Source organism: Excalfactoria chinensis, chromosome 2, assembly GCF_039878825.1.
Source record: "Excalfactoria chinensis isolate bCotChi1 chromosome 2, bCotChi1.hap2, whole genome shotgun sequence".
NCBI classification, from domain to species: Eukaryota; Metazoa; Chordata; class Aves; order Galliformes; family Phasianidae; genus Excalfactoria; species Excalfactoria chinensis.
In genome coordinates this window covers 114,060,175-114,204,353 of record NC_092826.1, presented here as the reverse complement: position 1 = coordinate 114,204,353, position 144,179 = coordinate 114,060,175, and the positions used below count along the sequence as shown (strand labels likewise).

General features: G+C 39.5%; 1 protein-coding gene across 2 annotated transcripts; it reads left to right on the top strand.

Moving 5' to 3' along the window:
- Nucleotides 1–59,078: 59,078 nt before the first annotated feature.
- GADL1 (glutamate decarboxylase like 1) lies at nucleotides 59,079–143,918 on the top strand. Of its 2 annotated transcripts, XM_072328534.1 has the most exons (16): nucleotides 59,079–59,251; nucleotides 71,882–72,054; nucleotides 72,920–73,046; nucleotides 74,471–74,561; nucleotides 75,284–75,390; nucleotides 76,779–76,894; nucleotides 82,090–82,169; nucleotides 82,283–82,337; nucleotides 86,143–86,259; nucleotides 96,859–96,923; nucleotides 97,125–97,206; nucleotides 103,444–103,643; nucleotides 109,467–109,518; nucleotides 112,515–112,604; nucleotides 115,898–115,957; nucleotides 143,599–143,658. In XM_072328534.1, exons 1-15 carry the CDS (start codon nucleotides 59,245–59,247, stop codon nucleotides 115,940–115,942), a joined length of 1,407 nt encoding a protein of 468 aa, XP_072184635.1. In that variant the 5' UTR covers nucleotides 59,079–59,244; the 3' UTR covers nucleotides 115,943–115,957; nucleotides 143,599–143,658. The 2 variants fall into 2 exon arrangements, with proteins under 2 accessions (XP_072184635.1, XP_072184634.1); XM_072328533.1 differs by lacking the exon at nucleotides 115,898–115,957 and having other exon boundaries at nucleotides 143,599–143,918.
- Nucleotides 143,919–144,179: the final 261 nt, after the last annotated feature.

Genomic DNA, 144,179 nt, shown 5'->3' with positions numbered 1-144,179 from the left:
CATCATTAGCCTTTCAAAGTTTTGCCATTTTTTCTTTTATGATCATAACACAGCTACCTAGATTATAGCAAGTTATTTTAAAAAGCATCGATCTTCTTGAGGATATTTTCTTTGGAAAGTGAAATTTGTATCCAGAAGCAGCTTTTCAACTCAGGAAAAAAAAGACAGAGACGATAACACATTTCTGGAATGCAAGAACAGAAATAACAGCTGCACCATGCTGGATCTTTATCCTACATCAGCACTGCCACTGGCCAATACCATTCTGCCCAGAGCAGAGTGTAAGAACAGACAAAATGATTCATTCACAGTTCTGCTTCAGTAACCCACAGGAAGCTGGTAACCCGCAAGAGCTTTCTGTTGAGCAGCCCTGAGGTTTTCTTCCATAAATCTGTCAACTACTTCATGAACTCAAAAATTTTCAGTGTTTTGTGGTGATCAGTTTTGTGGCTGAACTACACATTAGACACAGGAGTGCCTCTTTTTGCTATGAAACTTTTTGCTTTGAGTTTCATTTGAGGTCTCCCATGTTTTACACTAAAAAGAACAACAACCAGCTTCTCTACCCACCTTCCTTATCAGGCTTTGTGGACTTAAGCATGTTGTCTCACAATCAACTTTTCTTCAGGCTAAACAGTGGTAGCATACTCCTCTTCATATTATAGAAGTTGTTCTATAATTGTGCTTATCTTTGTTAAGTTATATTTTATTTAAGAAAGAGAAACTAGAAACTTTTAAAATATGCAAGAACCAAATCTGATGTGGATTTGTACAGTGGTATAATAATGCTTCTTCAGAATTATGAAGGCAGCTTGCTTTCATTATGTAAAAATAGAGGGACAGCCCATCAGAACTTGTATTTGAGTGTCTGTTAATATATTCAGATAAAATATCCTTGGTATCCTACGGGAAATCTTCACATAACCCAGAGGGCCTAAGTATCACTGCAACCTGATACCTAGCAAAGATTACCATACATTAGAATGACTGGGATTGAAGGGGGCCTAAAAGATCACCCAGTTCCATCCCCACCACGGGCACTGTTGTCACCACCAGATCAGGCTGCCCAGGGTCCCATCCAACCTGGCCTTGGGTGCCTCCAGGGGTGAAGCATCCACAACCTCCCTGGGCAGCCTGTGCTGTCCTTACTGTCTAAGTAAAGAGTTTACGCCTAACACCTAACCAAATTTTCCCTCTTTTAGTTAAAAGCCATTCTCCCTTGTCCTATCACTATCAGACTATGTAAAATTTGGTTTGCCTCTTGCTTGTAAGCTCCCTTCAAGAACTGGAAGGCTGTAATGAGGTCTCCATGGACAGTCCTCCAGACCGAACAAGCTCAACTTCCTCAACCTTTCAACACAAGAGAGGTGCTCCAGCCCTCTGATCATCTTTGTGGACCTCCTCTAGACCCACTCCAGCAGCTCTGTGTCTGACACAGAGGGACACTCTGGGTCTGACATGAACAACTGTACCTCTTTTTGAATGAAAAAGGAGCTGCTCAAACTGATCCTGCTTACACCATTAAATTACTCTTGGATTGAAGCCCAGCATCACACACATGGCAAAACACACATAAAGTTGTCTGTTCAGTTCTTTCAGATATTTGCATAACAAAAATAAATGTTATGTGACTGTGACAGTTTGTGCTCTACAGCAGGCTAACAGCAGGGAGGGTTATGCTCCATGCTAAGGTGGAAATTCCTCATGACAACCTGATAAAGGTTCTTATGTCTCCTCTGCCAAGTCTGGTGGCATGAAACTACATCTTGCTCTTTGAATATTGTAGAAGTGTTATTAGGTTGAGGGATATTCCATTTAAGAAGCAAAAGATGTGTAAGTGAGGTTATGCACTGAGGCAGACTGTGACTTCTCTTTCTGGATCCCTTCCTCACAGCCAAGTGTCTGTTGTGTGTTGACAGGTCTCTTCACACTGAAGCATGGACAGGACAAAATTGTTCTCTCCTCTTTAACATCTTCCTTTCATTATCAAGCCCTCAGCAAATAATCAAGGATCCTTAGGCTTTAAACTGGAGGAAAAAGATGAGAGAACTGCACTATCATACAGATACAGAGGGTACACGTTTATAACACATCCAAACTAGGGCTGTCAATAGGTCTGCAAGAAATTGCACCAGACCGTGGTGTTATAGGTTGCAAGGTCAGCTAAGAAATATCTTGAGAATTGCTCCTCAATGCAGAAAATCAAAGAGAAAATTAACTAGCATTTTCTCAGCTCTTGTGAGTTGTTCAAAATTGTTTTATGTAGGAACGTACGACATTCCTTCTTGTAAGGAAAATGTATGGTACCAATTTCCTTCCAACACTATACAAACTGAGACAAGAAACAGGTACCTGGAACTGGATATATTACTTGGCTGAGAAGACTAAATGCAATAAAACTGAACTGACTCCCAAGAGTATTTTGTATATATTGTATATACCACCTTTAAGTACTTCTCAGTCCTTCTTCCAAGAATTTAATACAAGTCCAAAGCTTTATGGGACCTAAAAAAAAAGTTAAGGTGGAGATTAGCACTAGGAGAATGTCTTCGAGGGAAAGAAATGTCAAGCTATATTGTAGGATGATCTCACTCAGATGTCTAACAACTAAGGGCTTATTTGTGGATAAAGCATTGCAGTGAAACTGAGGATGCTTATGTTCAATCAGCAGCGTTGCCATCAACTTCCTTCAGGACCTAAAGCTCGTCAATCTTTCATTCGATTCTTGTCTATGAGGACAATAACAATTAATTTTTCTCTGCTTATGCTTATTTAGAAAGGAAGCTATTTAAGGCACAGACTCTACACTCATGCATATAAAAAACCTGTTGGAAAAGAGCTGTGGTCTTGAATTGGTTTAACAAGAGTAATCCTACATATTTCCTCCAACAACTCCTGGTTGTTTGATGGCAAACTTCCAGGACTACAGGGTAGCTACACAATTGCCATTAGAGGCAGGGCAAAAATGCACATAAATGATGCCCTGAGGTAATACCGGTAACAAGATGTAGTCTTTGTCTCCTAGTATTTGCTATTTTCTGAAGAATAGTCAGACAGTGCTTTTTTTTTTTTTTTTTTTTTTTTTTTTAATATGAAACAAAATTAAAGAAAATTGTATTTTGGACAGTAGTCTACAAAAACTCTTGTCAGTCAACAGAACAATGAGTAGAATTCAAGATACCGACATATCAGTCTGCCATATGTAGAAAATGAAATAAATCAGATAAAGTGTCTTAGATAAGACTGAAAAAAGTAAGACTGAATTCTTAAAACATGCCTGTTATTTTAGGTATGACTCAGAACCCTTCACATTTTTTTCCTCTATGGATGACTGCATCTCTTTCAAACTTCTGAATAGAGAGAGGGTCAGGTAGTATACGATTCTGTCACCCATATGTGGAGTTCTTAGGAAGTTGCCCATAAAGACATTCTCATGTCATCAGCACAAACATGCAGGGCTTTGGAACACTCTGAAACAGCAATCAAAAGTGAAAGAGAAAATAGGGATGTGCATTAGGAAGAAAAATGGCAATTATTTTAGAACAATTTAATGTATTGTGTGGAATAATACTGCCAATGATTTGCAAGAGTTTCATGAGCATTTTTACTTTGGTTTCTACAGAAGACTCCAAGTATTTTGGACAATGTAGAGTGCTGGAATTAAAATATGTTTAAACAGACATCAGAGAATTGATGTTCATTAAGTATAGGTTAAATATTAGTTATTCTAAAAGTAATGCTTCCTATTTATTTCCATTGAAACTACAACAGATACAAAGACAACAATAATGCTATTTGGTAGACCAAATTCTCAGCTACAAAACTCTCTTTTTCAACAGTCACCACCATTAGCTGTGTATTTTTGCTAGCCATGAACAACAGTCTGCATGCCATGCTTGTAGCATGCACCATCTGACCCACTGTTACTGTCACCACTGCTGAAACACACCACCCACTGCCTCACTGTGCTCACATCCACTGTTAGATCTCCATAAACATTTAGCAAGCATCAACGAATGTCAGTGGGTGCCATTTTTCTGCATGGAAGAATTCAATTCCGCACCTCTGCTCTATACGCACTTCCACGTCAGATGCCATTCTGTTGGACTGTCCCTCTGCTCCCATCTGTCACACAGCAACAACATGTAATGACATACTGGTGGGAAGGTTCAGCCTTTACTGTTGTACCACCAGCATCTGCAACTGATGTCATGGGCCAACATAATTAAACAGGAGACATTACTTTCAGAGCAGCCTTCATATAGCTGAAACATCTCAATTTAGGGTTGTCTGTGTCCCCAGACTGGATCTTCCAAGGCACTTAGATGAGTTAGGAATCCAGTTATTCCTGAAGTTCAGGAGAAATTGGCATCTCTTTGACCTTCTGTAAATCCTTGCCTGAATGCCTGCCTCTGTATGGTGCTCTCTTAGCAATTTAGAGTCATATCACTTGGGACACATGTAAAGGAACTTTGCCAGATACCTTAACAAGATAAAGATTTAAGATTCATCTGATGCATGCATCCTGGATTAATGAATATCTCTTCCTCGCAGTGATACAGATCTGAATTGCAAACATTTTCTTCTTTTGTTTGGGTTTGGCATTCACCTTCACTTTGATTTTATGTTCTGAAAAGATATTCCAGAAACACCTTTCTCTGTGATGATGAGCTAAATATAGAGGACAGACTAAATCTTAAATCACTTCCCACAAAACCCAAGCTCTCCCACTGAATATGTTTTTGGATTAAATAGCTCTTTCCTACAATCCATTTCCTTTCAGTCATACTAAATCTCTTGTAATAGAGGTACCTTCTCAGAGGTACAGCAGCATGATATGCCTACCCATCCCTAATTTTCTGCATGTCCAAAATTGTCAAGGATTTAATTCTGGCAATATCTTTGGAGATCATTTCAGATATAAAATAAAAAGAATCCTGGTTTACAATCGATTTGACTGAAGTAACCATTTTCAAGGCATCATTATTGTATATAGTAGGAAATAGGTATAGCTATTTCCTTAGAATAAAACATCTTGATACCTGTCATAAAAGACTAAGAGAATACCTTCCTTGCTTCACATCACTTTTAACTGCCTCCATAAATGTTAAGGAATTGCAATAAAACTTGGGAAAATGCTTTCACTGTCTGAGCTTTATTTGACAGTACTAAGGAAATTATCTTGTGCTTAGTGCCAATTGGAATGTTTACACATAAGATATTCTTAAAAACTATATTCTTTTCTTGCCTTCTTTCTCTCTCTCTCTCTCCCTTTTTTTTCCCCCCCAAACTTAACAGATCTCTCTTTCTGTCTCTCTCTCTCTCTTTTTTTTTTTTTTTTTTTTTTTTTTTTTTTCCCTTCTGATTTTATTACAGAAAGATCTTTAAACAGTTCGCTGCCTCCTTGGCATTTCTTCATTCTGCTTTCCATTTCATGTGAAGTCTCCTGGGCTCTGACCAGTTCAAAAAGCAACTTGTAGATTTCTATGGTAAATGACTGACAGTATTGGAGACCATGCTCTTTGTCTGACAGACAACTGCATTCACACTGCTAAGCATTTGGACTGAACTTTTACCCTACTGACTTCCTTTTCTCCTCCTTTCAGTGTTGCCTTTTGTGTTTCCTCCCATGGCAATGTATCTTTTGTTTCTGAAGTGGGTGCATTTTGTCTGTGATCCTATATGCAGCTTTGGTGCACAGCTTGGAATCTGATGAAGATTTACTTTGTGTGTGTGCTATCGCATATTATAACCCAAGACATTGATATTGGGTGACCAGTGCCTGCAGAAACTGAGCTTATTACTTGCCAATAGTTGATCTGGTGAATGGTTTGGTGTCAGTATTTGCTAGTGAAGAAAACATGCTAGTAACAGTACCAGCTTGTATAAATTACAAGCAAAACAGCTGAAGGATAACTACAGTTGGAGCTGGAATAGTTCTTTTGTTAGTCCGCGTCAAAATCACGTAATGTAGATGAGATGGTTTGGAAATTTTTGGTATGCTCTAAATACCTTTGTAGCATCTCACAAAGAGTGCTCTGGCTAGGTCTCGTTATGTTCACATGCTTAAAATTGCCCATGTGCTCTGGTGCAGCGTCGTTCAGCTGCTGGATTTGATGGCCCACTTCTTCCTTGGAAGAGGTGGGGAACAGCTGTTTGGGCAGCATGTTTCGCTCTGCTTGTCAGCCATCTGTACCAGCCCAGGGCTAGAATCTGAACTGCTGCATCTATCTCCCTAGGAAAAGAGGGGATACAGTACGTGTGTCTTTCATGTATACTTGTCTGGAACTCAGTACCAGGGGACACCACGGAGATGTCCTGTCATGTGAATAGATTTCCTAACTCTAGTCTAGTCCCAGTGATTGTCATCTTTGGGCCTCCCAGGTCCAAGTAATCAATGTTTATGCTTAATGAAGTAAAGAGGACTCTTCTTGGTCCTATGTGAAAAGTACTGGCAACCTTTTGTAAGTTATCGACTCAACTTGAATAACTGGGAAGTGTGAAAGAGCAGGAATCTTCTAAATTAAGAGACATTATTTAATACTTTTGTATACATAAAATAGTATGAATGTCCATGCAATATTTTCATACCAGTGTGTGAATTTATAGTATTTGAAAGAGATTATCTTCTCCATATGCCTCTTTTCTACAGCACCCACTTCTGTGATATGTAGGCATTAGAATCTTAAGCATTGTATTCTAGCTATCTAAGTCTTATCTGTGCATCTTGCAAGTGGGTGTATAAGTGTCTTCTGAAAGTTATAATTTGCAGGTCGTGTCTTACTTTGAAACAAGAAGTACTCTAATACTGTATTAGATGTTTCAAGTTCAAATATGTAAATCACAGAACAAGATTCCAAGATGCCACAAAGCTATTAAAAAAAACAGCTTTACTTTGCTTCTATATGTGTTTGCCTAAAAACAATCTGTGGACCAGAAATTTCATATGTGTTCACATTTGATCAGACATATTTCTAGTGTAGAGTACAGAATGCCTCAGAGAGCCCACAATGCCTTCAGAGTGCCCTCAATCTGTGTACCGCATGTGAGTTAAAAGATGCCATGCTTTGTTTCTGCCCAACCACAGTGAACTAGATTTGGCTATCCTCCACTATACCACTGCTTTGCAGTCAAAGCCACTGTGCTTATCCTTGTTTGTACTTGGATAGTATGCAAAATGATTCTGTGCTAAGCTATAATTAAACAGAAAGACCAATTTATTCCAACGTTGCTTTTAAATACGAGTGATAACTCCTCTTAGATTGTAGAAAATTGTGGTCTGGTTGAAGCACAAGGACTGGGGAGAGGAGTTAAAATGAAAGGCTTGAGAACTCGAGACTGTAATTTAGAGTAGTCTTAAGAACACCCCCTTCAAGAAAACAGGAGCAACTCTAAGGAAACCTTGAAATCCATCATATGCAAGATGGTACCTATTGCATGGATAATTATATAATAAATATAAATTAACTATATTATCTACTAGTAGTCATCAATATTCTGCTGTATTAACATGATGTATTTGTCTCTTTATACTTAAGCCTAATAGGAGGGACTCACACAAGCAGTGTGTTATTTGGTTAAATATCTTACTGTAGTCATGCATGTAGTCAAATATCAAAGTTAGGTTAGAGTTAGGGTTTGGATTATACATATTGATTACAGTTAAGGTAGGCTTAGTGTAAGATAGTGTTAGGATTAGGGATAGCAACATTACATTTAGGGTTTGTGATAGGGCTAGAATCAATTAGAATTAGGGCTAGATTTATGGTTAAATTTAGGGTTAGGGTGAGGGACAGTGTTTTGTTTTTGGTAAACGTAAGGTTTAGAGTTAGGGTTAGCTGTTGGGTAAGAGTTATGGTTAGATTCAGGGTTAGCTTTAGGGTTAAATATAATCCAAACCCTGACCCTAGCCTAACTTTGATTTTTGACTACATGCCTGATTACAATAACTCAGAAATTTATTTATTAAACGCACAGAACAGGTGGAGGTTAGTTCATTTTTATATGCAACTTCTCTTGTGAGCCTTCCAAATATAGAACAGTATTAATATCATTAAAGGCTCAGACTGCTTAAAATGATATCATCTTGTTACCTACTGTAGAGTTCACACACCCCAGAAAGCATTATTACTAAATTACTTATTGATTCCGAATAAGGCATGTCAAGATGTCTGAGTCTGATTTTATTTATGGGATGATTCTGGCAGAACAGTGCCATTTATGTATCTACTTACCAAGTCAGTGGAGAAAATGTATAGTTCCATACTCCTTTCTTTAATGGTTTAAAATTCAAAAATCAGTGTTTTAGGATTTTATTATTATTATATTTCTGCATGTACTGTTTTTTAGCCTCTGCCAACCAAATATTAATGCAGAGAACATCCCTATTTACCCAGTCTTTCTGATCTCCCAATATGATGTACTATGTTTGTTTTCTAAGTGGTGTATTACAAAGACTGTAGAAGCTACTGTACATTTGAGCAGATTCATAGACGTGATAATAGCAACACGTTGTAGAGCTAACCTATAATTTATTGGCTGGAAGGAGCAGACATTAGAAGCAGTCTGAACTAAAGAGGATGCTGGAAGTATGTGGATTTTCAGAAGGATATGCTCACCTGCTTTCCATTAGTCAAACTGTTCTTTGCCATTGGCTTCCCACTTGCCCTTTGTTCTCCAAAGTGCTTGTGCTTAATTTTTTGTTTAGATTGGACTTTGAAGACGTCAAAAGATTGAAGGGATTGTTAGGAGAAGGAATGGTGAAGGAGAAAGGCTGTGAGGGTATCTCAAATAGGCAAAATTATGTAGGAGAGAGAGAGGAAGGAACTTCTGATTAATGCAGTTTCTTCAACTGCTGCCCATTCCCACGCCTTCTCATTCTGAAATGTTTTCACTTCTCTTCAGCGTAGTCTTCCTGACATGCAGTCTACCTCTTCTATTGCTTCAGATCTCTTCAGTAGCAATTGATGGCATTGATATTTACACAACAGCAGAAGAAGCATCATTCCTGTCTTCAATTCTCTCCATTCAGCGCATGCCTACAGTTGGACTTCATATGGTTGTGTATCTGCAGCTTGCCTGACTGTTACAGTAGTTGCACAGAGCCCTTCTTCACCTTTCATAATAAGCTGCTTTCCCTAAATCCTACAGCTGCCTACAGTTTCTAGATATTACTTTGGATGTCAAGTTGCAGCATCTCTTTCTGCATACAAAATAGTAGAATGAAACTTTTACCGTGTCCTTTTATAAATGGCGTGAACCTTTCTCAGTCCCATGGAGCTTGCTCCTTGCTCTGTTTTTTGGGAGAATCTATGAAAGAAAATACAATTTAGAGCCACATTTTGTTTCTCTCTGTTGTCTTAAATCAGTGTTGGCTGAGAAGCTGTATCTTCTCATTTTTTCTTGAAAAATAGTCAGGCTTTTGATTGACATTATTACACCAGGAAGGCCTCCTCAGTGGTGTCTAACTCTACTGTAAATATGCAGAGCAAGAAAAAAAAGACAATTTTTTCATTATCTTCATATTCTTCTTTTCTAGGGAAAAAAAGAAAAAAAAAAAAAAAAAGGCAAATGAAAACCAATGAACTTCCTTTGGAAGTTGTAGGGTGTTCATGTTCTACAATGATAAGGACTTAAAATATCCAGCTAACGTGGAATAATATACCTGCAAACGCTTCAAGAGTATTTTCTGAAGTTACATTTGTGACATATTAGTTTGAATCTTAATGAACTGTTGAAGATAATCTATTTTGTCATATCAACTTATATATTGCTACCATTATGCTGATCATAATTGATTCTCTTGTAGGAATTACAGTTGCTAGTTCTGTATTCATAGCATGTGAACTTCATTAGCAATTATTTTATGGCTCATTTTAACTATGAATGGACACTTTCACTGCATTTTCTTCTCTCTCTCTCTTTTTTTTTTTTTTTTTTTTTTTTTTTTTAAATTTTCTTCTCCCCCTCCCTCTTCCCCCTGGTAATAGCAGTATGGAAATTCATTACATCAGACTTCCATAGAGTTCTGATTCTTGTCTCTTTCTTACTTCTTACTCTGTTAGCCAAGCAATTGTGATTTGGGGGTCATACTGTTAATCTCCTTTTGCAAAGCTATTCTGCATGGTGCTGCTAAGCTACAGATGTCCAAGCATGAAGGTCTGGAACGTACAACAATGATCTTGCTGTCAGAATTACTAGCACTCATTTCTGCAGGAAAAGTTAATGTCAGCAGGACAGAAAGACCAATTGACATGCAGCCCATGGAATGTGGCATGTCTATTATACCTGTGCATCTCTTTCTGGACTCTGTAGGTAGAAATTGTGTTCTCCCAGTGTAGACCATGAGATGAACAGCATTATAAGCAGATAAAAGTGAGCACAACAGACTGCTCACCAAGAGCTTTGTGCATGGGAGGATGTCTGCTATTTCCATCTCCCTGAATCATGCAAAATTCAGCAGTCAAAGCTGAGCCATGGGTTGTAGCTTGGAACCATCTATTGTAGGTTATTTTTTCACTGATGTTGGTGGTGGGGAAAGCTGTCATGTTTTGCAGCTCACGTAAACAAGTTTGTTGTAATGATATTTGCTAGACATAACCCAGAGAGTCATCATTCATCCGTTTTTCCAGGGTGGGTGGAAGAATGCTTTCCCTGCTTTCCTTTCCCTGGGCTTAGTGCACTTGTTGCCTTTAGCCATATGTACAATACTGAATGGAGAGCTTGCTGATAAATGATGATACTTCATGCTGACGAATTTGATGCTTTTCCTTCTGACTATCTGTATATTTTCATTTATATTCCCTTACAGCTAGAAGAATACCTGCAGCATTTAGCTGATTGTGATCCATATTCTGTAATGCTGTTTAAAAACCAGGTTCACTAGCACATATGTGTGGGATATACCTCTGGCAAATATAAATGCATCATCCCTATGTCAGTTAATTTTCTCCAGCAAGGGGATTTTTGAAGACTTTGAGTTGAAAAGATCAGAAGAGACAAAGCAACGGATTGTTTTATCAATCCCTTTCATACTAGGGATGTGACATTTTCCTGAGCAGTAAGAAATTTGTTTTCAAAAGACACTGTCAAGTTCACAGATTCATTGACTCCTGGTAGCAATGTAAGCTCCAGACAGCAGTGACAGGCTTTCTTCCAGGACACTGCATATTGTACAAAATAAGCTTCCTTCAGCTGGAATGATGTTTGAGTTACAGTAGCACCATGAAAATCAGCAGCAATTTAGATCTGCCGAGCAAGAAGTGTGTAGGTTTTCTGATCAATCATGTACAACTCCTTTCAGCTTTGCTGGTGATGCTTTCTGTGGGCAGAATCTTGGGGGGAGGGATACCCAGCAGCTGAGCTCCCCTGCCTCCCTTCTGTACCTGTCCTTCTGGAAACTGCAGAGAGCAGGAGACTGCAACAATACTCAAGTGCTGATTATTTTTTCCAGGAGGGGCTCAGATGGCCTTGAATTTTTGAACTAACAGTTAATAGATGGGGCAGTTTCAGAAGTGGGTGTGTTTTACAGCACTTGGCAAGTTGACTGCCTGACTCACAGGTACAGCTGGCAATTGAAGTGGTATAAAACTGACTAATCTTTTTATTCTGGACGTATATTCATAGGCACACACACGCACAAAAATTAATACGAGTGGTGTGTTGGCATTGACAAGGTGACCTTCGTAGGAAGTAACTGTGTAAATGTTATTATCACTGCGTTACAGGCAGAAGCCGAATTTGCAATTGGTTGCACAAAAAGTATGTCTGCGGGGAGGGGCAGCCAGAGGCAGCCCTGTACATCCTGTAGTGGCAGTGAACCTGAAGTACAGACTGGGGCAGCTGGAGTATGTAGGGCTTTGTTAGTGTGCCTGCACTGCAGAAGAGAGCAGGCTGAGGGAATGAGCTTGCAGAGCTGCTGATTGTCCCTCATGGTAAGTACTTGTTCCACAGCCAGGCACTAATTTAGGTTGTCAGGATTAAGTTTGTTTTACTCACTCTCCAACCATATCCTGGGATGCTTTGCATCTTGAAGACTTCCGCTGCACTAAAGAACACACCACCTATAGCCTCAATTTCATGCTGATAAAATGTTATTTTGATGAGTTGTGACTTATGTATGTTGAATAATGTGATGGCTTTTATGCTTAGTTCAGATCAAAGAAATAATATTTAGTCATTCATGGCACAGAGAGAGTACGTGGGAATAAAGGGAAAGCCTTGGCCAAATATGTAGGAAGGCTGGACAGCAACCCAGATGGCCTTGAATGGTAACGTAAATCAGGTCTAAATCATCATATTCATACATAGTTCTCTCTAAACATAATGCTTCCTATTTATTTCCATGGAAACTACAACAGGTGCCAAGGTAGGTTTGACCTCTACTGCCATACCACCAATATCTGCCTCTGATGTTGTGTGTCATTGTAATAAAATAAAAGGCATTACTTACAGAGCAGCCCTTTAATTACTAATTGAGGTAGTATGTAGTACACTGTGTAGTGTTTTGGGGTGTGTCATCTGTGTTCACCTTCCAGCAGTTAAACTAAGGTGGACATGTCAATGGGGGCATGCCGTGCACACTGCAGCTTCTGAAACTGTTCTTCAAGAGTCAAACTGAAATCTCTGAACTGATGTGAGAGCGAGAGCTGAAACCTCTTGGGTCCTAGTACTTGTGGTCCTCATCTCCAGAGAATGCTAAGCTGTAATACAGTAAAAGTGAGGAAAAATATCCAAAAGAAGGTAAAACTGAGATTCCTGATGAAATACTATTTCTGTCTTCTCATCAGTTCAGTGGATAATAGCAGAAGAGCAGTACTGGCTCTGCTGTCTGGAGCCCCTGGGAGCTCTGACTTTATTTGCAGTAGAAGTTGGACTGAATTATAAAGTAACGGGAAATTTAAGTCAAATGCATTACTAAAATTATGCGTTACAAATGCATGAGGGATTAAAGAGTTCAAAAATAACAATTTACTCAAGTCAGCCTTAAGGATCAAAGCTTTGCCTTCACTGCTGTCTCAAGGTGGACTTAGTACCTCATGGGATAGTTTCATGGCTCAGTGCAATGTTGATAATTTGACATTCCAAACTGTCAACAGAGTGGATTAACAAAGCATTTACAGTATCTTTAAAGTTATTAATGCAAGTCAACTCTCGTACCCTTCCTGAGTGCAGCTGTAACTGCTTTGTTTTTAAATGCAGAATTTCTGCCTTTTTTTTTTTTTTTTCCTTTTTCTTTTTTTTTCAAAAGGAAAATTTCCTTGAAAAGATGGGAATTGGCAATTAAAGCCAGTGGGAAATGTATAAGGGAATTGTTGGTGGTCTAATTGGGGATTTAGTTTCTATCAGGGGAGAAGTATTTTATAAATTAAATACGAGAGTAAATAGCATTATCATCATTTGCAAATCCAGGAACTGATTCAGGTTCATTATTCATAGCCATGGAGTTGCTGTCTTTCTGTTCTTAGCTAACTGCATCGTGCCCCTGTCTCCAACAAAAGGGCAGGAAGATGCACATGAACTGAATTTAGCTGGGATTATCTCATAAGGCAACCTCAAAATCTGGCAGCAAGTCAAAGGTTTACAGCCCATCAGCAAATGAAACATGAAGACAGTTCATGGTACTGCTATCAACTGTCTCTCTGTCAGCTTCAACAAGCAGAGGTCATGGTAATGATCTCCTTGTCACTTTTGGGGTCTTACTTAGAAGCAAATGAGGCAATCAAACAGTGCTATAGAAGCATAATATAATGCTTGGGTAATTTTGGCACAATGAAGTTCCCTTTCAAAGCTCTGTGACCCTCCGACAGCAAACTCCTGGCCTGCCCTCTGTCCTACAGACAGAAGAGCTGATAGTCAGCATGCCTGGTTCTACTCATTGAGCCTTTTCCAAAGTAGGAAATACTGTATAGGCTTCTTGCTGAGTTCCAGTCATTCCAAATGCTCTAAGAAAACCAGTAACTTCTGTATTCAGCAGCTATGCTTTACACAGGTTTGGTGCCTTTAGCCAAAGATGCCATAACAGACCAGAGGCATAACAGAGTTGTGGTATGGATAAAACATAACTGCTAAGCCGTAACATACGAACATTTAGACAATTTGAAAGAAAAGGTAACATGACTTCCTAATTGTTCTGAAAAGTGATATTCATGTGTCATGTATAGTCATTTATGACTATATTAAACCTATTTCATGCAAATAATATGCAGATCTGATTCAAGAGAGATTAATTGGTGATATGATTACTTATGTATAGCTATAGAATTTACTCTGATTGAAGAGGCAATACCAAGATGTGGCATTAGCACATGCTTTGAATCCGTTCACTGAATATGGTAGGTAAATCCCCCCTTATTCTAAACACTTACATACTGTAATCCCTGGGATATAACTTGCATTTGTGGGTTTTTTGTTGTTGTTGTTTCTTTGAATTATTCTTCAAGTGCTGTTGCTGTAGCGATACTCTGTTCTCTGAGGAAATGAAGCACATCCTGGATTCAGCTGTTAGTCTGGAAGGGGGTCCTCTGGCAGAGTCAGACTGGGTGCTTATAAAACAACACCTGGTCTTTCTGTTTAATACTCAGCACCACATTTTCTGTCTCCATGAATTCACTGGTCATCACAGGGCGTGTCCCTGGGCGCTCCATTTGGTGCTGTGATTTATTCAGTGCTATAAAGGAAGTACTCATGCGTTGTGCTGCCCTAGCATTTCTCTGAAGACACATTTTCTGAGCCATTTCCTCTCTTCCACTGGCAATGAACTAGTTAAAGAAATAGTTATTCACTCAAGCTCGTGGATTCTTATCCAGATTTTGATTGCAATGTGGGTGGCCCTGAAAATTGAAGTGTGAAATAAGGGAAGAGATAGACAAATAATTAAACTGCAGTATCTTAAATATGCACAGTAAAAACTGGCTGTGGTCAGAGTTCAGTTGAGGGACAACCTTTTCTGTGAAGTATTGTTCTGTCTCATCTGCTATAAGCACAGAAATTATGCATGGATGCCAGTTTACATGCTGTGCAAATCTGCCTTAAAACTGTGAAGTCCTGAAGTATCAGCAGCAGAAGATCTTACGAAAGCTGTGTCCAAAATGCCTAAATAGGTGCAGTTAACATAGGTACTAAATTGAGCAATACTCCCACTATTATAAATGTCTGCTTTACTGTCTTTGTCAGCAGAGTTGTGGCACTCATCCTGTCACAAGGAATAAGATGACCATCTGCATTTCTGCAGTGCTGGCTACCAAGTGTGGGTTCAATAAAAGAAAATTATGGCTTTGTGCTTTGCTACAGTGAATAACTCATGAACAAGCCTTGCATCAAGGCAAAAAAAAGAAAAAAATACACAATAAACCAAACAACTCTTTGTGTATAGACACATTCTAAGTCATTACAGTGTAGCAGTTGAGCAGCCCCTTGAGTGGCAACGCCCCTCAAACATCATGCAAGAGTGAACTATCCTTCACCATAATTTTCCCTAATGCCCAGTCTGAGTCTCCCCTGATACAGCTTTTTGCATTCCCACCCAGCCATCAGTACCAGGAGCAGAGCTAGCACCTCCCTCTGCTTCCCCTCCACAGGGAGCTGCAAAACTGCAAGGTCATCCATCTCTCAGCCTCCTCTTCTCCAAAATGGGCATCCCGAGTGTCCTCAGCCTCACCTCGTAGGATGTGCCTTCCAGTGCTTTTACCACCTTGTTGCCTTCCTCTGAACACTCTCAAAGACCTTTATATCCTTTTTGTATTTTGGAGCCCAAAACTGCTTGCAGTGTTGAAGGTGAGGCCACACCAGTGTTAAATATAGCAGGGTGTTCTGCAGTAGCACATTTCTTTAGGCTAAAGAACTGTTCCCTATCTCCTAAGAATCAAAAGAAGGCAAAAGTTGGCCCCAGAGTCCTCTTGGCAGTGGTACAGACCTTTCCTTCTGGGTTTGAATATGCTGTACTGGAGACTTGGATTCACTGACCAGCAGACATATCACTGTAGGACCTCCAGTTGCATTATTTTTTAAAGTAATAAAAGCTTTTTCAGTAATGAGGAATCTAAAATCAGCTGAAACTTAAGCAAGAGACAAGCATTTTTGGTCTTCTGAGTAAGTTTTTTTTCCTAAAGGTAGTTGATTTTCTGGTTTTTGTTTCCTCTTTCTGACTGAATCTTTCTGGATCAGTGATTAAAGCTCTGGTGTTTTCTTCCTAGGTTAGTTATTCTTAGTAGAGATGTATTGCATGCGTGGCTTTGCAATGGAACAGAAATATGTGCCAAATAGAAATGGAGGAAATGCTGTGGAAAGTGGGTTTCTAATAAAAGTTTTGACTGTCATCTCATAAATGTTCATAAGGGTCTAAAATACAGCTGGGTATCTTAAATCTAATACTAAACCAAATAAGTCAAAGAGTTATTTTAATACTTTTAAGTCTACCGTTGCAATTTTCTTGTATTAATAGGTAAGTAATGGTTTAAGGCCAGATTTTGATCTGAGTTTAGTGGGAATACCTTTAGGGTCTCTGATGAAATCTGATGTAATATAATATGGATCATGCTGTGGCTTCATGCATTCTGAACTGAACTCCTATCCATCTCTTTTTTAATCTTATAGTCTCTGCTTAAATATTATGATAATTGCCAGTCAAGAAGTGCCTTCAGGTGGATTTTCTCAATGGACTCAGCATGATGTCAGCGGGAAGAGTGCTTTACAACAGCGTGAACAATATAGAAAAGGACAATAATCATTGAAATTTGGTTATCTAAAACCAGTATTAGGTGCACTGTGGGGAAAATTGAGGAGAAGGAGGGCATACCTGTTTTTTTTTTTTTTTTTTTTTTTTTTTTTTTTTTTTTTTTAAATCTGAGGTTATTCTTGTTAATTAATAAATATTTGGACAGTATTTATTCTTTAAAGGGCCACTAGATGTCAGCATATATCCAGGCTCGTGTAACTGGACCAACAGCCATCTGGTAGTTAAAAAAACCCAGCCCTCTACCCTGTACCAGCATACAGTCATTGGCCAGAAGTATTTTGTTTGACTTTATAAAACTTTTCAGAACCCAAAATGCAGTGACTATTCTTGACATTAAAGTAAAAGAACTTATGTATGTTGCTTCTTGCAGTTCTTCTTGTCTTGCAAACTATGGTCATTGTTATCTGCATTCTGTACATGGTTCTTCAGGAAGCACTCCTCACATAGAAATCTGCACCAGGTACAGCTTTCTCGTGATGGTGACTGGTGGTCTTGTATCTTGGAAGTGGGAGAAAACCCCCAGAAGTCTAAGTAAAACTTTGAACATAATAGTAGCATGGTATGATGTGAAAATGTTCTGTAGTAGAAGAAGTATATTCTGAATGTGCTCAGTTTACCTGTAATGTAGTATAAGAAATAATGAGAAAAACTTATGCTCCAATGCATTCAGCCTACTTAAAGTGCATAGATGCAGTTCACTTCTTGCATTATTTTTAAGTCAGGTCAAAAGCCTTCTTGATCAATTTTACCACACAGTAGTAAGGATTTTATTTTGGCCACATGTGTTTTCATGTCGTGCCTTTGTTATTTAATATATATCTAGATCCAGTGTCAAAGCAAGATGAGATTTGGTAGTTTTGATAGGTAATCAATTTTTAGGACAATAGTATTTTGTAAAATTAGGCATGAGAATTTAGAACTCTCCTTTAAACTGCTTTTTTTTTCCTAATACGGTGGAATACAGGGTTCTTAGTAATCCTAGCAATTCAAACAGACACTTGAACAACTGCTGCTAACAGGAGTTAGAGGACATCACGTCACCACTGAATCAGGCTGAAGGGAACTGCAGCACAATGCCTGCAGTGCTGTCAGCCCATTAGTTATGAATAAAGGGCCCCACATTCACCTGTGTCAGAGAAACTCCACTGAAGCATGTTTGCTAGTGGCAGTCTCCCTTCAGAGACTCTGAACTGCCCACCAAAGGGCATTAGGTGCCCACCAAAGGGCATTAGATACCTCAGTTGAGCGCCTGAAGTTAGCTGGGGTGAACCAGGCCTGTAACATGAAGTTACAATGAAATGACTTGTCCCTTGGCCCGTGAGCACTTTGCTAGTAGTAAATTTGCACTTAGTGCATTTCACAGAATCATAGAATAATTAAGGTTGGAAAAGACTACTAAAATCATTAAGTCCACTTGGCCTTCCATATCCTATCCTGCCAAGAGTTTGCAGAGTATGCTTTTGGTGGAGATGGGCAGACCATTCAGCAGGTTGTCAGGCTTATGTGCATGCAGTAATCAACTTCTCCTATGAGATCTATGCTGGTCAGGGCATCAGCCTGTGTCAGGTAGTGCTTTATCCTTGCAGTGTTTCAAAGTTGATAAAAAGCTGAGCAAGTACAGAGAGGAAGATATGCAGAGTAAGGAGAAGCTTGGAGTCAAGTGAGATCAAGTCTGTTAGCACATTTTGCTCACAGAAAATATATCCCATTGAACTACAAACTTGAGCGGCTCACCTTATTCATACTGTGCTTAAGGCAGGTTGCCTAGCAGCAGAGATCTTAGCGGAATTTAGCCACAAACAATTTCTTCTGTCCAAGACTCATCTGTTATTAAAATTTAGGATGCATAGGAATTTCCATGCAAAAGGTGGCAGAAAGCACAGTCCCTCTGGGCCTCCAAAAGGTAATGCGAGTCTAGGTAGATTGGTTTTATTGCTCTCAGAAAATGAAAACAATTTGGTTTGCACATACCACCTCATTTTTTTCTAAGGTGAGGGAAAGGAATTGATCTGTTTGTTTAAACAGATTGCTGTAAATTCTGCCTGTTTGAGCAGGGTAAATAATGGTGAAAGGTGGAAAGGAGTCGAGGGGAAGAAACTGTTTTGTTTAAAATTAAATTTCATTGTGACTTCTTGCAGTCTTCTTATCATGTGAATACTCGAGAAATCTATGAGGAGCCTGCAAGAGTAAATATGATTGTTGGAGTCTGTTAGAAATAGTTTGCCTGACTGAGATAAAATCAATGACTTTTATAATTAACCTGACTTGGCACCCTGATCTAAATTAGCACAACCATCCATGTACAACTCTGTTCCCTGGCCCAAAGCTGAGCCTTTTTGTCAGCAGTGCTAATGAAGAAATGATGGAATCCATTTAGCCAGTCATCGAGCAAGAAGGCATTCAGCAAAAGGAAAGTTTCTAAGGCATTCACATGTTCCTGTCACTGCAACATCAGCCCAGAATGAACAGGCTAGTTTTTGTCTCTCCTTTGATCCTTCTTCTCAAATGTGGTCTTTCTCTGTGGAAAGAGAGTTCTTAGGCTTTTCAGAGATCAAATCTAGACACATAATGCTCATAAATTTTAAGACTGGTAAAAGGTAGGGTGATCATTTTTAGTGTTGATGGGTCACCTCAAAACATTTTCGGTTATACTTGGTTCTAGAAGATAAGCTGGCTTTTAGTGGTGGAAACTTCGTCATAGTCTGTGCTATAAATTAAAAGAAACAGATAATATGACCAAGTAATTCTGTAAACTACTGTGACATGATACAAAACACATAAGTACTTTATTTCTTAGTTCATGTTTTAGCTCATAAGATACCAGCAGCCTCAAAATCTATTCAAATCTGCCCCTGATGCTGATTCAGTCCTTTCCCATCGAGGGTCTCTGACTTTTTACTTGTTGTCACTTCCTTAGTAGTCAAATGCTATGTTCAGCTTTGTCCCATTTTAGTGGATAATTGTTGGTTAAAAATAAAACCAAAAATGAGTTTTTCCAGCAATTCTCCATTGTTGCTTATGGCAGAAAAATATCTTTCTTCCTTCCTGAGTGAAAAAGTTTATAGCAAATGATTTCACATTCACATCTTTAATGAGATGTAAACCTTTACCAGACAGTCTGTCTTCTAGTCATAAATAAATGGTACAGGCTGTGCCAGTATCTTTTTTGTCCCATTCCTTAGTAGCTTTTCCTGCTGTAGATCTCTGTTTACACTCAGAAGGATACAAAAAGAAAATAAAAGGATTTTTTTTTTAAATCAGTTTTCCTTATTGGTGGATGCTGGGATTCAGAAAATACAGGAAATCATACCAGATGTAAAGAACACATTTCTAACAAAGAAGATAATTCATCACTGGAAACCAATTAGGTACAACGGTGGCAGGGTCTTGACAAATGCTAATTTTTTTGAAACAACGATTTGATATTTACTTCTGAAATATTTGTTCTGGTTCAGTTGCACAAAAATCATTGGACTTGAAGCAGGAGCTGATAAAGAGAAATGTTATGGCTTGTAATATTTTGAAGTTCATTAACCATTGGTCTGACTTCATTAGTCCATTGCTAAGAGGAAATAGTCTAATAACAGTGTCAGCACACAGTCCTCACCTCTCCATGCCAAAACCTTGCTGGGAAACATCAAAGGAATTATTATATCAGAGCTGTGTTATGTAACATTTTTCTGAACTGAGAAAGATTCTCTGTGTAGATCATATTCTCTTTCTAATTATGGCTTCTTGCTGTTGTTTTATGCGCCTTTCTTAAGATTCATAATTGCTCTAAGCAGGACCAGTTGTATCAAGTACCCACCATGACCAAAGTTCTTTGGATAAACCAGTCTGGGGAAGCAGTGTGCTGCCTGGTGTATCTATAAACCCTAAATCCTTCTTTGTCAGGACAGCCACAGGCTGAGAGTGCTTTCATGTACTAAAACAACATTAGAAGACTGCAAGTTGAATCATGGTACTAGTGATTCCCTAGTTATTATTCCAGAGCAGTAGATGTAGCTTTAAATGATGAATCAGAAAGAATGAAGCTGGCCCTTAGAGTGCACTTGATGTTAATTGAAGCCATGACTCATGTATTTGCATTTTTCCTTTCCACAAAGAATGTTTAAGTAAGACCCTTTGTTCCTTTTAAGATCTTCAAATCGGTGTCTAGCTACATATCACCGAAGCTGCTGATCACAATGGCCAATTTGAAGGTGCTTTAGTCTGATAATGTTTATTGTAATTCGAACTCCTTCAACTCAAACACTAACCAGAATTTCTGGCCAGCCTGCCTTTTTGTGTCACGGTTGGTAACCAGCCTATGGACTTGATTATTTAAAAGATTTCTTGTGATCGGAAGCGAACATATTTGAGATCACAAGAGCAATGCAGTTTGTTGTTGTTTAGGTGCTGCAGGCCCAGGTCACTGGACCATTTTGTTTGGTGGTGGCTGCTAGGGAAGGCCAAGGTTGGGATGCTGAAGTCGTTCTGGTTCAGGTGAAAAGTGCCTACGGTCAGTTTTTCATCATGCATACACACTACTGAAGTAAAGGCAACCAAAACCAACATCATTTTCTGTACTTCTCCTGTTTTATTTTAGTTCCTGACAGTTTAATAAGAATGAAGTCACAATGGGCACACCACACCAGTATAGTGTTTGCTGTAAATACATGCAATATGTGACAATCCTGGCTCAGGAAACTCACTTTAAATAATAGATATCTTCACTGCAAGAGTGACAGCACTGGAACAGGCTGCCCAGATAGGCTGGGGAATGTCCTTCTCTAGATACATTCAAGATGCACCTGGACACTTTCCTGTGAGACCTGGTGTAGGGAACCTGCTTCAGCAAGGGCGTTGGACTGGATGATCTCCAGAGGCCTCTTTCAACCCCTATGATTCTGCGATAAATAGGAAGGGAAACAATTGCAAAAGAGTAATAGAATTGGTTGTATGCTACCTATTGGTCAGATCCTGTCTTCACCAATTAGGAGCAGATTGGCTTGAATTTCTAAACTGTGAAAACCTTGCAGCAACTGATTACCTTTGTAAAATGCATCCTTTTTTATTCCATAGAAAAAAATAAAATCCTGTAGCATTCTGGGTTAAAGATAATATTTTCAGCCAAGTTTTGCAGCTTGCTCAAATGGCCTTTATAAAACTTTTCCCCTGCTTTTCTATTAGCTCCTAAAAGACTAAATAAACTAGGAATTAATTTGGCCCATTAACTATTAGAAGATTAATGCTTTTCTCATTTTTCTCACAACTTAGAAGGTCATTACATTGTTGCATTACAGTCATTCCACTTAATTTTGCTTTTCATGTCAATTCTCTCTCAGCATTAATTTTGCCCATGTTGTAGCCTTCGGCTCGGGACATATCTCACCGCAGTCCATTATCTGACCAGTGAAGCCTGCAGCAACAGGGAATCTGACTTAATTGGAACGATGCACTGATGCAGAAAAAGTACATGTAACGTCTTGCACTAGCTATACCTTTTAAAAATGCATAATTACAAAGATGACAAACTGTTATGTATTTTTTGATTGGAAAGATTTCCAGAAGCTGCCAGAGTCAGAAAATAGAAAGGTTGAAGCCCATAATTCCTTCCATGTTGTGTTATGGAATAGATGTGTGAAGAATAACTGTAAGGGAAGCATCAGGTGAGAATTTTTAGAAGCTTTTCAAAGCAATCAGCGAAATCTGATTTAAGAGTGCCACTTCATTCTGTACTTAATAGTGTATTCCAATATGCTTCACAAAGTTAAATAATGCAGCTACTGAGATAAATAACATCAGAAGGAGACAGTCATGGCATGTTACCGGCTTGAGGAACAGCTGTTTTCAGCTGAGATTTAAGATGATATGGCAAAATTACAATGCATTATTCTATACTGCAGTGACTGGAGGCTTTCAGTGGACTCCACCATGCCTGAAAGCTGTTAAATAAACAAAGTTAATCAGATAAGAAGAGAATTTGGAAAAGTTAAATGACCTGAACCCTACTGATACAGCTTCATTTGAAACTGAACCTGAATGATGCAGTGAATCACGCTTAGCAAAAAAGACCAACTGCAATATGTCATTGGTTTTTTGTCTTTCTGACCTGGCTTGACTGAATGTGCTGGAGAACTTAATTCTTTTCGCTCTGATCTGAAGGACCTGATGTGAGAATCCAGCAGTACCTGTTCCCATCTATAGCTTGTCCAGTCACATAGTGTGAGCTCAGGCAGTCTGTTCTTGGAGTATGGTCCAAAAGTTGACTGTCCTTGGAAGCTGACAAGGGTGAGCTTTGCCTAGTCTTATTGATCCTAATACCACAGCAGATCTCCATGTCATCACTGAGCAACATTCTAGAAACAGTTAAGTAAACCTCAGACTGAAAAATAAAATAGAGTTGTATCAGTTCATGCTTACTGAGCTGTGGCTGATCAGCATCTATGCTTTTAGCTCAGATTCAGATCTTAATCAAACTGAGACAATTTTAAAATTTTGGGTAGTATGTGAATGGGAGAATAGAGATTTACCTCATAATATTTCATCTGATCTTTTGTAGATCAATTTCACCATTCTTATACCTTTCTTAATGATCATATTCTTTTAAAACAAAAAGACTTCCTGTACCCAGCGTAAATCCAGAGTGCATGCAGTTTGGATCTGACTCACTTCAGGCAGAGAGGTGATATCATTACAATACCATTTCCCAAGCCTGAGAAAACACAAAGAACTCCATAAAAGCAGCGTACATTTTACCACAGTCTCCTTTTTCTTTTACTGCAGGGATGTTGATTTAGTTAGATCCTTAGCTGTCTTTTCCCTTTATTACCATCGGCAGCCCAGCAACAAAATGCCAGCTGTTTTTCCCAGCCTCAGTTTAACACTCAAGCAGGAGTTGTGCTGTGCCCAGCACCCTCAGGGCTCACAAGGAAGGAATGGGAGCCTGTTCAGCCTACATTTTAGGGCCTGATATCCAGATTCACCTGGTGCTAGAAGCCTGTGCAGACAGGCATTGTTCATCTGGATGGGGCTTTGAGCAACCTGGTCTAGAGGGGGGTGTGTCCATGCCTGTAGCAGGGGAGTTGGAATGAGATGGTCTTAAAGGTCCCTTCCAATCCAAACCATTCTGTGATTTAAAAGGTACTTGTCAGCGTGATATCCATAATTTTCTCCTTTAGCCATGACAAAAAATACAAGATAGACTCTGCAGAAACTGGTGGGAGAAGAGCCCTCTCCAGTTACGATCAGATCTCAGTTTAGAACCTGTCAAATAGTGTGCAAAGTAACCTAATCTGCCATTATTTTTTGAGACTGATATTGAATTAATGCCAAAGACTGATGGGTGAAGGATATAAACATTACATTTGATGAGGATCAGAGAAGAATGTCTGCTTTTGTTAAACTCAGCTGCTGCTATTAATGTTGATCTGGAAATCAGATTTTGTGAAAAGGGGAATGGCTCTCTGTATTTATTGATCTTTTGTGAATATTCACTCCTAAGCAACACAGTATTTTATATGCTCTGCTTTGTCATCCCTGCAATAGAGACTTAGTTATTTAGACCTAATTAATTAATGGCTTAATCTCTCTGTGGTTGAAAAGATCCATGAATGAATTTGGTTCATCATCCATCTTGTGCCTCTTCTTTCAGGTCTGAATATAAATAAGAAATGGGTGTTGGTCAAAAGGGGTACGGTGTAATGACAAAAAATACAGCATTGCAGAGAATTTTCTTTTAATATTGGGATTAAAAGAATGACCGTGTTCCAGAAACCTGTTTAAAAATGTTTGTAAAATAAATACTCTACTTAGGAAAATGATAGAACACGATTGGAATCAAAAAGATAATTGGAATGGGATAAAAATCTCTGCAGTGCTAAATGGAAATGTCTGGTATACTAACAAAGAAACACATTAGCAGTATGCTTTCTGACATTGCTCCTCATTGCCTTGTATCTCAAAGTCTAACTTAGAAAAGGCATGGAGAAATCAAATAGAGCTGTAATCCATAGTTTTGAGAATCAAACAGATTTATCAGAGGAGAGAAAAACAAAAGTGATGTGTTGCAAGTAAGTGTTCTACAGAGCACGTGGGTGAAAGTAAGCTTTTAATAAGCATTTGCCAGCAAGCACAATGCTGAAGTAAATGTGATGGTAAGCATTTTGGAATCCGTAAGTCTTTCTGGCCTTCATTCCTGTAAATTAACAGAAACAATTTTGATGTATGTCTGTCTGGTGAGCATTTGGCCACCCACAAAGTCATCTGCTTTGGTACTATTGGGTACCTGTATTTCTAAATTAGCTCTTATTAGAAATCATTCCAGCAAGGAAGTTTTTAGGGGAAGGGAAGTGAAGATGTGGGGAGGAATGTGAAGTACATTTTTAAGACTAGCATGCAGCCCACAGGTTGTCTGACACTCCTGAAGAGGCAAATTCTTTGAGGTGCGTAATTAAGTGTAGGTGAGAATGGCTTTTTCAAACCATACAGGAGAATGACTGTGAGGACAATAAGACCTCTTTTCTATGTCTGTGTTGGTGGCAACAGTGGGAGGATATATCTTTGGAGGGCTGTGACGCTGTGGGTAATGGAGCTGAACACAGTGCTCACTGAAGCCTAGCCAAAAATACCGTTTGTCAAAGACACCCTGTTTGCAAAACAATTAAATGGATATTGAAAGCATAGTTGTGAACAATCTGTATTTTTAGTAACAGGAAAAAAGGATGGAAAACTCTGTTGCCTAGGCATAATATATGTAATATACACTTCTTCTGGAAATAATTATTATTTTCTGAAACCACTGCAGAGTTGTGAGCTGCTGTGACTGAAAAGAGAGAGCTTTGTGTAATGTTAATATCAAGAGATACAGATTCTAGTTCCAGCCTCTGCAAGGAGTTAAAATCATTCTAATTCCAGCAAGGCTTAGCCTCCCTGTCAACAGTTGAATGGTTTTTAGGCTGGTTTGCCCTCTTTTCAATTGCTGATCTGAAAAGATCACTGTTTTTTGGGGGGACTTCAGAAAGTAGGCACCTATATTTATTTCTTCTGCTGTGAAATCTGAGGTAAAAGAGCATGATAGTATGACTTTTCCAAGGACTCCACTCACTTTAATGTGTCTAGTAAGAGGAATGTCAGCATGTGAAGGAAACACAAAGTAAATGTATTTTATGACACCAGTAAGCTATATTTCTGGATTCACGGCAGAATATCAAAGCTTGCTTTCACAGCGTATTTTATTTTTCCCTGTATATTTTCCTCAGCAAGAAGATTGCAACCCCACAGTGCATATATAAACAACTAAAACAAAGGTCTACAGTTGGATCTTTAACAAGTGCCTAGATCTGATTTCACAGTCAAGGTATGGATAATTTTGTGGCCTTTCAAAGGCTGAATATAGAAAGTATAATGTGAAATAAATGAGTGCCGTTATGCTGCAACATTAATTGGTGAATGTGTCACCAATGCAACCTTGAGTTTTCATTATGCTGTTAAAAATCAGACTCGGGGAAGCACTCTGGAAATCAAAGTGACAGTGTGTGAGGTATCCTACATCAGTGAGGAAAACTGACGGACAAGTGGGCCAGTACGATCCCAGCTTTCTGGTGTCCATTGACATGTGCCTGGTTACCACAATGGTCAGGCACCGGAAAGGGCTGCCCAAGGAGGTAGTTGAGTCACTGTCCCTGGAGGCGTTCAAGAAATGTTTAGATGTTGTACTGAGGGACATGGTGTAGTGGAGAAATTTTGGTGTACGATTGCACTGGATGATCTCAGAGGTCTTGTCCAACCTTGGTGATTCTAGGATTCTATATGAATAGACTCCAGTGGGATGGATGGTCTTTTACTTGCATATATTTCATTGTCTCTTAAATTGCCCCTCAGCAATAATATTTGGATTTTTACAGAACACTGTTTGGTTCTTTGGCAACCTTTAGATATTTTATTAACATTTCTTCAGAGACTTAGGGAAGTATATGACTCACGGACACTGTGAGTTTTTGAAAGCTGGTGTGGAAGTGAGGGGTATGTTGCCTGGTTCAAGCCCTGCTATATCTGGACTTCATTAGGTATTGTAAGATATTGTTTTATATACAGTTTATATTCCATTTATGAGTGACACTTCTTTTTCCACACTTGTTAAGGGTGCTGTTTTACACTGCTTTCAGTGTATATTTCAAACCCACTTGCTGGATTGAGTCATTTCACGGTGAAGTAAGCTGAATACAGGAGAAATATGCCTTTGTTGGGACACTGTGGTTTAGTGTATCAAAACAATAAAGAGCAAGGAACAGGTTGGGAGAACTTTGAGAATCCATTGTGTTTATTACTTAAAAGTAATGAAGCAAAATGTGATTGTTTGTGCCCTCTGAATACTAATCTACCCAGCTGTTGAAAACACAGTAAAAGGTGAGAAATGGCCATAAAGGTCTCATGTGCCATTCATCTAACCATATAGCTAGTTGGCGGGCTACTGAATCACATACTAATGAGCAGGATGGGCTAGGGTTTAGTGCAAGATGGAACTGAGTTCACTATACAAGGGTTCCAGAAATAGAAGTACAGACCTGAACAACCAAGTCTCTGTTAAGGCACAAACTGGCTACAAAGCTCCTGAGCATGCAGCAGGCTTCACTAACCATTCTGTGCTCGTGTCTAAATGTAGCTCTAACTCTAGCTTCTCTTTCTGAAAATTCTGGCCCAAATGGTCAAGGGACAGAATGTGTAGAAGAAGAATAGAGGTAATTGTATTCACTTTCCTTTGTTGGATGGTTTATAATACCAGCATGTCAGGCTAAGCATCCTTCAACTCCTGTTTCTGTACATCTATATCTACCAAAGGAAGATGTAATTGAAACAGGTCCTACTTTCTCTCTCCCTTCATACTTGTCTTCTCTCTCCAGGTATCTCCACAGCTATTGCTGCATGATTGCCATTCCACACTCTCTTATTTCCCATTGTAAAGACATTGCAAGAAGACATTTGATGAGTTCAAGTTTGCCTCTTTTCCACTGAGCCTTGGCTAGCAGACCATGCAGCCATGGCAGAACGCTTCCATATCACATAGGACATAGTTCAATGATGGCATTGAGTAAGCGGTGAGGAGATTGGGGTCAGCTCTTACTGGATTTGGTGGTGGAGGCAGGAGCTGTTGTTGTAAGTAAGCACATGATTAGCAAGATGTTGAAACAGCTCCGTGTAGAAACAGAGGGATTTCCAAAACTGATGGGGCACTTTTGCATTCAAGCCAGCACTAGTGTAATACGGATGGAAAGCAGCTGGCCTTTCTGGGTACTGGCATGAGCTGCAGATCACGAGGTTCCCCTCTTACATAAGCAGACCTACTGTAACACACACGGCTTGTTTCAGAGGAGCTCTAAATAGCTGGGCTGGAATAGCTCCCATGTCACTCTGGGTTTCTGCTGACACACGATAAAGTTACACTGGGATAAAAATGCCATGGCAAATCAGATTGGAGCACCCTAATGACTTACTGCATGTTTGCTTAAAGCCAGATTGTGGCTGGTTCTACAGAAAAGCAGGGTGTAATAAAATCTTCCTTCATCTTCCTCTGTGTTATGGCAAACTTCTGTAGCCGGTGAGGACTTCATGCACTGAATAACTAGGCAGTGAGATGGGAACAACTAAATTTCTCAAAAGATAATCTGTTGAAAACAAAGTTGTGGTCTCTTCCACCTCTTCAGCAGCAGCAGGAACTGAGACCTGTAAAAGGAGGTGGATTTTACAGGGCCTCCAAAGTGCCTCAGTACTTGTCAGAAGATTTCTACCACAGGCACCATGTCCTCCTTTCCTATCAAATCTAATGTCTTAGAATTGATTCTGATGTTTTATTCCTGAAAGAATAAAGCACTGAAGCAAATAAATAAATAAGTAAATAAATCAACAGAGTACTCATTTTAACAGCAAATGGATAATTGTGACATTTGACATTTGTGCAAGACTGCTTCTTGAACTTCCGCTTAACAAGTCACGTTCAGTCTAGTTTAACAGTTCACTACGTAATCATTTTCTTCTTTTTGGAAACATTTTATTGTTATTGATGTTACTATTTGATGGTGCATTTTCCTGGTGCATATCAAGTATGTTATCAAATAAGGTACTGGTTTCCTATGAAACAGCCCTGAACTTTATTGAGAAATTATGTACTGTGAGTAGATCATTTCAGTAACCAGCTCCTACCTAAAGGGCAATAGGTTCACCCAGAACAGAGGCTGGAGAGTCTCTGTATAGTCTGAGACTCATCTTGCAGTCCCTTGTAGCCTTTTTTTTCTAGAATTCCCGAATCAATCATTTATGGCAATGGTACTTTGTGTCCCAGGGCATGTCTTTGGCAGTGAATCTGTGTCACCTTACTATAGCTGTCAGAAACCAGGCATTTGTCAGGCTCTTTCTAAAGTTAGTGAGGAACAATCAGGCTTCTCTACAATGCAACTTATCCTACACATCTGTGGAGCTCAACTGGGTCAGTTGAATTTCCTTCAGAAAATACTACTTTCAGTTGGTGAAGTAAACGAAGAGAAATGACTTAGCCTAGGCATTAAAGATCTAGACAGCAAAAGTTAGGTAAAATTAAGCCTGGCATTAGGAAGTGTAGTTCTGCACCTGACAACTTTATCCAGGTCCCAGAAGTGGTAGAATAAATTAATGGACTTGGAAATAAATGTACGTTGTCACAGGAAACTGCAAATTGCTGATGTCTGTCATGGTACTTTAAGACAAAACCTCTGCATGTTAATTCTGTGCTTATTTAAACTTCCAATCCTAGTCCTTGTCAGAGAGAGGATTCTGGAAGGAAGGACCTCTGGTCACATCTGCTGTGACTGTTGTCACATTCCTGAATTCCACCTGCATTGATTGTACCTTAGTATTTACTCAGGTGTAGTCACAAGGAATAGATGTGTGTGTTTGGAGGATTAGTACAAGGACTGTATATCAACTGAGTTTCCTTTCTGCTTCAGATAATCCATAGACAGTGTGCCAGCCCTCTACATGAATCTGGCATTGGTTCGACAGAATGTGAGCTGGCTTTCTGAATGGGAGAGAAGGCAGAAGGCAAGCAGGGAAAAAAAAAAAAAAAAAAAAAAGGAAAAATAAAAGGGAGAAGAAGAAAAAGTCTTCAAGTTTTCAAAGCCTTTGACTGGAAAATGAAAGACATAGATATATGAAGAAATATCCAAATGATAGATCTAGAGAGGCATTAATAAGCATGTGCCCTAACTATCATATCAAGGTTATAAGTCCCTGCTTATGCATAAGACAAATCTAGTTCATGTAGCTCAAACACTAGCAGTTCAAACTCTCCTAATTACAAGATTTATGCCGTTGCCTTTATCCAAAGGGCTGATCTGAAGGAATGAAAGAGTAGTTCAGTCTCTAAGTCCCCTTGCTTCTTGTTCTCATTATCATAAGGTACAGGTGCCAGCTAAAGTTGGTCAGATATTTTTATAATTAAAGTTTTGAAATTTAATAGTGAAGTGAATCTCTTACATTTTGGAACCTTTGGTCACTCCATCAAATACTGTTTGTGATCTTCATAATGAAATGAATACAGTGGGGTGCTGAAACACTTCTAATAATTTGTCCTTGAGGTTTCCTCCTCTTGATCTCTATTTCTGTTCTATGAAATTGCTCTCCTATGGTGCAATGTTTTGTGAAGTTCTGGAAGTTTGACCTGGTAATTCAGGTATTAGTACTGAGTTATCTACAGGATGAGTCCAAGATGTACATTATGTGTGTCTAGAGCCCCTTAGAATCTGCCGACACCTCTGCCACTTGTCCCAAAGCCAGTAAGGAATAAGGAGCATATTTTGTTTAGCACATAGAACTTTTTGTTCATTCAGAGCCTGATATTCTTCCTTTTAGTTTAGTGTTCTAGTAGAGTGATTTCAGGTTGAGGCTGGCCTCCTGGCTTCCACTTTGTTCCATATTATCTTCAAAATGCCCAGGAAATATTTTAGTCCTGCTGTATTTGATAGGAAGAATCTCAAAAATACTCCAAGGGAAGCTACAAACATCTCTTCCACCCATGACCCCACAGACTGTCTTATCCTTTCCTTTCTTCCTTTTCCTGCCCACTTTCTTAAAAAACCTTCATGTTTTCTTGCAAGTTTTTTTGTGTGTTTTGTTTTGTTTTGTTTTATCAGTCACACAAATACTTTCTGCTCTCTGCACTCACACAACCCAGTGGGTTCTTTGTGCTGGAGCAGCTTGCTCACTGCACAGCCTATCCTGGCAGGTGGGGTGTCCTCCTTCAGAGAGAACTGAAGCACCGCTGCTTGCCTTGCAAGTGCAGATCAGTCATTTCCTTGCCAGTAGGGCAGTGGCTTGAGTGCTCCTTCATTGCCTGCCTACTGAGACTGACAGTTTGGATTATTGTGTACATTCACAGAGATCTCGGAAGAACATAACAAGTTCCCTGTGCATCAGAAGTTACTCCTTTATGATACTGCCTCCACTAGATAGGCACACACTTTTTATATGAAGAAAATAAAACAGTATGTGTTTGTTTTGAGAATACAATATTGTAGAATAGATTTAATTTCATTGCAGCATTTCAGACATTGATAATGAATATCTTTAAAGCAGAACAGAAGGGAAACACGCTTCTTCTTTTTCTCATATGTTCACACTGTTTTGTTTTCTATTTGATCCTTCTGCAGTAGGCTGAGAGCCTCTGCAAAGCATAGAGGGAACTTCAGCTCTCATCAGATTAGTCAGCGCCTAGCTAAAGACTGGATTTTAATGAGTGTATTAACAGATTGTTGGGTAAACATTACTTTGTGCTGCTCCATAACAACATTATTTTCACATTCAAATTCTTGAAAATTATGCTTGCAGGCTGACTGGACAAAAAAATAGATCATGCTTCTAGACGTTGAATCTTTTAAAGTTGCCCTACTGAAGGCCAAGATAATTGTAGAACATCTTGCTTACCTTTTCAAATTAAAACAAACTAGGAGTCTCTGTTGATTCACAGTTATTTTTGTAGCAGAGGTAACTGTGTGCATAGGATTCTTGTTGGATATTGAGTTTCTTCTCTGTTCCACCTAAACAGACAAATAGAATTGAGAAGAAATTCCTCTGCAGCAAATATGAAAAGAAAACCACGTTGCTTTTATGGCTATGGCTGTACCTGAATACATTTACCATAAAGAATCCTGTGTGTTAAGGGCTTTTCTGTACATGGTTGATCTTACAAAAAGCCGCAACACCCCTCTGGTTCAATATCTTTATTAAAACAAATGTTATTCTGTTTACCTGTAGCATCTCTGCAGTTTTTTCAGAAGAGTACTCATATTTATCCTAACCTCCTGGGAGGAAATTCAACTCCATTCAAGAGTCAAGAAAGAGGTATAGACAATCATTTATGTCTCTCTTAGAGAGCCTTGTTTTGAAGGTTTAAGTGCAATTTTCTACATGGAGATGAATTTCATTCTCTGGTAGCTCTAAGTATGCTGTTAAAATTGGCGATATGTCACATGGAAGGGACAGCTCATCTCATGATCCCTGTGATGTTCCTTAACCTGTTCCACATGAACAATGTCTTTAACTGGAACAGAATTGCATCTTTCTTGCTTCCTTCCTCCCTTTAATAATGAACTGGCCATATTTGGTTGATCAGAACAGTTCTTGAATGTGAACGAATTCATCAAATGATGTTGGCTGAAGCAGGCAAACAAATCAAAATGGAAAAAAAAGTGAAACGCTGACAAGAATAGTTCTGATATTTTCCAAACATGAGGATTTCTGCATTAGAGCTTTGAAAGGAACTTACATACCACTTGGAACAACAAAGAAAGGGGCCATGTGGTTTTTTCACCATTAATAGCCCACATTGCAGTGGTTTTTGCTTGGGAATTAGATATTGAAGTTTCAAATCCAATCCAAACGTAAATCACAGTGGTTGTTCTCACACCTTGGAGAAACCTTTGTTGATCATGTCTAGGATGCTGCTCTAGGTGCTGACTTCCTCCTGTCAAAACATTTTTACTGCACAGCAATACAGAAGCATACATTGCAGCAGTGAGGAGAGACAAGATAGAAGCCTTTAAGAGAGACCTGAATCCATCCACCGTGATTCTTACTGTCCTTCTCTTGTCAAACAATTATTGGAATATGTTCCATATTAAAAATAATTTTCAAAGTGAAATTAAAAATAGCCATATGTTGAGTCATGGTACCTTTATTTCCATTTCTTGCTTTGGTGGCTGAACCAGGAAAAAAAGAATATATTTTTTTTCATTATATTCATGACTCAAGACCAAGAAGAACTTCAGAAGAATATGCTTTTAGCAATATACATATTAATTATAGCAGTCACTATTAAGTTCTAGAGCGGGAAGCTTTGAGCAGGTTAAATAGTAGTTTAAATAGAGTATATTATGCAGATATATCTATTTCAGTTGCGAAGTTAACCAAAGTTAAAGCTAATGTAATATCTAACAGACTTTTAATTAAGAAGATGTAGCTGAATTGCCTTTAAGATACTGCAGGGATAATAGAACTGGACAGTAAAATTCTTCTGTGAATCACTTCCACTTTTCCAGGAACCTCAGCATAGAAGTCGACCTGTTAAAATAAGGATAAGCCAAGTAGTGACAAGACCTCAGGTTCAGTGAAAGTTCCATCATTAAAACAACAGACCGGGGGGGAGAAGTGCTAATATCTAAATGAATGGTCATCCTCTGTGGCAGCTGTTGCTCCTTTAGTGGCTGGGGCAACAAAAGGACAGAATTTAGTGCCTGCAAAATGGACCTGGGGATGAAGATTATTGAAATCCAGCTGCGCAATTTCCTTTGTTCCACTGCTATTATGTGGTGCTTAGTTGCAGATTCCCAAGAAATATTCCCTTTCAGATATACTTTGCTGTAGAATCAGTACTTCTCATATTGTGTCTATGCAAATTTGCTGAAATAGGAAAAATCGCATTGTTTTTAGGTTTCTTTTTGTATTGAGAGAGTATCCTGGAAGATCCCCAGAGATGTGTTCCTTACCACATGATAGTTGCTCCTTACCCAGCCTCTACCCCAGGAATTTACAGCTCTCCTCTGTCTGACAAGTCCATTATGATTAAAATTACACTTCTGTTATCATGCTGGGTAGCGACTGTCCTGTAAGACTCTCCAATACGATGTATTCTCTTTTTAAGAGTTGTACCTGCCATCTTAGATGGGCTACTATACATCAGTTTCCCCTTCCTTGCCTGTCACCTTCAGGAAACAACCTTAAGAGCTTCTGCTTGAATTGTTACCATTTAATTGCTTGGGTTGCCAAGCACATTTTAAATGTAGGCTGTCATTTGTTTCTTTACTTCTTTTTCTCCTTCCCCCATCAAGTCCATTTGTGATGTGTTTGTGGAGAGTTGTTTTTCTGCTTCATTAGTGCATTGTTTGTGGGTTTTTTTAGGTTAATTTATCTAATTTCCAGTCAAATGAGGACATGCTACTTGTAAATCATTTAGTTTCTCATTAATCTCTTCCAGTGTTGGCTCCAGTTTTCAACTCTCTCCCTGTTTACTATCTTTAGTGAAAAATATCCAATGTTCCCATCACTTGTCACAAGTAATGTCACGGTTGCTGTGGATCCATTGACCTGCATAATCAACATGATTTTTATATTAGAAATCGAAACATTTGCTGCTGCTGTAGAAAGCTGCATCTTAAGTCCCATGCAAGGAAATTCAGTAAATGAAATGCAATAAACAGGAGATCTAAAGCCTGCACTGCTACCCCATGTCAAAACTTATTCATTAGTTTTTCTTTAACAATGGCTATAGAATTTCAAGATGCTGTTCAGAAGAGAAGAAATCCTGAGAACTGCACCTTATCCCTCTGGCAGAGATCTCACTGAGATGAGGAGGGCAAGGACTTCAGCATTCATTTGTGAGATGCAAATATCCGTCTGCAGTCAAACCCACAGATAAAGAATTCCTTGCTGCTATCTTCTACAATAAAGCACTGCTATCACATTGTTCTTATGAGCTGCTCACTGGTACATTGCCAGGACAGTAAAGGTACCTGCTCACATGGCAAACTGGCTTGAACATGTTATCCTTAAACGGAGAAATGCTTTTCAGGGCAATAGGTAGTATTCTTCATTCTGGGTCAGCACCAAATAGTTCCCCAGTGGGATAGGAAAGAGAATTAGGATAATTCCCTACTAAAGGCAATGGCTGTTATTGCCCAGAGCTGTTACATGCCCTATGTTTATTAGTTTCTTTGTTGAGGTGGAACAGGCCTTACCCTCATGTCCTCAGGCCAAATCTGTCATTCAGATGGATGAGAAAAAATGACTTCTTTGTCCCCTAACATTGCTCTGTACCATATGACAGCTTTTCAAAGCAGTTCCCATTGCATTTCAGAAATGCTTGCAGCTTGTTTCTGTTTAAGTGTATATATGCTTTGTGATCTTTAGATCATTAATCTCAGCTGCTGTTACTATCCTATTTTGAAAGAGACAGATTTTGCCAATAGACAATTGGTAGGTGTCATTCATCCTGTCTTTATCCATAGGCTTTGTGCAGTAGTGATTGAAAACAAGTTCAATGCCATGCTTATTTTAGTTGGCATTCAGTGACTCATCTTCCTCTGACTGTAATGAGATTTAAGGAGCATTTATTATTCTCTGCCATGTAAGAGGCAGTCACTTAGCTGAGAGAATGATAATCATCTTAGACCTACTCTAGGTAGAGACATTAGGCTGATGGGAGGGATTAAAATGTGTACATGTTTTGTATTTGAAATAGCAAATAATAAATACTGTCTCTTTAAGAACTGAAGTCCTGCTTGGGGAAGATCACACCACGGTGTTTCTTCAGAGGCAAAAAATATCAGAGGAAATGGAAGGAAATTGGTGAACCTTTGTTTATAAAGCCTGCGCCAGTTAAATTGCTGCCCCTCGCTGATCAGTCTAATCCTTTTAATGAGGCTAGGTAAGCAAAAAGGAGGCAGTAATGATGCTGATGACTCAGAGATTTCTCTCTGTAAAAGAAAACACACAGAAGCTGCTTGTCTAAACAGCACGGCACAGTGACTCTCCAGGAGTCCTTTTCACCTGTAAAATGGTTGCTGGGTGTCAAGCTGGACAAACTTTGAGGCTCCTCGTGTTTCTGGGTACAAGAGCTAGAATACAAATCAGTAAATTATAAGGCTGAATTTTATTGTGTATCAGTCATCCTTCAGCTTGCAGTGTGCATTTTTCTTAAGCTTAAATTTCTGTTGGTCCTTTTGTCAAAAGAATGATGCAGCAACATGGCAGCTCAGAGTCTAGGGCCAGTATGCAGAGACACTGAGGCAGAGTGTTCTGCTCTTCCTTGTGGGATTTAACCCATCTCTCCTGATGAAACTGCCCTGATATGAGGTTAAGGGATGGTACTTCTACACCCTTTCACTCTCGTTCTGGGGTTCTTAAAATTGTTAAAAACTGGGAGGTGAGAATATCCCTTGTAATCAACAATTCCACCCTGACGTTACTGCCACTGTTTACTGTAACTTCTTACTGCAGAATACGTAGCCATTTCAGTATACCTGGCAATGAGAACTCCCTTGGGAAAGTCCTGACCACAAGATGACAGAGTCAGGTTTCCTTCCTTCTCCCAATGTGCTTTTAATTTTTTATACAAAGTGAAGCAGGCTCATCCAGAGAGATGGTGAAGACATCTGCCTCATAAAATAGCCAGACACTTATGGTAAGAGCACTTTTCAGAGGAGGTGAATTTGCATGTCACAGGGCAGAACGTGGCTTTGAAAATGTGTTTTGTATTGCTTCATTTGCTGAGTTTACCACTAGATTGCTGTATGTAGAGGGGAACAGTAGTTCATCTGTTAGTTGCGCTTGAAAAGGCAGAAGTGCCACTCTTCCTTTAGACATGCTGATAGACCAGCACCTGGATCACCCACCAGCTGGAACACCAACTGGTGGGGCCCAGCAGGGATCGATGCCGTGCTGCCAAGTGATGTTAAGATTTAAGCATCTAAGTGCAGGGCCACAAGTACTTTAGGTACTTGAGGAACACTCATGTTTACACTTGAGTCCCTTGAGGGAGTTTGGGATTTATGTGCCAACTGGGGAAGGAAGGAAGAAACCAGCAGAAGTATTATGTATCTGAGCTTCAGGGTTGGGTAGTAAATACAAAGACAAGTGAAATGCAGATGCCCGTGCCTTTTTGTGCATCTGGCACTTAGTAGTTTTATCACTTGAACAACATGGACTTCAGCCATAGCAACCTCATGCCAAGAAAACCACAGCAATGCACGTTTGGTGCCAGCTGCACAAGTTACACAAAGAAAACTATTTGGGAAAAGTTAGAAAATCTGAATGATTCCTGCAGGTGATTTTTTTTTCCCACCTGCAAGGCTTAATTAGTAGGACTCCAGATTGTAACGGCACAGTGCTTAAAAGCATGCTGGATTGCATTGAGGCATTGAGGCATGCTTTTTCTGGGATGCTTTCAGATGCGAGTTGTTGAAAAATCCAGTGGTATTTGTTCAGACAGCTCCAGGTGACACACACTGCTTTTGATATCAGAAATCAGTTTGTTGTTGGACACAAAGTTCCGTTTTGACTTCTTTTCTGCATGTAGTCCTTGCAACAGTTTTATTTTTGGATTCGTCACTATAGAAATCTACATGACCTTTACAGTTACCTTAGATAGTTGCAGCAGGCTCTGTACAATGTATGTTCAAATGTACAAGGTAGGTGAGAATGTCACATGAAGTGCAGAACATCTCTGTGCTTTGCCTGGGGAGCTGTTAGCATACGATGCAAAAGAAAGCAGAACAAAGCCCAGAGCGTTTCACAGCACAGGGGGCTAACTGAGCACTTAGGTAGTATTTTTCACTTTCTATCAATTCACTATAAAGGAAAAATGTTATTGTTCCCGTTTGTAGGTAACTGCATTTTTGCACATTGGTAAATACCATAATTCTCTTCTGCTTGTCAAGATGTACTTACCTATGAGTGTGGGGCTTCAGAGGAGGCTATTTAAAATCACACTTTTCCAATCTGGATTGGCATGTACATGCCCCCCTAAATAGGAGTCACTGAGACAGCAGTTTTGAAATCCTTGTAAAAAAACACCTCTCTCTCCTGTTGTGTCTGAGCATTTACTGCTGGAAACCAGTTAAGCTAAGGGAATATTTATAACACCAGTGAGAGAATAAAGTTGGTCTCTTAACTGTGACAGAGCCCATTTCAGTCCTGTCAGCTGTCCGCCTTTCTTAGGAGAATATCAGAAAGGAGGTTCTGCTCAATGGTGGCTTCATGCTGCTCTCTGCTGCTAGCTGAAGCTCCTGTCAGTGTCAGTGTGAGCTGGTTATGAGGCCCTTCTGTCAGGACCAGCTCCAGCTCCCGCTTTTGATCCCTGGTTCAGTGCATCTTGCATCCGCTTGCCTTCTTGATTGTGTAAAGCTTGTGGAAGTTTTCTAGTCAGTGTGTGTGGGAGATTTTAAGTGTATGCTAATTTTATTGTAAATTATTAAAGGGTGAATACGGAAAGATCTGTTTGTGTGATGCTTTTGATACTGGAGAAATCTGATCAGACGTTTTCCATCCTTGTCCTGTTTTCCCCTCTGTGTGAGTATCTCCTGCTTGGCAAGTGGTCAGTGAAATTGAGAGCTAGCCCCCTCAGTATTCATGGCTGCAAATGCATGAAGGGTGCAATGAGGTTTAGGCAGCTCAGGCTGACTGTTTATTTTGGTGTCTGCATATCTGGCCCTGTGGTCACTGTCACCAGTTCCCTCCCTTCAGGCTGGTACAGGGAGCCTTGGGAACACTTCCTTAGACTTGCTGAAGAGGGCCAGAAGAGCAGTGCTTACAGTGGCAGTATATCATTAAGAAAAGTCATAAACATTATTAGGCTTATTTTCAGGATGTTATTAGGATGATTGTCATTAGGATTAAGGGCCCCAAGCTCTTTTAATCCTGAATGAATAACACGTTCTTTTTAGTTTATATGAAGGAATTCACAGACCTGTTGAATCTTATGATTTCTCAAGAAGTTCCTGCCATGGAGCCTCATCCTATTTTCCTTACCTGTAGGGTATTGTGTAACACCCTACCCCACCCTTCCTGGAACCTGGTCATGGAGGAAGTGTGTGACCTGTGTGGTCTATAAATCTGTCCTATCTGTCTATAAACCTGGTGTGTGAGTGGTGGAGAGTCAAGGCTACGGTGCTGCCATGACTCACAGATGGGCCATCTTGTGAGATACAGTACTTGAAAGAGATTTCCAGAACTTCCTCAGCAGGAGCCAGATCCACTTCTCTAGCACATACTGAAGGCTTTAGGATTTGAATATTGGGGAAGAGGCACCTTGTGAAGAAAAGACTGATATCAGAAAGAAAAACAGAACGAAACAAAACAAAATGATCTCATTCAGTGAAAGCAATGCAAATACCTTAAGGGACATAAGTGACTCTAAAACAAGATGTTTGCTACTCTGAGGAATCCAAAGGTACAGTAACAGACAATAGGTGCTTCAGCTGCATAAATCACAGAATTTGAGAAAATTACCAGTGTCCCCTGTGCGGATTCTTGCTATTATCTGTGGTGTAGAGAATATAGTTATTTCCCTCCCTGCAAATTAATCTTGCATATGCTGGTCTGACATATGAACTTTAGAAAAAAAAATTGATGGATTTTTTTTTTCAGGTCCAGAAGCTCTACATTTGCTGACACACCAAGTTCCTCCAATTAGCTGTCAGAACTTAAATCCAGGCTCTTTGATTCATGACCATGTCTTCTTTCCATTATGCCTCAGCACTGATACCCTACACATGGAATTCTGGAATTTGATTCTGAACTTCACAGTCTTGGCCTCTCCTTCTGTGTGCACATACCCAGTGAGTACTATGTCCTTATATGCTCTCAATTGCTATCTCTGTTTAGGGATTCTTGAATGATATTTCTGGGACTTGGAATTTGCTCTTTTGGATTCTCTTGGCAGAGAGTCCTGATCTTGGTCCTCTGCCTGCTTCCTTTGGCCTTTAGCCTTTGCGGTGGTATTTTCTTCTTTCCTGAGACCTCTCTTCATCTCAGCTGCCTTGGAGAACTCTGACTTTTCCCATCCTTCCCCCTCTGGTTTTGCAGAGACTGATGTAATTTGAATCTGAATTGATATTACAGGGAATTGGATTTCTGAAAAATCTTGCTCCCGAAGTTCTCTTTTTTGCCATTTCCTTTCCAAGTATGTGCCTTAGCACCTCTGCTTTTCACTACAGCTTTTAGCATCTTCATATTTAGTCTGCTTCACAGCATTTCATCTACCTGATGATGTTAAAGCAATTAAAAATGTTTTGTGGATTCCTGGCTTAGTTTTAATGTTACAATATATTATCAATACAGGGAATATTTCTGAAAAGTAATGAGAAAAAAGATATATTCTATCCTACTATTGTTTAACATGAAAGCCCTAAAAACATCAGTTGTATTTGAGCATAGACTGCTGGAGCTGAAAATGCCCCTGTTAAAAAATAAACATTGTGGAAAAAATTGTCCTGAGGTCATTAATGACTTCAAAATATAACAGTTAATTTTCATTTCCCTTCCTCTTGAAAAAGATATAAGGTGTTGTAGGGGCAGTGACTATGTCTTCAATACTAGATAAAATAGGCCAGAGAACATTCTTTGCTCTTAAGCCAAATACTGTAGCTTAGATCATATTCACATGATATTTCAGAACTTAAAGGGAGCTTATAAAAAAGATGGAGAGCAACTTTTTAGATCGATAGTGTTAGGACAAGAGGAAATTGATTAAACTTACTGAGATTTGAATCAGATACTAGGAGAAAATTATTTAGTTAGAGGGTGGTGAAGCATGGGCACCAGCTGCCCAGAGAAGCTGTGGATGCCCCATCCCTGGAAGCATTCAAGGCCACGTTAGATAGGGTGCTGGACAGCCTAGTCCAGTGGATAGCAGGGGTTGGAATTGGGTGGGCTTTAAGGTCCCTTCCAACCCAAATCATTCAGTGGTTCTATGAAATACTCTTTCCCTCTGAAAATAAGATAGCAGAGCCCAAATTACTTGGTAAGAACAAGCAGTCACTGTTAACCTGTTAACATTTACAGATCATCAATAATTATGGTCCAGAAATCAGGTCAGTACCCTAGCCCTGCTTAGAGCACAGGATATAATTATTAAGATTGAAGCTCTTGTGTATTTTAAGTTCTACTGTTGCACATTATAATGAAGATCACTGTGACAGCAGGATCGTGATGCGATAATAGTTATCGACAATGTTGACCAACAAGGCAAAGAGCATTTGCTCTTTGTAGGTAACAGTTTTCATCAAGAGTTAATAAACTTAGAAAAGATGTGAGCACACCCCCTCTCTACCTACTCCATCAACTTTGAATGGATTTTGTATTCTATGACTCTGAATGTGTAAGTGGGGAAAGAAACCTTTACTACCTCAAGGGGGAAAAAAAGAAAGGATGACCTTTGCCTTGGAAGCGTTACCTCAATTTGAATACTAAGTGAATTCTTTTTGGACCATAGTTTAGTCTTATGGAATCTTTGCACTTGCATGCTGCTGCTCTCAGACAAGAATTTTCAGACTTTTGCATTGAGGTATCTGTCTTCAACAGTGCTGATCATGTAGCCATAATCCTGTGCTTTGGTACAAGCCTTCCTTTTTGTTCCTAAAAAATGCATGTTTCTCAGCTCAGTGATAAGATGACCTAACACATGTATCTCCTGTAACCTCATCTGTTCATTTAATGGCTAGTGCAATCCGGCAACATATGTCAAATTTTTCTCTCCTTCAATTTCTGTTGCAGAGAAAAGAATCACAAGTTTAACACGTGGCAGGTCAGAGATGGACAGAAAAACATAGTCACAATTAGCATTCCTGAGGTGATTTTCATCCAGTTCATTTTTACAGCTTGACAGTGCTCTCTTCCTCTGTGTCATTACTATTATATTCATTTATTTTTCTGCTTTTAACCCTCTCACTTTGGTTAAAATACAAAGGGATCTGGGAATTCCAGGTGATTTTTTTCATTCCTAGAAAATTCCAATCAAATATTTTCTGATAATCAGAGAAATTAATATACATTAAAGTAGTATTATTTAATCATTTTGAGGTAGGCCTTTTTGTTTTTGTTTCCTGTACCTTGATCTTTGCAGAGACACTTTTCTGACTGCTGTGTAGAATCATTTAAGATATGAAAGATGTTTCTGCACTGTTGTGAAACTCATCACATTGACCTCTGTGATACTGTTGGCCTGCTCTCACAAGTGCAGATGTGAAAGTATAAGCCCAGTGCTCTGCAGAGTCCTCTGTCAAGCAATGCTGCCTAAAAGCCACGGGTTATTATGTTGTATCAACATTCTCCAGAACTACTCTGGGAGAAAATATTTCTCCACTAGGCATGGCTGGCACCTCCCAGTAGCAAACAGGACCCTCTTGCTCCTCCTTCCCTGAGCTGGCAGATTCCATCTTCCAGATCTCACTGGCATCACAGAGAGGGGCTTCCCTGGAGCACAAAGATCACTCCCAGCCCATACAAACTAAATTACTGATTTTATATTTCCCTTGTTGTCAATAGGAAAAATAAATAAGAAAAGGAAAAGACTGTCACAATCCAGCGGAGTGGTCCTTTCTCCCTAGCCCCACTACACATTCTCTGTTTATTTGCATCATGTACTGGGAAAACTGTCCCATGTTTCAGCATGGCTTGTTTGACCACATCCCCATGAGCTTTGGCAAAAAAGACAGTGGGTGGGAGCCAGGTAGCTCTGAGCCTACAGTGACACCTGGAAGAGGAAGGCTTTGCTTAAGGTGATTGTGCTCCTGTAAGTCTCAGTCCATTTCTTAGCCTTTCCCTGACATTTTTGGACCCTTTTGCCAATTAACTGCTTATTGCCAATACTGGGGACACAGCTCCACTTAGCTGGAAGAGTTTGGCCACTTAAATAAGCCTTCCTTTACAAATGGGATCATAATATGGAATGCCAATGATTCTCCTGAAATTAAATCTGATCCTTTCCAGGGTAGCTTTGACTGGTCTAAATGACTTTTTAATGTGTATAGAATATAAAAAAATTGATTGGATTTCTATGTATTTAATATTACGCTTGGATTTTTAATAGGATATAAAATGAAAGCCATTAAAGAGAATAAAAAGTCTCTCCAAAAGAAAATCAGAAACATTCAAATGGCTACATTTAAAGGAAGCTGTTCAGAGACAAGAAAATGTTTTGTTTTGTTTTGTTTTGTTTTGTTTTCTGTTATTTTTTATTTTTCTTTTCTCTCAGAAGCAGACTGAGAGGTTGATGTCTCGTGGGTGTACTTGGAAATAAGCAGCCCAGACCTCAGGTGGGAAGCTGTGCTTAGGAGGCAGCTCTGCAGGCTCCTGCTCACCCTTGCAGGCCATAACCTGAGTGCGCTGCATGCTCTGGGACAGGGCACTCAAGGTAATTATCCTCTGACCTCACTGAGTATTGGATGGTCCCGATCTTGTGGCCACATGTGGCACATCTTGGCTTTTTCCTCAGCCACCAGAGCACACAGCCATAACACAGTTGGTAGAGGCAAGGAGCTGTGTAGGCAACATCACCTTGACTGTGCCCACAGATGGGGTAGGTCCAGTCTGAAGGCACCTCTATGGCCCCAGGCTGTATGGTGGGCTGGGAAGAGCTGAGGTCAGAAAGCTGCTCCCCTTACTGGCACTGCAGTGGGCAGAAGGTGTCACAAATTGCAAAAGAGAGAGGCTATGGTCACCCACTATCCCAGGGGCAGGCAGCATCTATGTCTCAGTCTCTCAGCAGCAACCCCCACCCTAGCTCCCCACTGGCTGCTATGGGTTTATGTATCCACACCACTCACCTTTGCTGCTGCAAGTACACCTCACAGAGCCCTGGCTGCCTGAGCCAGGCAGGGACAGGGACACAAAGGCAATGCTGTGGGATGGACACCAAGAACTGCTGTCGGCAGCCCCACAGCACAACAAAACCAAGTCCTCGTTGAGTGCTCCAAGTTTAGCAGCTGTGCTTGACTGGAGTCCAGGCACGAGTCCACACTGGTCTCTGCCAGCACCTGAATTTGTTCACAAGAGTCAGTGAGATCACAGTCATCTCTTGCTGGCATCACAACCTCTTGGCTGGTGACCTTATAGTGCATGGCTGTGTGTATTCAAGCACCATCCTGGGTCTCCATCACCCTCCATCATTAAGTGATTTTCTTTTGTAATAATGATACATCTGGGAAAATAAAAAATCACGTGTGTATTATCTCCACAAGAATCCATCTTTCATGAACTGCTTACACATTTCAAAACTTAGACATTTTTTTGCCTGCTCTTGTTTGGATGCAATAAAAAATCGGTGGCAATTTCTATATCAGTTTTTTTTTTTTTTTTTTTTTTTTTTATACCAAGTGCTCATATCACAGCAGGTTGTTTCCTCATGCTTTTCTGTGCATCTTACTCTATGGGGCAAGACTTCTGCAGAGGGTTGAACTAGATGATCTCCAGATCTTCCAATACTCACAATTCTGTGATTCTGAGTGATTCTGATTCTGATTCTGATATGATCAACAGTAAGAGAGTTAAGAGTTCACTAAAGTGGAACATAGACTAAAAATGCTGGGAGTCAGCAGTCTGCGGTATGTAAGCCTTTAATGCTTTTGATTCCCAGGCCAGTTGTTGACAAGAATGGGCACAGTGCTGTTGCAGATGAGAGTCTTGCAGTCCAGTTCTGGATTTAGCTTTGACCTGGGTCTGCTCAGCCAGCAGACAAACACCCCTCCTCTACTCTCTATCCATATACAGAACCTTCACTGTTTAGTAAGTGGTAATAACTAATATTGAACAGTATTCGTTCTGACAAGGGAGATGTTCCTGGCAGGCTTGTTCAGGAACTGAAGTATCTGTTGAGTCAGGCACTGAAGAGTGTGAGAGAATAGGAGGAAGCTCCACTGGGAAGCTTCAGAGCATAGTTGTGAACATGGGCCAGATGCAGTGAGCAGTGTCGCTGAAGGAGCAAAGAGAGGCAACCTTGTCCACAAGCCTTCTTCATCTGGAGCTAGGCAGCTAATTTTCTTTCATCACCGGTACCTCTACTGAGACTATGGCCAAGCAGGGGAATGTGACAGGTGATAACTTATCAACTTGGTAAAGCTGCCAGAACTGTGTATTTGCTGCTCAGGCTAAGCAGTTGCTAAGAAAACAGCTGCACTGGTTTAAAATCTTACAGTCCCTTTGCTGTCTGCTACCCTCCATCTGCCAGCAGTTACTATTCCACTAGGAGACCTGGCAGAAAGAAATGTGTGCCCATGCCTCAGCCATTCCCATTCACACAGTCTGGCATCTTCACAGATTCCCACACTGTTTGGTAGTGCAAGCTATCAGACACATTGGGAGATGGATAATGTGATTTTATTTTAAACTTGGTGAGCAGGGCTTAAAGTACTAACACTTTATGTAAGAATTAAGTTTAAAATAATATAAATTTTATATGTCTTTAGATGGATTTCAAATCACTTTTGGCTAAATTAATGTTACTTCATTGTGAAGTTAAACCCTCAGACTCATATCTGAGTACTCAGAAGTGTGAGTTGTTGAGATTTCTTTACTGTGGAACTGTGATTTTACTTTGGATGGAAGTAACAGTTGTTGGTCCTGCACCATCATATCTGTATGCTGTTTGAATCTTTATTGCACCAGATCAAATGATTCTACGCAAAACTCGAAAATGAAATCCAACAAAATTGCCTTCATTAAGGTGTAAATAAAACCATTTGCTGTACTTACAAAGGCATTCCCAACCTGCTTTTGGCATAACATGTGTCTTTTAAGCCTATCTTGGCGCACACATCTCCTGCCTACCAATTATGAATGCCTTAGGGTGACCAAGTAAGCAATAATTCCAGCTGCTCCTGACAGAAGAAGACACTGCTGCACTGCATTATTTTTCTGATGAATGTATGTTCCCAATAAGCTGAAACAGGTTTTGGATCAGCAACATCTGCAACAACAGGGATTTAGAAAGTGGGTCAGGTGTATTGATGGAGGAGAACGGGTGACAGAGAGAGTGTGTGAGTATAAATGTGGATCTACTTATGTCTTCATATTTTCTCCCAAATACCTCAGTAATTGATTCAGGTCCTCTGACTGCAGTCGTAGAGGGAGCTTTCAGTATAAAGTGCTTTACTCAGAGCTTTAGTCACCACAGCAGAAAATTCAACTCTGTTACAGTTAATAGTAATTCATTCACTTGAGTTGTGTAGGACAGCATTTTTCTCTGTAATTCCCATAGTAGTTCAGGGCAGATCTAGGTAGCACACCTCGATTGGGCCATTTGCCCTCAGTATCACTCCTTACTATTGTTTGTGGAATTGCACAAGTGGCAAGCAGAGTAGCTTGTTTGAAGTTAAAAATGTTTGAAATGAGAAGGCAAATTTCAGGAGGGAAATGACTAACATCTGCTGATTAAGGACTAAATTCACCTAGAGAAAGAGGTAGATGGAAAAACCATGTTGTTTTGAGTCTGGCATTAATATATCAGTCAGCTGGGCAGGAGGATGTGTTGTGAAAACATCTGCAGTGTGAAAGTCTGGTTCCCTGGGGTGAGGAAGGTGACGTGAAAGCAGCAGCAGCTGCAGTCAGCCTGAGAAATCTCTGCTTTTATGGTTTATTTTAACAGTAGCATGGTGCTTATGTTGTGTTGATGGCTCTGGAGACTTTCTAGTTTTCTTTTCAGCGTCCAGGCAGGACAGATTTGGAGCGTGCTTCCTGGGAGCTGTCCTTGAAGTTGGCTTGTGCGTACACTGGAAGGGCTGTCTAGAGGAAATAGGGAACTGGAAGGAAGCACCTGGGCCATCAAATGTATTCCTCTGCAGTAGCAAGCAGCCCTGTGATAAATGTTTAGTACAGGCAAGCCAACAGAAATGTGACACCGTGTATATCCCGGGAGCCACAGAACACTACTCTCAAATACGTAGTAACAAAAGTCCATAATACAAAAGCTAGAGCAATAAAACCACGCCATGCCACAGGAAGAGAGTAGAAGAAATCTGGGGCATTACCAGTGTGTTCAGACTCTAAACCATTGGGGGAATTTGACTCCTAAAGAAATCTGAAATGTCCTGCAGAGTAAACAATCCCTCATGCTATTGATGCAGATCAAAACCCTCCAAGCCACCCTGAAAGAAGCATTTGGCTCCAAATCTGAAGATGAGCTTAACTTGATGCCTCAGCAAGATGCATCATCACTTGGATTTATCCTCCATGCCTGTTCAGTTTTCTCATTGGCCTCTGTCTTCTCAGACAGTTAATGAAGTTCTCTGGTAGTATCTATTACAGACACAGAGATATTGAGGCAAACAAGGAACTGACTAGACACAAACTCTTATGTTGACCCTTTGCCCACCAATACAGAGGTCTTTTAAATACTGTCAAATTGGAAAAACAATTATTTTTTCTAATTAACAACCAGTTAGTCCTTGGTGCAAAGGGAAGGAGAAAGGGCTCATTAGAGAGTAGCACAGGAGTATTGTCTGTTGGCTGTCCTCTGTTGCCACCATGTGTGTCTAGCTTCTTTTTCATTGTTGTCTATAGTAGTGAGGATCAGATAGAAAATCTGGTCTCAGATTTTTCTTAGATTCTCCCAATGCATTTTTACAAATTCAAGCCTGTGAGGTGGGATTGCTGTCAAACTAGGCTAACTTTTAGACTGTCATAAGCTAAATTACCCCATGGTGTTTAAGACCACTGAAGACCATATGCTTCCAGCCTTTAAATAAAGTAGAAGTAAGCAGATGGAGAGGCACTATAACAGAGAATTCAAGTGAAAGATTCAGTCCATTCTTTACACTGAGAGGTTGTATATGGCATTCTTCAGTGGTTATGCTGTACTGGGGCAGAAAGTATGGCATTTCAGCACACCAGGGAAGCTGAACTCCGAAATGCAGACCTTAGAATTCTCATGTGTAAATGGACCACTTGTTCCTAATGGGTGCTAAATACTTGGTATAAAATACTTCAGTGTAACAAAACTTCCATATTCTTTTTAGTGCTGAACAGTTTCTGGAAAACCTCTGACTGCAGCCCTGTTATTACCATTTTGCTGTAACCTTTTTATTGAATTGAATTTTTGGATTGGTAAGGGAAGAAATACCGATTAGCTCTCTCTTTTGATAGCCTATCTTATAATAAAACTAATTAGTGCCTAACTTTTATTGTTGTGAGAATTAGGATACTGAAAAAAGCCTGAGTAGCAAAATTAAAAAGGTGAGATTTTTCTAATGACTTCGTGCTGGTCAGACACTTCTGTATTCCTTCCAACAAACTGAATTTTCTTTGGAAAACAAAAAGAGTTCTCTTTGGGATACTTGAAGTCCCATTATTAAAGCAGTTCTTACAAGCCTCTGAGAAAATGGGAGCGGTAAAGTGTAAAAGAGATCCAAGGCTAGACTTGTTAGGCAAAAATTCCTGTTTGCTATTAATAGAGATTTCTGTTTGAAAACTAATGGCACAGTTAGTGCCATTGATTCATTGACATTTGAAATGAAATTAAAGTATCCAGAGTGGAACAAAAGCCCTCATTGCCACTTTGTCACTGTAAATGAACTGAGTAACAAGGGACTGGGATTAAAAAATATGTTAATGGATGTACAGAGAAGGGTAAAAAATAATAGCAGTTGTGTCCGTTGTTCACATTCTGTAATAAAAAGCCTTAGTGGGTCATCTTGTACAATTGTAAGTAATCAGAGATACCCAGTGTTTCTGCAGTGGGTAAATTTATATTAGTGGACTAAAACTATTAATTGAAAAGTTCTGAACTGTAGGGACTGACCTTTGAAGAGGAATCTAATAGCTACATAATCATGTAAGAAGAATTATCTATATCAATATAAGTAACTCTATTTTAAAAGTCAATTAAGATTGCTGGTTTCAGCTACTGATTTAGCACTTCTAAATAGCAGTGGTAACAGGGTATGTTTCAGTGATTTTCTTATTTTTTCTATTTGTCTCAACTTCTACACTTACACTGAAACCATTAGAAACAGATTAAATATGTGAAAGATGAAACGTAAAATTGCATGTTTTGGTCTCATGTTACTTTTGACATTAAATGTTTGAAAGTCATTTATGATTCAGGAGGGAATGTAACTGATTTCAATGGAACATTTTTGGAGTACGTAATTTTAGGGCATCTTTATGACTAAGTGTGCTATGTACCACTCTGTATTTCTTTACATAAAAAGACACAAAGAGAACGTGTTAAAATGATGCATTTGCTCTTTGTTTAACTTTTACCAATATGCACATATGTTTATACATTTTAAGGTTATATACTTGTCAGATATTCTCCGCTGTTCGTTTATTTGAAAATGGTATATCTTTCCTAAAACAAAGGCAGAAGGTCATTTTGATTCCTTTCAATTGCACTGCTGGTGGGCTTTGTACGCACTCAGTGAGTCATCTGGCTCTGTTCTTTCTGATACGGCTGCAGAGTAGGTTTTTTTTAATCTGTATCCTTCTGTGTTGTCATCTCTACTATTTTGAGCACAACTGGTTGAGTGAGCAATTACAGTTTGCATTTCTCTACCTGAGATCTCAAGATAAAAGATGGCTTGGGAAAGAATTCCTTAAAATAACTGAATGGGGTGTGACTTTGGAGAAAGTCAGTTCTGAGTGATGAAGTAAAAATAGTTATCAGAAATAATCCCTCTTCCTGCCTGAGTAGCCTGAGACCAACATGCCCTATGTAAAAGAGTCAATGTAACCGCCAGATCCAGGACCAGGAAACATTTCTTCAAGTTGCAGCTTTTGTTTTGCAAATGACTATACATTTTTCTTAAATTTTCTCTCTACGTGGAGTCTTAAAAATACACCGTGAACTGCTGTTTGCAAGAGGACAGTTCACAAAATCCTAGTATCCTCGTTTTTTCCAGTGTTTGATGGTGAAAGTAAGAGCAACGCACAGGCTCCAGTTCAGCTACTCAGTTATGGATATCATTGCCAAAGTGAAAATGCAGCTGAAAACTGTTAAAAGCCCCCCTTGGTTCAAAGTTTTCCCATTTGGTCATTTGTTTGCATGCTACCACTTCAACGCTGGAAAGTCCAGTTTCTTTTTTCATAAGTGTATTAACCACATTGCTAGAGTTCTGTAACTAAGTACACACCTCACATCTCTACTCCACAAAAAGGTGGTGAGGTACTCACTAAGTACCACATCTTATGTTGCATCAAAAACTTTCTCAAGATGACCTGTCCTAGCCTTGCACCTATCATCAGAAACAGCCTGTGCTTTTAATGAGTGCTTTTGGAGGAAGTGTTGTTTCTATTCACCTGGACTTAGGACTGCTTTTTCTCTATGATTTTTTTCCCCTTCTCTGTAGCAGTTTTAAATCATTGGCTCATTCTCAGCCTCAAACCATTAAATATACTCCAGGCAGGCTTAGGATATGGGAATTCAGATGCAAGCTCTCTCAGGAGTGCACTTACTAGCTAACATACTTTCAGAAAGCCATTGGAAGTATCCTGATCTTTCTATATTGTCTGGATGCAAGCTGTTTTCTTTAATCTAACAATAGGGACTTATGAAAAGTTATTTAAGAGCTGAATATACTAAGAGGAGTGAGCTGCTTAGTATAATTCTTGTCCTGAGAGGTGCTTATATTTCTCATTTATCTCCTTTGATCTTAGAAAAGATGCTTTGTCACAAATTAACCTTTTTATCCTCACAAGAAAAGAGTTACTGAGGAAGTAACTGAAAAGAAATAAAAAAGAGATTACAGACATTTCAGATATACGCTGCATTGTGCCCAACTTCCAGATGTCTCTGTTTCCTGGTCTTTGCTTGAATTTGCAAGGTCAGCTTGATGCGTACTTCAGAACTCTGAATGCTACATGAAAACCAGGTGGATCAGGACAGATTCTCATTGCATTTGAATGCATGCTCACTGCTAGTTCTGCATAGAGCTCTCATATTAAAACTCCCTCTGGTTATTTTAACACTCTTTGGCATAGCTGTGCTATTTAACCAACAGCGTACAGAGAGACAAAAAAGCCATTGAACTTCTTCACTTCTGCCTCTGCTGCTCTGAGAAATCTGGGAAACATTTAGATGTACTGAGGGACAATGTGGTGTGTTTAGTGGGGAAATATTGGTGGTAAGAGGATGGTTGGACTGGTCTTGGAGGTCTTTTCCAACCTTGGTGATTCTATGACTCTATGACATAGGCCAGAAGCACCTGCTGGTTTCACCTAGGTAATATTTTCCTGTTTAAAATAGTCTCGTCCTGATTGCTGCATTATTTCTCCTGAAAGGCAGAGAGTATGAGGCCACCTGACTGAAATTGGCTCTCTGACCTACATGTGGTATTTGCATTATTTAAAACATATCATTGTCAAAAAAAAATTAATAATAATTGTTCTGGGTGTGGGCTGATGGCATCTGTTACCTTCATCCCTGCATCTAGTCTTTATATCCCTGTCATTCACATCAATTATTGTTATGCCTGCATACAGCAGATTTCCTTTCACCTCAGAATTCTTTGGCTGTAAAAGGTCTTGGCACACTTAGAAGAAACAGTGCCAAGTAATATCAGATCTTAAAAGGGTTCAAAAAAAGCACTTTTTTTTTCTCCTGAATGCAGTTTTGTGATGCTTGATGTATGCTGCTTGTTCAAAGAATTCTACATTTGCCATGACTGTCGGAGTCATTTCATTTGCAGAACACACAGGCTCCATTTATTTATTTATTTATTTATTTATTTATTTATTTATTTATTTATTTATTTATTTTGCTTTTAACACTGCTCATGATGGTTCTGAAATCGCCTTCTGCTTTGCATCCTTCTGAGTGTTATATGGTCCATGACCCTGGCTTTGCAACCAAAAAGAATTCATATAAAATCTGTCTTGAACTGATAAAACCTTCATCCTTTTCCTGAAGTTTACAGGCATGGGAATGTCATGCATTAATCCTTTTTACTGGAGGTGGTTGCATGTTCTGCAGGGCAATGCAGTTGTGTTCTACTTACTCTGCCATATCTGTATGTACTTCTAAGTGTTTCCATACAGTGTCTTGCACTGGATGGTGCGTTAGAACTGTTCGAGTGCTTTTCTTGAGCTTATGCTGTCGTTTGGTGACTGCATGCTACAAAGGACATAGATCTTGGTTTTAGAAACAATATTCATACCTCTCATTTTACAGCTTGCTAATGTGAAAATTACAGCTTTTGCCATACAAGCACTTCAGGATGGCATACGCTTAGCCTGCTCAAAGTTTTCTAGTTGTTCTTTTTCTGGAAAACACTATATATATACATACATATATGTATATGTAGATATAGATTTATTTATTTCAGAGTACTAAACATGAAAGCTACTTCATGTGGAAAACAAAGTGTATAGGGTTTGTTTTCTTTTAAGACTTTTCATACTTTAAAATGTTAGGGTGGAGAGTTTACCCCTTCTCTACCTCACCTCTGCTACTGTTGTGCTCTGCAGATTTCATTCTCTCAAAAGTGCCTTGTGAATGAGGCTTGATTCTACAAAATATTTTTGGGAAGAGTCATCGTGGGAGAGTCTAACTGTTGCAGCTTACTCTGATGAGTGAAATCTTGCAGCGTTACTAATTGCATCTTCAACTTTCATTATCTCAATTCATGGATTTTATCTGCTGACTTCCAGTATAAAGAGAGGTATCTGTTCTGCCAGCAGATATGATCATCTATGACAGATAGCCTTGTGCACGGTAGTGCTCTGCCTACTGCAGTGTGTGGCTCCATTTGGGCCACATGCCAAATTCCCAGCCTTGAGGAAGAGTTTGCAGCTTGCATTGCACATTGTGCTATTTCTGCTATGTCTTCAGCAATATCCAGGCTTTCTAACTTAAAGATAGTGCATATGTGCCCACACTAGTGGCAGTGACCAAAGCAGAACAATGTCTGGAGTTTCTCTAATTTATTTCTGTCCCTTCTTTGTGATCCTGTTCCCCTTCCTATGCTTAAAGAGGCATGCTAACAGATCTGTGTATATATAAAAAAAACACCTTTGTATATGAAAAACACCCTGTACAAATGAAAGCGCTCTTTTTTAATCAGTTATTTTTTCCTAGACTTTTTTTGTGTAAAACACAATGAATGAATGCTATTGAATATTTGAAGATTTTGGTAATGCTGTAAACCGTAAGAATGAAGGTTGTGCAATCTTTTCCTTTGTCACCAACAAACTGTTGAGATGAAATTAGAGTCTGGAACTTGAAATAGCCTCATTTATTCATTGCAAATACTTGAACATGACTTCCTTATTGCTTCTGCTTTCTCTTTTGTCTGCTTCATTCAAACAGCACTAATCGGATGATAGTCCTATTTTTAATTTGTGGGAGTGATTTAATTCCTCTGAATTACAGAAGGGGCAAGTGACTTCATAAACTTGAGTAATGAGATTTGTTAAACATTATTTATCATGAGGATTTTTCCTCGAGAACATATTCACCCTAAGAAAATATTTAATTAAAACAGAATGGGTGAAGCAATTTGCCGATTCCCAGATCCCTCAAGGTTCCTCCTCCTATGAGGTTTTGTATTCTTTTGCCTCCCACCAGAGTCAGTGTTAGAGATATGGGATGACCTGGTTTGCCAATGCTAATTAAAAGAGAATGTACAAGATGTACCTGTCCTTCAAAAATAGCATTACAATTTTAATATCGGGCACCTTAGGTAGTCTATTCTTTACTAATGTACGTTGTGAGGCTAGTTTTATTAAACATGAGAATAACAGTCAGATCTGTAATTATCATTATTGTCTTGAATCAGCAAAAGTCAGCTTTGAAAGGTTACAGTTTAAAGGATTATAAATAGCCTTATTCAAGCTTCCCTACTTTTTTCTTTTCTTTTTTTTTTTTTTACAAGAAAATATAGGTGTGATTTTCTATATTTAAATACACAACATGGGTATATAAGCTGGGTCTACAAAAGCACAACAAACTTGCCAGAGATTTGAGAGAGCCTCCATTTGAGCAGCCAATGAGCATAAAGCTGGTGATGTGCAATTGCTGCAGCCCAGCCCAGGCCTGCAGTGGAATGGTGGGGCATAATTTCAGGTTCCCTGTGCTTTCTTCCACCTGGACTCTTCATAGAGTGTATGATCCTTGGATCTCTGAAGATGCTACTTCCAGAAGAAGATGTGTGTGTCTCAAGAAAATTACATTTGATCACCTCTGATATGCTGAATAATATCTCCTAATATCTCTGGAAAGTGTCCTGTAGCCATATTTTGCTGCTTGAATTCAATATTCCCACTGCTGACTTCATTGTTTTTGCTGATGCCTTCAGGGTCTGAGATTCACCCACTGATGTTTTGTTTTTTCAAGCCTTGATGTTTCAAACAATGTGTTTTGCCAGCCAGCTAATGTAATATTGTTCCTTTGAAGGCATTGCATGCTGAAACTTGAGAGTCTAACAAGTTCTTCACTTCACTGTATAGAATGATCAGCCTTCACCTTTGGTTGGCCTCCAGTAGCACAGCAACATTATGCCTCTGGGCATCAAAAAAGTAATGAATGCCCTTCAACCTCTTAATGCTTTTTCTTTCCTGTCTCAGTTACCTGCACCAGACTACTAATGTTTGAGTTCCATAGGTGATACTGATACCAACGGAGGTAACCATGACACTTCAATTATTAATGCCCTAGGATCTGATTTTCGGAACAGCAGTAATCCTGTGGGTTTTGTTTACCCCATTTAGAATTGGGAATACTATGTATTTCTAAAAATGGAGTCCACAGTCTGTTCTGGGGAAAATACAAGGAACAAAGATGCTTCTTTATGGAGCTTCCAAGTTAGGTTTGCAAAAGTATCTAGTGATTTTGAAAGCTTCTGTCTGTAACACCTTTTAAAGGGCCTGGGATTTTTCTAAATAAGTTCAGAAGTCAGAACCATTGATAGAGTGTTAAGGTTTGTATACACAATTAGGCAAATACATTTGAGTCCTTTTTGGTTAATATTGTTTTCTCGCTTGGAAAACTTGTTTCAGGCTATTGTTTTTCGATGTAGTTTAGAGGAGGTTGTATACTTGATGAAAGAGTTGGTGTCTTCATGTAACAAACTTCAAGGAGGGGGTCAAATGATGAGAATAGAAAGGGCTTTAAGGTTAATGTTGCCATATCAACTTTGTGAGTAGAAGATAGAAGATGCAAGTTCCTAGCAAACACAACAATTTAATTCATTAATGTTTAAATGTAGTTCTCAATACTTTATGTGCAACACAATTCAGTTGTGTGGTCCTGGCTGCTTTCAGAGAGCTAGGTATTACTTGTCAGTGTCAAACCTTTTAGTCTTCATTGCATTCCACAGCTCATTATGCTTCAGGTGAGGTAACTTGATTCATTTACGCACAAGGTGGGCAAGAAACATAAATTTTTAAAACTGATGTATATTCACCAGTGTAATATTGCATATAGAATTAGATGTCGGGTTCACCTGCCAGAATTTCAAAGCTTGCTGTTTAACTGCACATCATTTAAGTCTGATGGCCTGTGTTTTTAGTAGATTCATACTTCTGTACCTCTGTTCAGCTTCTCCTTAAACTCCTCTGAGCTCCTTTGTGAACCACATGAATTGTAATATACTCAGCTTAGTGCACTGACAAATGAGGTGACTAATGTCAATTATCTTTTGATACTTCATACTCTGCTTGCCAAGAATGCCTCATGTTCTGTGATCATTTAAAATCCTACACACTCAGGAAAGTCATGTTTTTCACAGAGACTGACTGCAATCAGTTGTTAAAAGAATATAATCTTGAGCAAATGTTCACCAATAGCTATCCTTTTTTTATATTTGCTTAGTATAAGAAGAAATAATGAAGTAAGACTGCAAAGAACCTTTTAGTCATATGGGCTGATCTCCCTTTTCTCCCATGTCATTAAATTTCATACATGTACAAGCACTGAGGGCAGTAATATGCACTTGGCTAAAACCTGTCTTTCAGAAAGGTAATTTTCCTGCTTGAAAGATAGAAAAACATTAAAAATTTCTTATTGCCCTCATGAGCTTGTTCCGGTGACATACTGTCAATTTAAGAAGAGAAATAGAGTGTTTCATTTGAATTTGTCTGACTTCAGCTTCTATCACAGCTTCTTGTTATGCTATTCTCTGCTAGATTAAAGAGCTCTTCAGAATTTCATATTTTTTCTCCATAGAGGTACTTATGCGCTGTAATCAAGTCAATCTTTTTGATAGGATAAACAGATTGAGCTGTTTAAGTCTCACTTAGCAGAATTTTTCTCCAATTCTTAGATCACATTTTCAACTCTTAATCTGCCCCCTCACCAATTTTTCAGTAATTTTTCAAAACATGGACAAGAACACAGTATACAAGATTGGTTGCATCAGTGATATATCCAGAGATAAAACTATCTCCCTATTTCCAGCTCCCCTGATGCAGATTAATCCTTCTTGTAACACCATCAGTGAGGATTTACAATGAGTTGGTGACTACAACTCCTAAATCATTTTCAGTAAGTGTAGGCTCCCTTCAGTACACAGCACCTACAATCCTTCACACTCATTATAGGGATTTGCTTAGCACAAATGTATTTTGTTGGATAAGACCCAGCTTGCCATTTATTACCCTTGCCATTTCTGTCATCTTAGTGCCATTTTCAGATGTGATCGCCTTTTCACAGAAACAGAGCTGTTTGATGAAGGTTCTATACTGTCAGCTACATTTTGTAATCAGTCATTTAGACAAATCTTAGTCAAGCATGTGCTTTAATGATATTGTGGGGTACTACATTTTTCTTTCAGACTATCATTAAAGTCTAAAAACATCAATATGCACTTAGCCAAATGAGCAGTCTCACCAAAGAATAAATTTAGAGAAGTTCGATGAGATTCAATCTTCATAAAAAAAGACTGGAATTATTTCCATTCCTTTCTTCGACATCTTTTCAAATTAAATCTGTCATTCGCATCAACTATTGATGTTGGTCCACATTTTGCTGTCAATGTATTTGTTGTTTTCTGATGTTAGCACTCCTTTGCAATTTCAAAAGTACTCTAAAGTCTGTTAAAACACCAGCAGATGAAAGAGCACCTGGCCTGGAACAAGGACCAAAAGCTACCCAAGGCAATGGTCATGGTTCTTATCTTTCTAGATTACTAGCAGGCTAGTGCAGTTCTTCATAGTCCCTACAAGACTGACTACTTGTTTCAGTTGTAGTAGCAAAGTGCTTATTAAACATATTTACAACTCCTGCATCAGCACGAAACCATTCTGGAACTACATTTTCTGATGGGCCAATATCACATCAGGCCCTCTGTTATTTCTAACACACTTAAAATGTTTCATTTGTCCTTAGCTGTTACAACTACAGATTCACCCTACCTAATAACCCCCCTTATAATCTAATTTATATCAAGTGTTATTTATATCATTTCTCTTTGTTTTCTATTTTATTTCTGAATGCTGCCTTTGAGTTTTCAAGGGAAAGTTATTACCTTCTGTGATTGAAGAATCATAGTCTTTTGGCTATTTATTAGAGAGACCCTCTTTAGGTGGGTTTTTTGTTTGTTTGTTTGTTTTTTCTTTTTTTCTTCTTCTTCTTTTTTTTTTTTTTCTTTTTCTTTCTTTCCTGTCTTTCTGGTTTCTCTCAACATTTTCCTCAGATTGAGGAAATTAGCTCTTCTGAAGCAGAAGAAACGTGTAGTTTTGATTGGGGCTGTTCTTCATTTCCCCACAGTGAACACAATCAGGCCATGAACACTTGCTCCCAAGCAACCACTAATTTTTAATTCAGTGATATCTACCATTTTTATCTATCACAGTGAAGTCTGAATACTTATCTCTTGCAGTGAAGGATATCTATAGGACTACAAAATTACCTTGTTGAAGTTATTAATGACTTAGTACATGCTGCAGTTGAAGTTAGACAATTTGTATCCTCACAAACAAGGAAAATGAGGATACTATATGTGAATAAATGTTTAATTCACGCCTGAATATTTCAGTAGCTTCCAAAAATCTTTGCCAAACTTTAATCAGGCCTGAATTTTAATGGAAAATGAGCTGTGGGGGGGCTGCGGTAGTTAATTTTGGGACACTTTCAGACTTTGCTGTAGCAACAGCACTAACACATTGTAAAAAAGAATTTTATTTATTTATTTATTCTTAAGGCAGCAGTTATGAGAAAATAAAGGGACTAGAATTAGGAACACGTGTGTAGTATTGAATGGCATTGGTGTCCTGGAATAAACTGGGATAATGAGGTCAGCCACAGTTCACTCGGAGGCCTGGAAATAGTCTTTGATGTCTGGTGATGCCGCACCAGGGCTCTATAAGCCGAGGCACACTAGTACAATTGTGTGAGCTTGGCAGAAAAGCCAGGAGCCTGGCTGGGCCTGACTGTACCACTGCTCACCTGCCAGAAGGCTGCTTCTTTTGAGGCCAGACTTATGAGAATTTGGTCACAAGGAGCAGCAGTCTCCTTCCTTCAGGACAAAGGAGAGCTCATGGGTGTTAATGACTCCCTCTTTTAACCTGCTGCAGTTTCTTTGATGTGAGCTGCCACAGGACGGTCATCTCACCAAGGCCTAAGCCTGATCTTAATGTTTTAATTGCATTGTCATTCCTAAAATCAAATCAAAGTGTTTCTCATGTTGATTCCAGTAGAGAGATGCGGGTGCTTCCGCAAAGTCTTGGGTGGAAAGGTCCAACCACCAAAATGAAGGAACAGTGAAACTGTGAGGGGTCTGGAGCACAAGTTTTAAGGGGGCAGCTGAAACCACTGGGATTGTTCAGTCTGGAGAAGAGGAGGCACAGGGGAGACCCAATTGCTTTCTGCTGCCTGAAATAAGGCTGCGTTGGTGTGGGGGTCGGCATCTTCTCCCAGGTAACAGTGAAAGGATGAGAGGGAATGGCTGTAATTTGTACCAGGGGAGGTTCAAGTTGGGTATTAGGGAATATTTCTTCTCCAAAAGAGCGGTGAGGCAGTGGCACAGGCTGCCCAGGGGGGTGGTAGAGTCACTGTCCCTGGCTGTGTTCAAGAACCCCATGGATGTGTCACTGAGGGATGTGGTTAGAAGGTGAATTGATGGTTGGACTTTGTGATGTTGGTGGTCTTTTCCAACCTCAATGATTCTCTAGCCTAGCTCTAAATATAATAATAGTTAAAAAAAGAATAAATGAATATAGCGAAGCTCTCTGTGAGCACCAGGGCAGCCTCCGCCACTACTCAGTTCCCAAGTGGGAAACAGGTGCCTAAAGCCAAAGCCAACCCCGAGGGCTGCTGCCCCGTCGCCAGTTCGCCCCCACCCGGAGGAGGCGGTGGCTGGCGGCGAGCCTGCAGAGCGGAGGGTATTAATAGGCGGCCCGGGGGGAGCGCCGAGGTCTGACGGGCAGGGCTGGGCGGCTCAGGGCGTTCGGGGCGAAGGCTCGGTCTCGGTCGCAACGCGGCATACGACAGCTCGACGGGGGAGCGGCTGTAGTCGGTAGCGTCTTCCCTCATCTCCGGTCTGCGCGAGCAGAGGCGGCGGCTCCACCACGAAGGCGAGATGGAGGGTAAACGCTGCGGTGCCAGAGCCGCCCTCTCTCTCCTCTTTCTCCCCCGCTCCAGTGGGGCTGCGGGCTCGGGCGCGGCGCCTGTTAGGGGAAGCCGGGCAATGCCACGCTCGCTCTGTGCCCCCATCGGGGTTTTAACCCCTTCCCCTGGCTAGAAGGGGCCCCGGGGGTAGGGTGGGCTGCTGAGCCGACTGCATCCCGGTGGGCAGCAGGTTTGGACTCCGGCGGGGCAGCAGCTTCGTGCGGATGGGCAGGGAGTGCCTGTTGCATCTCTCCTTCCTCTGAGTGCCGCTGAGGTGTATCTGAATGTTTGAATAAGGTGTAGTGCTTGCAACAATTACTGTAAAAGCATTGCGTTACAGGATGTTTGTTAAAATAAATTATCTTTGAAGAGTGGCGCTTCTTTTTCTTTCCAGGCACCGGAATAAGGTAGGCAGGGCAGTAATGATGATGTGCTGTGACAAGACTGCTGATCCCTATGGTCCTGGGAAGGGAGGAGTTAATCCCACTTCGTAAATGCATCAGCAGCCTGCGTACCTGCATCAGCAGGAAGATCATTATGTAAAGGGAAAAAAAAAAAAAGTTGTCTATATTTATGGAAATTGGGGATATGAGAGTAGTAATACAGTAGTGGGACATCTGGGGGAGCTAGGAAAGTAATTGATGGAATTGTGGCACACTTAAGCTCCAGATATGCCATTTTAAGGCTAAGAAATGAGGAATGCCTTGAACTCATGAGTAGAAACTGGTTGCCAAGTCAGAAGAGAAGTGTTTGCAGTGCTGTGCTCTCCTGTGAGATCAGTATTCCCAAGAGCTTCTCCACTTATCGCAAGTTGGGAATCTCTTGGGAGAACGGTCAGAAGGGTTTGGGGTTTCATGTGTTTCAGTTTCACACTGAATGTGAATGGAAGTTTAAAACAGATCAATTTTAACAACTCCCACATTGATAAAGTCTTCTCACTTATTTACCAGAAGTTTAGTGTCCTGCATTCATGGGTGAAGAAAGTCAATGGCAATCTATCAGTGGAAAGATCTCTGAATAAAGTAATATGTTTGAAAGAAAACTCCATAGGGAAAGAAAAAAGAAAAAAAAAAAAAAAAAAAAAAAAAAAGAGAGAAAAAAAAAAAGAGAAAAAAAAAGGAAAAAAAAAAAAAAAGAAACACTTAAGAACTATAATTTGCTTTTGCTTAAATGAATGAGCTGCATAAAGTAACGTGATGATTCTCTTATGTGGTATGATACATGCAGTTGTGCACAGAATATGATCCTGTGCATGTAGCAGTAATGCTGCATGAATGGCAGCAACTCCAAAAGTGTCTCCCTTCAAATGTCATTCATATTAATGTCCTCCTGCCAAGGCAACACCAAAGATAGGCTGCCAGTGGTCACTGAGATGGGGATCCCAGTGTTGCCTTGAGGTCAGCAACAGTGTTCTTGTTCAAATGTTGCCCAAAGCAGGCTACCAGAGACCTAATTTCCTTTCAGAACAATTGGCTTGTGCTGTTATAAGAAATAAGTAATAATGCAATCCCCTTGGATTCTGCTGCTGCAGGCTTTCCAGTCTTACATGCTGCTCATGAGTAAGGTACTATAACTTCTGCATACCTATCCTCTTGCCAGGAATTCTTCAGTCTTCCCATCCTCTCTTCTTGTTACCTTTGGTGACTTGCTGTTTTTTTCTGCTGCAATCAGTCTGGTGTATAAAATTCACATAGGTGGGGCTGTATTGTGACTGAAGCCTTGATTAAGAGTTCAGGCAATCTGCTTCTGTTCTCTTGAACTGCTGGAGATATGAAGGGCACGTGGCTGTTGCAGCAGTAGCTCTGGGTTTGCTTTGTGCCACTGGTGCAACTAGAAAAGTAAGTACAGTTGCAGTGATAAAATAGGTGCACTTCCTCATGCACTGAATTATTCTGGTTTGCTGCAGTTTTGGATGTATTGGATGTACTCTTGGGGAGTGACATTGATCTTAGCACCCTTAATGTATCTGAAATAGTGTGTTTATGAGGTTTGTCTTGCTTGATCCTGGCTGAGCCAGGTTTCTCTCTGACTCTACCATCCATGAGCAGCTTTACTGACTGTGCAGAGATGAGTAAGAATCTGTGATGCTTCTAACACCAGAGATGGCAAAGCTCTGTGTTTCAACAGCGGCAAATCTACAGAATCCCACTCATAGCTGCAGAAGTGGATTCTGACTGCACATATCCTTCAGTCATTTGGCATCAGTGAAGCTTTCTGAGGCCTTTCTGTCATGGAGAAAGCCTAGAGCATTCTGTATTTATTTATTTGGGATGTGGGGTGGAAAGATGGGATATTCCCTTCCATTAAGATGAGTCTCAAGCAAGTTACCAGCTCATCAAGTACAGTAAATAGAGCTGGAAACCACTTAAAGAAGGGAAAAGGCAGCTGCTGCCATTTGTGGCATATGCTGCCTTTTAACATCAGAATCACTGGCTTCTGCTGTGTGTGTTGCATGTTGTGTTGTGTGATTTGAATCTGCCAGCAGAGCGGGAAGATGAGTCAGCAAACATTTTTCATGTAGTGCGTTGCCATCTGAAGCAGGTGTAATGTGAAGCATGGTTGAAATAGTGACTAAGGCTCCGGTAATATGACACTTGGGTTGGTATTTTGGTCAGAGCTGAGGGGTAGGATCTCTTCTATACCTTAAGATCTGCTTTGGTGGAAAAGCTACTGGGATCTTTAAATGCTGCTTCATAAGATAAAGGAATAGCCTTGCAGGAAATGAAGTTTGCATCAAATAAAGCAATTCTGCATGAGTATGTTCATTGTGCTTTAAACTTAGTACAGATTTTCTTGGCAGTTAATGAACATCTAGCAAAGAAGCTTAATGTGACTCTTGAGAAATTCATTAAATGCTTGCATCTTTTAAGTATCGCTTATACAACCAAAAAAATTAGCTTCCAAGCATTGGAGGAATCTTATAGCGTACTGATTCAACTATTACCGCCTACTGGACAGTTTTCATTTCACATGCTTTAATTATTTTAAGTTGCATGGCTCTGTAGAGGCCATTTGTATTTTCTTAAGAGTTTATTAAATGCGCAAAACATGAAAAATGGGCACATTGAAATACATACCTTTTGTATTACTGTTTTCTCTGCCCATGGTCAGATTCAGGAAGCTTCATCTTTAGGCTCTGAAAAAACCAAAAGCTCAGTTTCTTCCCTTTCTTTTTGCTTTGTCTTCTCACTATCTGGAGCAGTTGTTGGAGGTAAAGCATTGATGGTTAAGGAATCCCATCAGTGCGTGACTAAATTCTGGCCATTTCTGTCCTTCTTATTCTTCCATCTGTCAGTGGAGATTTGTGTTGGTGATATTATTGAGGAAAAGTGATTTGTCATGACCAAGGTCTTTTGTCCAGAGCTCAGAAGAGGGATGGGTTAAATCTAGAGGATTTGGAACAACTTCTGGGTCTAAGGCTTGGGTGTCCCTGCCCTTCATCACATTTCACTTTATGCAAGCTGAAAAGCCTTATAAATATGATCGTATCCATTGGCAAATGTCAGGGTCTCAAAAAGAAAGGTTGATTTTAAACTGCTTGGCATCTCTCCTGTAAGACAGCTTGTGTCTCATTGAGCTGCTTACATTCCTTTTGCGCCAGCAGACCTAATGTAGAGAGACAAGACATCCTGTGGCCGTAGAGGTTTGACTGTGTTGTAGCTATAGTCAATGTTTAGTTAGTATTATGATGTATGTGGTGAAAACTGCCTTCACTTTTGCACAGAATGTGATTTTAGAAGATGTAAAGCTGCAAAGGTAATATTGTAAAGCACTTGGCTGAAGACAGCAGGCACCGGGTATAAGCAGACTGATAGACTGAGCCACTTGGAGTGCTCCTGCCTTAGACTTCTGGGCTGTGAGGTGCTGAGCCCTGAGCTCAGAATGCCTGTTAAGGAAGCTTCCCAGCACTGAGTGACTCTTTGGCACTTGGAAGATAAACCAAGGATGTCCTTGACATTACTATTGAATAATGATTCACCTTTGCAGATGACTACTGTGTAATATATGTTGCTAAACAATTGAATTAACACCTTGATAGACTTGTCTAATAAAGTTGCTTTACTGAACTGACCTGACTGGTGTAAGTTGTTACCCAGAAAGCTCCTGTCATGCTATCACAACACCTACTGCACTGTTTGGGGACCATTTAGCCCATGCCAATGTATAATGTGACAAAAAACTATTCCACTTGTCAAAATGGAAAAAAGCAAGCAACCCATGCTCTAAATACCAGATGTTTAGATACAGTGATGATGCTGATCTGAAATGTCTGGTTAAAATATGGGCACAGTAAAAACTTTTCAACACTCATTACCCATTTTCTACTTAGGGCTGTGGTGACTCTGCCTTATCTATGCAGGGAGCACACTGTTCCACTGGTGAGCCTTAGCATGTGTAGTATGGTCACTTCTGTGCATCTACCAAACACCATATGGACTGCTTTCTTCCTAACAGACTGCCAGTGGCTTTTCAGAGACTGATCACTGTGTGTTGCCTCCCCACAGCTTGACTTTCTGCACATCTAGAGTGGCTACTTAAAACCACATAGGGCAAACTTGATGGGCAGTGATGTTTGCAGAGTTTGATTGGTCTCTGCTGACCCAACCAGCTATGTTACAGTGCTGTGTGAATCTGTGAAGATCCAGAACTTATAGAGAGTCACATTTGACAGCACCAATTGCTCAGCTTGTACTCAGCCGGTTTCTTCTTCTGCTGTGAAAATTTCTGAGGACTTTGAGCAACTCATACTGACTTTCTGTGCCTTTATTTTTCCAGGCCAAAGTCAGAAAATACTGTTGTGCTGTTGCTGTACGTTTTTCTTTTGTACTCAGCAACCCACTGACAGACATTGGATTTGCCTTTAGGGAACTGTCAGTGTGTACATACATGCATATATGTGTAGGTAACGCTGAAAGTAATGCCTCCTATTTATTTCTATGGAAACTGCAACAGATGCAGAGAGCATGATAACGGTATTAAGTAGAACAAATTCTGAGCTATGGAACAGCATTTTTCAGCGTAGTCACCACCATTAGCTGTGCATTTTTGCCAGTGATGAACAAGAGCCTGCATACGCTTGTGAAAAGCTACACCAGTGGAGGTGACCCACTGTCATCACTGCAGAAATGCACGACTCATTGCTTCACTGTGTCAACATCCAGGGTTCTGTCTATATAAACAGTTACAAGCATTGATGAATGTTGGTGGATTCTATTTTTTCCTCCTGGAGGAATTAAGTTCTCCACCTTTGCTTCAGATGCATTTCCATGTCAGTCACCACCATTCTGTCAGACTGCCCCTCTGCTGCCGTCTGTCACACAGCAGCAACATATAATGGAGTATTGGTGGGAAGGTTAAACCTCTACTGCCATAGAAGAACCAGTGAGCAGAATTAGGGTATCTGTGATCTGGAGAACTTTGGGCTGACCTGAACAGGGGCAGTTTCAGTTAAGCAAAATGTCTAATATGCTGAATTTACAGTCTGATATATGCACCACTGAAAGATCAAGTCTGCACGAGGCAGCTTGCTCCATTTGGAAATAGCATTGAATTACTTTGCTGTACATAAGTTACTAATAAATTATGAAGGCCTACGTAGGAGCTGGTTAAGGGGCCTAATGTGCTGGAAAGTCTCATTCTGATTTGCAATGCACTGGCTTCTCAATCTTAGTAAATAAGGGTGTGTGTCAGTGTAGTGCTGTAGGCATGAATTAGCGAACAGTAATTGGAAATACTATACAGGAAACAAAATGTGGAAGTTTTTATCATATTAAGAAAAAGTGAGAGGAAAAAAGTTGTTTTTAAGTGCAAATTGTATGTAGAGATAAAATTTCCTAAAGTGAATCCAGACTCTTATCCATTTTTGCATTTTAACTTCTGCTGAATCCCAGTAAACTGATGTAGTAAATTACTTCTCTTTAATTGAATTTTCAATGTTTAGCATTAAAATTGTTTTTATATTATGACTAAAAACGTGGTTCTTGCAGACCATCACACACTCTTTTAAGTCAAGTTGCCAGACTTCTGTTTGGAAAAAAGCACTTACGTTTTCACTTCAGTTTTATTTATTTAATTATTTGCCTTCCAGTGGGAAGCAGAGAAATCTCACAGATTCTTGACATTCAGTGTGGGTCACCCACATATTGGTCGCTTGCATTCAAACTCAGCCTCCTACAGTTTATAACCACTGTATCAATGCGTTGTGCCTGGTCTGACATGAGTGCTGCAAAAATGTCCACTTCCTCACAGGAAAAGGAGAAGACTTATAATGTTCATTACTAATAACCAACATCTAATTGAAATAAAAGTCATTGTATGTGTCTTGCGCTTTCTACTCTGTTGGCAGCTTTTAAAGTTGAAAATGTGAGCTGAGACAATCTTGCTGCGGTCAGGAAGTTAGGATTTCCATTTTGTTGTTGGCATCTGCTATTCCTTAGTTTTGTATCAAGGTGAATTCCAATTAGCCACAGCCTATTTTTATGATTGGAAATATTACAGCATTAATCTTTCCTTCATTTACTTGGTTGAGACACCAAAATGCTGCTGTTCAGTACTGATGTCTGTCTCTGAGGTTTGGCTATGTAAAGATTCCCAATTCTTGCCTCTTTTATCTGCTTCTTTTAGTTTGTGTGTGTGTGTGTCCTCATGGTACTATCTGTGTATGCGAGTACTTGGCGTGCAGTGACTAGGCACAGTGTTGGGAGCATTCAGTTAATGACAGTGCCCACTTGGGACACTGGAAATATCTCTGAAAGCAGAACATCGCTCCTAACATGGGCCTGCGTTCCCAGTCAGATATCATTGCTGGGGCCTCCCTCCAGGATTCCCTCCATTCTCCTGACCTTTCCTTTTGGAATGGGAAATCCAAATGTGGGAAAAGAATAGGACCCATTTGTTGTGGTGATGCCATGCAGCGCTAGCAGCATGCTCAGTGACTCTGTTGAGCAGCCTTTGATTTCAGACATGGTGCTTTTGTCTTCCTCGGATCCTGTCCCATAAAGGTCACTTCTACATGTATGCAGTTGTAGCGTTTCTGTGTGCAGGCGCCTGTTGCAAACCTCCAGTTGCAACTCCACCCAACTTGTTCCCTGTCAGCAGGTCTTGTCCATGAGCCTGCAGAACAGGGAGACAGAGTGTAGGAGATGTACCATGCCTATGCATACTCTGTGTCTCAGTAACCTTCCTACATTAAACATGGTAGTGTGGAATCTTTATAAAGTTCACTTGTTTGCTTTTTCTTGACACAGAAAGAAAGGAAGGTTCTTTTGAAAGAAGGACTGTGACTAGATCATGCAGGGTGAGAAATTTAGGATCTGTTTCTGATTGATACTGGCAGTGATTACTGCATTTGTTACAAAGCAGAAGCCAGTATTTGGTCAAAGCCAGCTTTTTTCTCTCTCTTGAATAGTCAGTGGTACAAGTACAGTATAAGCTGAATAGGATTTGGCTCTGGCATTCAGGCACAAGCCACTCTTTCACAACCACCCCTTCTGTTTCTGTCTTCTTTGTGAGCGATAAAGCCTTCTGGGCCTTTTACACTACTCCCCCGAAAGTTGTCAGAATATGCCAAGTACGAGGCTGCAGTTTCTTTTTGTAGCACGAGAATTTAACATAGAAAGTTTCTGTATGTTAATGGAAACATAGATGCAGCTTTTCAAATACTCAATGGTTTCTACATACTGATGGAACAACATCTGAAAAATGTTTATTTTTTTCCTGTGTGTTATTTCATCTGCAATTAATTTGTTTTCTGATGGGAAAATAATATTGATCATAAAAATGACATGTTAGTTAGAAACTCTTAAGTTTCTGTAATACAATATTTCATTCAGAATGAAATGTCAGAATTATGAGCTTGATTCTATGCCTGCTGAAGCCAGGGGATAAATCCTCGGTTATTTTCAATCAGAGCAGGATCAGGTCTTCTCTTTTGCAGGAGGGTATCTTGAACAGTCAGTTATCCTTAATCTCTGATTTAAGACATTTTCATTTGTTAAAGTTTTTGTTCTGTTTAAAGCCTGGTGCCACTTGGCAGAAATGGCATCTGATATGCTTTCTGGGTGTCTGTCTTCTGAGTCTGCTTAGGAGTCTGTTTCTATAATTTTAAATGAAAAAGACTATATTTATTGATGCTACACTTCTAAATTGTTTGCATACCACATTGTTAAAAACCAAAAGAAAAAAAAAAAAAGAGGAGCATATGGGCTCCATGTGGAACAGAGGACTGATTGGTTACATTAATGCAATCAGGTGTGCTTGAGACAAAGAAATGCAAGAGGCGTAAAATATTTGGAAAATGCTTTTAAGCATTTGAAATTTATTTCTTTCAATAGAAGGGCAACATAAAATATTGTCCAGTAGAGACAGTGGGAGAGTTTCTAAGCTGTGCTCTGGGAAGACATCTTTTAATTTGAGAGCTGTAACATGAAGACTGAAACCAAAATGTTTCTCAAGGTTCACCCATCCAAAGCAGTTAACTGGTCATAGGCTCTTTCTTAAAAAATGTGTGAAAAGAAAAGCAATTTTAACAGTAAGTTCTATTTTGAATATTCTGGCATTTTATCATCCTCTTATCTTTCTTCTCAATACTTTTACTGCAGGCAAGAGGAGAAAGGTTTATTTTTAAGTAGAGTTTAGGATTCTCATAAGAGTTCCAGAGTTCAGTTATAAGTAGAAGATTAAGTATCACAGGAGTAAAATCACAAGATATGGGAACAGTATTTATATCCAGTAGTTGTTTACAAAGCCTGAAGTCCTTTAGTTCATAACATGAGTATGTTTTCGTTCATTTTAGATGTTGATCGAGAAATAGTTGGTTCTATTACATCAGTCACTATGAAAGTAATACCTCCTATTTATTTACACTGGAGCTACAACAGATACAGAGGACACAGTAATTCTATTTGATAGAGCAATTTCTCAGCTACAAACTTTGTTTTTCAACACAGTCACCACCATTAGCTGTGCATTCTTGCACAGCTAATGGACTGCACGTCAAGCTGGTAAAAGTCGGCACCAGTGTAGGTGACCCACTGTCACCACTGCTGAAATGTACCACTCATCACTTCACTGTGCCCACATCCACTGTTTGGTCTGCATCGACGTTCACAAGCATTGATGAATGTCAGTGGGTGCCATTTTTTCCTCCTGGAGGAATTCAGTTCCACCTCTTAGCTTCAGATGCACTTCCATGTCAGACATCGTTTTGCCCCTCTGCTGCCATCTGTCGCACAGTAACAAAGTGTAATGGAATATTGATAGGAAGGTTCAACCTCTACTGCTGTGCCACCACCACCCTCCTCTGATGCTGTGGGCCAACACAATAAAATAGGAGACATTACTTTCAGAGCAGCTCTCATATTTTCCATTAATTGCATAAAGCTGTGTTGCAGGGCAGAATTTAGCTCAGCAAGTTCAGATTGAATTGGCAAGTGATAATGGAAAGTTACTTAGAAAATGGTAAATAAGTCTAGGGTGTATTATTTAAAGAATATAAATATAATGTGGGTTAAGTCCCGAACTCTTTGGTAGAGGTTTACACAGGTAAACTGCTGTTGAAATGAAGGCTCTTTTCCCTCCCTTTTTCCTGACCCCTCTGCTTTGCCTTTCTTTCACAGCTTGTGCCTGAGGCCCAGTGCAGATGTGTTGACAGTAGGAGTGGGCTGTCTTTCTCCTCAGGCTTCATGAAGTGTCCTTTGGAGACTTTAATACTGTCTGTAAAGGTTTAATCGAGTTGCTTCAGATAAAAGGCTGTTGGTAGCCCCATCACCCAGCCCCTAAAGACCTGGCAGAAAATGTTACATAAGGTTCTGCACTTTCTTTACAGTGACCTCTTCAAGAAATTCAGTGGAAAGTCAGGGAAGTGCTTGTATTGCATCTCTGTGTGAAAGTATCAAAAGAAGGGCAGATGGAGGTACCAACAAAAGCTTGTACACAGCTCCAGTTCCAGCAGAAACAGCAGAGTGCAGCAGAGGAAGAAAAAAGTTAGAGATCTCTTGCTCCACTGTGTCGATTTTTTGATATTTCTGTAATCAGAGGAAGTATCAGCAGATACTTGTTCAGATTTTGTCCTCTTTTCCATAGCAACAAAACACCATTGATATGGACATGAGGATGGTAGCATTTGAACACAAGCTGGCAGTATGACTGGGTAGCCAAGACAGCCAATGGGAGCCTGGCCTGCATCAGAAGTAGTGTGGCCAGCAGAGCAGAAGTGACTGTCCCCATTTATGCAATACTGGTGAGACGACACCTCTAATACTGTGGACTCCTCATTACAGGAAGGACACTGACTTGTTTGAGTGCATGCAGAGAGTATAGTGAAGCTGGTGAAGGGACTAGAAAACAAGAGACATGAGGAGAGTTTGAGGGAGCTGGTGCTTTTTAGTTTGTGGGAGACAGAGACCTCATTGCTATCTACAGCTACCTGAAAGGAGGCTGCATTGAGGAGGTTGTTGGCCTCTTTTCTCAGGTGACAGGAGGTAGAACATGAGGAAATCATCTCAAGTTGCACCAAGGAAGATTTAAATTGGACAGTGGTAAGGATTTCTTCATGAAACAAGTGGTCAAGCATTGGAACAGTCTGTATGGGGAAGCAGCGAAGTCCCCAGCCCTGGACATATTCAAGAGGTGCGTGGGTATGATACTAAGGGTCATGTTTAGTGATAAAACTTGGTATGTCAGGATGTAGGTTGAGCGTGAGGATCCTGATAGCCTTTTCCAACGTAGATGATTCTATGATCTTGAGGAGATGGCAAGGTTGAGTTTTTCTGTGTTTATTCTAAGCTCTGGTTAGTACTTAAGGGATTCACTTATATGGAAAAGAACTGACACTTAATCCAAAAATAGTCCCTGTTGTATCCCCTCAAAGACCTGTTGCCTTCCCATTTGTTGTTAATATCTGGTGTTTTAGGTCCTGCGAAGTTAACCTACTAGCTTGTGTTTTCAGAGAGAAACCATTAAAGCTTCTTTAAAGCTGCAATTTCTGTCTAGTGCCCCAGCTGTGGTGTACTGGGAAGCCTGATGAGAGTTTAGCTTTCTGATGTAAGGGATTTTCCCTCTTTGCTTGTTGAAAATGGAATAGTGTTTACATGCTAGCTCTGTATCTGTCCCATGAGAACATTCACCTTCCCTGTAACAATGTGCAAAACATTCTGCTCAGCAAAATGTTGTTTTGAATTAAAAACAGAAGTAATTTCAGAAATGCTGAAGCTTGATGTCTTGTTTAGGGGAAGCCTGAGGTTCCATCTCATGCTGGAATTTGATCTCATATGTAATACCTATCCTAATAAGTGAAAGTGAAGAAATGCTCTGAGTTGACAGGGTTTCTTTCAGTCAATGGACCCTGAAGGTCTCCACCTTTGTAGACACATTGTTCTATATCATTATGCACAGGCACAGTGAACATGCCAGACTGTCCTGCAGTCTTCTGGAAATTCAGCTGTTTGTATACACCTGTTAAAAAGCTACCTTAGTTCTGCAGATTGTAAAGTTGTTTCAAGCATAAGATTTTCTCCTTCATACATTCTTACTCTCCCAATATCTTCACTGTAACACTGACCAAAGAAGACCCTCCAAGGCAATGCTGCCTGACCTCACAGACTGTAGCTATTCTAGAGCTCGATCTGTGTACTGATGCTGTGTGTAACCCAGGTAATTTGGATATGGTAGTTACTACTTCTGCTTTCAGTGCTGTTTTGTTTCAGATGTCTGTTCCCTTGATATCCCCTATTGTCTCACTTTTGCCTTTATCCTCATGTTGATTAAAGCTGATGTTCTAATCTTGCTGTAAGAAACCATTACATGAAATGGATATGTGATTGTCACTGTTGTGCAGTGTCTAATAAGCATTTTGGGTGTGCTTTTGGAACCAATGTTAAGGGAGTAGTGCTGTGCTTATGCAACACATCAGGAGGGTGTGTCATGTATAAAGGTGAGGGAGAGGAAAGAGATCACCAATGGAGAAGTGAATAAAAAATATAATATACACAGCAAAATGCTCCAGTAGGTGACTGGAGTCACTTAAGATAAGGGTGGAAAGACAGTTCAGGTATGTGATATCAATAGTAATCTCAGAATGTGTTGTATTCATGGAAGTGGAATCAGTGAAACTTTGCGGAGGGCACAGAGAACTCTACAACATGACTGAGTGGTGAGAAGGGATAGAATGAAAATACGGGAAGTGAAGCTGGGAACTCTATCATAGAAAAAGGAGAATAGGAAAGAAATATTATCAGCTGAGTGTCTGTTGTTTCACACCTCATTTCTGTTTATCCAGCTGTATCATCCTGAGGGCCACACTTGTGTTTTCCTCTAAGTTTGGAAAGTGCTTTGCATGCTTTTGTATGCTGCAGAAAGGGGCAAATACCATGAAGTTGGCTGTTATTATTTATGTAATGTCAGTCTGGGTTTAAAGTAACACAAGGTGGTTGTATTTGTCTGTAAAGAGGTTTCAAACAAAATATAGGATTTTTGTACACGTGAAAAGACAATGTGAATTTTATTTCCTTATGTTCACTGAATCTTCAGCAACGAAAGACCATTTTGTAGCTTAGGACTGACCAGATCTTGTCTAATGCAGAGTTGTTTTTTTTTTTTTTATCTTCTAGCCAGTACTTGCAAACAGGATGGACTCCAGAAGAAGAAGAATGCTGTTTTGGTGGATGGAGTCATCCTAAATGGTCCAATAACTGACTCAAAAGCAGGAGAAAAATTTGTGGAAGAGGCTTGTAAGATCATAATGGAAGAAATAATCCAGAAAGCTGATGATGTGACAGAAAAGGTAAAGCCATGGGGCGTTGCTGAAAAGTTGCAGCAGAGATAATGAACAATGAATAATTTTTTTTTCAGCTGTATTGTATTGCACTTCAAGTTGTATCAAAATTGCTTCTAGTCTGTGCCAATTCAAATTTTAAAAACCTTCCAGTAACGTGGTTAGCGTACCTGTTTGCCTGAAAATAACATTTTATTTATTTATTTATGCATTGTCTCAGTGGTGACTTTCTCTGAGCTGGCAAATGGGTGTAGTGCATCTCCTGTTTTCATTGTAGAGAATTGTTTACTCCTCAGAGGCACTGGTGTTAGAGAGGGAGGGACAGAGGATGTGGACCTACTGTGGAAGGGAATATAATGAGGTTGCCTTGAGTTTCACAAAAACCATGCTGAAGAGGATGTATTGGGAAAGAACTGGAATATAAAACATGATTGCCTTTGGGCATGCACAGATTGCTCCCATCCCTGGGCAGAACAGTGTCTGAAAGTTTTGGGACTACAAAGCCTTGCTAAGGGCAAAATTTGATCAGTAGGCCTCTTTCTCCTAACTAGGATATATGACACATGAGCAAGATAATTGTGTGATCTGAGGCTGACTCTTTACATCCCTGCATTCCAACAGGCACACCTTCTCCTTCCAATCTTTTACATCTTTATGCCTTCCGTATTCTAATTTTTATGGTCAAGTAATGTCTGAGGGGCAATAAAACCAAGACCACGTGATCTTACCAGGCATATTGCCTTGATGGCCTGCTGCACTCCATGGGCAGTTCTGGAGAGCAGTCCTGAATGTAGTACTTACCTGGCACTTTTCTAACAGTCTTCCTTTTGACTAACCTGTTCATTGGTGGTGTGTCCTATCTACCTGTCATTAGGTTTGTGAATGGCGGGCCCCTGAAACACTGAAGAAGATTCTTGATCTCGAAATGAGAGACACTGGAGAATCTCATCAGAAACTCTTGCAACTCTGCCAGGATGTGATACAGTACAGCGTCAAAACCAGTAGGAATGCAATTGCTAATGAAGTTGTTTTGTTGTATACTAACCTTGGAAAACAAGATAATGTTTATAAAGCTCTGTTATCTTCCAGGAAACTAGGGGGTTTGAATGCTTGCTTTCTACTTGCCTACACAAATATGCAAATATTTGATTGTGTTTCAGTTGTTTGACTACATGCTGGTCACTGTAGGTGTCTTTGATTGCCCAGAAGGTATAATCAAAGAAAACTAATCAAAACCTAATTCTTATTATGCCATTGATGTTAACAGCAGATTCTATCCTCTTGAGGTTTTGTGTAAGTTGTCTTGAGATAACAGACAATCAAACTAGAAAGATCTTTGTATGTAATTTTGTACTGTGTGGTGAGGAGTGGAATCACCATCACTGCCCTTGGACAAGTAAGAATGCATTCTTAGTGATGATTATCCTGCATTTACTATTGTTTTCTATTGAGCAATAGTCTTGTAGGGTGTTAATTTGCCAACAGGCAGTAATTCCCATTCCAGATGCAGTGAGAAGAGAGCCTGCAGTGTTTCAGAGATGGTACAAGACATCTCTGCAGGAATGGTTTTCTGTGGGTAACCTTTCTGCAGCTTATGAAGTATAATTTAATCTTAACAAAAAGGGATGAATAAGAAAGTGTTGTTTTCAGAAGCTCATGATTTCAGATGTGGCATAGCTTGGGCTGTATTTTGGAAAGTGAGAAGGTTATGTGATATAATTCCTGTGCATTTGTAGGGCACATTTCTTCCTACTGTCTCTATTTCTACAGTAAGAAAAGCCGCAAAATGATTTTGAGGATGAACCTGTCTTTGAAAACCATGGAAAGGCAGTAATACCGATCTAAAGGGCAGTGTATTGATAATACACAGATAAAATTGCTGAGCTAGTGGAAGGCATTCTGTTATCTTTCTTCTGCAAATTGCCTTCAAATTTTCATTTGTTTTGCTTAGAAAGAATTTTAAGTAAGAAAAATTTGCTGTGTAAATAGTTCTTAATCTAAGTATAAACATGTGTTGAAGCCTGGGATGTAATAGGCATGGAGCCATACAGCTTACCTGGTTTTACATGTTTTACTGGTTAGCAAAACTTGGCTGACTGTCCATTGCATCTCTGAATACCACTGTTAAAGGCCACTGTACATACTCAGTTGTCAGTCACTTCTTTTTGATCTTTAAAGCTTGTGAATAACCCATATTTGTTCTATGCACAACTTACATCAGCCTTATTTTGGGACCTAAAAATGCCTGTAACTTTTACTTTCAAAGGATTGTCTAATTTAAAAAGGACAGTAAATCTGTAAATTACTGAGAGGGTGGTGGAGTGAATCATGGTTAGCAGTGATCAGCATTCAGCTAAGGGAGCCTGTGATGCATTCTCTTCTCATATGCATTCTGTCACTGCTTGCTTTTCATCTATATTTTCAGATCATCCAAGATTTTTCAATCAGCTGTACGCTGGAATAGATTATTACTCATTAGTGGCTCGTTTCATTACTGAAGCATTGAACCCAAGTGTGTAAGTGCAGTTCCTTGTACTCATAATGATGAACCTTGCATGCTTTTTGAAGTAACATCTTCCTGACCGCTGTCCCCTCTCCTCCCCCTTGTGATTCTGTTTTCCTGTTTTCAGTGTTACAGAGGATGCAGGAATTTGGGAAAGAATATGATCTAGTTTGTCTGAATAGCTCACCAGAATCTTGGCTAAGCTGATGATTTTCCTAGTTTGTGAGTTGGGGCTTAAGAGAAATGATCTTTTTTACTTTAAACACTTTTAAAGAAAAAACTCTTTTTTTTTTTTTTTCCTTTTGAGAAAAAAAAAATCAAAATGAATGAATCCAACTTAATTGTTTACTTACCTTGATAAGCTCCACACAGAGCTGAATACAAATGATTACCTGTCTACTATTTACTTGCAGATGTAAAGACTAAACAAAAATGTGATTGCTGCTTGCAATAGATTATTATTGCTGAAGTTTAAGCATTGTGACCTTCATTAAAATCAAACTCTGTGATATTACTTTGAGAGTGGAATTGTCATTGTAATGCTGTCAGGAACTAAGCAATTGGTCTGCTGGGTCACATCTATAAACTTTTCAGTTTAGAGTTTCACTTTTGATGGCAATCAGCTTCTGATAAGTTAGAGAAAGGTACAAAAAAACTCTGTCTAATTTTAGCAAGATGCTGTGGCATGAGTTCTATAATCTTGATACCAAACATGTTCCTTTTATTTTTGTTCAGATATACATATGAAGTATCCCCTGTATTTCTGTTAGTGGAAGAAGCAGTCATCAAGAAAATGATTGAGTTCATAGGCTGGGAAGAAGGTGATGGCATATTTAATCCAGGTATTAGCAGTTCAGATTTTCAAAAGAAGTCATGATAAACCATCTGATTCAGTAATTCTGCAAACATTTGATTTGTGTAAGATGCAAGATGCAGTGATGCACAGAGGAAAACTGTTGTGTCCAGGCTTCTTTTTTGTATTCTACTAATAATTCTATGAATGTGATCAGCAGCTGGATGAAAGAAGTTCTACATGAAATATAATTGTAGGAAAATGAATTGTTTGTAATGGAAGTGCTTCCTGACCTTACTAACAACAATGCCAACAGCTTTATTGCACTGAGTCATTTGATGACAGATAGAGAGCTGAAGTAGTTGCTAGACACCAACCAGTTGCTTCTACAGGCACTGATGTATATATTCTGCCTATCATGCGTGGGAGCCAGAGTCTGTTATAATGGGTTTGTCATGAGCTTAATTCCTCTGAACTTTGACACTTTTTTGAAATGTTATGAATTGGCCAATCAAACAAAGATTTCTTCAGCTTCTTGTTAGGTCACATTTTTCATATATTCTTTAAAGCAGCATTTCAGCCCCATGTATAGAAATAATAAAGCATAGTATTATTCCACAGATCATTCAAATTCCAAGTTATTATATTGGATGTGAAGCTTTTGTAGATTAGGGGTGGGAAAAGGTGTTAAAAGAGGAAATGGATTTAGCATTCTTTCAAAATCATGACAAGGCTAGGAATTCTACCCTACATATGAATTGTAGAAAAAAATAAACATAGAAGCTAAAACTTTCTGGAAAACTTGTGAAAAATATATTAGTAATATTGTTTTCTTCATTTCAGATTTGATGGATACTTGTGGAATCCTTGCCTTTACTGTAGCATTTCTTAATTCTACTTTTCTGAAGTGCTGTCAGTAGATCAATTAATTATGCCTTTTAACACTAGTTTTAGATAAGACATTCCATCTATTCTTTATTATTTTTAAGTAAGTAAATTGAGACTACATCTTGCAGATTGCACTCACCATGGTTTTTTATTTTTATTTTCTCCTTGTAATGCTCTGACTGCCCAAGACATCTCCTAGGCTTCGTAAGATAGAGCCACAGTTGAGATGGTGCTGCTTTGGTGTATATTAGAAGGTGCTGTTGCAGTGTGTTCTCCATCAAGGAGGACTGTTTAAGCATAATTCTTACTTCCTTGAGAAATATCTCCAAAGAGCATTCAAACCAGCTCTGTTTCCATTCATGATACAGTTCATTTTATATCTGCAGGTTTTTAGGGGAAGAATTAAGTAACAGTAAGTGCATCTATAGGCTAACCCTGTAGGTTTTGTTTGTTTGTTTATTTGTTTGTTTTGTAATAGATTAATCACTCAGAGATAGAAAAGGTACTAGGACTGCAGTTAATATGATACTTGTATGTCTTTTATTTCAGGTGGCTCTGTTTCTAATATGTACGCTATGAACTTAGCAAGATACAAATTTTGTCCAGAGATAAAAGAAAAAGGGCTCTCAGGTTTGCCAAGACTAGTCCTGTTCACTTCAGAAGAGGTAAAAACAACAAAAAGCTTCTTAAATCGTCTAGCAATGAACTTTATTTTTCAGTGGCTGCAGAATTATAACATTTGCATGTCTGACTGGGGTCCTGGTACAATGAATTTGCCATCAGTGAATGATGTGAAATACCAGAGTTATCTGGACAAGTCTGATGATAAATCTTCCTACAGAAGCTCTCTTGTCTGAATAACTGTGAATGTTCTTGTTCTTGAGCTGAAAGAAGAAAAGATTGTGCACAGTGTAAACCTAAAGGCAAATACATGGGGGATGTTGTGGAGATCTGCATTTTAAAGTCTAGCAGGATTCACGTGTAGCTTTCAAATGTTTTTCTTGTATGATGTCAAAGTTTATACTGAGCTGAATGTCTCTGGTCTGTGAAATGTCTCTCTGCTGCTCCCACTATTACCTAAATCTGAATACAGATTCACTGTGGTAGAGAACAAAACCTACTATAAAATATTTGGGCAAATCCTGCTGGATCTTTAGATAGTTCTTCTTTAAATAATTGAAAAAAATGTGGTTATTTCTAAAGTTTTTGAGTAAAATCTGTTCAAACTGCCTGTGGAAAATGGAGATATGCTATACATTTATTCTGAAGCTAATTTCTTTTTTCATAGAGGCTCTTTCTTCTCACTTCTTCAGTTTTGATTTTATAATTGAATTAGTGCGGAATTGTTATTCCAGACTCTACTGTATAAAATATCCTGTGGTGGTGAGGATCTTGTATTAGGATGTATGTAGTTCCTGACATAATTTTAGCTTACAAGCTTATGCTTCTAACATTTCGCTGGATAAATAGACAAAAGAGACTTATTTTGAAGAGATCTGAGAGACATGGACATTGCATGAGTTGTCCAAGACATTTAATTAATCCAAATGTCTTAAATAAATTAGTATTTTTTTTTCAAGCCAAACATATTTATTTTTTTCCTTCCAGAAGATGTAGGTATGAAAACAAAATGCCAATTCATGCTTAATTCATCACATTTTATCTTTAAAATAGCGGAAGAGGAAAAAATGATGTTGAAACATTTCATTTTAATGCTTTGGAAATGAAGCACATCAAATTTTCATCATGAAGTAACGTATTATTTCAGTGCAAGATTTAAATAAAAGCGCACTCTTAAAGGCCTTCCCAGAAGGCATAGACCTCTTTTGTGTTGTGTAAGCAAATGATTGAAAAAAACGATAATGTAGAAGTTGCAACCTGTGTTTAGCTTTAAAATGAGTAAGGCAAATAGTGTTGGCATGGAGAAGGCATGAGGTTTTAATGAACTGAGATTATTGATAAGGAATCAAAGCGCATCATCAGCTCAAGGCACTTGAGTTTTAGGACTTGGCTTCAACGCTATTGAAATAAAATGATTTTTGCTTTGAGTTGCCAAGTCCTACAGTTTCTGTCTGGCACTTGGCAGGCTGAAGGAGCAGGGGAATGCATGGAGTTGTCAGTGACTTAATTTTATGTGACCTGGGGACTATGTATTCTTTGTACATTTGTGGATAATATGAAGTTATACGTTTAATGTGTGGCCTACTCACGGTCCTCACATGCTCTGTTTGGCCTTCAGCAACAAAAGTGCTCCTTGTTCCTGCAAGTAAAATATTAAAGTACTTTAAATAATGGTGATGTTCCATGAACATGGTACTTTTCTATAGCTCTCTTGCTGGACAATTACAGAGTGATTCCTTTTGAGACCATTTCAGCAGTAGTGAAGTTATTAAATCTTACTTTCCTGAGGCACGATTAGTATATCTGTAGAATCTGAATGCAGCTTTATAGTTGTAGACGATGGTCCACCTGCTTATCATTTTTCTCTATTTGAGCTTTATTCTTTACCAAGAATGTATTGCATTGATCTGAAAGGTAGGAATTTGCTAAATTTGAGGTAACTGAGGGTAGAAGAGCGTATGTGTAAACGGTTGAAAAGTACATGCTGATGTGATCAGTTTTTAGATGCAGTGAAACTAAATTCCTCCCCAAAGCAACTTGATCATGAAAGTAAGAAAGCGGAAAAGCACAACTTTAACTCAGTGTTGCCCCCTGTTGAAATTACAATAGACAAAAATGAGTAATAAACCAATCTCATAATAATGTAATTGCTTCATACAGTCATGTTTCTAGGAAACTCTTAGAAATGAAGAGAACAAATTTATCTTCTGTTTTAATGAGCACACGGGGAAAGTAACTTATCTTTGCAAATCTTATTAGAAAAAGAAAACTATCTCACTATACTTAAAACAGTACAACAACACATCTTTTGGTTTTGGTTTGATTTTGTGCTTAATGGCATTCATTTCTCACTCCTAGTGGTTACAGAATTAATATGTCCAATTGAACCTGCAAAAGACATGGCAAAAGTAATCTCTACTTCTAGTATTAAAAAATATTACTTTATATTGTATATGTAGTATAGATACAAATGCTATATTTTATTTGAGCATTACTTTCTTCTTATTGAAAGGACTCTATGAACAAACGAACTATTTCATACTGTTGTGACTGGAGCTGCTGAATGTTCTCTGTTTTCTTCTTAAAAGGATGTGGCGTGATTTAGGTTTATGGTAGTGATAGTAAAAATATGAAGTTTTTGTATGTTTTCTATCAATATAACTGAAAGACTACTTTGATGAAAAAAAGAAAGCATATTTCAAGTCAGTGTTGCACTATACAGTCCCTTTTCTGTCCTACTGTAGACTTACTAGATTTTATCGGGTCTTCAGTAGGACAGAAGGAGGAACAGAAGTTCTTGTAAAGGTGAGAAATAATACACCTGGCAGCCTGTTAGTTTTAGTGTTCTATTCTTCCCTCTTCTTCTGCTCTTTAGTATAATCTCTCAAGTGCTCAAATCTCTTATCTTTCTCTCATTCTTGGATACCATTTTTAATAATAATATAAGTTATTTAGTGAATGCATCTTTACTAATATAGTGATTTTGCCATTCTACAGCTTTCCAAATTTGAGACTATATTGTTATCCCTAGTGGTTCTGCTGTAGGCATTAGCAAGGATCCCGAATCCTTGCTAATGCCTACAACAGGTTCATACCTTTCATTTGACCCTAATGGACAGAAGTCAGTGATAGAGACTACCTTTATTTTCAACAATTTGCTAAATAGTTTAAAGCACCTCCAAAATTCCACTGATCAACACATAGCCACTCTACAATCATGATTACCATTATTGATGCCATGTAAGACTAATTGTCTGCCTATGTACCTTGTTATTTTTGTAGCAGTCGGAATCAGTGTGTCCTAAAGGCTTTGTGAATGTGTCATGTTACAGAGTAAGCATTCCTAGGACTAACTGATAGTATCAGGTAGTATTTTTGTATGCCTTTAAAAAGTGTGCAACGGTGAGGGGAAAAGCTTTTTTGTCAAAATGAAAAAGAGCCCTTTGAGATGATCCATCTCATCAAAACAAGCGTGACAGGCTTTAATATCCTTAATATATTCATACCCACACATTAAAATGTTGTACATTTTTCATAATTATGTTCTGCAGTAACTCCATTTGTGTGAACTCTCTGGAAGAAAATGGAATTAATTATCCACCTGGTTTCACCTCCTATCTGAAAAGAAATAATTCTAGGCATCGTCACGGTTGCTGGAATAAGGGTTGTTTTAACTCTTCAGTAATAATGTGTAAAGAAATCCAATTTTATTTTTTTAGAAGTAATAATCCCAGAGTTGGATAGTCTTGATTCCGAGAACTGTGTAGTCCTATGAGATGCTGAATGCTCTCAAAACTTGCTTCATTGATTTGAGTGGGTAGGTATTTGTCATGCTGCAGGTTGCTGAGAGTTTGACATCTTGGAATGAGTTCAGATTAAGAAGGTTGCTGTGTCTTGAATTCCCGGGCTGCTCTTGAAAATGGGTTAAGCTGTGTGATACGAATGTGCTCTTATTTTGGAACGATACAGAAAGCTGTTATACTGAAGAATGATATCCATATAGAGCTGGTTCTGATTTATAAAGTTGAATGTTGGAAATACAGGAAGCTCAAATTTAACAGAAAAAATAGTGAACAGTCTTCAGAGTGGACTGTGAGCTCAAATGTCCTTCTCATCTGAGTAATTTTATCATTCATTGACAAAAGCCCATTTCTGACATCCTTCAAGCAGGTGAAGGGACATTTTTTACAGTCACTTTACAGGCTACAAATACCCGCTATTCGGTTCAAAGTGAGAAGCATACTATGTGTACTGGTGTTTATTTGCATTTGTTCACAGACATCTTTTTGACAAGATGTAGCAAAAATTCTTTGATAAATTACTAAAATATAGCCTGGTCCAAACTGGAACTCTTTCAATAATCCATACTGATTTAAAGATGCCTGATGATGTATTAAGTGCCACCTAAGGTCATCTTGCTTTAATAATGGCTTCCAAAAATCAAATTCATGTAGACAACCTTGGTCTAACCACCAAGATTTTCAAGGATTTGAAGGCCTTGAAAGTCCTGATTATATGAACTCTAAAAGCTTTGGTAAGTCTTGGGACTTAAGCTCCGTGATCTTATGAACAGACTTGCTGAGACAAACCAAAAGTTGGTTTAACACAGGTATCCTGTCTTTGACAGTGTTCAACAGCTGCTGTTTAGAGAAAGCATATTGAAAAATTGGAATTATGAAGTGGTAGAGAGAGATATTTTTATATACGTTTTGATTAAGAGTCCAGTTTCCAAGGGGTGGTGCTTCTGGATATTCAGACCTATCATCTGCCTCCAAGCTGCTGAGTTCAATAGCCTTTAGACCTTTCCTGTGAATTTGCCTTTTACTCTTATTAATACTTTCGTTTCAGTTCTGTTTAAACATTTTGAAACAATTAATCATTCTTTCCTAATGATACTTTAAATTTTCTTATTTTTATTCTAATACAGAATCAGTTTAAACTATTCATATGAAATAGACCTTTTTGTTTTTAAGCCAGTATTTTAAACATGGTGCACATCTATTTTGTTTGTTTTCCCTGCTCTTCATCGTGTCATAAATTGTTAAGTACAATATGTCTTTCTACTGAGTAACTTTGTCAATTTGCTTTATGTGTTAGGATATGCTATTATTATGACTGTTAGCTGGTATTGAATTGATTTCAGTGACACTGTTTCCTATGCAAAGGAATTTTTCTTTTTAATTGTGTGTGCTCTCTCTCTTTCTCTCTCTCTCTTTTTTTATGCTTCTTTCATTTACAGTGTCATTACTCCATGAAGAAGGCAGCCTCTTTCCTGGGTATTGGTACAGAGAATGTTTACTTCGTCAAAACAGATGAAAGGTAAGCAAGCAAAAGCCATTGCTGTGGTCTCTGAGCTTTTTGAAATGCAGTAGTGCTGTACTAACCAACTTATTTGAATGTAACTGAAAAAGTTTTAAATCTGTGTCCCTTAGAGGTAAGATGATACCTGAGGAACTGGAGAAACAAGTCCAGCGAGCCAGGAAAGAGGTGAGAGGGGGAGAGAAAGCATGAAAGATAGAGGAGGAGTGTATGCAGACTGTGTGCTTGTGTCTGAGTGAAAGAAAGGAAAACTATGAGTGAGTGAAATCTTAAAAGTAGACCAGTTAATGTACCAGTGTTTTTCTTACAGGTGCAATCCAAGCCAAGGCTTTTATACTGTTCTGGGGAGGAAAATTCTACAGGGCTTTCACAATTAATGAAAACCCTCAGTACAACACTACTCTGAAGTATTTAGCAATTTTCTTCTAAGTGTAGGATTTCTTAATCTTTATTAAATGAAATAGATGCAGTATCTTAAGAGGTAAATGAAAACTGGAAGTTTTTCCTTATTATAGCAGCTACTGTGATAGCCTATGCAGTGAATGAGAGTTGTAAGATATGGCTTGGTCTCTGAAACTATCATACATGCTGCAAATTCTTTTTGTCCCTTGTAGTCCTGTTAAAAGAGTGCAAAGATTCCATTGTGCCTCTGTTTCTACAGGGACTTTGCCAAGCAGAAAGTGAAAGGACAGCATTTTGAAATGTATTGTTGTTTTATTTGGACAACATTAATATACATCTCCACAATCTGTAAGATAGCGCATACTGTAGTCAGTGTAATTTATTCTAGAGAGTTTGGAGGACCAAGTATGGCTTCTAAGGTACAGAGGGCTTTCTTTTGGGTTGCTTATGCCACCTCATTTCCTGCTTTAGAGCAGTAGGATTTGGACCTCAGCACTTAGTCCATGACCTGGGAATACTAATAAGCTAGTGTATTGTCCCTGGTGTGGATATTGCCTATCATGAGATCCTACTTTGGAAGTTTCTGTGGCTGATAGAAATGGCTGTCCTGTCATGCACTAGTGTGGCCACAACTGCATTAATTAAAACCTTCCTTAGATACATCATCTACCAAAAACCATCTCCCCTTTTGGTTTGACACTAGACAGAGTAACTAGTGATACATGGTGCCCTTAGTTAGCTAGGAAACTCTTCCTTTCATTATCCATGGAAGACAATCTGTACTTTGCTCATTTGAGCAATCTGGGGCAGGGGTGGGGGGGGAAGAACTGAAGTGTGGAGCAGGAGAAGACAGGCAGACAGGAGAATGAGCTCTGTGCTTTGGAAAAAAACACATTGTATGTGTGTGTGTGATTTGGTGGTTATTTAAAAAGATCATTTGGCATTTATGTTGTTTAACAAAGAAGTCAGCCTCAATTCAGTGCTGTGCAATTTGAAAACAATGTTTTATATTAAAATGCTCTGCTTATAGGTGTGCTGCCTTTGAGAAGCATTTACTATTTTGCTTGCCTTTTGATGGAAATTATAGGCATTTTGAAAATTCTTGATTTCACCTGAGCTTCCAAAACTATCTATCCTTGATAAAGTACTACTTTACAACTTTTTAGAGAAGGACACTTCAGTGAATTACAGTGAATATTCTAATGACTCTTAAACAACAGAGGATGTATTCACTAGTGACGAGAGCACAGAATGTTCACTGACTGTGAATAGCAAAAGTCTTAGTCCTGTTTTTAGAGGATTTAGTCAAGAACATCTATTTAACTTTGTTGGCAGAAGAATAAAAGTATGATTCTCTTCTTCATAGAAAATTGCAATGGTAGCTATAATTTTTTGAGTTTGTAATGGTCCTAAACTTGTCCCTGTATTCTGCCAGGCTACCTGCTGGCAGCTGGGGTGCTGTGTGATTGTGGTGTAGCTGTGGCAGGAAATTGGTAAGAACACTAAGAGAGACTGTTAAGTGCAGTGAATAAGTCTGCCTCACTTGAAACTGTTTCCTATTTGAGCTTTAGTCTCTTTTGTAAGTTTGATGGACTTATGTTGTAGGCTATAGTAAGAATGAATGATCAGGAAGTAAATTACAGGCTGGTAATTCTTTGTGAGTGTGTGGGATTAATTTTAATTTATTCCAAGGCTAATTTTCATTGCTTTAGCAAATTGTAAGGAAATTTTAAAATACAAATACATCATAATTATGTTCTATTCTAAGAGTCCTTTACACTGTTAAAGTATTATGAGTGCTGGAGCACGTCTCCTGTGATGGAAGGTTGAGGGAGTTGAGATTGCTTAGCTTAGAGGAGGCTCTGGGGAGACATCATTGCGATCTTCCAGTACTTGAAAGGAGTTTACAAGCAGTGATGGGGCAAGGGGCAATGAATTTAAACTGAAAGAGGGAAAGTTTAGATTAGATGTTAGGAATAAATTATACACTGGCACTGGTAAGGCATTAGTAAGGCACCGGTAAGGCACTGGCACAGCTGCCCAGAGAAGTTATGAATGCTCCATCCCTAGAGGTTTTCAAGTCCAGGTTTGATGGGTTCCTGGGCAGTCTAATCTCATGGTTGGCAACCTGGCCCTAGGCAGGCTGTTTGTCCCTTCCAACCCAAACCATTCTATTATTCTATGAATTATAAAACTACCAGAATGTAAATGTGAATCAAGCTGCCTGTCTGTGTTGTAGATGTTTAAAAGTGGCAATACTTAAAAAAAAAAAAAAAAAAAAAAAAGAGGAAAACAAAGATCAGATTTCAGTTAAAGTGAAGCTATATGAAAGACTTGCACTTAGAATTTGATTTCCATCTGGTCTGATTTCAGTGAAGTTACTCTGAGTTACATCAGCACAGTGACTTACATCATCTGTGAGATTTAACTCATTGCAAATGAACCTCAGGGATCCAAGATTATGCAGTTTAGTAACAACTTCTGTGCTTCTTCAGTAGCTGCACTGTCATGCTATGAACTAGATACTGGAATGAGCAGAGAAGCTGCTTCAGCGTGAGCTTATGGCACATAAGAATAGACAGTCATTGCTAGGATTTATGCCCTCAGTTTCATGAGGTTGCTACAAACCATCAATTCTTTTCATTGCTTCAATTTCTGCTCCTAAGAAGGCACGGGAACATTTATTTGCAAGGGTAGGTGAAAGATGAAGTATTTGGATTCACCTGCAGTTGTTGTTGTACCTCTGGTATTAGTTGAATGGGACATCACTGAGCAAAGCCACCAAAATAAAAACTGATGTCTTGTGATGCTTTTCTGAGGCTACAATCTGGCAAAAACGTTTCTTATTCCACCCTTCTAATCTTTAAACTGTCAGATTTCCAGTAGTCTCTCTACTGTGCTTCAGTTGCCATCAACATCCCTTCCTGTTTTCCAGATGATAAGGAGAAAGAGGATAAGATTTGGCTGTACAGAGGGCATTGGGGTCAGATAGCAACTGTCAAGTTGTGGTATATGCCAGTACTGCCTAGGGCAAATTGTGTTCTCTAACTAAAGGTTCCCCTTCCCTTGGCAAAGAATGTAGGCATTGCAGAGGGAGCACAAGTGAGCCCCTGGAGGGGTGAGTCATTTTCCAGCATGGGTAACATGCTGGCTGTACTAATTGCTTGCTTTGTGTTTGGTATAATGATAGGAAATTGGGTGGTAAAATATGGAAGATCAAGAAAAGAAAATCAGTGTATAAAAAAAGATGTTAAAAATCCAGAGTGCTTTCATCTTGATAAAACTGGCATCTGTCAAAACAGTCTGAAGCTTTCTGAACCAGAGCAGTATGTCCTGTGATGGTGTTAGCTGGAAATGCCTTTTCTTTTCTTTTTTTTTTTTCTTTTTCCTAAGAGTCAGCATTTTTATATGCAGTACCTTCTGTATGAGGCTCTCAGTGCTGGGAAGCTAAAATGTAGACTGTCACATCTTTGTCCTACTTTCCATGACCTTGTTATACTCCAACTCTCCATATATACTGAGGGAAATGAATGGTGTGAATCACAATGTTTTGTTTTGAATTCTATTGCAGGGGTCAGCACCATTTCTTGTCTGTGCTACTGCAGGCACAACAGTACTGGGAGCATTTGATCCTCTGGATAAAATTGCTGATATCTGTGAAAAGCATGACCTCTGGCTTCATGTTGATGTGAGTTTGTAAAATGTGTGCTTTTCTTTAACATTCCTTTTACTTTTATAATTCGTATTTTTCTTTGACTGTTGATGTTTCTTGTTGTATTAAGCTGGACTTAATTAACTTTTCCATAGGAAACAGGAATATATATCTTTATTTATCCCTGTTCCCTGTGCTGAAAGCCAGCAAATGATTTGGTTGTATCAAGCAGTCAAAACTTTCTTGTCATGATCATGCTGTATTTCAGATGATTTTAAGATCAATTTCTTTTTCCTTCTTGCTACCACCCAAAATGCTTCAAGGATGATTATGTACTAATAGAACCACATTCTACTGGGGAATAGACACATTAGAAAGGTGGTGTATCGTTCATACAGGTTGAAATAAAGGTATTTCGGCTTCAACCAACCAGAAATTATTCTGTTTCATAGTTACAGATTTGAGTTTCCTGTACATCCCCTTAAGTTTTCCTAAATTGTTCAGAATTTTTTCCCATCTCATTTCTTTTTAATTCTAGTTTTAGATTTTAAAATCCATTTGTGAACCCTTATGGAATAACCACTGACCCCTTTTATTACTTGCATTTTAAAATCAGTTCATGAATCTCTTTGGAATAATCATTGAGACTATTCATTACCCGAAAGAGCTAGCTGCAAGTGCATTTTTCTCAAACTAGGTCTCCTCCTATTTTCTATAAATGGATTCTTTTTATAGTGACAGTGCCATGAACTCAGAATGTCTGTACCAAAATCCATGGAATGATGAGAGAATCTGGAGCAGCATAAGAAGAGATTTTTAGGTCTTCTTTAAATTTTTCAGGTGTTTAATGTTAGTCATTTAAAGAAACATCACACAGACAATGATATGCAGTTCATATAAAACTGTCTCAGACTATAATGAATTAATTCTTTGTATGTGTGAGTCAAAAGAGTTTTCTTACTGACTTGGAGGCAAAGAAGCAGAATTTAGTCCTGATATTTAAAGAGTCTTCAGAGCTTCCTCTTGGTCTTATGCTGGTGTATTACCCATCAGGTTTACAGCAGAAGTGAAGAATTCATGTTAGGTGCTAGTCTCTTGTGTATCTGTAGTCAGTGAAGAGATGAGTTGGTATACTTACCTAAGAGGTGACATTGCTGGAGCCATCTGTCCATCTTTTAATTCACCCTCAGTTGAACTGTTAAGAACTGAGTGCATTGTTGTTTCTTTATTTCTCTTTAAAGTTTCTAATTGTTTATGTGGAAATGGGATAAGGGAAAGAGGCTGACAGCTTTGTGTGTAAGTGACATAAGGCATAAGTATATATACAAACATACTTTGATAAAATGATCTGACTGTAATTTGTAATTTTACCTTTTCTTCAATCACAGCACTATGTGAAATATATTTACTGGAATAATACAGAAAAAGTAGGGATCAGGCATCTGCCATTCAGAAATAGTGTGTAGGAACCATAATGAAGGGTTTTATTTTTTTCTTTACTTTTGAGCAAGCTGAATTCCTTCTAGCCTTATAGTCAAGAACATTATATCTGCATTCCTCTGGAAGATCTATCTTTCAGTTGAATGTTTTACGCATTGTGAGGTCTCATTTTTATAGTAAGTACTGCTTCTTTGGCAGTGAGTTACTGCCATAACTTTGGAGGAAAAAAAAGATACAGTACCATTAAAACAATCATTTAAAAACAAAGAAAGCCATAATTTAGGACTCCTATCACTGATGAGAATCAAGATTATCTACTGCAAATGATCTCAAGAACTGTCTATACTTTTTTATTCCATGAAATGTCAGTGGTATTATATCCAGATTTACACTGTTTTATTTCATTTCAGAATATTTTCTGATACAAAAATAAATAAATAAATAAATATGTTTGCCTTAGGGAAACTCTTCTCATTAAGTATGAAATGATAAAGCTCCTGATCCTTAGAAAGGGCAAAAGGAGAAAATCAACATAAAATCAGCAGGCTTCGGGATGATAAATTTTAGTGAAGTCAAAAATAGTAGGTAAGTTCTCTCATGGATACAGACCTGAAAAGGAAGTCAGAAAAAGGTTTGTTGAAATTAATACCAATAGGCCCAAAATATCTCAACAGTCAATCAGCAGCCAGTGCCGTGACAACATTTTGTGCGCATTGCAGCATTCATACAATGGTCAAGGCAATAATCTATCATACATCTATTGCCTTTTGATCGCCGTGGTTCGCTGCTTCGGAGCTGCCCCTGGCAGAGCTGAGGCTGTTTATCGCGGGGTGTCCAGGGGATTCGCTCGGCTCTTCCCTCATCCAGGGACTTTCCGAGGTAGGAGCAGCCCGGCAGCTCGAGAGAGAGCGGCCCACGTGGAGGGGGCGTTCCCAGGCTACACGTGGAGGGGGCGTTGCCAAGGCAACGGCTCTCCACCCTCGCCTCTTCTTTAAAAAGCCTTGAGGAGGGCAGGGGCTTCGCCCCTGCCCACACGGAAGAAAAGGAACAACCTAGTCTCTGTGAAGTCTCTGCCCGCCAGAGACGGCTAGGAGGAGGCAGGGCTCGTGCACCTCTTGACTTCCTGTTTCAGCTGTGGTAAGTATTCTGCTTCAACATGGGTGCTCCCCGGCGAAAGGCTGCTGCCAGGAATACTGAGGAGGCCCAGACAAATACTGAGGAGGCCCAGACAAGGGTCCCAATCTCTCAGAAACGGGAGGCAGCAACCAAGAGGACTGCAGAGACCCAGACTGAGGTCCTGCACATGCCTCATAGGAAGGTTGCTGCCAAAATGTCTGCGGAAACACAGACTGAGCCCCCAACCCAAGATGCTGGAGTGCAGGTCTCTGGCTGTACTGAGTGCCAGAGCCTGGCCCTTGCAGTGCTGGGTGAGGGAGGCAGTGATTGTGTTCACTGCGACCAGGTGAACTACCTGCTCAGCCTCGTAGTTGACCTGAAGGAAGAAGTAGAGAGGCTGAGAACTATAAAAGAGTGTGAGAGGGAGATCGACTGGTGGTGTCAGTCCCTCTCAGCTTCAAGTTCTCAACACTCAGCCGAAGCTCCTAATGGAGCATGTCAGTCCCTGCCACCTCATACACAGGTGGTAAAGGGGAACCAGCCAGCAGGCAGCACTGCAGCGAGCCCCCTGTCCTCTCTTCCCCCCAGCAGTAATTTGAGAAGGGAGGAGGAGTGGAAACGGGTACCTGCTCGGCGGAAGGGGCATCCCCCACCCCGACCATCCTCGGCTCCCCAGGTGCCTCTGCAAAACCGGTTTGAGGCCCTGGAACTTGAGGGGGGGACTAGTGAGAGTGGGGAGACAGGTGCACCCCTGAAGTTGCCTCAGGTGAAGCGGTCACCCCGAAGCCTCAAGACTGCTTCTACACGTAAGAACAGAAGGGTGATTGTTGTAGGTGATTCCCTTCTGCAAGGAACAGAAGGCCCTATATGCCGGCCCGACCCTACCCGCAGAGAAGTGTGCTGCCTTCCTGGGGCACGGGTCAGGGACATTTCAAAGAAAATTTCTAGGTTGATTCAGCCTTCAGATTACTATCCACTTTTAATAATTCAGGCTGGCAGTGAGGAAGTTGGCAAGGAAAGCCTGAGGTCCATCAAGAAAGACTTCAGGGGAATGGGGCGAATACTTGAAGGAGCCGGAGTGCAGGTGATCTTTTCTTCTACGCCCGTGGTGTCAGGAAAAGGTACAGGGAGGATCCATAAAACCCATCTCTTAAATAGATGGCTTAAGAGCTGGTGCAGACACAAGAATTTTGGTTTTTTTGACCATGGGGCAATCTACACTGCACCTGGCATGATGGCTGCTGATGCACGCAGCCTGTCCCTGAGGGGTAAGAGGGTATTAGCTGAAGAATTAGCGGGTCTCATTGACAGGTCTTTAAACTAGGAACGAAGGGGGAAGGGGGCAAAACATGGGCTGCTGGGGTTGAACGGTTCATTCGAGGGATTGTACTGAACTCCGCGGGCAATGATTGCAAAGTGCAAAAGGAGGGAGTAGGGCAGGGGGATGCTGGGGATGCTGCTGTTCTAGCAGATCCTGGATCGCTTATGAAGGTGGTGAGACGGACAGCCCGGCTGAAGTGCCTTTATACTAATGCACGGAGCCTGAGTAACAAGCAGGAGGAACTGGAAACTGTGATGCACTCTGAAAGTTATGACATTGTTGCTATCACAGAAACATGGTGGGATGACTCCCACAATTGGGATACTGCCATCGATGGCTATAGACTCTTTAGGAGAGACAGGCGAGGTAGGAAGGGTGGGGGAGTCGCTCTCTATGTCAGAGATTGGATAAACTGTGAGGAGCTCCCCATGAAAAACAGTCAAGAACAGGTTGAGAGCCTGTGGGTTAGGATTAGAGATGGGACTAATAAAGGTCAGCTGGTATTAGGGGTATACTACAGGCCACCTGATCAAGGGGAGGCTGCTGATGAGGCTTTCTTGCTCCAGATGCGTGAGGCGTCTGGCTCACGGGCTCTTGTCCTGGTGGGGGACTTCAACCATCCGGACATTTGTTGGAAAAACCACACGGCGAGCTGCAAGAGCTCCAGAAGGCTCTTGGAATCCATTGATGATAGCTTTCTGGTTCAGGTATTGGACAGACCGACCAGAGGTCAAGCGTTGCTGGACCTGCTGCTCACCAACGCTGAGGAGATCGTCAGAGGCGTCAAGGTTGGAGGATGCCTGGGCTCCAGCGATCATGCCCTGATTGAGTTTGTGATCTCAAGTGATGTGGGCCTGGCAAAGAGCAGGACCAGGACGCTGAACTTTAGAAGAGCAGACTTCAAGCTACTCAATGGAATGCTGGCCAAGATCCCCTGGCGCGCTGCCCTCAAAGACAAGGACGTTGAGGAGAGCTGGCTGCTCTTCAAGGATGCCCTCCTGGCAGCACAAGAGATCTCCATTCCCCTGATTAAGAAAGTGGGCAGGAGAGGTGGAAAACCGGCATGGCTCAGTAAGGACCTGCTGAGAGAACTGAGGGTGAAGAAAGGGGTGTACAAGCTCTGGAAACAAGGCTGTGTCACCCGGGAAGAATACAGGGATGCCGTCCGGATTTGCAGACGTGGGATCAGGAAAGCGAAGGCGCAGGCAGAACTGAACTTGGCGAGGGACGTGAAAAACAATAAGAAAACCTTCTACAGGTACATTGGCCAGAAGAGACAGGCCAAAACGGACATACCTACTTTGGTAAATTTAAAAGGAGAAATGGCTTCAACAGATGAAGAGAAAGCTGAGGTGCTGAATGAGTTCTTCACCTCTGTCTTTACTGGTGGCCAGGATTCTAGTCTTTTTCACGTCCCTAAGTCTTGCACCCCCATACCTCTATGTGGGGACCAAGGAGGTAAATCCCTCCCCACTGTAAGGGTAGAGCAAGTCCGAGATTGCCTCCTTAGACTGAATGAGTATAAGTCTATGGGGCCAGATGGCGTGCATCCCAGAGTCCTGAAGGAGCTGGCTGAGGTGGTTGCTGAGCCGCTCTCCATCATATTTGAGAAGTCGTGGCTGTCAGGTGAGGTCCCGGATGACTGGAGGAAGGGTCACGTCACTCCCATTTACAAGAAGGGGAGCAGGGAGGACCCGGGTAACTACAGGCCGGTGAGTCTCACCTCCGTGCCTGGGAAGATTATGGAACAGATCCTCCTGGACAACATGCTTGATCACATAAAGAACGAGCATGTGATCCTAGACAGCCAGCATGGCTTCACCAGGGGAAGGTCATGCTTAACTAATCTTGTGGCCTTCTATGATGGAGTGACGGCGTCGGTGGACGAAGGGAAGGCGACCGATGTCATTTACCTGGACCTGAGCAAGGCCTTTGACATGGTCCCCCATCACATTCTCATCTCCAAATTGGAGGGAACTGGATTTGATGGGTGGACAACTAGATGGATAAGCAATTGGTTGAAAGGCCGCAGACAGAGGGTGGTGGTCAATGGCTCTATGTCCAGGTGGAGGCCGGTAACGAGCGGTGTCCCTCAAGGGTCTGTCTTGGGACCGGTGCTCTTTAACATCTTTATTAATGACATCGATGAGGGAATGGAGTGCACCCTCAGCAAGTTTGCTGATGACACCAAGCTGAGTGGTGTAGTCGATACGGTGGAGGGAACGGATGCCATTCAGAGGGACCTTGACAGGCTGGAAAGCTGGGCTCGGGTGAACCTAATGAGGTTCAACACGGCAAAGTGCAAGGTTTTGCACTTGGGCCGGAAGAACCCCAGGCACTTGTACAGGCTGGGAGGAGTTGTCCTTGAGAGCAGCTCGGCAGAGAAAGACCTAGGGGTCCTAATAGATGAGAAACTTAACATGAGCCAGCAGTGCGCTCTGGCAGCCCGGAAGGCAAATGGGATCCTGGGCTCCATCAGGAGAGGGGTGGTCAGCAGGGATAGGGAGGTGATTGTCCCTCTCTACTCTGCTCTTGTGAGGCCCCATCTGGAGTACTGTGTCCAGGTGTGGAGCCCTCAGTACAAAAAAGATATGGAGATTTTGGAAAGGGTCCAGAGGAGGGCCACGAAGATGATCAGGGGGCTGGAGCACCTCCCCTATGAGGACAGGCTGAGGGAGTTGGGTTTGTTCAGCCTGGAGAAGAGAAGGTTGCGGGGTGACCTCATTGCAGCCTTTCAATACCTGAAGGGAACTTACTCCCAGGAGGGGAGCAAACTCTTCGAAAGGGCTGATAATAGCAGAACTAGGGGAAATGGTTTTAAGTTAAAAGAGGGAAGATTTAGGTTGGATGTTAGGGGGAAGTTCTTTACTAGGAGAGTGGTTAGGTCCTGGAACAGGCTGCCCAGGGAGGTTGTGGATGCCCCGTCCTTGGAGGTGTTCAAGACCAGGTTGGACGGGGCTCTGGGCAACCTGATCTAGTAAAGGCGTATGTTTGGTGGCCCTGCTAGGCAGGGGGGTTGGAACTACATGATCCTTGAGGTCCCTTCCAACCCGGGTCATTCTGTGATTCTGAGTTCATTCTTAATTAGTTGTTTGACATCATCAATATGCACTCAAGCTTGAGCACTTTTGTATTGTGTATATAACTTTAAGCACATGGGTGTTACCTCCCTGCTGGTCTTTTACAGTTTTTCCCATGGCTGAGCAGAGCAGAAAAGCTGTTTTAACCTATTATCTCATGCTTAAGTAGTTAGTTTAATCACATTGCAAACACCCAGTGACTTCCGTTGTTTGCTGTAAGTGATTTCTTACATATGAAATAATCATTTTCTCATACCTAGTTACCAGTTATGTTGCATGGGATGCTCTCTGTATTATTCTCAGCTAGATTTACCAGAAACAAAATGTGCCCATCTAGATTGGTCAATCTACATTTCTTTTCTAGTTTCATGCATGGAGAAGAAGAGGCTCATGTTACTATGTATTGGCAATAACTAATGGGAAATTCTCATTAGAATGACAGAGAAATGCTGCCAAGCTGCAGCTGTGGTAGTGAATGAAAGCTGGGCTGGAAAATCACACTCAGAGACCAGCTATCAGTGGTTCACTGCTGAAGTGGAAGGATATTTTGAGTAGACATCAAGAAATATATTTCCTAGGTTATGTTATCCAGTATTTTTATTAATAACTGCGATGAAAAAGAATCCACTAGCTAAAAATGAAGATAACATAAAACTACAAGAGGCAGTGGGAGGACAGGATTAGAAATTTGAGATCTTGACAGCTTGGAGAAGAAAGTGAAAAAACTAGGTTACTGTTCAATAACGATAGTGCTCTAGGTTTAAGCTCTAATAATCAGCTGTATGTATTGCTTGGGAATGTTGGCTAGATAACAGATCTCCAGAAAAAGATATGATGTTTGCAGTGCATCACAGATTAGCAGCTTTAAGCTTTTGCGGATAGGGATAAACATCTTGACAGCTTCTTTGAATAAAAATACATAAAATAATTATTTCTGCTTGGTGCTCCACCTGCTATATCCAGAGTCCAAATCAAAAGCTACATTTCAAGGAAGGCTTGTTTTGAGCTACTGGTCATATATTCTTTTACAAATAAGTCGTTCTTCAACCAATACTATGCACACAATTATTTGCCATAACTGAGCTTTCCCCGTGTCCTGGTTTCAGCCCAGGCAGTACCAATTGCTCACTGCTGTGTGATTGTTGTGAGTGATGGGTGTGTGCCTAGGGCTGGGCTGGGCCGCTCAGCAGGGCAGAGCCACCACCATGATGTCAAGGGGTAGGAGATGGACATAGGGTGGACTGGGTGAGGCTTCTTGCAAACTTCAGGTTTGGTTTGAGCATGTCTGAGCTGCTGCAAAGAGGAAAAGAACAGTGTGTTTCCCATGGTCACTGTAGATAAGATGAGGTAGCAGTGTTTAGGACTGACATTTCATTCTGTAGGTTTTTGGTGCTTAAACACAAATCAGGTAGCTAAGTCATGCATGTATCACTAGAACTCTTTAAAAACAGACAAAGCCAGTGATTCTCACTCTTCATAGGTGCTTTTGTGTTTATTTTTGGTTGTTTCTGGCCTTGTATCCCTAAGCACTTCATCTGAGCAAATAAACATGAAGCACAAACTCACCTCGTGCTACTGTGGCTCCAGGACACATTAGAAGGTGACGGAGATGTACAGCTCTTCAATGCTGTTGTACCTCTCATCCAGATCTCTAGAAGCAGTTTTTAAAATGAGGGCAGATAGAAGTGCCAACAGTGTTGCTTAGCTAGCAGTTGTTAATGTCTCTCTGTACTTTATATTTTGGTACTGATCACAAGCTGAGTGTGTTCACTGCTTGTTAATCTATACAAATGACAAATGTTTGGCAGAAATGAGATGGCTGATCCTGCCTTTGGAGTTAGCACACAGTAGGATGAGTGCTTCTGAGCTTTTCTAGTTCTGTTTTATAGGGCAGTGTGAAATTGCCAACTTTTTCAAATACTTTAGTTGTAATTTTTAAAAGAATCATTTTAGAATAATATTTTTAAAAGACTGTATGTCAGTCTGTTGTTTATGAATTGTGAAAATTGGGGAATAATTTCATGACTTTTTTTTGGCTGAGTTATTGAACAAGAAGAGCACAATTTGTCAGTAAGTAGGAAGATCATTTTGGCTGGGGTAACCCAATTTTAAGTCATGGTTCTACCACAGTCTTAATGTGGAGATTGAGACAAACCATTTCCTTTATTATATTGCAAATATAGACTGAACAGCAGTCCTTTTCTCAGCAAGAATGTTGTGAGCATGACAATATAAAATATGATGTGGTGTTTGTGTGCCGCATTAATGAGAACTAATGATCTGCATGCATTAGGACAAGTTATTAACCATTCATTTCCCTTGCGAGCCTTACAGTTCTTGTTTTCCCGAGACAGAAGATCTTACTCCTAATGCATAGCATGTGAAGCTAACACTGACTCATAGATCAGCTCTCATAGTACTGTTTTTTCATAGCTGTTTTTTCAAGCAATAAAGAAAAGCCCAAGCAAAGATACAAAATTAATAAATAAATAAATAAATAAATAAATAAAATAAAATAAAAATGCACACCTCAAAAATACCCCAAACCAAGCAAGAATGAGTTCACTGTACTTAAACCCAGAACCTTCACAGCGGTGATTTTCTTCATTAAACAAAAATATATGAGTCTTTTCTTAGAATACTCTGAATCTGGATCTTTTGTGGGTGATGCCTCCTCTGCATCTTTGAGGAGCATTGCTTACTTCACAGGAAACTGTATGTGGATTCTTTCTCCATAAATGCTGATAATCCTTTTTTCAAATTTAGTATAATTTCTCAAATACAGCATATGACACCACTCTGACCTCCTGGATGAATGTTGTTTGAGAGCTGGAGATATGCTGCAGCTTGTGGGTGATATCTGGTCCTTTCTGATTTCACAGATGAGAGTCACCTTCCTTCACTTGAAGTGTCTAGTGAAGACACTGTGAAGTTAAGTGTGTACAACATATGCTTGTTGTCTAGGCTCCTTCTGGAGTGCACGGAGAGAGATATCTGCAAAAGGTGTCACTCAAAGATAGGCATCCGGAATAGATAAGAGGATAAAAGAGTTTCAGTGGAGAGCTACTCACTACAGAGATGCTTATTTGACGCTTAGACCACACTCCTATTTCTTAGATGACCTGAGGTAGATGTGGTGAGTGCTGCACCATTTTAACATCAGTTGGGTTGCTGGTCACAGAAATGCTGCTCTTGCAGACTTCACTTTTCATATAAAAACTCCACGGAGTATCTGAGCTTGGGCTTTGCAGTTGGCAGAGGTTGTTATTCTCTTGTTTGTGAGAATTTCTCACAAGCAAGAAAGTAGGAGGATGAAGATGTACAAAACGGGGCTTTATTCTCTCGTTGCTTAGGTTTAGGCTGGAGGGTTGGAAGTGTCTCTGATTCTGGAATGGACATGGTTATGCAGAAGCCCTTGCTTATACTGAAAGGGCAATGTAACTTATGCTTCACATTCTGGAAACAAACATCAGCTCCTCTATTTTAGGCATAACTCCAAGCAGTTAGCTTTCTTGTCAGTAGGAGAGACTGAAGACAAAATTTACCCCACTGACCATGTAGTAAGCTAAATTTAAAATAAGATAAAATATGACAAGTAATCACTAAATGAAGCATTATCAGAGTGCACTAAGTATTTATAACAATAACATTACCTTGGTTCTGTAAATTTTCCAACAGGCTTCTTGGGGTGGCTCAGCTTTGATATCGAGGAAGCATCGCAAACTTCTTCATGGTATCCAAAGGTAAGGCAGTTTTACTTCATGGTCACTATTATCAGGGACTGAGATGGACAAATGTGACCTAATGGCCTCCATGAAAGCTGGGTTTTCCAAAATAGTCTTATTATTACTTTGAGAGATTGCTGAACCTGTGGGTGTGTGGGGGAAAAAATAAAAAGGTGCAATTTCTGTGCCTTCTTCTTTTCTTCTTTTATAAATTTATAGGGCAGATTCTGTTGCCTGGAATCCCCACAAAATGCTGTTGGCAGGAATTCAGTGCTGTGCTCTGCTGGTGAAAGACAACTCTGTAAGTCCTGTCTTTTTTTTTCCTTCTCCTTTATAAATGTGGTAGAATACCATTGCTGTAGGGCAGAAATGGAGATGAAAAGAAAACAATTGTGAGTCAGTTTTACTACACTGCAGTGCAAAGCCTGAATGATGCTAACTGATACTATTTTCAATTTCACTGGTAAATGAACGGAGAGTGATTAAGAGAGCATGACCAAACTGATACAAGTCCCTGTACACATCACAGGTTAAACTTTGCAGTTGGCGCCCTTCTTAGTTAGCTTCTGTATATGATTTACATTTAGAATTGAGTGTTTTGTTGGCTGGGTCTGCAGCACTTAAACACCAAGCTTGTCAAAGTTTTTAGAATAGACATAACCATTGGGGCTGCAGTAGTACTGTGTCACTGTTTAAAGAGTGCCATCAGGCGGAACTGCTCTTTGCATCTCCTTGCATGGGTTCAGCAGAGTGAGAAAGGGAGTATGTGTCAAAGATGCTGAGCCTTTTTTCTCAAATCAATGAGTTTTCCCTTTAGCACTAGGGTAATCTAGGCTTTCCAAAAACCATGAACATTTGAACGATCTAGCAGGCAATAAAGCTCTGATGTCAAGTGGTGCAAAAGTGACTTGAGTTTGCAGTGTGATGTATCTGCTGTATCTTTATGGAATTCTTCTATCTTAATAAAGAAAACAGTAAATGAATTAAAATTATTTAAAGTACCACTGCAAATTCAGACCTGAAAAAGCTTATATACATTGTCTGCCATGAGAGTTTTAGTTTGTGCTTGGCTTTATCAGTGACTGAACATGGTGAGAATATGAAGTCCCTGAGGTTTGCATCACTATTTTGTGGTCATGGTTTGTAAGTTAGTTTTAAAAGCCTCTGTCAAAACAGCTGATGGTTTCTATTCAGCTGTGAGTTATCTGTCCATGTAACTGATTACTAACTCCTGGTAGTAAGAACAGATGAGGTCTAAAGAGTGTAGATACTAATCAGTGCTCTCTTGGAGCAGTTAATTCCAAGTTGTGGATGAGACATGACAGAAGACGTGTGACTCCTCATTTCTTTAGGCTGGAGTCTGTGGGATTAAAGGGGATAACAGGTTCCAGGACTACCCATCCATCATTTTATCTTTATTCCTGACTGAAAAAGCATAATAGAGTTATTGACTAAGGTTAATGTAGTCTCCAAGTTGCAGGCTTGGAATGACCTCAGCACTGTATTTTTAACTAATTAGGCCTGATACATAGATAGATGTAGACTCAGGTAATGGTTACACTAAAGCTGCATACTAGAAACTTCTCTGGAAGAGAAAGTAAAGAAATGGAGAGGAATGAAATATTTTATCAGTAGCCTTGGCATTTAGAGTCACTTTACAAAGACTGTTCCAACTCCAGACCTTTGGTAGCCTTTGTATTCTTCCACAGAGTGTAGTATCTGCTAGAGCACTCCTATTCCACTTCTAAATCACAGCTATGCAGTGTTGTGTCAGAAGTACTTGTAGAGATCAATCCTAGGCAGTTGAGAGGTGAAACCACAGAAGTATTACTGATCGTACAATCAGATTCTATAGCACTATGTGACATGGTACAGAAAGTGAAAGAGAAGGTTTTACTCTGTGTTTAACTCCCTGAAAAGTGACATTTAAGCATTTTGCTTATGAAACAATGTCATCTTTGTATACAAACATGAGTGCGTGCTAATTTGGGGTACTTATCAGTCACTAAGAAAAATGAAATGCATATTTAAGACACTTCACCAGAGGGACCTTGCTTCACTTTGATTCCCTCTACACCAAATCCAGAGCAGGGAGTAGAATCCAGTCTCTTATTTAACCATTAAGAATGTCATTTGCTCATCAGTAAGAATAGGGAAGGATTTGTGTTTTCACTTCTTATTTTGAATCTTCTTCTACTGCTCCTAAATTACTTATCTCTCTATTGTCATGGATGAAGCCCACATATAAATACGAACATAATCCCCTCACTCTGTGAGTAGGATGCTGAGGTGGGAGCTGGAAGAATTTAGCACAAATTGCTCTGCTAGTAAATGTTCAAGTAGCCTCAAGAGGTTACTTTCTGAATTGATGAATTCCTCAAGAAATCAGACCATCAAAATGTTAAGCACTGACATTAAGTCCTGCTTTTGTACCAAGACTTAGATCCCTTTGAAGGTCTCATTAAGGAATTTTTTGTTGGCTTGACTGCCCATTTGATTAAAGGTCTATTTGGAAACTGAAGATAATATTAGCATTGGAGTTGGGGATTTTATGTGGGCCTTCGGGTCTTTTAATTTTTTTTAAATTTTTTTAATTTTAATTTATTATTTTTTTAAATTTTATTTTATATTTTATGTAAAGACCAGGCTTTGTATTTTACTTTGTTTCAACAGATGATCTTGATGATCTTGAGAAAGAATGATAAAGAATAATAAAGTAGTAACATCCTATTTGCCTACCAACAACAGCAATACTAACTGGTTTGGTTGGAGTTTATTATTATTATTATCATCATCATCATCACTATCATTATGTTTTTTTCTCTTTTTGCCCCATAGCATCAGTGAAGCTATGTGCTTTAGCAGTGCTAATAATTTGAAGACATTGCAGCTAATTTATTAGAATGAAATACTGTACCTACATTCCTATACAGATTTTTTTTAATGATAGACTATAGGGAAATGATGAGTAAGGAAATCTTCCAGCCTTCATGAAGCAAAATTGGAGTAGTTTTCCAAGAAGGCAGAGATAAAAAAAAAAGAAATATGTGTTTGACTTGATTAGAAGAAAGAAGTGTTTTCACCAAAGGGAAAGAGAGATTGTTTAATTCTCTGAAAAAGATCAGATCAGTGACAATAATTTTTCAGTGTTTAAATCACTCAAGAAATGCACAGCTATCAATTCTTCACTGCCATAACCCAAGTAAATTTCATCCCTTTTGTGACAAGATATACTTTCCCAGAACACACTTGTATTGCTGTGGTATGAACTGCAATGATTGTTTAAACACAGAACTAGAGGGACTGATACTCTGAAAAATTCAGTGAGTGTATTTTGTACTTGCATGCTCTTCAAATGCTATGAATCAGCCTTAGGTTCTGCATAATCCCTTAAAACCTCACAGTTATTCCAAATAAAGCCCTTCAGGTCTTCGGATCCTTGCTGTAATCTATATAAACATGATTATTATCATCATGTATATAGAGAACAAATATTTATTACAAATGCCAAAGTTCCGTGACTTCAGATCTAGGTTAGATAATTAGTAATCCATTCTGGGGAATGAACAGAATTTTTACTTATTACTTAAAAATAGAATCTAAAAGAATGTAGCTAATGAAGTCCCAGTTTAGCACAGGATGTTATTGATTGATTTTGCTAGACATACCTACAGTGTAATCTCTTTCTCATCATTAGCAGTGTCAGAAAGATATCTAATTCACTGATTTCTTTTCTGGAGCAGCTGCAGGAAGCAGTCTGTTTCCCTTGATTTCTATTTGGGGTTGATACCACTGAGAGCTTGTTCTCACCTCTTGAAGTGAATTACAGGAATGGCCTTTTGTAGTGCCCTGATTTTGATAATTTTCAAGTATGCCATTCAAAAGATTGTCCTTCTTGCTTTAGACAAATGAAATCAGGAAGACATTTGTCTTGGGAGAAAAAGCTATTCATGTTGTGTTAACAAAATTCAAATTTATTTGTTGCTGGCAATGGAAATGGAAAGAGATCAGAAGATGTGAAGTAGATAAGTGTGTTCAATGAGAAAAAGATGTTTTGAATTATGCACTTTAAGGAACTGGAGCTTGTATGTATTGGTTTTGATATCAATAACTATTTATTTGCCATTAATTATAACATGCAACAACTATCTGTAGACTTAATCAAACCAAAAAGCTCTTAGAAAGTTATTGCAGATTTGGGCCTTTATGAAACCACATTTCCATTTTCTGAAACTTTTAACAGACTTAGAGTAAGACAGAGCACTATAATTAGTTCTGATCAAAGGGCAGAAACAGATAAAAGATGCCGAAGAAGGGAAGAATCTCAAACTTGCAAATAAGACAGTTCTAACTAAATGTTTGAGATTCTTCTGAGCAGATGTAGCAGCTCAGTTACTGTGTGGACAATCACAGATGTCATCTTGGGAATGACAGTGTTGAATTAGAAAGCATTCATTGTCTTTCAATTCTTCTATACTTTTGCTTCATTTGACTGGGAAAACAGAGATGACATTTAATGTGTTCAGCATGTTTGAGCTTTTTACTTTTGCATCAGCTGTGATTGCAGAGTATCTGCTTTCTTGAACAGAAAATTTATCTTGGATTCTTTTTTGTTTTTTTCTTCCTTCAGTCCCACACCCTATCCTGCAACTTTTCCCTTGCTCCTCCACCTTGCTTCTTGCACTGACCTGGCATATGCCCTTTCCCTCACACAAGACATTATTTTTTTTTTTTCTCCTGTCTGTTCCAGTGATATTCCATGCATGTTACTGTACTTGCCTCTGGAGAGAGCAGCAGGATTTTTTGAGTCTATTTTACTAGTAGTAAGATAAACAGAAACTGACCATCACACCAGCATGTCCTGTCAGTTTTAGAAGCACCAGGAAAGCAAGACAGTAACAGAAAGTTGAATCCCTGCAGAAGCAGTGGAGAAGATTTCTTCATGTTGTTTTTCTCCCTTTGTGCTATTCAAATAGGCATGCAGAATTTCTCTTATGTTTTTTGTTTGTTTGTTTTTGTTTGTTTGTTTTTGTTTGTTTGTTTTATGTATTGACAGAGATGTCTTGAAAAATGTATTGAGAAAGCAGGGTCAGAAGGAGACTGTTCTGTATATGCCAATTTTCCTCATTTTCATGTATTTTTGGGATTCTTTGTCTTGAATCCTTTTTCTCTCTATATATATTTTTTCCTATTTCTAAAGTTACCAGCCATGTATTGCAACAGATTAAAAACTGTACCTCTGTTACAAGAATATCACTTTCTTGAAAAGTGATGTCAGCTATCACCATTTGGAATTCAGACTTGCAGCCAAAGCAGAGAAATGGCTGAAGTTGGTTCGGTTGGTTCAAACTGAGGACTGATTGTCAATTAAAAAAATGAATTATGGTGTTTGCTAAATAGTGTAGCATCTTTTGCTGTGTTATGCACTTCTATTTATTGTTCCCTGTTGTATGGAGGATTTCTGGTTCCCTTACATAGACATCTGATTTCAGTCAGGTGCTGTAGCCATGTTTTTAACCTCACCTGAATTTCTATCCTAGTATTATCATAGCGATGTTTTTATTCACCCACATGTAATATACCTTACAAATCTATGACCCCTCTTGTTTCCTGGGCTTCTTGCAGGGCCATCATCATCTCTGCTCTTCTTACTTCCTTTCTGCTAGCTCTTCTCTGTACTTTTCTTTCTTCAGTCAGTGGCCGCTCTTTTGCCTCTTTTCCTCCCTTGCACCTTTAGACCTCAAATGGCCTCTTTGCTTGCTTTTTTTGCAGCTTTGTTCTTTGCTGGAACATGCCACTTTACTCATTTATTTTTGTCTGTTTTCTGCTGGTCACCTCTGCCTAGACAGCCTTTTAGAAGCTGGAGGCTGGAAACTGCTGACTAAAAACAATTTCATTAATAATTCTTAATTAAGGTACACTAAAGTACTTTCTGTTCTCAAATTGTCTGATCTGTGAAGGGAGACAAAAATTGGCATTACGCTAATCTGTCACTAGTATTTCCACTGAATCTGTTGGATAACAAATACTAAATCCTCAGGGTCTGTCTACTGCTAAAAGCTAAACCTTTAGGTCTGGGGCTAAAACATTCTTCACACACAACTAACTGTGCCATGTGTAAAGCTCTTAGGCCTTTGGGGAAAGAAGAAATACATTTAGCCATTTGTGAAAGTATAAGGAACTCCTCAGTCTGTTCTTTTGACCTACAGGTTATAGCAGCAGATGCAGGCTTCTCTTTCTCTGTCTTCACAATATGTTTATGTTTTTGGGCAGCTGTTTCTATGGTACCCACCTGCTATTTCTTTAGATTTGAGACAGAATTGCTCCTCAACCTGCAGTATTTTCTTGTGGTCAGCACTGACTTCAGTGGGTTCAGACTCATCCAGCATTCTAAAACAGCAGTGAATGGTGTCTTGCACATACACTTCTTTTTTACTGAATGGTTGGTTCGGGCAGGGAAAAAGGATTCGGCTTGTGAGGATAAAAAGTTTTAATACTTTCTTATCAGCAGTCTAAACCTCTGTTGTGTATCTAATAGGGTCTCCTGAAGAAATGTTACTCTGCCAAGGCTGCGTACCTGTTCCAGCAGGACAAGTTCTACGATGTCAGCTATGACACTGGTGACAAGTCCATTCAGTGCAGCAGACGTCCGGATGCATTCAAATTCTGGCTCATGTGGAAAGCATTGGGAACCACAGGCCTTGAGGAGAGAGTGAACAGAGCACTGGCTTTGGCTAGGTATCTCCTCATGATTTTAAGTAGTCTGTTTCATTGACTGAAATGCTGACAGTACTGACACTTCTCAGCTTGAAACAGACCAAACTGTTACCCTTTTCCCTTTTTGTTTCTACATAACATGAGGATGGAACTAGTAGCAAGAGCAGTAATAATTATTGTGATTAAATTTGCTAAAATATTTAATAGTAATTATTCCTTGTGACAATAGGGATAGATGTTGGTTAAAAAAAAAGAAAAAGTGAATTCATCTCTCAATCTACTTTGTTTAACATTTATGATATATGATCTAGGCATAGGACAATGCTTACCAGCATTCCCTCCCTCTTCTAACTCGCAACTGTATGTTCTGGTATTAATGCGTGTAATTAATACACTATGTGCCAGGTTCTGAGCCATGTCTAGCAAGAAGTAAATTTGCCATTCTTCTGTCTACTTAACTCCTTGCAAGTGAGGAAACAGAATGCCAGTGTTGTTTGTGGGGAAATTCATATAAGGACCCTGCTAACATTAGGAAGTAGAGCTATAAGAAAACAGAGGCAGATTGCTTTGAGGTAACACTTGTTTACTTTTTTCATATGTTTACTGAAATTCTCAATGTTTATAGTATGTTCATTTAGGAGCTGAAATGTATCTTTCTTTAGTAGTGGTTGGTTAATGTGTTTTTTTGTTGGTTTTTTTGGTTGGTTGTGGCTATTTTTTTTCAATTTTACTACTTACAGAACTGGATTCCACACATGAATTCCATGAAATTCTTGCCAGAAGGTGTTTTCTAAAGTGGTGATGATGTCTTAGTTCCTGGGAATAAACTCCTGTACACCAGTTGTTTTATCTTCTAATAGAAGAGATAATATTGAAATAACATAATGGCCCATTAAAAACAATTCACTTGAAGAAATGAGTTTATTCAGAACATGCACAGGATAAGCTATACTGAAATGTTCACCCACTCCTGGGCTACCTATGCACTACTGTTTTGGAAATCATTAGTATTTAAAGGCAGTCATCCATATAATATTGCCATTTTATTTTTAATATAAGCTACCAAGTTTAAAGGAACTTAATGTTTACTGAAAATTAGAGGAATAGTGTCACTTTAACAAAGTCACTTAAAGGAGAAGTTGAAAAATCCATGACTTAAACCCAGAGTGGATTAGGAAGCAGTAAAGAGAGAACAAAAACCAGAAAAGCCCAGTTGAGCTCTTGCCGTATTCTCTCTGATTTCTTCAAAGCTACTAATTAATTTACTGATTATATGTCCTTAAAATCTTCTGATTAGATTGCACCTTGTATTTGTTCTGAAGCATTGTACTGGTCTACATTTGTACAGAGTCTGTAATTCATTTCACTATCAGTAGGAGAATTCAGCTTTCTGAAGGTCACTGGCCAAAGTCATCTGACCTGAGTGTAGAGTGATTAATGACTTCTCTGGGATCAATATTTTCTTTAAATGTTAGGGTTCAGCTTCCAAGCTGAATTCACTTCTAAAGAGTGACTGGGATTTGTTTTGTTTCTTATTTTTCTGTTGTTTGAAGAAGAAAATTAATTCTTAGTCATTATCTGATGAAGTATATTCCTTATAGTAATTGCATTGCTATCTTGAGTTTGCATGTACATGGGCACTTTGCAGCTGAGACATCAGGTTTGCTGGGCACAATGCCAGGTTTTTTAACTACTCAACAGCTGTGCAGTCTTTTTCCTGGTCTGTTATGGTAGATTTTATTTTGATATTACTAAGATAGTATTTCAGTGTTCTTGAATAAAGACCTGGATTAATTCTGGAATTGGTACATTGGCTGCACAACCCGAGAGCAAGATTTGTTTTCTGTGGATAGCTAGAATTGCAAAGGTTTTAAGGTAATTGCAGTCATGTATTTCTGTTGCATCAAACTTTACTTATTGGCTATTTCATTAATTTCTTCTTGGTTTGGAGGTGAATCATGTTTTCAATATATTAGATATAACTCTTCCCAGCTCTGCACTTTATACTTGAGCATATTGCAGGGTTTTTTTTGCCTTTTTCTTCTTTTAATGACACCTACTTCTAACAGACATATGTCTGCTTTCGCTGCAGATTCCCACCCCTCACCAGATTCCCACCCCTCACTTTCCGTAAGGTTTAATCATGGCAAATAGCACTTCTCTGTGCATGCCAGTCCTCTCTGAGATTGAAGCCCTTCTGACATTCTGCAAATGTGGTAATAAAATTCCACTGTCAGCCATGGAAAGATGCAGAGTAAATTACTCCACTGCCATAAAATGAATTACAGACTGTACAGACTCAGACCAGCAGGGCTCATTGGCAGGGCTTTAAACTATGTTTAAAGGGGGAGGGCAATAATAGCAAGCCTGCCTGTGATAAGATATAGGGTGACATAACTAGGTTAGAGGGACAGGGTGCTAGTGGGGGCCCTCAGCCTGCTGCCCTGAAATGTGCTGGCAACACTGCAGCACACTTAAAATCTTATGACAATGAGACAGGTATAACTGAAGCAACAGGAGAAGACTCAAGGGAAATACTTCAAAGGAATTAAAAAATTATCTACCAAGAAAGTGACGAGGCTGGTTACTTATCTGAAGTTCCTCTACACCAATGCATGTAGCCTGGATTTGGAAAGCACCACACTACTAGAAAACCATAATATAGTTGCTGTCATTGAAACCTGGTAGAATGATTCCCATGACTGGATTGTGTCTATCAATGGCTCCAAGCTGTTCATAAGGGACAGGTGAGGAAGGAGGGAGGGAGGTGTTGCCCTCTACATCAAAAAACGAAATAGAGTGGGAAAAGCTGTCTCTGAAGAATGACTACAAGCAAGTCAAAGGCCTATGGGTGAGAGAGACAGAGGCAACAAAGGGAGCCTTTTGGTTGATGTCTACTACAGGCTGCCTGATCAGGCAGAACTGGTTGATGAAACCTTCTTCTTCCAGCTACAGGAGCCTCTTATCCTTCTGGGAAACATCAGCCACCTCGGTGTCTGCTGGAAAAGTAATACTGTGAGCTGTAGACAATCCAGAAGGCTCCTGAAATGCATCAAGGATAAATTATTGAGCCAAGTAATAGACAGCCCCACTGAGGGGATGCAGTACTGGGCGTGTTGCTCACCAGCGCAAATGAATTGATGTCTGGCATTAGGATTGAAGGCTGCCTGGTCTGTAGCGATCATGAGGTGGTGGACTTCACACTTATGAGGGATTTGGGACAAGGAGTAAAATAAGGGGGCTAAACCATGGGAAAGCCAATTTTGAGGTCTTCAGGGAGTCAACCAATAAAAAGCCCTGTCGTCAAGGACAGGGGAATAGAGTGAAGCAAAGCTGGCAGATCTGTTTTTCTTAGTGCACAAGAGTCTTCATCTTGAGGTGCAGGATGTCAGGAAAGGAAAGCAAGAGACCACATGGATGAACTGGGACTTGCTGGTCAAACTGGAGAGCAAGAAGAAAATGCACAGGCAGTGGAACCAGAGACAGGTATCCTGAGACGATGCTGCTAGACTGTGTAGGGATGAGATCAATAAAGCCAAGGCGTAGCTGCAACTGAACTTGGTAAGGGATGCAAAGAAGAATAAGAAAGGACTTTGCTGCTACATCAATCAGAAAAGGAAAGTCCAAGAAGGCATACTGAGGTGTACTGCCCCTCTAGTGATCAAAACAGAAGGTCTGGTAAAAACAGACAAGAAGTAGGCTGAAATACTAAACTTCTTTGTCTCAGTCATCACAAGAAACTGTTCTTTACACACCCCTCAAATAGATGGATTGGTAGGTGGGGGTTGGGGGACAAGTGTGATCTGTCTGGCCTTTGACATGATCCCCCACATCTTTCTCTCCAGAATGGAAAGATATGGATTTGGTGGGTAGACTGTTCAATGGATGAGAACTGGTTGCAAGATTGTATCCAGAGAATAATGATCAGTGGGTCAATGTTCAGGTAGAGGTGATGAATGATATCCATCAGGGGCCAGTATGAGAGCCATGAGCTATTCTCATGCTTGCCTTTCAGTATGCCTCATTTTCAACCTAAAGAGTAGCGTGCACATTAACAGCCAGATAACAAAAAGCAGGGTCTGAATGGTCATGGCAGAAAAGACCCAGATCCCAGACTTCTTACGATGAAGGGAAACATCTCAGCCACGCACAGTTCAGTGCAAGTCATAGAACTGTGTTGCTGGGAACTGGCACTTTGTCACAGCAATCATTTTATGGGAATATGTGCTAAGAGGTAATGAGTCATATGCACAGTACTTGTTAATGATAAACAATGAGGCAAGTCCCCATGCACAGATTGGAAAACATTGTACCATCTAGAGTGTTGTTTACTCTTTCCCTAGCCAACCTGTTTCTACTGCACCTCAGGCTTTGCAAATACAGCTGTGCTGGCAGTGTCCTTGTGAAGGCAGATTTCAGGGGTGTAAATAGGACCATGAGGGTTATTCTGACAGTTTTTTTTCCCCTCTAGTAGTGAATAAAGGAATTATTTCTGTGATGATCAGCAAGGCAGTTGCAGGCATGAAAATACTGAATGAATGCAACAGAAAAACAGGCTTATACAAAATCTGAAGTTAGATAGTCTTCATTTCATTATTGTTAGAAAGCACCTTTGTATAGAAGACTAAAAATATATTGACATGGCAATGCTGTCTGAGCTTGAGGTAATTTCGTCAGAGTTTTCCTTGGAAAAGGTTTCGAGTGGGGAAGTTATGGGAGAAGTCAACCTGCTTTAGCAGGGGGTTGATCAGGGCAGCCTGATCTTGTGGTTGGCAAACCTGCCCATGGCAGAGGAGTTAGAACATGATGATCTTTAGGGTCCATTCTCCAGAGGTCTCTTCCAACCCCTGTGATTCTGTGAAGCACTGGCTATAACAAACTGTCTTCCTTGCTTCAGAATTCTGGACTGACTTCTGCCAGTGTCAAAGTTGAGATCATGTTTTAAAAAAATTGATACTGTTTGGATCCAAAGTTTTAATTTAAATTTTCTCCTTTCTTTTCTTTTCTTTTCTTTTCTTTTCTTTTCTTTTCTTTTCTTTTCTTTTCTTTTCTTTTCTTTTCTTTTCTTTTCTTTTCTTTTCTTTTCTTTTCTTTTCTTTTCTTTTCTTTTCTTTTCTTTTCTTTTCTTTTCTTTTCTTTTCTTTTCTTTTCCCTTCCCTTCCCCTTCCCCTTCCCCTTCCCCTTCCCCTTCCCCTTCCCCTTCCCCTTCCTCTTCCCCTTTCCCTTTCCCATTTTTAAATCTATTTTAGTGCATTGTTAGAAAAGGATGCCTAGGAATTATTGTGAAGTGTCTCACTAAATGGAAATGCACGTTGTTATATAAAATATGGAACAAGGACAGTAGCAGTAAAACTGATGGAAACTTAAATTCTGGGTGAAACTACGGGACCCTGGTGACGATAGTCATAGTGCAAGAGATGTAGGAGTAAGCAGGGAATAAGACAGCAGCACAGCGTCAGCACTTGAGGGAAAGAGGTTGAGGAATTTGTGGAAAACGTCAATGGAAATTTGCATCAGGAACATTCACAGCCTGATGTAAATAGGATCAATTTGTGCCATGTGGCTTCACTGAAAATCAGTGCCTGAGGACAGAATTTGGCCTCTCCTCTGTGCTCCTTGGCTTGCTGTAGCTTTCATTTGTTTCCAGGAGCTGATAGTTACTATATTTTCACAGCAGGTAGAAATGAGGTTTAACTCTGCAGTTTCTTCAAGGAGATTTGGGAAAGAAAAGGGGTAAAGAAAAAAAAAAGTTAAAAAAAAAAAAAGTGTGTGTTCAAGGCCTTTTTTCTTGCCTGTATGTATTCTATTGTTGTATGTTGTAAATTCCTGTGTTTTTAATTACAGATACCTTGTGGAAGAAATTAAGAAAAGAGAAGGATTTCAGCTTCTTTTGGAGGTAAGTGAAAATGGAACTGAAATGGTATTACTGTGGCTTCTCGTGTATTGTTTGGCTTTCTTCTTTTTAGCCAAATGCCACTTTACATTTGAAGTGTGTAATTCAATAAGCTGTGATGCACAGATGTGTTTGAACACATATGTTCTGTATTCCCTACCACCAGTCTGCCCATTATCATAGCTTCTGGGCCTGTATTACCTCAGGGTGTATAAATGGAGCGTTTTTCTGTCAAAGTGAAGAGTCTGACTGTAAAAAGGTCGTGCCTGCCAGATTTACAGATAAGATTTTGTGCTGGAAGAATGATCAGAATATTTTGATTCTAAAATGGACTTTTCATCTTTGAAGTCCATTTTTTTCCCTCCCTTAACTCCATTTCTACAACCATCTTTCTAAAAACTACCAAAAAGTTGTTTATTTTCATCACGGCTAAACCTGTCAGCTTAATATCTGATGATGGTCTTGCTTAAAGGAGAGTGAGCAGGGCTAAAGATTTTCATTTTTGAGCCTATCCCCAGCTATTTGCTTACTGAGGTTAATTTCTGGGATGGAAAAGGGGAGAGGGCATTGAAAAGGCTTGTCATCTGCCTTGTTGGAAGTGTATGCATGAGAAAGATGGCTGGGAGAATACCATGGAAAACAACAAATGTTAAGATGCGGATTTTGTTTACATTTGCTGATGCAATGAGCATTCCAGGTTAGGCTAGAATTAATATGAAATATAAAATATATTTAAAACCTCTCGTAGAACTTCTTTTTTTAACTTCGAAAACTGCTGGTTTGAAAGTGCATACTGGGAAACTGTATATGCAGTGAAGAATGCTGGGACACAGCACTTGATTGGTTTACTAAACTGGCACATTCATTAAAAAACTCTCCCTTCTCCATTATTGTAGGGATTGGCAATAAGGCTAGATGTAATGGAGCTGTGGAAGATGTTGATGAGAGCAGAGACTGTTTAGTTTGTTCAGGAACAGGACACCTTGATGGAGAATGAGATTGGAGAGAACATTATGGTATGGGCTATGAGAAGGAGGTTGAGTGAAGGTGAGAAAGAAGTTTTCAGGAACACAAGAGGACAAGCAGTGGGAATTTGAGGAAAGTCAGCTAGGGCCAGTTAAGTGAGCCCTTTATGAAAGGAAATTGGACTTCAGACAAGAATCTTGGGAAGATGATCCTGTGGTACACACAGAGAAAGTCCTGTAATGAGAACCGTTCTGTAGCCTGGAAATACCACATGTGCACATGTCATCTTGAACTCCTCTGTGGTATAACTGCTTACCTGCTTGGATGAGAACTGTGACAAGATGAGAAGCAATAGTGAAATGTACTTGGGATTTTCTAGGATGAACAGTATTTTCAGAGGGGGATGAAGTATCTGATGTGTGAAAGGAAACAGAGACAACCAAGGAGGCAATATAGGCAGCGGCAATATGGTAATATATGCCATCTGCTTCATCCTGCCATCTGATTTTAAATAGTTTTAGAATAAACCCTCCAACAGTCATCTCATGCCTGTGTTCATGAGGAAATCACTGCCTCTTCAGGATCTGTGTTTGTGTGTACTCAGTGCAGGCACTTTGGGGAAAGAAATGGGACTTCAAGTGCTGAGCTTTATTTCATTCAATGACAGCAGGTGGCAGGTTTGCAGTTCTGTTCCTGCTGACAACAATATTCTCCTTGATGATTAAATTGTATTTAATGCATTCTTTGAAGCGAGGCAGAAAATGATATGAGCAGTTCCCAGTGCCCTTTCATGAAAGAGAACATCTCAGCTGGTGGGCTCCTCTCATTCAGGGTCTGCCTCCGTTGTAAGAGCAGCCGCATTCAGGGGGGTGAAGTGATGGTGTGATCCATCTATCAAGATTTCTTTTAACTTCTTTTTTTTTCATTCAACCATACTAATGAGGATGGTGTGTGGGAGGGAGGGGGAGTGTTAGTTTATAATCCAGGTTGTGATTTAGAACCCAGTTAAATACTGCATTGAGAGTGATATAGGTCAAGATTAACTGAGTGTTGTTGTGGTCGTATTGGATAGGATTGGAACACAAATCTACTCATGCTATTACTATCTGTACTGGTTAAAAAAATAGATAAAATAGAATAAAATTTGTTTCAAATTAGCTTGAAATTTAGTCAGATTCTTTAGTCACATTCTGTAATGGTCTGCAAGGAGCCTTTTTTCAATTATAGACAAAATGGAAACCTCATGAAACAAAATGCTTTCTTTTATAATGTATGATGAACATCCATTCTTCTTGTCAGGAGGTTTGCAGTTTACTCTCCACTGAGTTTAAATGAAACATTGCACAGGAGGGAAGCAGAGATTTGCTCGAAAGACCTGCTTAGACATTGGACAAGAGCTTTCCAGTATATGGCATGTATCAAATAGAGCATCCTGAGATTCATTAAAAAAAACCACAAAAGCAGGACCTGAGATGACCAGCATTAACTCCAAAACTACATAGTGTGCTGCATGTCATATGATCTAAGAGGGAACTGGCATAGTTGAGTAGAAAATTGACTAGGTGTGCAAGTACTAAGCAGCGCCAAAAATAATGGGCTTGTGTGGTGTTTTGTGTGAAATGCATCATAGGAAATTTCTATTTTAAAAAGAAAACTAAAAAAGAAAATATAGTAACTTTAAAGAGGAAAACAGAGTTTTGAAATCCATATGTTAGCTCTTTATGCCTCTCTTACACTGGTTTTGTCGTTCTTTTTTCCCCCAATGAAATTTTTTAGCAAGGTAATATTAAGTAGGTATGTCTTAAGAAATGAGTCCCAGTAGAATTTCATTTTCTGGCAGTAGTGGACAATGTTGAAAACTATTTTTTCAAATAAGGGAAACAAAAGATGAATTAGAGAAGAAGGACTAAAGAAAGTGTAATCTCAAAAGCTTCTCTCTGCTTCAAATAAGACAGAACTTGTTGATGAGCTGTAATATGTGTTCCTGCCCCATTGGTTTTATTTCATAAGCAATCCCTTGTTCTCTTGTTTAGCCGGAGTACGCAAATGTTTGCTTTTGGTACGTTCCACCAAGCTTAAGAAAAATGGAGGATGGACCTGAATTTTGGCAGAAGCTACACCAGGTGAGTGTAACATGAACAGTGTTATCTATAGCTTATTGATGCACTTATGTGCTGTGTAAGAATGTGAAATAGCCCCTGGCTTTTTCCTGGCATTTAACCATCTGTACAATAATGATCTAATTGTTAAATAGATACTAGCAGCATTTTAAATTTTATTCCTTCTTTAGACAAAGCAAATTTGTATTTTTTTAACTTAAAAAATGCAGACATTTACAATTATTCAGCTTACTATCAAAGCTGAAAGCAGATGGCATTACTGAGAGAAGATGAACAGTCTTGTCTGCATCTCCTGTCTAGACAGAGTATTCATTACCTCTTTCAGACACTGAACATTGTCCTTGAAACTTGTCTCACACTGCCATAGAAAATGTAGGTAAGGAAGTGCTTCAGAGTAAGTTTTTGATGTTAAACAACCCAAAAATGAAAGTAGAATTACAATGGTAAAAACTTCACTGGAGAGTATTTTTGGTAAGTCTTGGGTATAGGTTTGTGAACATTTTGAAAAAGGCAGCAGTGAAATTTTGAAGTGTAACTAGCTGGGAATCAGTTGTTAAGACCTGATTAAGAAACCAATAGACACTAGTGTTATGTATCAGTTTATAATCTCTGTGAGAAATTAAGTTTGTTAAGTGTTCTGCGTTTATTTTTGTTCCCTAGATTTCTTAGTAGAAATTAAAATTGATTGTTTTAAATGTATGAAATGTTTGAAATGTATAAACAGACAAAACAGGCATACTTCCTATCAAATTGGCTTTTCTTTCAGCAGCTTGCCTTTCTTGGTAATTGCTTTTAATATGCTCTGGATGCTGTGGTCTTTCTGGGATGAGGTCTTAATTAAATGTCTCTGTGTTGTTTTGTAAAGTATATTTAACCATTGCATTACAAAGTCATGCATAACCAGGGTGTGCTTTCACCATGTTTTCGCAAAGCATGGATAGACGGTGATCCATCCATCCAATCTTGTTAGGTTGAAAGGCGCATATATACATATACATAGCTGTATTACAGCTTCTGTTTCTGTGCATGAGTAAGGGTTTGAAAAGAGAGGAAATGGGAAGACATAGAAGAAATAATGCTGCAACTGCCACCTTCGATTTATATATGCCAGGGTGAAGACTGAGGAGGGAATGGATATGGCAGAATGAATGGCTTTGAGCACATACACTGTATGAGTGAGAGACTTTTTCAATTCCTGGTTCTCTGCTGTGGTGAACAATGGTGCACCCATTCAGGGTGGGGAACAGTTATGATATAGATTGAGCCAAGAAATGCAGATTCCTGGCAGGTGTTTTGTGAGAGAGAACTTGTATGAAGCTTCTCCCAATAACTGGGCACTACTGCAGATCTTAAGAATGCTTTTCATTGGCAAGGTGACATTTTCTTGATTCTTAGTGCCTCTGATGAAAGACTAAGAAAACCAAAATACTGCACATATCAGTGAGCAGGTGAGATGGCAGCACCAAGTCTCACACAAAATAAAGCTGACTTGCCTTTTTTTGCTAATGTCAGTTTGTTCTGTGACCGAAGGTTGCTGGTGTAAACACTATACTCTGTTCTTTGTATTGCATTAAACCAGTACAAAGACACAGCTGGGCAAGAAGGAATGCATCCTTTCTAGCAAGGTGTAAGTGATGAGTGATGTAGTCTGGAGACAGTTTTGCCGCATGCCATCAGCAGGCGGATGGGGATGCATACAGTTCCTTGACTGTGAATGCATTCTGCATTTTCCCATTATTTCACAAACCTGAGCATTGGGATGCTTTAGTTCACAATCTATCTTTCCAAGTAATGTTTAAACATCACAGTTATTCCATTCATTCAGAAATTAATCTTTCTTTTTGTTGACCTGCATATCTGACAATAATTAGGGAAACTCATCTCTTAAAAATCCCTTGAGCAAGTGATTGATTTTATTCAACCGCTTGTTCAGCAGTATTTTTTAAAATAAAATGATGTCTTCTAAGGTTAGCTATGTATATTTTAGTGCTGGTGAAAATTGATAAGCCAGTAACCCTGATCTGGAGTCCTCAGATTCATGAAGAATTTGCATAGTCCTATGCAAAATAACCCTGAAGGTTTTCAGCTGTGCTGGCTCTTCTCCAGCTTTCACAGCCCACTTTATGTGGAAATGTCAGGGTGGACTGCATCACAGCCAAAGCATGATACTTGATTCTGATGTCAGTCTTCTAGCTGTCCTACATAAATTGTCTATCTGAAGTTTCTTTTTTTATTTCTAGGGTTTTTTTTTTCTTTTTTTTTTTTTCCTGCCTCTTAAGTGTTGGGGTCTTGGGTGGGCTGTAGGTGCATAACTTGCTGTTTTCAGAATCTCTGTCATTTGAAATGGAAGGTGATAGAGAAGCGTATACTGGAAGATACCTGATACAGCCACTAGCTGGTCACGAGTCATCACTTCACCATAGAAAATGAGAAACAACATAGTGTGAAGACCAGAACAAATTGTATATCACCCTGTTCATCAATAGATAGGGAATTCTGAGTACAGCTATGGTCTTGCAGCATTTGCATCTCTTAGAATTGAAACTGGAGTTAGGTGTATGGGGAAGCTGGTACTTTTTTACAGTACATCAAGGCACTGGATGCAGGTGCATAGTCCAGGATAGCCCATGCCATGAATATTTTGCAGTACTCAGTATAAAGCAAATGGCATAACTCTTGTGATGCAAGGTTGCATACAATATCATTGTTCCTAAGAGGCATTTCTTCTTATAGAAACCAAAGAAATGGAAATCCATGTAACTGGGGAGCTACTGTTCAGTTCAACTAGAAATACTTGTAAGTGTGGTTGTTTTGCCTTTGCAAACTCGGTATGAAGGAGCCAGCCTTGGAGTCACTTTGCTAAAGTTGGATGTGCCCCCTAGTGGTGCTTTTTCTTCTCTCATGAAACTGCAAGATTTGCTAATCACAATCAATATGTCACTTATGCACAGTGATATAAGCATGATTGGAAATTATAAGCCAGAAGTGGAAGTGAGGAGAGAAATCAAAGTTTTAAGCCTATGCCATTCAAATATTCATATTTTATCCATAACAACTGATATCTATGCTTATTCTTACTTGAAACAATCTGTTTAAAAATTCAAAGGTACAAAAATTCAACTCTGGAATGTCTCCAGGTGATGCAGAAATAGCTGATTATTGATACTGCAGTCTCTGAAAGCCTCCTGGAAGCACAGGTTTTGTTGGGGCATAAGGAAGTATTTGGAGGGATACATGCAGAACTATTGCCATTCTATTACTAACCATTCCATCCAGTTATTCCTTATATGTTATAGATCAGCTGGCAGTTTGCTCAGTCTCTGTGTGATCTGGAGAACTAAGAAGGAGAACCTGAGGTAACTGTCTTTAAAAGAGCCCTTTCCTATGGAGCCTGGCTGTGCTAAGGGGCTCTGGAACATGAACTGTATTTAGTCTGCTCCTTAATGATTACTGCACAGTAAAGAAGGATAGTGGTTCCTTTTGCCAAATACCAAAGTCCTCAAAGCTGTGGTATAAAAAACTTCAGTATATTTCTGTTCAGTTTCTTATTCTTTATTAAATTTTGCCTAGGCTGTAGTTCTAAACAATGTGTGCTGGAATATCAGATTTCCAATGGTTCAGTGAAGGCTTTGTACACTGTATTTCGTTTCAACTATTCAAAATTCGAGTGTTGTAGTTTTGGACTCTATTCATTTGGGTTTTGTGGTTGGTTGGTTGGTTGGTTTGGTTTGCTTTCTATGCTTTTGTGGATTTTTGGACAAATAATTCAAGCTTTATTGGCAATATTAAAAAGCTGAGGATACACTTTCATAATAAAGCCCATATAGCTTGGAATGCCATTTTTGCTGCTTCTTTCTCCCACTTAGTAAAGGGCAGCCTTGTTCCTACCTTTCCCCCCACTTAACAGACGAATATAGATGTCTGCTAACTGAAGACATATTTGTAAAATAGCCTGTCATGCTGGCTGGTGTTGTGATACATTTATGTAATGAGAGGCTTCATATCAAAGCAGAAATATAAAGGGGTTGAAGTGGTGTTGCCTTGGCAACCTCTGAATCCTGTGGTCTTTGTGGTATAAATCAAACGCTAATCAAGAGCCCAATTCGGTATTCTCTATATATTCAAAATATGTGTTTACTATGGTAATAGGTTTGAATGGGAAGGGAAAACAAGAGCTTCAATGAACTGTATTAATAAAGTTTTCTCTATCTATTTTGTAACATCTAGAGGTGAATTGCACGGGTTATAACCACAGTATTAAATGCAGAAAGCCCAAGTTGATGCACAAAAAAGGTTCCCAAAATATCACTGCAAGTGTATTTCTATACAAAATATTATTGCTTAATTGCTTAAATGCCTTGCATACACTTGAGTATTATTTTATAGTGTGTTTACTGAGTAATATTAGAGACCTTTCACTAGGAATTCTGCTCACATTAGTAATTTTTATGGTAACAAACAGTGTTACTGACTCTGGCTTCTAGATTGACATGAGTTTCTTAGGAGGGGCATATAAAATGACAGGGAAATCAATGGTAAGATTTACACAGATTTATATGGGAGTTAAATTGGCTAAATCGTTGTGACTGACAGCTCTGGAGCTGTTCATCAGACATCTGTGAAAACTCTATATTGATCTAATTGTTTCTGATCCCACGTGTTTTCTTGTTGCATTGAACTAATATCATCATACAGAAATGTGTTTGGAGAAGAATAGAAAGAAAAAAGAATGTTGTTTTTTTGGTTTTGTTTTTGTGTTTTGTTTTTGTTTTTCAAATGCATGAGGATTGTTAAGGGATGGTGCCATGTCCTTTTCGCTAAATCAGTTGTGAATTTAAACAAAACTCTACAAGTTGAAGAGATGACTTTGTCAGGTCTAAAAGGAAACATCTTCCAGGGGGATGGATGATCCTTTCAGAGAATGTGATGTAGACCTTACAAAGGGTTTATCTGAAAAATCTTGGTTTGTCAGCTAAATCCTAATGCTTGACAGAAATTCCAGATTCATCCTCTATGATTTGTGGCAGAAACACTAGAAGGAGTAGTCACAGCTTCCCTCTGTCTTTAACGTGGAGAAGAGGAAGTCTCAGATCAGGACTTAAGCAACAACGTCAAACCACCCTTTGGAAGGATTTGTGTGTCTTCATTATTCAGAGGGGAAATTGAGAGATGCTAGGATCCCAGAATGGATGCCACAGTTCATAAACACAAATAAGAAGAATCTAGTAATGTATCCTGAGCATGCTCTGTGCTGATTTAAGGCTCTATTTCACCAGCTTCTGGAGGGAGGAGTTACAGAATATCCTAATTCAATGGGACTGGCTGGTGTCTCTGTCTTATGCTGAGGTGAGAGCAGGACTGCAGATGAGGCATGGCAGAAGGCGGGGAGCTCAGGAGGGAGAGGCACAGTCCTGAAACCACAAAATGAGTAATACAGTAATAAGAAGGACTTATGTAGTAATATGACCATTTCTCAGGAGAGAATGGTACTCAGAAATTCAATAATAAAATAACCAGTCACATGTTAAAGCAACAACATTTCCTATATTGCAACTAATTGTACATGATATGCAGTAGTAGATGAATAAAATCTTTGTAGTTTAGCTGCATATAAATTACTGTTATTGTTAAGCAGAGAGATCTGAGCTCTGATAAATGAGTAGGAGCGGTAAAATGGTCCAGAGTAGTAGAGGGAAATTATAGCATTGTTTTACAACCTTGTTAATGAGGGATTTGCACACTTCCCTTTTAATACATATTTCTGCAGTTTTATTTAATTCAGCAGTAGAAACTATTTGAAGCTGTTAATTAAAGAAAAGATTTAGCATGACCTTGTTTTAAGCGTATCCCTCTTAGATTTGTGTTGTAAGAACAGAAAAATAAAATGCTTCTAAAAGAAAAATGTTAATAAAAAATAGAATACTTTGGTTTCTTAGCACTGATCTACACATAACTGGAGTTTATGGCTTTTCTTTATGTTATACTTATTCTTATTATATATAATTCTTTATATTTACTCACTCTTCTTCAGTGAGTACTGAAGTAGTAGGACTTGACTAAGGGGTCAGATTGACTCTTAACGTCTCTTACTAATAGAATTAGGGGTTGACCCTTTTAACATTGACAATGCCCATCTCACGTTAGACCTGGGTACTAGCAGCACTCCAGTATATATTCCACCTTGGTAGAATTTTACAGCTGCATAGCTTTCAGCCTGAATGCAAAGGTTTGTGACTCTGTTGACCTATTCTCAAACTTGCTTTTCATGGTGATGGCTGGCATTTTAGGTGTGTGTGTGTAGGAAATAGAAAGAAGGCATATTTGTATGAATATTGCAACCTACAGTAGAGGTAATGAAATAAGGCAAAGATGTGAACGGTTTCCACACCATGCTATCTACAGTAGTCCTAAGTGATGTTTTATTATATTGTCATATGGCAGTTGTAGAAATTTATGTTCTAGCTTTCTGCACTGCCTTTCTTCCAGACTGGCTTTTCAAGAGTGGATAGTAGCTGTAGGCGCCAGTAAGTATTCTTACTTACGTGGAGAAATCCTTCATTATTCTCTTTTTTCATTTTTAGATCAGATTGAGGTATATAGGCAGGAATGAACATCAGTAAAAGATTCATTTTATCCATCCAATTTCTGTCCTTTGGAAAGCCGATTATGTCTTTTTTTATCCTTCAGTCACTTCCTAGACTTGTAATATCAGGTTATATCTGGAACTGATGATATTTACATTCCATCCAGCAATAAAAACATTTCTGGCAGCAAAGTGTTTCTACCTTAGGAATACTGTTAAATAGGTTCTAAAGCTACTCTTCAATTCTAAGAACTAAGAAAAAAACCTCAAATGGCTTTGGAGCTATAGTGTTTACTAGACAAGAGTGCAAGGTGACTTTTGTCAGAGTCTTAATGTTGAGCTATGCATGTTCAAGGCCCACTGAGGACTGAGGTCTATTGATCCCCAGTGCTCAGCATACAAAAGCAATCAAAGCTGTGGGGAGAGATTCTGCTGCAGCTCCGTAAGTTGCATGCAGGCTGAGCAAGGATTTCCTCTTTCCCAAAGAAGGAGGAAATTCTTTTAAGGATAAGGGAGGGTCGGATCATTTCTCTGTGTGACAGTGCATGTAGTGACATGAAATAAAGCTGGGGTGGATGGACAAAGAGGAGAAAAATATGGTGTGGAAGTAAAATCATGTGGCTAATAGGTTGAAAGCAAAGGACCAAATCCTTCAGGGAGATTAGTGCAAGATATCTTTTCATTGCAGTGTGTAAGGCTGTGTATCTAGCTCAGATTCTAGGAGCAGTATAGTCACTTAAGCCTGAATTAAGTGCTGTATTTAAAAACTGTGTCTCTAGGAATAGGTAGCTAACAGAACTGTTCTCTCAGGACCCAAGGAAATAACCTACTATAGCTGTGTATATTTTGTGTGGATGCAATCCCTTCTTACAGGTTTGGCTTGAGCAGTGCCTTAATTTTGCATACTGCCTCACTAAAACCTGGGTTATTCTAGCTTTCACTTCAGATACAGAAAAGAAACAACTAATTTCAAACCATGGCATTGTTGAAAGCTTCACACACAATAAAACCTGCTTTACATATAGGAGGCATCTAAGGAGCCTTGTGTTCAGTCTGAAAGGTTAGAGAAGCAAAGGCCATGCAGATTCGTTAGGACTGTATTCTCCACTTCAGTGTATTGCCAGATTCAGTTGACAAAAGGGTGCTTAAGCACTGCACAGACTCTGCTTTTCTGTATGAACAAAGACAGTGCTATTTAATTTATATCACTTTGAAACAGATAATTCCTCATACCTGAAGCAATGGGTGTTTTGCATTCACTGTTACAAGTACTGATGATTATAGAAGGCGAAAGGGGGGAATTCTGTTTCTTTTCCAGAAAAGTGGATTTGTTTGGGTAGTAAGTGAAAGTTGGCACAGTTCAAACAATGTAAGTAGGAAGTTGGTGACACACCTCAAAAAACCACTCTTTCCATCTTCATGAAGAACTCTTAAGAGTTATGTGAGAGAAATGTAAGACATCTAAGTGCTCCTAATGTGGAGATAATTGTTATCTTCATTATGCTAGGATAAAACTGGAGCATTAGAAATGTGTTTGCAATCATGAATGACCAAGGTAGAAAAGTAATGATTTTTCTGTGAACATAACAAAAATAATGTAACATTTTTTGTTTTTATTGTTAGTTGGCCCTTAGGCTAGTATGCAGAAATGGCTTATCTGAAAACTAAGTCAACTCTCTGATGGTTTTTTAAAGCAAACATAAAACTATTTTTATTATAAAGGAATTTAGGCTCAATGTGTGCTGCTAGTTAACACTTGTTTCATATGGAATAGTAGGTAAGTTAATAAAGAATTATCAATATTTTACAGATAAAGAGAATGGTGGAAATAATGTACGATTGTATGAGTTTCAAGCATGTTTTTGCATAAGAGCAGTCCAACATATCTTCCTTGTTTGTATCTCTCATTATTTTATCGTGGCATAATAAAAATAAGCACTTTTTGAGTCATGCTGCCACACAGAATATTGCATTTTTGTTCATTTTTTGCTTTAGTAATGAATAACTGTATATTTTATAATGCAGTACTGCAATACTTTTGGAGTTGTTCACATGCACTTTTTGAATATAAACATATGTACATGCTCTTGTGTACACATGGTTATGATTGTGTGCATATTTATATATTGGGATAATGTAAATTATTATTATTATTGAAGAAGGATAAAATAAGGCATAGTACTGAATTAAGTGGATTTTAAGAAAAAATTATTAACAGCCACACAATCACAAGAAGGCTGAGATGTAGAGTTCATCTTTGTGCATCCACATTTCTGTCTGTACTGCTTGTTTCCCCAAACAACACGTATTTCCTCTACTTAATAAGACTAATTACTCTTTCCTTCCCTTTAGAGTTAGAACATATTGACTAATATTTTAAGTTGCCTTTGGTGCCTGCCTGTGAAGAGAACTCCTTTTAATAAGGAAGCTTAGTTTGAAGACATTCAACACAGTTAATTTAGTTTTGGTTGATCCTATTGGCTGTGTTCTTATAAAGCATCGTTGTGCTCCTACGTATCTGTTCACTTCTTCATTATGTTCACTCAGTGCTATATGCATATGAATAACAAATTTTGGAAGGAAAAGAAGTTTGAGTTACAGGCTGAACTCCAAACTATAGCTCTTCTGAAAGTGTCATAGATCATGTTTAATAGCCTGTGGATCAGAATGAAAACCAATATACATTACAGGGGGAGCTCAATAATTGAAGCTTCTCAGGAATGTTTAAGTACTGGAGTCCTGAGGTCACTAGAAGCTTCTTTCTCTGCTCAGCTTCTACCAGAATAAAAGTTGTCCCCCTGTTCTATAATAAATAGTAATCATATATTAATGCATTGACTTAGATGATTTTATCTGGCATTTTGGGGAAAAATGAACTCCTTTGTCTTCCCTTTGCTCCTGCTGGTTTTCTGAAACATGAGAAAAACAGTCATTCAGAGTTTTGGCATTTCAAGGTGTTTCCATTACATGTGGTCACAAGTCTCTCCTCCTTCTGTGTGCTTGCAAAATGGTCCTACTATGGCACTGAGCATGTGAAGCTGATCTGCACTTCAGCTCTGAATTTACTTCGTTCACATGTGAAACTCTGAAACACTGTAATTGGTCCTTCACTAATGGGAACACATAATGATTTTTAAGTGAACACTTGCAGTGAACATGTGGGTGCTCAAGGGACTGAGGAAAAGGCTGTCCAGCATAGTCTTTGGTTTAGCAGACCATAGAACACAGAACTGTCTAGAACATAGACAGTCATTGTCTGTGTTCTTTAACCTTGCTAATACATGGTATTTCATCACTGAAGGATTAATGTGAGATGAAAGTGATGCCTGTTCTCCTCACTGGTCCCTTGCATAGGGTGAATCTTAGTGAGAGTGTGAGCAAAAAATGAGGCCAAGCAAAAATAATTTTCATCAGTTGTTTAATAGTTAGGGCACGACTTTTCTTGTTTTTGCCCACAGCAAAACTGTATTGTAGAGCGGAAACCACTACTTCTCAGTCTGTGCCTTTATCAGTGCAGTCTCTCCCCCTGCAGGGGTGTGGTAACAGGAGCTTCTCTGAATGTGTTAAATGTTTTATGAAGGTACTTGAATATCTGAAGTTGCTTATGGGCTGAAGTTTCTTCTAGTTATAAATCTTTCTAGTGTCATTGTCACTGTTGTGCCCTGTCAGTTGGTACCTACTGTAGTTTCTGAGTGAACCAAATGTTTTCTAGCATTCTGTTGCTTTTGTTGTGTTTAATAAATAACAGCAATGAATTGGCTGTAGTGCATTAACAGTGATTACAAGATTAATAGCACAGTGATTTTTCTGATCTCTTTATGGGGAATTAGAGTGAAGGAAATTATAATTTGAATTCCACCCATAGTTAGTGGACCCTCACAGCATGAGATGCTGTGCATTTGATGGAAAACTAGATAAGATATCTCTTTGCCCAATCAGCCAGAAAACAGGAGCTGCTTAACTGTACAAGTCTTTAATTTACCTCCAAAGAAAGGTATCCTTCTGCTTTGATCTGAAACATGGGCAACAATTTCAACACTGAGCTAACCTACCTGGGAAATATTGTATTTGCTATATTGGGCATAAGCGAGGAACTTCCATGTCATGTGGAGTTGCAAAGGGTAGCAGGGCATATGCAGTATTTCTGGAAAAGAAAGAGTGATAAACATACAGAGGTTACAAATTTCTAATGAAAGGATTATCTAGTGGTCATTTTGGGATACAGGTGAAACATTTATGGCTTTACACTTCTGTTCATACTGGACAGCTTATGTAGATTTTGTGGAAGAGCAGTAGTGCATGAAAATGTTGTTGCTTTGTTCCTAGTAGTCCAAAAGATGCATTTTTTTTTTGAGGAACACCGCAGTAGGAGTGCAAGTACTACAGAGGAGAGCATGCTCTCTGCCAAGGAGGAGCAATGAAGCTGTTATGCTTTCGCAGCCATTCTGCTGTCTCTCTGCCCTTTCCTGCCACTTCTTAGCACCAGTTCTTTACCACTGCAGTGTTTGTGCTCTTACAGTCTAAATGGGCCACATATGCTGGGAGAGATGTGTTTGGATGGTGGGCGTCCAGAGATCTGTGAAAGATATCAGCTGGCTTTATCTTTTTCACTTTAAAGTACACTTCAACAGAATTGTGCCTGCTAGGCAGGAATGTGTTACCCATCATTTATCAAGGTACAGCTGCTTATGAATCTAAGCAAATAAACTATAATTTACATGTTTGCAGCTGTTTTGCATCTAGTCATAAACTTGAAGCCTATGATCTGGAAGAATGAAAGGACAGAATAAACTACCTGGCATCCTTTGTGTTCACTGGGGCTTTTCTCTGGGAAGCTCAGAGCCTCCTGTAAAAGCACATCTTCCAGGAGGGCATCTTTTCTTGAATGGAGAATACCAAGGAATGGAAAAACTGCCATTTTTCTCAACATCTTCTTTAAATTGTTGAATTGCCTTCTTGTATAGAAAGAGATATATGGGCAGAGTGTTTCACATTAAAATAGCCTTCCTAACTTACTTCTCTACCTTAACATTCATGAACTATCATCAAGTCACTGTTCTTTCTTTTATTTATAAACTAAATGGATTCATATCTTTAAGTCTTCTTTAGTCACTGAATCCCTTCTGCGGCACTCAGTGTTCATCCAGTTTTTCATTATCATTAAAAAAACAAAACAAAACAACAACAACAAAAAAAGCAAACATCTAAACTCTGTATTGTTGCCAGTACCTGGATCTGCAATACTGCATATGGAGATAAAACCGTCTCTTAATGCTGATGACCAATCTTCTGTGTTTTCCTTTGGGAGCCCAAGCTGATGAGGCTTTGCAAAGAAAATGTATTGCATTGATAAATGCTGAAATGAAAACTTTTCTTGAAGAATAAACGACTATTTCAGAGAAATGGTCAAACTCAAAATAGTTTGTGAAGACTTTTTTAAAATCTTTTTTCTTATTATTTCCCCCCCCCCTTTCTCCCTCCCCCATTTCCCCCCTCATTGGATCAAGGAAAAGACTGAAATCCCAGACTAACCAGTGGTCCTGGCATCCATCTGAAGATCAGCCCTGACTCTTTTAAACACATCCATATAAAAGACCTAGTTATAAATCTTTATTATTTGTTTCTTGATGGAGCTTTTAAAACCTGATCTTGGTTCTGATATAGAGTGGAAATAATTACTGAGACCTCTGTTTCCTTCCAGGAAGGATTCTTGGTTTCTGATACGTGATCTGGAAGCTCATAGAAATTTTGTTTTGTTGCTGACTTGTACAGTTTTCAGAGTCAGTCCTTTAAGACAGTCATCCATTCTGAGCTGAATATGTTATTTCTTCTGTAATGCGTAACTTACCAATGGCTAAATGAGAAAGCTGTTGTTAGAGTGTATTTGAGCACAGCAGGTCTCTGCAATGGCCTGTCTGCTTCTGTTTTTGTCATTTTTGAGTCTCTCACTCACACGTGGTATCATCTGTCATTTATTGACTTCCAGAAAATTAACAGTGGGGATTAGTATTAAGACTGATCCTGATTTCTGTGGAGCCTCAAAGGCAATTGCATTTGATGAATGTTCTCTTTGCTGCATGTAAAGATATTATTGTTCAAATCTTATTAAAAGTATTACTTTTTCCTGCTATTTTTCACCTAGATAGTTTTTGTAAGTCTTTCTTATTATTGCTTTGTGTGAGTAAATCACCAAGAAAATATGTAACATCAGCAAAATTGTGAAGGCAGACCGACCATTAAAATAGTGCTTGGCAAAGATATAAATGTAACTATACCCCAAAAGGCTAAGTTTCAAATATGTTCAGATCAATTTTAAATTAACTATATGTTCCTAGCCTTTAGTTCATTATAAATTTAATCAGATATGAGCTTTTCCTGTATTTTACATTATATTCATATTGACTTAAACATCCTAATTTCACTAGGTCCATCACATTGCCACATCTAACCTTTGTTTGAATGCTAATGTTTGTATTCTGCAGTTTCCTTAGTGATTCAGAACTTAGGAGAAGATTCAGTCAGTGTTTTAAAATTCTTGGTTGCAAAGCCATCCAGGCCTGTAGATCTGAAAATTTGCCCTCCGTTGGTGTTTAACATCCCACTGGCTGCTACTGGATTGGAATGTTCATTGGCTTTGTGGTGGGAACCCTTTGCCGTGCTCCCTCCCTTCAGAAATGAAAAGTTTATTGAGTACTTCTGCCTTGTCTGCATTTCTAATGATTAGCCATGGTGCCAGCTTTACATCTATACTCTTGTACATAAAATGTTTCTTCTTTTCTTAATCCTGTCAATCAAGGATTTCTTTTCCTTCTGATAAATGTTCTCCATGTCACATTTATATTGATTGCTATCTGATCCATTTCCCCTTTTCAACTTGTTAAATATTGCTTTGTTATCCTCACTTTACAATGAACCAGGATTTGAGATAAAGCTGTCTTCTTTCTTGATTGAAAGATTGCAGCCTTTGGCCATCTGATCTCTCCTAATAAAGCTTTAAGCTTTCATCTGTTTTCTACCTGAAGTTCTTTGGAAATTGAGTCTTTTGGAAGGCCCTTTGTGACTGGGATCCTTTCCCTTTGCCTGCCCTGCATCAGGCTGTAATCAAATGGAAAGGTTAACATACAGATGGGTGAGACTATCTGTGTGCCACGATGTGGTTGAAATGAAGACCTAACACACTGTGTGTGCTTAATTCCTGCCATTGAGTTGGGACAGGATGTGATGCTATGTAAAACTTGACACAGGACCTGGGCTGTGCCAGTATCTGTGTAAATGGGATGTGGCAACTAGAGAACCCAGGGAAGGCGTAGGGAGCGCTGGGCATTTGTGGACTTTACATGCTTTTATGATGCCTGATGTCACATCGTTTTTTACAGAGACCCTGTAAGTTGTGTCTGTGCTTAGGAACCAGGTTCATTTTCATGATCAGTGGTAACCACAAGGTATTTAAAATGACCTAGAAAGCTTGTTGCTCGAGCTGGCAAAGCACTCTTCAGCAATTGATTTGGCATAGTGGGTACAAGCTGACTGTCGAACCTGCACTGTGTGCCCAGCCCTGGAAACCAAATATTATAAGTACATCGTGCTGGGACGAGCTGGCTGTGCATGGATTCGAGGCTTAATCTCCCTGACCCAGCAGCGGAGAGCTACACGGGCTTCTAAGGATTGCCTCTGGAGCAGGATTTCCAGCAGTTAAGCCACAGCTAGCAGTAAACGCAGGAGACCATCGGGGGGCACCAGAACAACAGTAATGGCTTTGTACTGCTAATTAGTGCCCGCACCGCTAATGCCTGTCTGGACCAGTCAGGAAGAAAAAGCAGCGAGGTCTGATGGGAGGAAATTTTTTCCAGTTCTTAAATCAGCATAATTTCCAGAGTAGTGCTGCCTGATCGTTTGAAGGCACGAGCAGTTAAAGAATAGTCTATACCAAGTGTGAATCATCTCGTATGTTCTGGGCAGCAACATCCTTTTCTTTATTTCTTCATTTAATCCTTTGTATAGAGTACATATTGCTTACAAGGTTTAGACTGGAAAGTAGATATTCTGAATAATTATCACAGAGAAGTGATAAGAAATGAAAATAATAACAAAATAAAACATGAAACTGTGAAGATTCTGTATTTCCCTCCTTCCTAAGCATTTAAGTTGTTCTGTTCAAACTCTGAATTCAGTGATGTCCAGGGAGTCAGCATCCAGTTTTAGCAACAAATGAGTGTTTTGTTTTGTTTTTTTTCTTCTTCTTTTATTCCTTTTATTTTTTTTTCTTTTTGTTTTTCTTTTCTTTTTTTTCTCCTTCTAAGTGACAGTTCAGCTGATGGTCTGAACTTCAGACATGAAGGGACACATAAAGATATGCCTTCTGGCTAGGGGCTCTACGTGAGTTCTGGGATGGGCAGATAGATATTGTATAACAGTGGCTGTCAGCTACGGGTAAGTCGTAGTGTCAGAGAATCTGCCTGATCCTTAGACTGCCTGTTAGTGTGGGAAAAACAATATTTTTCCTTTTAGAAAGAAAGATGTAACTTCTTCACTGTGCAGATCCTGCTTTTATATCCCTTGATCAACACAGTCACAGCACTACTGTGACACATAACACCGTGTCCTTATGCAATTCCTGGCTTTCATAAGGCAGCTAGGGGCATCTGGAAATTACTGACTTATCAGGTTCCCTAAGCCTGTCTGAGATCTCTTAAAAATGATGAAAAGAACTGTTAATCCTGCTGTTGCTTAACTTTCAAGGAGAAAGTCTCCTCCCTAAACTTGTGCAGCTCCTTAATTCGTGCGCTAGATGGTGATCAAAAGCAACATGTTGTGTGCTGTCTTTGCTTCTTTGTCGTAGCTGACAGTGGGTAATGAAAGTACATGAGACTGACCATTTTTTTCCTGCCAGCTTTGAACTTTTCCTCTGTCTCTGAGTAATTAATCGTTTTAGCAAAATCCTCTTAAAGATTAGAGTAGAAATGAAAGTGTTCAGTGGTGCTGCTAAGTTGTAATATTCTATTGAACCTGTGGCGTTTGAATCCTTTGTTTGATAAACATATAGGAAGAATCTTTGCTATTGTCAACAGCAAATATTCATAAAATACCCCACAACTTCAAACTAGGATTAGTGTTGCTTACACAATCTGGAAATTCAAATATACCCATTTTCAGAATAGTTGCTATGGACTGAAACCCAGTTTTTGAATGTGTAAATTTAGTGCTAGTGTTTGATATGAGATAATAACGGGAAAGGAGGAGCATTGCTCTGAAAATATGCTTACTGGTTTTTATATGATTAAAAAGGGGAAGGAGAATCCTCCTCTATCCTGCCCCCTCCAAAATCATAAAAACTGCTCTAGTATTCCTGTACTTTGGGAATACTTCTGGCTTCAAAGGGAAAGAATGCAAGATGTATTTTGAATTATGTAACGGGAGAAAAATGAAATCTGCAGAAGAAAATCAGTCAAAAACGCTTCTTTTACTAAAAAGTTGAAGAGTAATTTTCAGGCATTAGAATCTGGTAGATAGATTTAGGCTCATTAGGGACATGGGGAAGACTACTACAACATTACTTAGTGTGATGGCTGATAGAAAGGGCAGTGTTCAGCCAGAAGAAAGTACAGCACACTAGTCTGCTGTGACCTGTACTTGTGCCATTATGGATCATCAGCATAGTTCAAATAAACAGCTGAAAGGAGAAGGATGTCACATTAAAGCATGTCTTAATAGATGGGTGGGTTGTTTCTTTATCCTCTGTGTATCTAAGTACAGCAACAAAAGCCTGGCTCATGACTAATGCCCTGAGTAACTTGTGCATGCATCCTCTTCCTGAGGCTACAAGGAGGTGAAACCAGTCCTCTTCTCTGGGTGGGACATGGGGGACAGTTGTGACAAAAGATACAGTGCTGCTGAGCCACCTTCACTTGTGGAAAGACAGAGTGGATCTGATGGTGTGTGGTATATTAAATTAGCATTGAGAGTCTTCTGTTTTTCTTACTGAGCAGGACATAGATACTCAGTGCTGAGGTCTCATCCCTGGAGATGGATAGAGAAAGTCTTCTTGGGCAATAACCCTGGAGTACTGTGTCCAGTTCTGGGCTCCCCAGTACAGAAAAGACAGGGATCTCTTGCAAAGAGTCCAGCGGAGGGCCACAAAGATGGTGAAGGGCCTGGAGCATCTCCCCTATGAAGAAAGGCTAAGTGAACTGGGTCTGTTTAGCCTTGAGAAAAGAAGACTGAGAGGGAACCTGATCCAGGTCTATAAATATCTGAGGTGTGGGGGGCAAAATGGCGAGGCCAGGCTCTTTTCTGCAGTGTGTGGAGACAGGACAAGGGGAAATGGCCAAAAACTGCAGTGTAGGAAGTTCCGCATGAATGTGCGCAAAAACTTCTTTACAATGAGGGTGACGGAGCACTGGAACAGGCTGCCCAGGGGGGTCATGGAGTCTCCTTCTCTGGAGATATTTGAGACCCACCTGGACGCCTACCTGTGCGACCTGGTGTAGGGAACCTGCTTTGGCAGGGGGGTTGGACTCAATGATCTCTAGAGGTCCTTTCCAACCCCTACATTTCTGTGATTCTGTGAGTAACCTCATGGTAAATATGTGCCACTCATTGTAACTTCCACAAGCCAGGATGTAAAGGCACATCTGACCGGCTGTCAAGAAGGTGGAGAGCAATTAAAAACTATCTGCTCATGGGCAACTGTAGAGTTAAAACAGCAAAAAGAAATTTGATGCAGTTACAGCGTTTTACACTTGTGATCCATGTAACAATGAGGAAATGAATAGCAAAGCCAGATTCCAGACAACTGAGCTGATGGTATGATTCATACACTTACTTCTAAATTCAGCAATCAACCCTGTTGTAATGAGAATCATTTGAGGGAAGTAAAATAACAGTCTGAAGCCTGTGGGAGGGCAGTAGCCTGTGACCACGCTAGATGCAGGAAGGCTATGTCAGTTGATCTGCAGCATGTTGGAGAGATGGAGGTTATGCCATGGAGCTTTTTCTTTGGCTTGTGTTCTTGTTTTGTGGGTTTTGGAGGAGTCCTCTGTAAGGCTGACTTTTGTTCTAAGTTGGACCAACACAGCTGCATGGATGCACTTGCTTGCATAGAATCATAGAAATATTAAGGTTGGAGAAGACCACTAAGATCATCTAGTCTAACCATCAAATGGAACATATGCAAGCAGATACTCTGTGTATACCTGAACACTGGATCACTGAATGCAGTTGCAGCCAGCTTGGCAGCAGAACACCAAAGGGATTTGTACACAATTAACTTGTGAAAACTGGCTCTGAATGTATTAAGGGAAGTGGCATCAGGAGAGCTGAGGCACACCCTTTATATGATATTAGCATATATTCTCACAACTGTTAAAGATGACTCTCCTTCAAACAGAAGCCAAGTTTCAAGCCTCATATTGTCTTATGCTGTGTATTTTAAGTTCTTGAGTTCAGAGACCCTAACGTACAATAGGATAATGAGTTAAAAGCATATGTGAATTTAATCCTGGTCTGAAGTTCTCCATTTCAACTTAGCGACAGATGAAGCTCCCCACTGCATTTAAAAGGCAGAGTTTTCTAATTATCAGTATGCATGGGTGGGACCAATGGGACACTCCTGGGATGAAATGCAAATGAGTTCTTATTTATAGCAAATGATTCAAAGCACATGTCCCTGTAACTTCAGAGAAAATTGTCAACTGTCAGCTGTTGAACGAAGAAAAGACTTCAGAGCAGAAGCAATGCATTACAGTGTTAGAAAATGGCTGAATCCAGGTGCTCCCAGGATCCATGGGGATGCCTCCTTTTCCACCCAATGTGTATGAAACTACCATGGTCCTCTGTCTTCAGTTTATTCTGCTGCTGGTGCCTGGATTTGCAAACCCCTTGGGTTGCAGGTACTTTGGACTTTTATCCTGCTTGTTCACTAGTGTTTACACATCTATCAGAAGACAAAAATACTATTTTTTAAGAATATAGGATAGGTTGTGGTGATCAGGTGCAGGGGTCAGCCTGGTGAGTATATCAATTAGCAGTCATTGTATCTGATGGTCCTATATGTATTTTCCCTCTGTTTCCTTGCACTTGCTTCCCCTTAATCCACCCTGACTTCTCCCTGTCCACACATTAGGTCTTTTTACCTCAACATCCCATGATATGTTTTCTGCAGTCCCAGAATTTTTTTCACTCTGTGTCCTGTGAGAAGTACTGTACTCCTCTCCTGTCATTCATTTCTCTCTCTTTGTGAGTTTTGCACCTGCAAAGAGGTGAGTGCTTTCCTTTGATAGTCAGAGGAGTACTCAACATGGCATGCTCTTTTTTCGCTAATCGGGTTACCAGGGCTCTTCTGCCGGTCATAGTTGCTCTGATCCTTGCTGGATCTTTGTGTTCTCTGTGGTTAGCCTTTCATCTCATCACCTGACACACAGCTACTGTGTCAGTAACTGGAGCACGAGGCTTTGCTAGTATTCTGAATATTCTCCCTCTCCTCTGTGACCAGTGCAGCTCCTGGACAGGTCCAGGAGCTTAGATCTTAGATATTTTTGATCTAAGATAAACTGTTTACGTAGGTTTCATTTTACCATGTTTTGGCCATCTAAAAGGTGTTCTCTGACACCCATGGAGTAGGAGACTTTTCCAAATTTGTCCCATCTGTCTTAGATGTTTGCTCTAGGATAAATCACTCTCTAGAGAGGCACCCTTTTCTGCCTTCAAAACAAAAAGCTAAATGAGTAAGCTAGATGTCCAGTGTTCAGACTGTCAAAATGATGGGAGTTGAATCTTACTTTCCACCTTTTACTTTCTGTGCTGTGGTCTGTGTCTCTGGGTAACACTGAATGTACAGTTCAGTGCTGACACTTCTCAAGCTGTTACTTCTCCTGTGTGAAGTCAGCAACCACCACTTGTAAACAGTGTAGACCCTGATTGAAAAATACCATCCAGGATCAGTATCAACTAATATATGAAGCTGAAATTTATAAATTGTAGCCTATATTACTAATGAGTGCATGGCATGAAGATGGAACAACCAGGGTTTGGTGTTGTGTAATCCACCATGTCCACGCTAAAGCTGCGCAATCACTGAAGTTGACATCAGTTGCCAGCCCTAGGTGTGCTGTGAGTGCATGGAGCATTAACTACCAGAGAAGCTCACATCTATTCTGCAAGTTTCCTGAAGGAAACCACTTTGAGCCAGTGAGTTTGTGTGGGTCCTGCAAGACTGTTTGCAAGGCAAATATGCACTGAAAATATACCATCCTGCTCACAGAATCACCATTGTACCTGACTGACATCTAGCTTTGGCATAGGAATGTGGTTAAGATCTTGGTTATTCATTCTAGGAATTAAGATAATGATGACAGTATTTCCTTATCTGTGAAATACACTTATGTGGAGGTAGAAAACAGTAGATCACCAAAAGAAGAGGAATTTTTCTTTTATGCATAGAATTATGGCTCTTTTTTATTTTCACTTTTTCCTGACAGCAGCTACTTATCGATTTGTTTCCTTGCTTCTCACCTGCCTGTTGGATGGATGTGGCTGTAGGAGTTTTGAAACAAATGAGGAAGTTTAAAAAGTGGTATAGCTCAAACAGAGATTTTGAAATCTTAGTTGTGCTGATCCTTGCTGAAGAATGGAAGGAAAGTCTACAGCAGCATGAGGGAAAAACCAATAAGATGTGCTTTAATGCAGTCATAGTAGAGGAATAAAAAGTATTTCCATCCTCAGGTATTTAGTTTTATTGGAAATTATTTGATTCAGTTATCAAAAGTGTAGTAATTATGACCCATGCGATACTAATGACTATTGGCAATAAGACTCGTGAGGACACACAATCTAATTAGCTTTAATGAGATGGATTTAATAATACTTTAGATTAACATCTGTTAGAACCAAGTGTCAAGATTTATTGTTCTCTGAATAAATATTGACCTCTTGTTCTCAGGTCAATAAATCTTAAGCTTGCTTGTACTTAAATGACTATTTACTTATTATGTTAGCACTCTTTTGTTTCCTGCCACCAACTTCAGTATGAGGATAGGAGACCTGCACTTCCTTTCAGCCGCATCAAACACTTCTTAGAAGAAGTTGCAAGAAAGCCCTGAATTTTTAAAGAAGGGAGAAAAAAGTTGAAGTCTACATCCTTTGTCCTTTCTTCACATAAAATTGCCCTTCTTAGCTCTTGCTTGATAAATAGAAATTTCTGAAATGACCAGAAAAAATCCGTGGTAATGCCACAGAAAAATCATGTCATTTGCATCATCTGCTCAGGTATGTAGTCTTCATATTTTGCGTAATGCTGTGAGTAGTTGTTCTTGTTGTGTTTTCTGTTTTACTTTAGATTTCATTTTGTACTTCTGTTATCTAAGCACAGATTCTCTTCTACCTGTAGGCATCTCAAGGGTATTGAAATGGAACATGTTTCTTTTTCATGCCTACAGGGTAGGAACTTCTTGATAATCTCTAAAGGAATCGCTGTGGTCAGAAATATCTACAAGTCTTACAAAATTTCTCATAACCAAGAAGTGTTCCTCTAAAAACAGCAGAAAAGTATTGAGACTGATATCCATTCAGTAGAATATTTAGGCCTTCCTTTCAAATTTCAAACTGTGCGATAGTCTTAACTCTACTCCAGGTGAAGTCAGATATAAAACTCCCAGTTACCTTCAATGGCAGATTTCAGTAGGTGAATGCTGATTAATGTAGAGAATCTTTTCCTGAGCTGCCGATGAACCACAGACTTTATAAATTATGTAGAAAGATTATTTGTATTTATTGAATTCTGTGGAATCATTTCAATAAAGAAACTGAGATCCAGTAGACTTTAGTGGATGAATTTTTTACTGTAGATCATAACTGCTTAAGATCAAAAGATTGTTCTTGCGGGCACATTCTCTCTTGTAAAAATGGGTAGGCTGTGCAGAAGCCTAGCAAAAAATGGATAAATCCTTCTCAGTTTTTCACCGGACTGTTCTTCTGTTTCAAACTGTCATACTTTTACCTTTTTGGTGTGATTAAGAGATTGCTGTTGCACTGGAGCAGATTGTGGTGTTTTCCATGGCCCGTAGGCGAGGTTGTATGCTGAGCCATTGCTATAGGGGTGTAGAGTAGGCACAATGTCAACAGGTTTCTTTCTTTTTTTTTTTTTTTTTTTTTATTCCATATATTCCTTTTTGAGGTAAGTATACTGCTGCAAACCTCTGCAGGATGAATGGTAAATGTTGAACCCAGTGTGCCTTTCACTCACCAACTGCCTTCAGGTTTTCTTAGGATCAAATGATTGACCTCAGCAGACTTGAAAGGTGGGCCCTGGTGAGCCTAATGAGGTTCAACACAGCAAAGTGCAAGGTTTTGCACTTGGGCCAGAGGAATCCCAGGCATTTGTACAGCCTGGGAGGAGCAGTCCCTGAGAGTAGCCATACAGAGGGGGCCTGGAGGTTCTGATGGGTGAAAAGCTTAACACAAGCCAGCAGTGTGCTCTTGCAGCTCAGAAAGCAAATGGTATCCTTGGCTCCACAGGAAGAGTGGCCAACAGGGACAGGGAGGTGATTGTCCCTCTCTACTCTGCCCTTTTAAGACTTTGTCTGGAGTACTGCATCCAGGTCTGGGGCCCCCAGTACAAGAAAGACAGGTGTTCAGATGTAGTGTAGCTTCTTTTGATCATAATAATATATACTTTGCTTTTTATCTGCAAACAATGGTGGGTGCAAATTATTATTTTCCCTTCACTTTGCACCTGTTGAGACTGCTAGAAAATTTGCAGATTCTGAAATCTTACAGATCCTGTTTTATTCTTTCAGTTCCCCGATTGTCCATGCATTTAGGCACAAAGATTTGTAACGTATGTTGTATTTCATTTGTGGAAAACAGAAAAGAAAATATGCTTACTGGGGATGAGGAGAGGAAGAAATCTGACCTGAAATAGACATAGGAGAAGAGATGACTTTGGTCAGATTCCATCTGGAAAGGTTTGGTAGCCTTTATTTCATGTCTAGATTAGGCTTTAAATTAATCAGTTTCAGGCAGACAAAACAGTGATAATAAATGACAGTTCTTGGTTCTATGTTTCACTGGATGGAAAAGGTGTCAGTTTCTTTGTTAAAGTATGTGGTCAAGTAAGATAGCAGCCTTGTTTTTGTGGTAGCAGTTTGGGTTATGGCAGAGTACCCCCATCTATCCCCCTTTAGAACTGGTTAAAGAATGTGTGCAAAGATTCATTACTGTTCTTCAGTGCATACTATGATACAAATACATAAGGTGCTACTTTATGCCAGAATCTGAACTGTGTAAGTAAAAAATAAGGTGTTAACAGCTGGGAACCATTCCAAAGTTCTACAGTGACTTTCATTCTCCTACTCCAGAAACGTGTTGAGCTTTTGAATTTGTGTCACCAAACAGTGTAATCTTCCTAGTGTAAAATGCTCCTCCCAGCCCCAGACATTCTCACTGTACTGTCATCCTTTCCCCCAGTGGAGAAGAAGAACAGAAGCTCATCCCTATGCATACAAACTAAGAAGGATATTTTTCTGTTAGTTGCTCTAGCTTTCAAGATGACAAGCTGCCCTTTCATCCTGCATGGAGAAGGGAGACCTCGTCTTTGGCAGGGTTTAAAGAATGGAAAATCTAGTCACTAAAATGGGAACTTCAAGTGTTGCATGGAAGGACTTCATGTACACTATGAAAACATTTAAACTATTGTTTCTATAAAACCAGTAACACTCAAGTCTCTTGCTGCTCTTTAAACAGATCAGAGTGCACATGCCTTTCATGGTTTCTCACTACTTAGACTCTCCACATGGCTTGCTAATAAAACTTTGCTAAAGCAATGCACAAATGTGAGAAATAATAGGGAATTTAATTTATAATAATAAAGAATCATTTGAATTGTCTTGAAAAGATGCATGTACTTAGATGTGTGTGCACCTGGAAAACAGCGGTGTTTGTCGACGTAAGTTTTAGCTGTAAGTAAAAAAATGCACAATCATGTCCAAGCTCTGATCTGTGGGTTCTGTTGGTTATGCCTCATTTTTAGAAGCAAATACCCTTGGTGTAAAAGCTTTAAGCTGAAGGCAATTTTTTGTTGTGTAAATAACTGGCTAAAGAAGTCATTCAAGGCAATCAAAATATGAAGCCAACCTGCCATCTCCTCTTAGGCAGGTCGTTTGAAGTGATTTGTGGTGTTCATTAGTGGATTTTCTGGCAAAAAGTGACTGGGCAGAAGATTATATTCAGTATCTGATACTGTAGACATGCTGCACAGCCCTGAGTTGAAGGTGCTTGAAAAATGTCTGTATCAGGGCAAAAATGCAGCAGCATCTGGTGTTCTTTGATATGTTAGTTGTTCTGAAGAATGTGGAAGTGGTTACTGTTATTTTGACAAATGCATTTATTTCTCCTTTTGTTGCATGGTGTGGCACAAGGGGAACACTGGCGCAATAGCATACAGCAATAATTTATTAGTGGTTTAGGGATGTGGGCCCAGAACAAATTCTAGACAAAAGAAAAACATGTTTGGGTTTTACAGAGCGCCTTGGCTACAGAAACAAAGCTGTGATTGGGCGTGCAAATATTTGGTATTTCGATTGTCCCAGTTGGGGTGACAGCAGACAAATCGTCTGAGTTTGTTTTTAATTATCACCCAGAGGAAAAAAAAAGACCGTTGTTTTAAAGCCAGACACTGATTTTGAAGCACAAGGCAAGAGAAGATATTTAACAGTGGAGGTTATACTTTCTGTGCTCTGATATGTTGAAAGCACTATTGCTTCCAAATATTTATAGTATTTAGCTAACTTTGTGATTACAGGCGACCGGAGTGTTGTGTTGACTTGTATTGCATCCAGTGATTGATACTAAAATATCAGCCACGGTTCTCACTTCATGCTAACTGATATCACTGATATCAACGTTATTTTCTGCACTCACTGGGAAAGGAGGTGAATGTGCTGTGGCAGATTCTTCTGAGACCTGTTTGTCACAAAAATAATCAAATAAATATCATACCAGCATACAGAGCACCCATGAGGTATCAGGGTCAATTACAGTAGATATAAGAACACAGAGGCCTCACTGCCCTGAAGAGTCATAGGCTCCTTGTGAGGTGAAGAAGCATGTCACACAAAAGAGATTGAGTCATTTGTTTGAGACAACTCAAACATTCTCTGGCAGGGTTAAGGACCAACCTGATTTGTTGAGTCTATCCAGTTCTACAGCTACTTTGCTATCCTTCAAGCCAGGTAAGAAAGACACATTGTAAAGACACACTGAAATAAGAAGTCAATATATACAAGATTAAAATTGTATCCAAATGCGTGGATGAGTTTGATTTTTGTTTACTGTTTGTTGCAATTGCTGTACCATAGTTGTGTTCTTGTCAGTGTGCATGACTGAATGTATCATTTCTTGCAGAAAGCGTAACTTGTCAGACGTTGAATAGACAAGTCACCTTTTAAGTAAAAAGCATGAACTTCCAAATACAAATTTGCCCCTTCTGAGCTAGTCAGAGTGAATTTTTGTGGTCAGATGAGGGGGACTGTTATGCATAAAGTTGTCTTCCATTGCAAGAAGTGATTGAGGCAAGAGCACAAAATGTGTTTTCCATTTTTGTGAAAACATGAGAATGTGATCTTTCCATTTTGTACAAAAGGCAGTGTTTTGTTTTGTTGTTTTCTTTTGTTTTGTCTTCTAGCTGCATCTCTTCTGCCAATTTCTAGTGCAGCATTCAGTACCTCTGAAAGTTTCATAAAGGCTGTATTTGAAGAAGAGAAATAGTTTGATCTGCTAATACACTGCTATCCTTCCAACAATGTCTAGCCCGCTTTTGTGGATCCCTAGAAAGGTTATTGATTTACTGCAAGTGTGGTTTTCTCTAGTAAATGCTTTTTGCAAACTGCCACCTGAGAAAGGAAGGAGGAAATTTAGCTAATTGCATTTTGCTTCCATTTCTGTGGCAATTTAGAAATGATTTCAGAAGGAATAGAATGGTTTATGTGACTGTGAGTTACTGCTGCCAGGATCTGGAGGCGCTCTTCAGTATTGTGTTGGGTGGGTGCGAGGTGAACTGGGAGCTTTCAGAAAAATGCTGCTGATAAAAATTTACTGTTATTAACACTAGTTTTCACAGACACATTCTGACTTTGCAGTCCTTGCTAGGCTAGCAAGATTAGAGTCAACCATACTACTTAAAGCTATTCCCAGCCAATTCTTGCCAACAAAACATGCAATCCAAGAAAATTTCTCTTACTTTGTCTTATCTAGGGGCAAAAATTCTACAAATGTTTTAGTTAAGCAGTGTCAGCACTTTTGACTGTACATATTTATGGCTGTGCAAATAATGGATTTTTTGGTTTGGCCACTGAACTAAGAAACTGAAAGGAATTCTTGTTTTTAGTTGACCAGGAATGATTTTTATTTATTTATTTATTTATTCTTTGCTTTCAGATGTACTGAAATGAAGCAATTTGCTTGGTTTCAGTTTCCTCAGTTCTTTTATACTCCCTGCTATAAAAATGATTCAATTTTCCGTTGAAAACATGGTTTTAAAATAACTGTTCCAAATACTTCTGTTTTAAAAGTTCAGAAAACTTTACACTTTTCTGCTTTCTCTATTTTCCTGGCTAATGCTACGTTTTCAGTTGTACTAACAGTCAAATGTACATTTTTCTCCTTCAGGCAATGTTTTTTTGTAAATTCATTGCTTAGTAGATTATTATTATTATTATTATTATTTTTAGCCTACAACATTTTAAAGATAGTGCTCGTGCTTTGGAAAGGCTGTTGTGTTATGTCAGTAACTAAAATGACTAGACCAACATGGTTGGAGTCTGTGAGAGTTATAGCATTGAGGGTAGCATTCGGGTAACAGAAGTACAGTGCCAGAGACATAGAAAATCTTTTGTGATGGGACAATTTGAAAATACTGGATTAGGTGTAAAAGAGATGCATTACCGATTAAGGGAAGGCACTGAGAAAGAAATGCATATCCAAGGTAGGACATATCTGAGCTTTCTTGCCCTTTCAAGGTATCTGTTAATTGCAACTGCCAGAGACAGCACTAGAGCACAAGAATAAGAAGCTAATTAAAACCAATAGGTGCTCTGTGCTTTAGTTAAGCAAGATGGACAAGGTAGCCTAACTGTTGGGAAATTCTTGTTCTCCTTAGGACAACTTATTTGGCTATCCATACCTAGTAGCATTAGCACCAGTGGGGTTGGAAGCCCAGTGGACTTAACGTGTGTACAAAAGATGTACATTACATCTTTTATTGTTGTTGTTTTGAACTGGATATAGGAATTAAACTATATGGTGGTAATAGTGGGCTATATTGTTTAGAACTTAATGAGATTGTGTGATTTTAACAAAACTAAGCATCCATGGGCTTTCCTTTTTTTTTTTTTTTTTTTTTTTTTTTTTTTTTTTTTTAAATGACTAAACCCCCCTGTGTGGGTCTGCACAGCGAGGTCGTGATGCACAGGTCCATCCTGTGGGTCTCCTGTTATAGCAGTCCTGCTGGAGGAGGGCTTTATGCTCACTGTGCTTCCTCCCCACCTTTGTCCGGTAGCTAAAGCACCACCGAAGTGATCTTTTTAAATAGTAATCTCCAGAGTGCGGAGAACAGAGGAGAGAAGAGAACCTAAGTTTTAGGATATGTTACACTTAAAATTCTGAGACAGTTCCAGTGACAGGCAACATAAAGAATTAGGTTTACAATTTGAAGTAAGTTTCGTTGTAAAAATAATTGGACTGGTGAAGCAATCTTGCTCTCACTAAATTGCTTTCCTAGGATCCTATCCTGAACGGGGCTGTGCAGCTCTTTTTGATATTTGAACATCCTCGGTTCTTATTGACTTCAGTGGGAATTGAACTCATTGAACTTCTCACTAGGTAATTAGTTCCATATAGGTCTGATTTTTCTTCAGCAAATCGGTAGCTGCCTTTACTTTCACTTAGCAGTCAGGCCCAGTGCTCCTCAAGTCCCAGCCATAGCATCTGTGCATCATTTAATGGCTCTTTTGTGAGACACATACATAAGCATTTATGCTTATATTCTGTTGCTTACTGTAGACAGGATTCACGATAGTTTTGTTACAATAACTGCATCACATTACCAAAAAGAACACGCAAAATACTTTATGGCCCCTGTCAAAAACCTGCAAGATAGTTTTTAGTTTAGTTTAGGTTTGCTTTCTTTTTAAGTAGGATGAGTTTGTTTTGCCTTCAGGAAGGGAAGGATGCACTTCAAAACAAATATTAAGAGGACAACTTCATTCACGTGGAGGGTGAATGGCATAATGACTGAGATAATGAAAATGAGATTTTCTACCTTCCCTCTCCATGAGAGAAGACCTACTGAAATGCAGTATATTTACAGCCCCTCGTGTTGCTGTAGCTCTAAATGTTTTTGCTTTCATGGTCTCTATTTGTGCTACTGTACATCTGGGGATGATGGATTGTGGAGCACTGGGTGCTGAGATGAAGAGAATCAATAGGATGATACAAAAGATGAAATAACTCTGATGGAACATCAATAAAGACTAAAAGTTGCCATAGGGATTTGAATCTTAAAGAAGAGCTTGAGAAAGTATATTAAGAATTCACTTCTCCCTTTGCACTTGTACTGCCTTTATTCCATGAGTAGAAGTCACACAGGGTTTCTTGTCAAGGACAGGGATAAAGGAGGTGTTTTTCTTTTCTGTGTCAATATGGTGCTCAGTATGATACCTGCTGGGCATGATGTCTTCTAAGTATTGTCACTGTGTCATTCTTACCTCAGCCCACAGCTGGTGTGAATAAGAGTGAAAAAGTAGAGCTTTTAGTTACTTCATGTGCTGTTAAGGGGTTCAACACACACAAACTGCAGGAGAAATAGGAAAACTTGTTTTGTTGCTAAGTTATTCAGTGTTTAAGAGAATGTGTGTCACAGGCCTTTATGCTGGTGTTCATAGCCTGGGGCATTCCCAATCGAGAGTCTTTCCTTCTGACTCAACCTACTGGCAAGTTGTGCGAAGTTGTGCAAATTGTGCAAAAACAATTGCAGAACCCAGATTTTGCCACTTTGCTCTGTGCTGGTGAGGCCTCACCTGGAGTGCAGCATCCAGATGTGGAGTCTTCAGTGCAGGAGAAACATGGACCTGTTGGAGTGTGTCCAGAGGAGGGCCACAAAAATGGTCCAAGGGGTGGAATGCCTTCCCTACAAGGTCAGGCTGGGAGAGCTGGGGCTCTTCAGCCTGGAGAAGAGAAGGCTCCAGGGAGACCTGAATGTGGCCTTTAGTATCTGAAGGGGGGCTGTAAGAAAGAAGGGGACAGACTCTTTATCAGGGACTGATGTGATAGGACAAGGGGAAATGATGTCAAGGTTAAAGAGAGTATGTTTGGGTTAGTTATGAGGAAAAAGTCTTTTACAGTGAGGGTGGTGAGACACAGTTGCCCAAAGACATGGTGGATGTCCTGTCCTTGGACATATTCAGGGTCAGGCTGGGCTGGATTCTGAGCAACCCGATCTAGCTGTAGGAGTCCCTGTTTATTGCAGGAGAGTTGGGCTAGATGATCTTTAAATGTCCCTTCCAACTCTAAGGATTTTATGATTATGAGATTCTGAGCTACAAAACAAGGAAACAGAGGAATTCTTAAATCATTTTCCAGGCAGACAGAAATCCAGGTGAGAGATGTTTTTCTTTCAGTGGTATATGGATAAATCCAATTAATTCTATTTCTAAATGATGCACATGTTGCAGATATACAGTAGATTTTATTGCTAGCTTTCTCTAGGATCTTTATGCAGGAGGAGCACCCAGAGTCCCACATTAGATTGTATGGTAAAGGTGCTATTGGATGAGAGCGAAGGTATCACAGTGCGCATCTTTATGTTTCTGCTGAAATGCTGAATCTTTGTTCTCATTATCTTCCTGTTTTCCAAATGTTTATCAGAACATTTTCATAAGCTACTTCTTAATTTTTGCTTGCAGCATCATGTGAAAAAACAAACTTCTGGTTGCAGATTGCATTCTGAAAGGATATTCATTGCTCTCAGGTGCATAATTCATACTGATGTCACACTCTGGACTTTAATTAGAATTCCTAACTCCATCACTCTCAGGATTTAAAAAACAAACACTGAATAAAACACGTCACTTTGTCACAAAGATAAAGTTAATTCAGAAAGGTAAATTAAGTTAGAACATGAACATTCCCCCTCTGAATTCAATATACATTTTTAAGTGGTGATAATATAGATATACTATTTAGCAAATATGGAAATTGGGGCTGTTGGTATTGAAAACTGGAGATGTGTCTATCTAAGCAAACTGTATGGGTGCTGCTCACTAAGACACGCCATGTAAAAACTGAGCTATTAAGGTATGGTTGGCACCATCATTTTTCTTTTGCAGATCTGGTGGTATTTTACAGCACTGACTTTTAAGAGCTGAAATAAATTAACGCAGAATCCAAGGTTAGGTCCTACACTTATTTGCTTAGTTCAAAGTCAAACTGTCACGAAAGGATGCAAAGGAATAAACTGTTCCAAATGCATTAGTGTTATTAGTAATATTTTAAAATGCAGCACATTTTTAAAAATATTACTTATGTCAATTCTGTCTACCAAGGAATAGAGTACTTAATCGAGCAATGCATTTAAGTTTATGACTTATTTCAAGCATGAGAACACAGAAGAACTACTCACATGCTTAAAGTTAAGCACAAGATTAATTGGACAAGGTTAATAGCCCTGCTGGGATGAGATCAAGTACTCAACTATAAGGACTTGACTCTTCCGATCTTCCTGTCTATGCTGAGACACCTATGAGGTTTCGTCCCATTGCATACAAGAGTGATGTAGCCAAACGTTATTTATATTGTAAATCTAAAGATGAAATCTTAACCTCTGGGAGGAGGACTTCTCCCTTAATAGTGCATTGCTCTGACTTCTCTGGCAGCTTAAGGTTCACACGAGTTTAATGGAGAGCATTCTCTAGAGAGAGCTGCTTTACAGGTGTGGCAGCTGAAGGGCCCAGAAGTGAAAGCATATCAGGCTTAGGCTAGTTAGCACAAGGAGATAAAGTGTACCTTTAACCAGCTGCAGCTGATGTCATAACTGAGTTCAAGTCTTTTCTCTAAATCTAGGGCCTAGGGACTTTAACCTGAGCTTTCCCATGTGGCAGATGAGTGCTGCAAGCAGTAGGCTTCTGAGGGGTTTAGATCTTGCTTTGATTCTCTCAGGAGTCCCAGAGCTTAAGGGTTTCAGTGAACAATCTGCCTCTAACTCTTAAGGTTTGAACTGTAATATTTTTTTGTGACAGACAGCTGGGAGGCAGCAACGGGGTGCAAAACGGGCTCTTCAAAAAAGCTTTGTAAGGCACAAAACAATTCCTGTACAGATCTGCTGTATTTCTGAGGGTGACGACAACACTTGTGTTTCTCTGTTTTCAGGTTGCTCCCGTAGTTAAAGAAAGGATGATGAAGAAGGGCAGCATGATGCTTGGGTACCAGCCTAACCAAGGAAAAGTCAACTTCTTCCGCCAGGTGGTGATCAGCCCACAAGTGAGTCGAGAGGACATGGACTTCCTGCTGGATGAGATAGAACTGCTTGCCAAGGACTTGTAGCTGTAGCTCTACAGCACCAGGCACTGCTTGTGTGTGATAATTATGGAGACAGAATGGCGGCAGTGTTCTGGTGCTATTTTGTGAAAGGTAGTAAAAAGCTTGACATATAGTTTGGAAACTATCATTTAACATTGTGACGTTCAGAGTTTTGCAGGTAGAATACCCCTCCGCAGGAAAGTATTTGCTGATGGGGGCTGGGACAGAGCAATGCCTGCAGCACCACCGCCATTCTGGGAAGTGTTTCCTGGAATAGGGAGCACTTCTGAAAATGGTGACTGTATCCCAGAGGTTTGCTGTTCATGGGGTGCCTGCATAGCTCAGACTGATTGCTTATATAGGCAGGCAATACTCCTCTGAAGTTACTGTTAGTAGCAAATTTAGCTCAGTGAGCTTTAAAACGCTCATTA

Bases quoted from the DNA above. Each gene is read 5' to 3' on its own strand.
- GADL1 (XM_072328533.1), top strand. The intron at 82,338-86,142 runs GTGAGAGGGGGA...ATTCTATTGCAG, and splicing joins TCCAGCGAGCCAGGAAAGAG to GGGTCAGCACCATTTCTTGT. The intron at 96,924-97,124 runs GTAAGGCAGTTT...ATAAATTTATAG, and splicing joins CTTCTTCATGGTATCCAAAG to GGCAGATTCTGTTGCCTGGA.